The following is a 144,179-nucleotide window of genomic DNA, read 5'->3' on the forward strand; positions in this document are numbered from 1 at the left end:
TTGTTTGGTGAGAGTTTAACAGGGTTTTCTATTTATATAATGAGAATGTCCTCATGTATCCATATTACACATGGCAATGTTTCATGTTTTCAGAAGGTTATAAAACATATTGCTGCAGGGCGTACACTAACCACCAGTTGATGTGGAACGTAAGAAACCTCCTACTAGACAGCTTGGTTCATCCATGGGAGTAGATGGGGTAACAAAGCTTACTCGGAAACAACCCCAAATGTATATACTGTTAGTAGAGTTTGGTGTTTTGGGGGGGGTGTTTTAAAATGAGTGTTCTGCGTTCCAAGTGTTTCAGTGGAAAGGCTGTAAGTATTTCAGGGGAGGCCCTTTCTTTTCCTCTATAGCTGCAGCTTCTCCTGACAAATACATAAGTGTTCTTCATGGAGAATGGAAGTAATTTTGCTTATCAGAAGGGATTTGGGGCTCCTTGTATCTGGGCTGGGGCTATGTAATGCTCTCCCGGAACACCTGGGAATGCCAGGACAGAGTGTGAGCAATCTATGTTACGAATAGGTAAATATAGTACAGTTGTAATTATTTCCATTGGAAAGGATCTCTGGAGGTCATCCTGTCAAATTCCCTGCTCAAAGCACAGCCACAGTACATGAAGTTGTATGAGGCCTTGTCCAGTCAAGTGTTGAGCATCACCAAGGATGGAGATCGCACAACCTCCCTGGGTCCCTGTTCCTCTGTCATCACCCTCACGGCGTAAAAACATTTATTTGTATTTGATTGGAATTTCCTGTGTTGCAAATTGTGCCTGTTGCTACTTGCTCTATAACTTTGGACTTCTGAGACAAGTGTCCCTATGTATATGTCCAAGCTATAGCCCTAAGTGGTTTGGCTTCATTGGTAATTTAGATTGAAAACGCTATCATTTGGGCCCAGGCTTCACCACAAGGCTGCTTTCCTGGAGTTTTCCTTGGAAGATCACTGCTTAGATCCTACTGGCTTGTACCACAAAAGAGATATTTGGGCTGGTGGATAACAAACTCTACCTGCCTCTGTGAATCAGGACAATATCCTTTGCATGTGTACGATGACTTCTGTCAATTAACAAGATACAGTATAAGAGCCTTGCTATCACATATCTCACATAATCAAATGGTGATTTTGCACTTGCTTTCCCACAGTAAATTTTCAGGTACTGATGTGATACGAAATGCATATTGTATCAGGTGAGGAAAACCCTGCCTTTTATACTTTGACTACCATTGGTCATGAGGTAAGGGTTTCATGTGGCTGATGGACTTAATTTTTTAATTTCAGATGCATGTAGATACTTGACTATAGGGTGCTATAGATCACGTAGCTGCAACCCTCAGCTCAAACAGTGGCATACCTCTGTGCTGGAACAAATGTGTGATGCTTCATAGCCAAATGTCTGCCCCGTCAGCCTTGGAGCCTCTTGCATGAGAAGCCCTGTAGGAGCAGGATTCCTCCATTAATAGGTGCTGAAAATGTATGGAAGGGTTGCTGTACTCAGACAGTGCGCTCTTCCCTTGGGGAAAGGGTCCTATATTGCTTATGCAGCCTTTTGGTCTGGAAAGCCCTGTGCTTCAGTGCCAGCACCTCCCTGTGGGAAGCCAGGAACCGGTAAATGCAGGGCTGGGTAATTGCAGTTGTGGTCTTGATCCCGAAGTCCCAGAGAGCCTGTTTTACTGCGTTAGAGAATGACACTCAAGTACAACACTCTCAGTGGATTCCAGTCGTACTATAACGCTGTCACCAATACTGTTCCCAGGGAAAAGCCTATGAACAGCACACACGCTGCACATTGAGCAACACATTAGGCAATGTGTGGGCCTAATTCTTACTGCCACTTCATAGCTTGCCATTTCTTTGCCACTGCTCCAAAACAAACAGCCCTCCCTTGAAGTGGTGCTGAGAGTTTGGCCAACCCATGAAACATGGGATTCACACTGGGATGCTGCCGGCCAGAGGCTGGATGTGGTTGTTCAAACACACTGATAGGTATGTACTTGCCTTATTTAGGCATTGGTGCCTGCTGTTCTCTAGAGCTGTAAATCAGTAACTTTTGAGCATGTGCCAAGAGGGTCCAATCTCAGTTGTATGACCAGTACATTTCTTATGTATCTATTCAGGGTGTTTCCTCATTGAAAGATTTACTGATTTATCAGGACACTGCAAATAACACCTCCTGGAGACACTGGATGAATTTGACTTCCTTTTCATTTCTTCCCCTTCAGAGAAAATGTTGTAATATAAAGCAAGGCAACATCTGAGTGCCAAGGTATAAATAAGGATGAAGTTATTGGTGAAGAAGCAGTCTGTTCTGCTTGTCTCTTTATACATTTTCTTCTTTATGGATGCAAAAAATCTATGCAGACAAAATACGCTTGGAGGGCAAAATATGCTTGTAATGCTCTTTTATTAGCAATTGTCCAAAGATAGCTATTGTTCCATTGGAAAGTGTTTTTCTTCAGTTAGATTTTTTTTTTCCTGAATATTTCACCAGTATCAAAGAGTATTTTTATGCTCTTATGGAATGCTAAGGGATTAATAGCAATGCTGAAAATGGTCTATAATATAGTATATTTTTTCAGGAAACTTTTAATCAAAAGATCAGATTGTAATGAATGAGGATTTCTTTTCAACAGTATGCTTTATGTACAGATACGAAGTAAACAGGGGACCTGAGTAATATTTGCAGAGTTGACAAATCGTATGGCAGAAAAGAAGCATTTAACTATATCCAGCACAGAAAACATTTTGAACAGTTGTCCTATGCATTTGTGGTGGATAGGAGCCACAGTGAAAATGAAAGATGAATATTCATAAAATTTTAAATATTGAAAAGCAACTCTGCTTTCAATTTTTTTGCAGATCTTTTGAGACCCTGGTATAAATTTTTAAAGAGGAAGGCATTCAATGTCTCTTCTACTTTCCAAAGACTAGCATCCTTTTTTTGCTAATACTGGACATGAGTGAGTTTTATGAAGATTACTGTTTTGTGCAGAGCAACTTATTTAACTGCTGCACTCCTCTCCCTCACCCCCAAGTCAATTGTTAATATTTTAAGATAGTCAGAACTGGCAATGAAAATTCCCGTAAGTTGTGACTTGGCATATTGCTATTAAACCTTTCTGATGGAACACATTTTCCTTCAAAATCCCTTTCTGTTCTTTCTTTCTATCAATCACAGCCACCTGACACTAAACAGATTAGTGTTTGCAGAAATGACAGTGATGGGAGTTTAGAGTCAAACCATGCTGCGTTATAGGTAAAGTTCAACTGCTTTTCCATGGACTGTGCATGGTGGTCGACGTTTCTGTTTTTAAAAAAAAGAAGTCTGACAGCATTAAAACACTAGAACAAGTGTCCAGTAATGAGCCAGTGACCAGGTGGTACTGTGAATATCAAAGACTAGATCCATCTGGTCATCCTGCTATTTACCAAAGGTGAGAGTGTCTTCACACTTCACGCTAAGAGACAGCATAATGGAAAAAAAAAAAAAAAAAGTGGAAAAACCCCAAAGAAATACCAGAGACTTCTGAAGTGCATTGATGACAACTTCCTGGCACAGGTGATGGAAGAGCCAACAAGGAGAGACACGCTGCTGTAGCTCATACTTACAAACAAGGATGGACTGGTTGGGAATGTGCAAGCCTTGGGTGCACTGACCATGAGATGGTGGTCTTCAGGATCCTGAGAGGAGGGAACAAGGCAAAAAGCAGGATTTCAGCCCTGGATTTCAAGAGAGCAGACTGGCCCTGGCTCTGATCTCCACACAGTGCTAACTCCATACTCAGCCCCAGGCTGCTGAGGGATATGCTTGAAAGAATCCCTTGGTGGATGGTCCAAGAGAGAAAAGTGGTCCAGGGCATCTGGTTGATTTTCAAGAATCTCCTCCTCCAAGTTCAAGAAAAGCCCAACTCAGCATGCAACAAGTCAAGCCAAGGTGGCGGAAGGCCTGCATAAATGAACAAGTTGGTCCTGGCTAAACTCAAATATAAAAAGGAAGCATATAGGAGGTGGAAGCAGGGCCAGGCGACCTAGAAGGAATATAGAGACACTGTGTGAGTATACAGAGACAGTCATGAAAAAATAAAAGTTCCCCTGGAGTCAAATCTAATGACGGACATGAAAGGCAAAGTGAAGGACTTACATAGGTATCTCAGCAGCAAAGGGAAGACTAGGGCAAACATGGGCCCACTGTTGAATGGGGCAGGGACCCTGGTGACCAAGGACATGGAGAAGGCCGAGGAACTCAATGCCTTCTTTGCCTCTGTCTTTGTTCATAAGACCTACCTTCAGGAGTCCCAGGCCCCAGTCCAGTGGGAAACTTGAGGAAAGAAGACAGCCTTGATGGAAGAAGATGAGGATAGGGAACATTCAAACAAGCAAGTCATACACAAGTCCATGGGTTCTGATGAGATGCACCCACAAGTGCTGGGGGAGCTGCCTGATGTCACTGTGAGGCCACTTTCAATTACTTTTGAAAAAATCACAGTGATTTGAAGTAGTTCCTGAGGACTGGAAGAAAGCAAATATTACTCCTACCTTCAAAAAGGACAAGAAGGAGGGTCTGATAAACTACAGGCCAGTCATCTTTACCTTGATTCTTGGGAAGGTAATGGAGCAAATAATCCTGGAAAGCATTTTCAAACATCTTAAGGACGAGACAGTGACTGGGAGTGGTGAGCATTGATTTATGAAGGGGAAATCACGCTTGACCAACCTGATCCTTTTCTATGATTAGAAGACTAGCTTTGTGGACAAGGGGAGAGCACTCGACATTGTTTATATGACTTCAGTAAGGCTTTTGACACTATCTCCTATAACATCCTATTAGACAATCTGATGAGGTAAAGGTGAGATGGACTGGAAAGTGGCTGAACTGCCAGGCTCAGAGGATTGTGGTCAGTAGCTCAAAGCTGTCTTGGAAGCCAATCACTAGTTATTTACCCAGGCGTTGATACTGGGGCCAATACTGTTGAAAATCTTGAATAATGACCTGGGTGATGTGACGGAGTGCACCCTCAGCAAGCTCACAGAAAATAAAAAACTGGGAGAAGTGGCTGATACACCACAGGGTTGTGTTGCCATTCAAAAGAATCTTGACAGTTTGGAGAAATGGGTAGAGAGGAACCTCATGAAATTCAGCAAAGGGAAATGCAAATTCTTGCATCAGAGGAAGAATAAGTTCATGTACCAGTACAGGCTGGAAAGCAGCTCTGCAGAGAAGTACCTTGGGATCCTGGTAGGCAAGAAACTGGGACAGCAATGTGCTATTGTGGCAAAGGCGGCCAATAGCCTCCTGGGTTGCAATAGAAAGAGCATGCCAGCAGGTTGAGCTGCTACTCAGCATTGGTGAGACCATGTCTGGAGTACTGTGTTCAGTCCTGGGCTCCTCTGTACTACAAGAGAGACACGAACATATTGGAGCAAGTCCTGTGAAGTGCCACAAAGACGACTAAGGGCCTGGTGATTTCGAAATATGAGGAAAGGCTGAGAGAGCTAGGACTATTCAGCCTGGAAAAGAGAAAGCTCATGGGGCATCTTATCTGTGTGCATCAATATCTGAGGGAGTAAAGATGACCAGACCAGACTTTTCTCAGTGATATTTAGTGAAAGGACAAGACACGAAGGGCACAAATAGATATACAGAATATTTCATTTAAACACACAAACCCCTTGTCTTACTGTGAGAGTGACTGAGCACTGGACAGGTTGCCCAGAGATGTTTTTGAGTCTCCATCCTTGGAGATATTCAAAAGCTGTCTGGACATGATCCTGAGCAACCTGCCGTAGGTGACCTGCTTGGAGTAGGGAGTTTAGACTAGATCATCTCCAGAAGTTCCTCCTAACCTCAGTGATCCTGTGACTGTGCAAAAGCTGACAAAGCTGGTGTTGGAAGGAAGAATGAACTTGCAGGTATTAAATTTCTTTCTAAGGATCCAAGCAGATCACTGTCTCTCATGGCACAAAATTAAGCAAGCTCTAGGTTCAGTCTTATTTCCTCTTCTGTGAATGTGTTCTTGGCTCTCCACCTTGGAATTTATCAGGTCGAAGTTCTGTGTTAAATCTGAACTGTACAGATCCCGAAGATGGATCATTTCCGGCTCTGAAGATCTCTTCTTGTGGTCAGAGGACATCACTGTGGCCTCTTAGATTACGCAGCAACACCAAAGTCTCCTTGCTGGGGTGGACTGTAGGGCAACCTGATACTAACAATGGCATTCCCAGTAACACATGACTGCATATTAATGTGCTCTTCCCCTCTTCACTTTCAAACCCCAAATCTGTAAGAATAGCAGCCAGGTTTAATTCAGATCCCACTACCAACACAGGCTATATAAAGAAAGTGTGAGTAAATTAGGAGTCACAACGATAGCCCTTTAACTCTAGAAATAGATTGACTTGAATATAAATGTATTACAAAAAGAAATGAATACTTACCTTTTTAAAAAGGAGCCTATAGATACATTGAGAACTTAATGTATCAAAATTCCAAAGATAAAACTAGCTTTACAATTGAGCCTGAGGCAGTATATGACTAATCTTGCTTTCTCTTGCTCTCCACGTGACCTAGCTAATCAAAAGTTCAGAATTTGGTTCTTGGTGAATTACACGGTAAGTTAAGAATAGTCTTGATTTAAGGAAAAAAAAAACCCAAACAAACAAACCCAAACAAAAAACCCCCCCAAAACTAAGGTAGGAAAGCTTATGTGGGTATACATAAATGCAAGTAGGCATGCATATATTTCAGTCTTTGAATTCTAAAACACTGAAAGAAATGGTTGTGCACAACAGAGGGAGTATAGTCCATTTCTGTATGGGAACAAACACAGATCATTATAGTCCAGCCAGTGATTTTCTTTCTCCTTTAGAAAGAGAGGAGCCTGATACGAGGGGAGCATTGTGTGTGACTGAAGAGAAAGGATTCAGCACAGCTTGAGTTAACACATGCATGATGCTATTTTGCCAAACCTGACCAAATTGCTAGCCTTCCATAGCCTTTGGTTAGTATTTGCTTTCTGATCACACATCACACTGCAAACAAAGCATACGCAATGACAATTGGCTCAGAAAACAGAATTTAATATACTCTGCTACAGCTGTAATTCAGTGTAGATCCACGTGCATTTCACTAGAAGCAACAGTCATACTTTATAAATACGATACAGCCTTGATTTTGTTATGCAAGTTTGGGCTTTTATGCAAGTCATGAGTACAATATCATGGTAAAATGTATTCCAACAAAAAATCTGATGCACACTGAACAGGGGATATGAGTTATACCTATTATTAATGAACCATGCATTATTAGAGAAATGTTCTGCATAAGCTACGGGCCTAAGCCACGTCTTTATGGCAATTATATTTGTGTTATAATTTGTGAATGGTGAATGACTAAATACTGTTGCTTGAATCACATTTTAAAACACCTAGAGCAGAACAGCTACTGCCTCTTGAACCAAACTGTTACATCAATGAGGAAGTTTCCTAATCTGGATAGATACAATGGTACAAAATGTTGAAACACCACTACCGACAGTGATGCTAAATGCTGATTTTTCTTTCTTTCTTTATTTTGGGCCAGATTAGCTCTTTAATTTGACCTCTTGAGCTAAAACAGAGAGCAAGTGGTAGCCAAAAGGAAGGAATGGGAATGAGAATTCAGAGGTGAGGGAAGGGCTTAGCATAGCTGTGAACCCGCATCTTTCAGCTTTGCCTGCTCTGTTGCGGTTTGAGTCCTTGGGTGAAATCCTGGCCTGATTCCTGCAAGTTGTGAAGCTCCTTTTGGCTTCAGGGTTTGTCCCCACCTTGTTACTAGCATATACTTTTGTTTATAATTTAGCTTTTTGGTAAATGTCAAACTTGTATGATATTTTTCATAGGAGGCATTTTTCCTGTCTATCAGCAGCTTCTTTATCAACTGAGTTCTCTTTATATTCAGTGGCATGCTCCCATAGCCTGCTTGGTTAGCCAGCCAGAAAAGCAGAGTTGGCTGTCTAAACTCCATGGCCCATATCCTGCTAGAGAGAAGAATAGCTTCACTTATGTTAGCAGATCCATTGAACTCCAGGGACAATTTGTGTGTGTGACATCACATGTCAAAATGCAGCATCAAGGACTGCATCTTTTCCAGCATTAGCTGCATGTAGTAGGACATAACTGTTAGGGGTGCTAGGATTTTTGCTAATTCTGCACATATTTTTTTCCCACATTAAGCAAATTTAGGAAAAATTAGCTGGATGTTTTGCGTTCACACAACAATCAACACAGTAGGCAAACCATCACTATTGCCCTGTTTCTTAACTTGTATGCTGATGTCTCATTTTTCCTCAGAACAACAGCTTCTATTCCTTGCTGTTGCAAAGAAAGCCTCCGAGTTGTACGCTCAACATCAAAAGTTACAGCACTCCCTGAATCTGCAGACACTCTGACTCAATAGATCACTTCTGAGAAGTGTCATTTTAGTGTGTTGTGGACTAATCAGTTAACCATTTAATTAGTACTCCAATTAAGATCTTTTAAGTCATTCGAGCAAGGAAGAGATTTGTTTCCTCTGCTAGTCTACAAGTAGGGTATTTTTAACTGTCTATAGTTCTTAGAAGATGGGAAAGAGGAAATCATAAAAGAAGAGCAGACTGAGATTTATGCAGCACTACATTATCATGAATCAAACAGAACTAATTATTGCAGGTTGTAAAGCAAGGAAGAAATGACTTAAAAGTACCTACAAAAGTTATTAGAAAGCTATAGATCTTACTAACAATGCAAACACTTGCCCTGTAATAAGGACCGTTTCCCATGGTGGGACACAGACTAGAAATGCAGCTACACCTCATTTTGGTGGTGGTAGGGAGAATTATTTTGTCCATCACAGAAAAGCCAGAGTGTGAGAAGGCTTTTCACATGTTTCATGTTGTTAGCAGTTTCTTCTTTATTGCATGACTAGCTCTCTTATTACACTTTGATGTCTTATGTTTATTAGTCTAAAGTTGCGTGAAATCATCCTTTTTATGTCAAGATCCTGCAACTGAATTAATGTTTTGCCTGCTATTTGTTTTCCATTCTCACAATGAAAATTTCTTAACTGTCCATTCACTCTTGTAGAGCATTAATGACAGATGATTTCCATTTACTCTGAGCTTATCACAATGTCATAAAGAGCTCATTACTTGAAATTACTGCCTTTTTCTCTACTCACACATTACACGTTGCTAAAACCTAAGTATTCATGCCTGAAGTCTAGTTACTTTGTTGCCAAGTTATAATAATGGCAACATGTTAATTTTCAAGGCCAGTGAGTATGATGCACATATCAATATTGTTTTAATTATTTCACCGTTGATGAAATAGTGATCATCAATACTAAAGGAATAATCACAAGTAAATGAGAATTTGCTATGAGCGGTATTTTATTAATTTTAGCAGTGTATTTGGGTTATGACAAGAAGTATGTCTCAGCTATTACTTCCCCCACTAACTCCCATTGCAACTCTTTTCTGTTCAGTTTCTACCTGTTTTTATTAACTGATTTTTTTTTATAACGGTGGATAAACTATTCCCTTTCCACATATGAGAATTACTTCTGACATTTATTTTTTTATGGATGTTGGCATTTGATTTCTCATGGTAGTAATTACACTTGAATCCCTTACACCTGCTCAAGCACCAATTGACTATTACATCCTTGCATCCAATTACATTCTCCAGTAACAATTTTTTTTTCATTTGTGGTATGTGACGCAATCACAGATTGAATACTGCTGTTCAGAACATTTGTAAGTCTCCTTTGTCAGAATTTATTTTGATCAATGGTGAAGGAATCTTATAAGTTTTGAATCTGTAATTAATACATGATACATATGTTATTCACATTGATTAATGGTTTAATTTGCAAGTTCACTTACTGATTACAATTTCTAAAATGTAGACCACATATAAAATTTGAAACAAAAGGCTCAGTCCACCTATAGATTTCTTCAGTGGGGTAATGGGTCACTGTATATCAGGATTACATACCTGTATTAGAATAAATTACCATTCAGATGATAAAGTCTGCTTCATATCTATTCCTTGAGGAAAACCATAGCATTTGATTTTGGAATTAAGTACAGCATTATACTGCAAACAACCAAGGAGTCTGGAGTTGCACAGACAAGTAGGCATTTTTGACCCGGTGAGCACTTGACTTTATGATCTATGTGATGTTCTCATATGTAATTGTCTACATGTTAAGTTTCGTTGAAGGAAAAGATCAAATCAAATATTATTAAGTACCCGTCCTCCTCCTCATGCCTCACCAGCTCAGACTTCTGTTTGAATTGGAGAGCAAACCCTCCTAGGTTGCAGCTGAAGAAGGCTGGTGTGGGTTGCATTCCCACCTTGCTGAACTTCAAAGGCTCCCTGTCATGGAGTCACTACAGTCTCTTGACAACAGTGACCAGAATACTCTCCAGAGGAAGGCACTAGGTAGGCCTACATTTAAGGGAAACTCATAGTGACCCAAATGCAGAGCAGGATTCTGTTGAGGCAAAACCCTTTGGTACCCATTTCAGGTCTGATTTGCTCACATTGTGGTTACTTTCCTCAAGTAATCCCATTGAAATTAATGGAGCTCCTCACAAAGCACTTTCCTGCCCAGGTGGGCCGCTAGGGCAGGTCTGGTCGACGTGACTTTGGTTTTCCTCTCCAGGTTCTCTGGTTCCCTTCAACACCAACAGGCACCTTGTGGGACCACTGTAGGAAAACAAAGCTTAATGGCTCTCTGTCCTACATCTTGTGGGGTCCTGGTGATCTGTGACAGCTTATTTGGTTTGGTACATAGTAAGTGAGCTGCTGAAAACTGGCTGAGGAAGATAAGCGCCCTGCTGATCACCGTCTCATGGTGCAGGTGTACAGCAGGAAGAGAAGGTCCGTGGTTGTCTCTCTGCTACCTGACCTGCTCATTTGTAAGCTTAATTGCAGTCCCAGAGGAAGCAGGATGGCATGCAGTGAGGGTGAGCACATTGCTCTGTCCTCCCTTTGCAGTGATCCATAGCGTGGTCTTGTTGCAGGAAAGGCAATGACTTTTTTCATAGGAATTGTACCGAGAATTGTCTTCAGTCTACCTAATCAAGGAACGATGCTAACGGTTACGCCTGAAGGCATTATCTAGGCTTCAGGGACCATTATTGTTCATATTTTGCCATTTTGCATAAAAGCTTTTAAAATATAATGCAATGTTGAGGCTGTAAAATAACCTGGATGCCTGTTTAACATCCTACTCAAACGATATCTCAGTGAATTCCCTACAAAAAAAAGAGGGAAAATGGTTTAAATGAAAGAGTAAAAAGCTACGGAAATCACATCTGTTGTATGGTACAGTACCATAGGGACTCAAAGAAAAGGAAAATGTGCAAAGAGGCTAAGAAAAGAATTACTTTAATTGGGAAATAATTGGAAGGGGGGGGAAATCATCCAAGAATACTACTCCAGAACATGACTCACATTATTTTCATAGCAAGTTACAAACAAATTACTTAGAAATTTGGCATATTATTTCTATGTTTAAATATTTGGAGTGGATTTTAAAGGTAAAATCTTAGAAAATGTTCTTATTTCTAATCTGGACTGCCTCCTAGCCTGACCTACCTTTAAAGAACTGATGCTTTTCTTTTTTCTTTGCACTTTAGAAAATCTGACTACATAAAGGAACATGATTTATTGATACATTTGTTTTAAAAAGTAATTCAGTAAAAAGCACAACAGATATTTTTCTTGCCAAGCCAGAAATATGACCATTTCAGTAATGTGTAAAATCAGGGTTAAAAATGGAGATTGCACGAACCACATTGTATACACAAGCATGAAAACAAAGTTTCTTATTCATAGAAAGCACCTATAACCAAAATACATGAGAAAAGTCTTCCATGAGAGAGATCACTGATGCTTTAAGCATTGTTTTTAAAGTAATCAATATTGATATTTGGAAAAGAAAAAAAAAGTATAATTTTTCTATCCTCCTTGCTCATGCAACAGTATAATACTCCTTAAAGCATAAAAAATGTTTAACAGGCACCTAGATTTCAGTAAATTTAATGTGGGATGAAAGTTGTATTTTCATTTCATGGCATATTTCTGTGGTGGGTTGACCCTGGCTGGACGCCAGGTGCCCACCAAAGCCACTCTATCACTCCCCTCCTCAGCTGGACAGGGCAGAGATAATATAATAAAAGGCTCATGGGTTGAGATAAGGACAGGGAGAGATCACTCAACCAATTACCGTCACAGGCGAAACAGACTCGACTTGGGGAAGTTAGTTTATTACCAAACAAATCAAGAGTAGGATAATGAGAAATACAAACCAAATGCTAAAACACCTTTCCCCCACACTTCCCTTCTTCCTGGCCTTAACTTTACTCCTGATTTTCTCTACCTCCTCCCCCCCAGCAGCACAGGGGGATGGGGAATGGTGGTTGGGGTCAGTTCATCACACGTTGTCTCTGCCACTCCTTCCTCCTCAGGGACAGGACTCCTCACACTCTTCCCCTGCTCCAGCGTGGGGTCCCTCCCATGGGAGACAGTCCTCCATGACCTTCTCCAACGTGGGTCCTTCCCACGGGCTGCAGTTCTTCACAAACTGCTCCAGCGTGGGTCCCTTCCACAGGCTGCAGTCCTTCAGGCACAGACTGCTCCAGTGTGGGTCCCCCGTGGGGTCACAAGTTCTGCCAGAAAACCTGCTCCAGCGTGGGCTCCTCTCTCCACGGGGCCACAGGTCCTGCCAGGAGCCTGCTCCAGCATGGGCTTCCCATGGGGTCACAGCCTCCTTCGGGCATCCACCTGCTCCGGTGTGGGGTCCTCCCTGGGCTGTAGGTGGATATCTGCTCCACTGTGGACCTCCCTGGGCTGCAGGGGGACAGCCTGCCTCACCATGGTCTTCCTCACGGGCTGCAGGGGAATCTCTGCTCCGGCGCCTGGAGCACCTCCTCCCCCTCCTGCTTCACTGACCTGGGTGTCTGCAGGGTTGTTTCTTTCACATATTCTCACTTCTCTCTTTGGCTGCAATTGCTGTTGCACAGTTTTTCCCCCCCTTCTTAAATCTCTTATCCCAGATGCGCTAGCACCGTTGCTGGTGGGCTCGGCCTTGGCCAGCGGCGGGTCCGTCTTGGAACCAGCTGGCATCGGCTCCACTGGATATAGGGGAAGCTTCTAGCATCTTCTCACAAGAGCCACCCCAGTAGCCCCCCCTGCTACCAAAACCTTGCCACGCAAACCCAATACAATTTCCCTCATTGTGAATTAGAAACTCAGCCTAGGAAACTGTCATTAGTTAGGTAATTAGGGAGTAATTCAAAGTTATCTCACACCAAATGCAGCAGAATATGAATATCAATACCTGTATTATTTGTGAATAATATAAAATAAGTATTTAAGTGTTTATGAAAATGTATTGCTAACTTCTGTGGCAACTCACATGCTGTTGAAGTCTTTGAATAAATGGACCTTTGATTTAATTTCTTCCCCCAGGCAGATGACAGTGCAGAGGTGTAGCTCTCACCTGGGCATGTTTCCCTCCGATATGGGAACACATGAGGAAAGAGAAATGCAGATTCTTTAAAATTCATGCAAAAACATTTCTCTGTTTTTATGAGTTGCTCTTTCTTCTTCTATACCTTTTTCTTCCCCAAAAGACTGAGACTTAGATGTGCTTTTTACTCAGAAGCCATGCCACTGAGATTTTGGATGAGGGGGCTGTACTGAATTGGACTTTATACTGAACAGTGAGCTCTTGTTGCAGTTGACTTTCAGAAAACCTTCCTCTACTTAAAGTGTCTCCCTTTTTGTTCTTGAAGCCTTCTATCGGGTTACAAGAGGCTATATAACAAAGGGGAGGTTATGTAATAATGCACCGCTTCAACTAAAACGTATTTCATATTCATTCTTCAGTACTATATATCCCTTTCATAGTCATACTTGATAGTCACCACAAATAAATTCAGGGTTAGATTGTACCTCTCAAGGTGACTTGTACAGGATAAAGGCAGTTGTTATTGTGTTTCAGCTCTTTGTAATGCATGTAGAAGGCAAGGAGGGTTTTATCAAAAGAAAAATATTTCAGTTTCATGCTTTTTTTTTTCATAGCAAAAAGTCAGACAAACAGAAAACTATTGAACTTTCACTTTCTCAAAGAAAACTTGCTGAGCAGTTGAGGGGGAAAAGCTTTTTAAAACATTGGTTTGTTTAAACGCTGCTTCGTTAAGGGCTTTTTTTTTGGTTTTATTTTTTTCCTAGCACACTTCGTCCTAGTGAGTTCTTCCTTAGATTAGTGAAAAGAATTCTTTGTTAGCGCCAGGCTTTTCCAGATCTTTTCCAATCTTTTACAACTTCAAGCTTTTCCAAAATTGATTTGTTTACATTCCATTGGTTTTGGAGGCTTGGGGTCTGGGTTTTTTTGGTTTGGGTTTTGGTTGTTTTCCTAATGTGTTTCATTCTAGTGATCTCCTTCTTAGCTTAGTGAAATGAATTTTTCCTTGGCTTCAATTCTAAGCATCATATTTCTTTCTATAAAAGTGTGAGAGCTTACAAGAGCATTTCTGAGGCCCCCTTCTCCCCACAAACACAAGGAAGATTAGATTCAATGCACGTTTTACTTCTGAGGCACAGAACTTTAAGTAGGAAACATTTTTATTTTCAGAAACTTCTGCATGCATCGTAGAGAAGTCAATAACAGGCAAACCTCAACTACATAACATCCTTTGCAGTTAGTTTGAAGGTATGAAGGCGTAAGCATTTATAATGTATGTAAAGCCATAATCCTTTCCTTAGCTTTTCTGAATCATCTGAGAAATTCTGCCTGGTTCCCCTACGCTGGCTCAGCCACTGGTTCAGAGAGGGGATAAAGCAGGGGCTTTTGGGGCTGCAGGTGGGTGCAAAAGGCATGGCGAGCCCCCTGCTCCTGCAGGGCAGCAAGGGCAGGCAGGGGACCGCCACCGCTCCTGAGCGGCCAGGCTGTTTGCTGTCCCCTCTGCAAACTGACTTCAGACTCTGCAGGACAGGGTGCAGATTAGTGTGTCCCAGCCTTTTGCAGCAGAAGAGAAGGCTCGAGTAAGATGAAACAGCAGTAATGAAAGTTATTTCAAAAGTCTGTGGTGGAGGATTACGGTGAGTTTCCTGGAGAGAGTGGGAGAACTCACCAAGACGTAAAAGAGAACATGCATTTAAGTCAATTAGGGGATCCATATCATTAGATGTTTTTTTCTACAGAAGCCAAAATTTGCCCAGAAAAGGCCTAGAGATGATCCAAACCCTTATTAATTCCCAGCAAATCCCATGCTAGTACTCTATAACAAAAATGATTGAGCACATTTGTTCTGACAGCAAGATAGTAGGTGCCTTAGAAGTGCCTTTGAGAATAAAATTCCCTCTACATGTATCAGATGTTAGCAATCATTTTACCTGATGTATTTTGGCAAAGTAGCTAGCTATATTTTTTCCATTTAGAAGCAACTGGGATTGTTTCAGTCTTGGAATAATGTGGGAGACAATTAGAAACTGTAACAGGTATTAAATAGCCCTAAAGGAGCTTCTTGGCTCATAAAACTCACAATATTCTGACAAGGGATATTTAACTTAAGTTTATTTAAGGCATTTTCTACCTCCTCCAACTTGCCTGGTGTCTCAAATTATTTCTGAAATGTAGAGTGAGAGAGTATATTAATTCTTGCACTTGAATGCCTTGGACTGATCTCCAGGGAATTCTCTTAAAGCAGATCACATTGTAGCTTTTGATAAAATACAGCTCAGACTTTTACAATTTCCTTTCCTTCAGCATTTCCATTCCAATTCAGTTAGTCTGAATTGCATGAAAAATAATTTTATTTTGCTTGTCCTTTAACTTGCCTCACAAGAATTCTTCTTGCTTACTTTGCATGCACAAAGCACCCATCTGTACTTCCTTTTTTTGCCTGGGAAGGAAGAATGAAACGGTCCCATCATTGCCTTCTCTAGGAATAATAACAAAGAATAGTTATCTTCAAAATCTCATTCTCTCAGATATCTCTTCGTAAGTTTGATCAGAGGTTTATGAGGCTTTTGCTAACCCATGAGGCTCTTCCCTCCGACACTATAAAGCTCCTAGGAGCCTGCCCACAGGCAGTGCCCTGCCGCTTGCACTTCAGCCCCAGAAAAGTAGTTGTTGGGGTAATGTGTCACAAAATGTCATTCCTCCATTCTGTTACAGATTTCTATTACTAGTAAATTTACCTACAGAACTTGCTTGCATTTTAATTGTGTTTTCATTGGCACGAGCATTTTATGTTTATTGGCAAAAGGACATTTATAACTCATCGTCTGTAAACAGAGTTTTGTCAGGATGTTAGAGCTGCTACACAATATCCAGTCACCACGGCATCTTCAAGATGCTGTGTTTAAAGCTCAGCTGGTAACTTTGCAATGCATTTTAAGTGGGAATGGTTTGTTGTCCATTAGAGCAGCCTTTACACATCAACAGGTACAGTTGGGAGATGACTAAACAGTAGCCAAGTTCAGCGCTGCATAGTGTAAATGATACAGGAGCACAAGCAGCCTTTTCTTATCTCTGACACTTCCATTTAGAGTGTATGAAAAATTACTTGAGACATATATTATTACCCAGGTAGTTACTGTGCTCTGCAAGAGCTGTCTTCTAAAAGACTTGTTTGTCTACTGTAGTATCCAGCAGTTATTTTTTTTTTCCTAAAATGAGTTTCCACACTTCGATGTCATTTCAGTCTTGAAGAACTACTACTTTAATCTGCTGAATGCTGGATGGTCCCTAAGGGATTTTAGGACACCACTTAAAGTCAGCTTTTATAGCTCTTTTATGCTTTATGACTAAGACAGCTATTTTGAAGTGGAAAGAATGCCTACAAAGTAGATACAGGGAAAAAAAAAAAGTAAAATAATTGTGCTTAGGCAATTCAGAATAGGGAAAGGAACAAGCAAACACATTAATAATTTGCTATATTTAATCACAAGCTACTGTATTACTCCCTTAAAGGGAAATTTCCTGAAGATATTCTCCTTAAAGATTATTGACTTATGTTAGGATGACAGATTATTTAAGAACTTCTGTGAACTGGAGGAATCAGACACATCAGGAAGGTAAAAAGACATTGATTCCCTGGAAAAGACTTTGCAGGGGGTGTGTGTGTGTATGTATTTAGGGGGCTGCTATATTTAAAGATACATTATAAAAAATATGCTGTGGTATACAAAGTTATTTGTTGTTCTTCAGTAACTGTGTCTTGGTCTGACGGGCTGTGATTTTTACCAAGGATTCCAGCAGCTCATTTTGTAAGTATTTACCACTATTTTATAAACATTTGTTTTCACCAAACTGCCTCTAGCAGTGAAAAACTATAATTATCCCCAAATAAATATTACAGATATAAGGAACTTCTTAGTCTGATTTTCTCACTTACAGCTCAGAAACATTACAATTTTAGATAGAAGGCTTCTGCAGTCAGGAGGAAGTAGGGCTTTCTGTGCAAAGGGAAGAGTTCGGCCTCCTCAGGTGCTCTATGGGAACATCAGAAGAGGAACCGTGTCTGGACAAGACTTAGACAAACCAATCCTCCAGCCAGCCTGCATCAAGGTGGGCTTACCTGGCCATCTGCAATTGCAGCACCAAGAGCATGCAGGCATTTCAGACATGGCCAGGCAGTCAAAAGAATAAAAGATACCTGAGATATGATACATATCTTTAAGGAGCAATGCATCCAAATTACAATCATGCCTCAACGGTGGGGTACCAGACTAACCGCTCTGTGCAGTGTATGTGGGCTAAAGAAACACACCTCATGCAAAGTTAAGAATTTATTGTTAGTCCAATTAAAGTATTAGAAATCTAATCAAAGACTTATTACTAATCTAATTACGATGATGCTAACACATACAGTGAAAATTATCCAATTATTACAGTTATTTCTCATTTATAATACAATTGTTGAACACAGGCTTCCTAGTATTTATCCTTGTCTCTTTTATGCTCACCTTTTTTATTCTGGGTCAGTAGATTGATGGTGTTACTGTTCCTTAAGCAGAATATAATAGGGGAGTGGAGTTATTCTGAGGATCCAGCACCTCAGGTACTTCACTGGCAGGAACATGGTGGTGGTAGTAGTACTTCTTCCTCCTAATTTCTGGTTTCACTTGGGGTTATTTTTAAATGTTTGCTGACAAACTTATTTGCTCTTTCTTCAACAGTCGGCAAATTCCATGTTACTATTGGGTTTTAGTATATATAGTGTGGTTTTCATGTGTTGGATACTTGTCTTTGCTGTCTTTGTTATCCCTAAATCCAGTACTACCCTGATCTGCAGCCCTAAGGCTTCTGGTGTCATCCTGCTCTTGGACTTTCAAGGCCCATTCTGCCATCTTGTGCCTGAATCTTTGGAGGCCCCTGTTCTTCAAAAGCCTTGGAGCTGTTCTTTCCCAATAATGTAATTAGCATGTATTAGCACAACCTAGTCAAGCATACATCCTCGTTCAAGGATTATTCAAGAGCTCATTCCATAAAAAGAATGCTCCACAGACACTTCTATTTGTATACTGATATGTTTTGGTAACTACTTGTTATTAATACCTATTAGTTACAGCAGTATCGCTGGTATCAAAATTGCTTTACAACAGGAGGGGTTTCAGTTACTAGAACTGTCACAGCTATTTTAAAAAGTTTATAGTGTGTTACTTGTGGTGACCATCCTAATGCATGTTTATAAACTGTCAGTCTGAGTCAGTGGCTTCTATTGCTCAGAGCAGATTTGAACAGTTGAACTCAAATCCTTAGTGTGCTTTGCACATTGTCAAAAGCTGTGTAGGATTAACGGTGGAGTAATTCTGTTTGAGTGCACTGCATATGCAAAATTCATTGGTAGATAGCGCTGGGATGAGATTCCTAACTCATTGATTCCAGCTCATTGTTATTACAAACATGATTTAATTCTGATTGCGCACTTAACAGTTGTTTAAAACCCATCCATATTTTGCACAGGTAATGACACCACCTTAAGCAGGTTGGTAACATAGAACAAGGGCAGCCCAATATGCCTAGTACCAAGTCCTCTCCCATCCAAGATCAGACATTTTGACAGTTACATATCCCAAATGTGATTTGGAATTCCTTACTGAAAACTGTGGACTGGCTGCATTAGGAGAAAGAGCTATAAAAATAAAACATCCCAGCTACCAGGAAAAAACTTGGGAAGAAGTAAAACTTGTTGCAGAGAAGAAGGAGAACTGAGAAGCAAACTCCTAAGAACTGTGTTAGTGGAAGCTCTTCAGGGGACAAGAGTTTGAGCTGATTTTTGAAAAGAATATTTGAATAAGTTTGGCAAGGAGTTGAAGAGGATTTAGTTAAAGACTTAAAGGTACTAAAACTTACAGCAGTGTCTGAAGACCTCGTAGCAGAAAACTCCCCTGGTGTTTTGAGAATTCTGCTCAAAAAAGTCAACTCTTCTTCAGACCTTCAGGCACCAAACATCAATTCTCTGAGTCCAGCAACCAAAGATTCAGAGAGCTACTTAAACCTGAAATTCTGATTCAGAACCACATTGCAAACAGATCATAAAACCAATCTACCTCGTGTTCTACCTCCTGTAGTTCTTTGTTGAACAGGTGCTAAGTGCTCTTTGCTTTCAACTTGTCTGTTTGACAAATACAACTATGTTAAATCCAAAGCAACAGCACTTAATCTGTTTTGCTTGGAATATTTTCACAATTTTTTCAGACTTGGTAAAGACATCGTGTGCTTGCAAGCTTGTATGCTTTCTCCAGCTATTTCAGCTGCTCTAATGCACTCTCTTACATTTGTTTCCCTCAGAAAAGACAAAAGTCATCACAACAGATATATTTCTGGTATCCTGGGTGGTAGAGCAATATAGGGATAAGGTTGGACAATCTACATGCAACGTAAGATTCCAGGCCTGCAAGCCTGAGCAATATTTTGTGGTCCCACACAAAAGCAGGAATAAGGTCTGAAATTCAAAACAAGACTAGAAGGTAGTGGCAAATCACCATTACTTAGAGGGATGAGGGCTACAAATACTTCTATAGCCAAGGATGAAGGACTAAAACTGAAAGTGGCAGAAGGAAATGTATCTATATTACTTAGCTTGTGCATACCTATCTCTGCTGTAGGAAACAAAGAGGCTGTGATCTACTGTCTATCTAGAGAGACTAGATGGACAGTTTCTGACAAGAAAGAGGAAAGGCATCCTGCAATGGGTAAAGAAGCATTCAGTCCGGTGAAAGCAAAGAACTAGACAGACACTTCACAATGAGGACAGAAAGCCTTCTGCAGACCCAGTCTGGAAACATCTTCCAGTCACATAGACTGAAGGATGTCACACAAAAGGGTAGAAGCTTCTTAGTTTAATATTTTGGTTTAGTTTATCTATCAAAGATGATGATAAACATTGAGAGGTACCATGCTGTCTGTAACTATGGTTACTCTTGTAGCTAGCAGGGTGATTTTATATGATTTCCAAAGAAGAAGAAAAGTAGCCACAGGCACGTGTATGATGAAAGTGGGAAAAGCCTACCCACCTTCAGAGAAGTGATAGGTAGAGTTAGTTGGGCACATTAATCTATAACTAGGAGATTTTCACAGAATTGAATCAGAAAAGTGTGGGGTTTCTTTCAGTTACCTCTATCTGGAAAAATTCCCAATGATTACCATAGGTAGCATTAACAGCGTGAGATCTGCAAGACCCTGATAAGCAATGGGAGTTTTTTTGGCTCTTACCACCTCAAAACTCTGAATAGTTGCACTGTGGAGGGAAGAGTGCAAGGCTGTACAGTGGGGTATAAGGCAGAAGGGACACTAATCATATTGAGCTTCCCGGAATTGAGTGCACTCTACTAATCTGTCAGAAACAGTAATTACCAGTAGTGCCATCTACAGTGAACAACATCTGAAGGAATGGGAGGGAAGGACTAGTCACACAGCTAAACTGTATGTTCTCTATGCAGCTGAGAAAGAGAAACTGAATCCTCCAAAAGATAATTATCTCCCTCTCCATGGACTACATAGAGATCCTGGGAAATAAATCTCTTAACCTAAGCACTTCATAACAACATCAAAGTCAATTGTATGTCGCTTTTATCTAGTCACTTGCTAAACTGGCATCTTAGTTGTTCACTTCCCAAATGTTTAACTGTTAAAATAGCTATAATATTATAAATATCTCTGCTTTCATGGACACAAATACAGAAAAATTTTGAAATATTTTTATATGAGGTGGACCAATGCAGAATTGCAAATCAGAGAGCTTGACGTAGTTATACAACACCGAGCTTTCTAATAGTGGTCACTCACTTAGTTGCTGGCAGTGTAAGAGTAACAAGAAATCACTTCTGCTGGTGTGAGATGGTGGCTCTTCAGTATGAAGAATGACTCTCGTTTAATGTTAGCTGATGTATTTATCAGATTCAGAGACAGCATAAATGTCTAGACCAAAAGAATGAGTTTGGCTTTCACTCTCTCACATCCCATAGGTAGGAAGATACTGTGCAATAGGATTACATGTGCTGTACCTAGTTTGCAGGTAAATAGAAGTCCACAGTGCCACCATGATCTGTATGTCTGCACCAAACCCAAATATATTGGATCTATGTCTACAGCAGCATACTCATTGTTTCTTGCCTTTTCTTTCTTTCTTAAAACCTCTACAAAAGTAAACAAAAAAGCTGCTAGATTAACTAGTTAATCTGTATAAAATAGCAGGAGGTTCAGCAGCATGATTTTTTCTTACTCTGATATGAAAATTACTATTAAAAGCCACCATCACAATTTACAATGTGAGAGTAGTGCTTGTGTGTATAATACTTACTTTACTTTTTCTGACCTGTTCATCCCAGAAGCACTATAGCATTGCAGTCAGTGCCATACTTATGGCTGAGAGGACAGGACCACTGCAATACAGTACTCCTAAGACATACGTGCTAATAAAGAAATGTGTGAGCTTAAATACTTTAGGATAATAAATCAGTTTAGTTTTAGCTTAGCACTTGGCTACTGACAAAATTTTGCCTATTCTCAGGAGCATCTTTCCATTTGTAGACACTGATATTAATGAGGTCAAGTTGTGCCTTCCTGAAGATAAGCTATAACTTGGACTTAACCACCTTGCTTTCCAAACACACATACTTGTAAACCATATGGATGACTTTTAAAAATGTTACTTTTTTTTTCTATGAATAGATAAAAGAAATAAGATTGTTTCAGTATAGTGATTTTTTTTACCTAGATTACTTCTCCAAGGAAAATTTGACAATATTTCAGGGAGCATTCTTACAGGATAAAAGCTTACCCTGCTATCTTGAAGTGCCTCTAAAGAAGAACAAAAGACAATCAGAACAACATATATGAGGTGAGATTACATTAGGTGCATGCAGTAAGATGTCCTACCATTTTATATTATCAAAACTCTACACTGCAGTTTAGCCTGTAGATTTATTTTCAATACGTTCTTAAACATCAAGGGATTGAATAAGATTAATGAACTCATCTATCCTCAACAGATGCAGTGTGTAAGGTCAGCAGGTTGTCACAAGTCTTGAAGATGATATGCTTGTGAATAGGCAGCTTAGTCTGAGTCCAAACAAGAAATAGGTGCTGCAGGCTAGGACATTCACGTAAGTCTCCAGCAAGAATACTTGCTGCTAGCAAGAATCTCCGTCATCCCAAGAAGGCAAGTGGCTTTGCTTTTTAAAGACAGTTTTTAGTGTTTACTCACCACAACAAAAATGTTCTGCGATATCTATTTGGCAGAGGACTACACTACTACTATTCAAAAGTATTTTGCAATTGCAGTAGGCTCTGGCAATCCCTGGTATTTGTGCAGCTATGACTCACTTTAGCTGGGGCTTTCACAGGGACTACTGCTTGGCATATTGTGGCAGTGACTCAAGGCCAAGAGAGAGCATGAATGTGTCTTTTCCATTGGTGCTACCTTTATTCCAAGGGGCAGATCTCATTCTGTTACGGACCCAGTCTATGGAGCTACAACAAAGTCTGGGGCTGGCTAAAAGCAAAGTCTCTCATTCTTACTATGATTCACCTAGAAAGTGCAGCTGACTTCAGGTAATGCTCACAACCCAAGCTATAAATGTCAAAACCTGGAGGCAGGCCTTTATCAGAAGACAACATAACAATTTACTCAAGACGTGTAGAATGAACAAAGGCAAGCAAGGTTCATCATGATGGACACAAGGCTCTGCAGAAAGACACTAAAAAGAGGGACTGCCTTTATATCTTTCTGTCTTTTTTTATCTTTCCATAAGATTTTCCACTCAAACTCTACACTTTGACTAAGTGGAGTGTGTGCAATCACCACTGAAATTCAATGAGATAGTTTAAGAAATTATACAAAGTCACTGATATTATAGTAGATACTTTGAAGAAATTCTGGGGTGAGAAAGATACAAGCTGGAAAAATGGAAGTGGGGGTATGGTCCTCTTAAAATAATCTTTTCTTAGCAGAAACAGTGTGATCCAGGAGGAGCTGCAAACTCTCTTGTAAAGAGATGCCCAGGTCCTGGTATTGATCTGGAAGGAACTGGGGTCTATGACAAAGAGCTGTGGAAGATGGATGGTGGAAATTCCTCATCTATGGGACACACTGTCAAATTCTGCATGAGTGGCAGCTTCTACTCGACACCTGTCATAAGCCTGTGACACACTGAGACTGGCAGGTGTTAACATACTGCAGTCTTTGCAATACTTCCTAAAGAGGAAGGCTAGCCTCTGGGTGGACAACATTTTGCCAGGAGCTAATGAGTATTTAATGGTGAAAAAGGATTAGTAGTTTATAAGAACTATTTTAAAGTAAAGGAACTATGAAAGAAAATAGATTAGAAAATTAATTTTAAATTACATTTTATTGTATTAAATCAGATTAAATTCTAATGATATTTTTCAGACTAAATAAAGAATCTGTTTTACATGGCTAATACAGCGTGGTAACTGAGGTGAAGCTTCACAAAAACATGCAATGCTTTTAACAGCTATTAGGGAAATCAAAGACTCTAACATGCAGAGTGTCATCTGCAACACAGCTGAAGCAGAAGATAATACGAGTATCACCAGTCTTGTCAGTGGAATTATTTTAGGAGATACTTTCAAGAGAATGGTTGAATTACCCTAGGGAAGGACCGTACTCAAGAATAATAGAGTCATCAATGATACAAACTGAAGCAGCTGTTCCATTAGCCTCCAATCAAAACGGTGAATTGGTATTGATAATCATAAGTGATAATGACCTTCCTGAGATGATATGATAAACCATAAGATAATTCTTCCACTTTTAAACATAGTTGATTTCTATGTCATTCACTAGAATTATCCCTGCACAGCAACAATTTTTTGTCATGCTAGAATGATGAATTTTCATCATATGCAGATGCTAGAATATGCAAGTCAGTGATTAAAGACAACTGCAGAGTTTGTCTAGGAGTGAAAGACCTAAGACTAAGGGTGTTCTAGTCCTACTTTCTGGTAAAAAGAGAAAGAAATTTTTCTTTTGAAAGAGAAAAACACTCTTCTCTGGGACATGTTAAAAACAAAATCAGAGCACTTTTATATTGATGATGCAATGACGTAGTTTTGGAAACATACCATGAAATATATCTTTAAAAGATTAGCAGACTTCTGCATTTTGACACACTGGATAAATGCATTTATTCTTTAAGCTCTACACTATCTCAATGCTGCTTAATGTTGACATATTTGATATCACCAGCAAATGATTACTGGTAATTAACAGTATTTTCTTTACACAACCTAGTGAGAACCTGTCATGACAGACTGCTTAGGAAGGTTGGGGTTTTTTTCTTTTTCTCTCAATAATTAAGCTCGGAAGCAATGCTGTTTTTACATGATGTATTTTGACTTATTCCTGCCACTGCAGATAAATCTATTGACCTGACAGCTGAGTTTACACCAAGCTATTTTGTAGGACAGTTCTGTTTGATTATGTAACGAATACTCAATAACAATTAAAATAATTTGAAGCTCAGCCAAACCTCTGCTTATTTCCCTAGTAAGCACAGGAGATACTGATGATCGCGATGTATTCAAAATTAAACATTTGTTTTTTAAATTGTCCTATAGTAACCAATAACGGGAAGATGGAAAAAGAACCTTAAGAAGAAAGATGGAGACGCAAAAGAAAAGGAGAAAATTAGTGCAACTCAGAGAATGTATACACTCTGTAAAAGGCAGAAAAACACAATCTAATACACCAAAAAGCAATCTCTAAATATCTCGGGCTTCTGTTACAATTGAGAGGTCTAGAGGTCAATTGATAACAATTACAGAAGTTCAGCAAGTGCCATAATATATTGCAGAGAGAGTGTTAATGTTCTGGACAGCAATTATATCACCCTTCATTTAGATTTGCTGTGGGATTCTGTTACCAAGTGTTTAAATCGGCATTCTGGAGAGAATGTTTTTCAATTATCAGACAGACCAGTCTTATGAAGAGACCTTTTTATGTCTTGTGCTTTGCAGATTAAAAAACTTCTTATACTCTAAGGGGGATTGGTCAGGATAGGGTATACTGAAAGCCACTTTCAACTTTCAACAAAGGCTGAGCCAAGTATCAACCGAATCTTTTTGAAACTGGAAAAAGTACAGACCACAGTCTTTTGCCTGCCCCATTATTTTTCATTTTCACATGTCTTTCTCCTCCTGATCTGGCTGGAACAGTAAGTGCTCACAGTAGTTGGGTAGAACAGCTGCCCTGTTAGACTCTAACGAAATGAGACTAGGCAGATAATCAGACATTAGTCTCCTGAGAGCATCCTGTAAGCCGTGAAACAATTCTTATTCTTAACATTTGCAGGGAATTTCCATCCCACCTGGAAACAAGAGGAATCAGCAAACAGAAAAGAGTTCTTTGCTATATGATTTCAAAGTACGGGAGCACGTACACTGGCAGGCTGACTTGCCACGATTCATGCCACGGTCCTAGTCCTCTAATAATTCACTGCGGCTTTGGCTGCACTGGCAAATTCTGTGGTGAAATAGAAGCAAGTCTTCAGAGAGAATTGGTTGGCACCAAGAACCCAACACCCACAGTAAGTGTGTTTTGGGGATGTTTTACTTCAGACTAGCGCTAATCTAGTGTGTTTTGGGGATGTTTTACTTCAGACTAGTGCTAATCTAGTCCCGTAGACTGAAGACCCCTTAGTGCTGGAGCACAGTAGGTTGCAGCACTGATGGGAAGCACCTCCAAAAACATGCTGCAAGCATCTTCATGTGCTCCAGGGCCTCTCTGTTACATCAGCAAAAGCTCAGTAGGTGGAGATGATGGGCAGGCTCACTTTGAAAGCGCTCTCCTCATTTGAACTGAAGTGCTAATGTATATAATGTACTCTCTGTACATTTGCACCACTGTGGTTCACTGGGTTGAACTATGTCACTTCCTTGCCAGGGAAAATAAAGCATGTACTGGAGGAGTTTGAACCAGTGCTCACCTCCTACCCATGACATTGAGGTAGTCCAAGCTGGACTTAACTTCCTAAATGAACTAGAGCGCATCTTGGTGCCCCAGTCCCCTGTAAGACTCCTTGCCTTGTCTGCAGCATACCTGTGCCTCACACTTGCAAGTATCCCTCTTCTCGTTGGTGACCATATTCCCTAGCAAAGTCTGCTGTCTTCAAAGATGTGTCTTGGTGGATGGGATCAAAATGTATTTGGTTGCTGTTTTCTGACTCATGTTGAAACTACTTGGAGGTCTAGTGAAAGGCTATGACAATAGTCATAGACCAACAGAATACCTGTGCTTTGAAGTTATCTTTCTGTACCCAAGCACTTCAGCCTAGTTACCATAGATCTGCCTACACTTCAATTTGTTTTTCATTTCATCATAGCTTAAACGGAGAAGAATGGTAACATGCTAAATGTAAAGGGATATCGTCTTATATGCTCTAACCCTTCCCCTCTCCCTTGGATGCAAAGATGGGTACAGTCTTCTCCTTTCCTACATCCGTCGTTCTCTACTTGAGATTACTTCTCTCATTTAATTTTTAAGTGCCGCTAAAGTTGTACTGTTAGTAATCATTTTAATGAATAACATAAGTGAGTGAGCAGTTAAATCAATGTATCGGAGATGAAATCTTAATTAAAATGGTATTTAGCTATGGGAAGTGAGAGTTTTAGAATTTATTTTCTATTAAGATGTTGACTGTTTTACTGAACGCAATTATTTTGTGGTTTTAATCACAACATGAAAGCAGCACTGAAGTTATGTTTCTGCATCTTTCTGTTCTCCTCCTATGGGTATCCACCACCCTCATATTTAAAGGCCCATTTTAATAAGTCAGTGCCAAAATGTTTGCACTCATGTTCTTAGTTCTTGAGATGTTTTTTACATCTATTGCAACAGGAGGCTACTGTGCTGTTTAAGATATCTTTCCTGAATTTTATTAAAGAGTAAACATTCAGGTAGGATTAAGCATGATTATGCATATTTAAAACTGCTTTTTCTGAATTGCCCTAAGAAGAATGGAACTGTTTTCATTTGGGCTGCAGGTTTAAGATACTGTGCAGATGACTCTGCACTTAACATTTGTGCTTACTCAAATGCAAGCACATAAGTCACATGTGTATACTTTTTGAAGATGTCCCTGCTCATTGCAGGGGAGTTGGACTGGATGACCTTTAAAGGTCCCTTCCAAGCCAAACTATTCTATGTTTCTATGAATCTAGGGAGTGAGGTATACACGGGAAATTGCTTTGTGCATCCACAGTTGAGGTCTACATATGTAACATCACCAAAAAAGTGTTATGTAAATTTGAATCTATCCTTTTGAAGACATGGCTGCAATGGTCCTTGAGCTCTTGCTATTGTGTATGCTTTTTTTTTTGGTGGAGGGCAGAACACAGCAATAATTTTCTCTTTCCTCTCCACCCACACTGGATGACTTTGTTCTCAGCAGGGTAAGTGCTCCTCTACACAACTCCGTGAGTGAGTACCATCATCTTCCCTCAAGCACAGTAAATGAAGATGGGCCACCCACGAAGGCTAGATTTTCAAAGTAAGTTCTTTATGCACCCGAAGTGGTATGCAGGCACACAAACATGCCATCAAGTTTCACATGTTCCTGTCAGGAAAGTAGTTATGTCCAAGAAAAATACAGCAGATGTGTGATGTCAACTATGGAAAATTATATATGAGTGTTTTCAGGTTCCTCTGTGGTCCTGAACAGTTAAATTTTGAAGAATCAAAATGCTTTTCAATACTAGATGTGAAGGCTCCCAGGTGAAAAAATAGTGATATTAGCTGGTTTGGGTTCCCCCCGCCCCCCCCCTTCTTCTATTTGGATTTCATTTTCAAGCATGAAAATTCTTTCTCATGTCATTTTAGATGCATAACAGATTGTAGGCACCTTGAAGTTGAATAGGTGGCTTCCAGACTGGAAATCACAAGCTTGTGCTAAGTGCCTTTGCTCCTTTTACAGTACCTGAGGGCTAGGTGTATTTGTATGGAATCCAAATCAATTCTTAGACTTTTAAGAAGTTAGGAAAGGGGTGATCTACCCTGGCTGTGTTTTAGAGGACTTTTACATTGCATTTAATTATGCTGTTACCTTGCAGTCCTCAAACCTGGAGGGTAGAGAAAGGTTTCATATGAGCTTGAGCAGAATTTAGGTGCTGAGCTGCTCAAACTAGTGCTCTTCTGGGTGTTTGTATGGGTGCTGCTCTACAGTCTTGGAGAAATTTCGCAGTTAAATGTAGCTTTCTCTGGATCTTCCACTATTAGGTAGCAGTAGAGCTGAGAGTTGAGATGTCATTTTACATTCAGGTACTTAAAATCTTTACCAAATTCAACCCTTAAACTATTTTTCTCTTTGCCAACATACCATCACTTCCCATTTTATAATTAATTTTCTATACTCTGATGAATTAATCAGCATTCCCTATTCTTTTCTAGAGACTTAACCAAACTGAAACTTTCATCTGTAAATTTTTCTATTTCTTAAACATTAAAACCATTACTTCAGTGAGGAATCAGTTAAATAAAATGATTACAAGAGTGGATTCATAAGAACTCACGATTCATCTTTTTCATGTGGAAAGTTAGCCACTCTGACAGTAGTCTCAAGCAGTTTCTGAAAGATGGCATTACTGTCCTACTCACCCCATAACTATGCAGCTCCTTTAACAAATAACTGATAGACTTAAAAAGGTTTTGAAAGACAGTGAATTATGTAGCTCTGTTCTTCTATTCACAGACTCATTAAATATGACTGAAGAAGTTAGAGACAGTGGTTTTCCTTTGCAGAAGCCATTCTGCTTGGTGCCCCTTTAATAATAATAGCGATTTGAATCCTGCAGTTTTGCTTATACATTAACATTTTTCAATTTGCTGTTTCTGAAGTGATGCCTAGCAGGTCTGAAATGTCACTGTTGACCCCTTTCTTCACCTCCGTGCTTTTTTTTTAAAGACAGCCCTCCTACTCTCAGCAGGAGAAGATGATTTTAACTGAGAATTTAAATATTGTTGTTAGGCCAGCTGCTCCTGTGCTAAGTAGCTGACGAATATCAGCAGGCCTTGGTAACTCACTGTCCTTTAGTTTATTATCCTGCATCAGCACCTCCTTCTTTTGACACTCATCTTGGTAATTTCTCCAGCTTTTCTTCAATATCCTTTTTTCCACTTTGCAGTTTTCCTTTATTGCTTCTTTTGTTCCTTAGGAACACACACAATCTGAGATGATTTCTTTTCCCTCAAGTTTTCTTCTGGTAATTTAAGAATTTTTATTGTTTTTGTTTCCTGTTTGCTTTTCAAATTTTTTATACCTATTTTTCATCGAGTATTTTACTTATGGAATAATTTCTTCTCTAGTTTTGAGAGGGATGGATTTCTATTTTTTACAATAAAGTACAAGGAAAATTCAGATTTGGGACTATCTGAAACCAGCTTGTGTTGGTATCATCCTTAGCCTTGTGTCATTTGAGAAATCTCATTGGCTCTGATTTTCTTTTAAAATATTTTTAATGGCACTTTTATGTGCCTTAACATTCTAAACCCAGAAATCAAATGAAAAATTGTAGTTTCTCACTATTCATGCTACATGTTATTTTAACTGTAATCTTCCACCTCTTTCAGTGCTAGCAAGCTGCTGGACCTACACAGGCGTGAACTTAAGTGTTTTTAAATAGATGCTCCGAACTGCTCATGTAGAAAGAAGATGTCTTGTAATCCTCTAAGTACCCTTAAACTTATGTCAAACTTTCTCAGTAGTCACATTAATTACATAATATATTTTAGTGACAGGGTGAAATTTTGTAGACTAGTAAAGAGTTTTAATGGCTCCATAAACATCAGAATGCAAAGGCATAAGAAGAGTTCATTGCACATTTTGCAAAATGCAGTCAATTTGACAGGTCAATCCATAATAAACGTAAGGACCATGGCTATTTTCAGGGCAAAAGGACTTCCCAGAGAGAAAGGGACTTGAGGATGGGCTGTGCTTATTTTCTTACTGAGGGGGACAGCGATCCTGCTCCTTGGAGCCAGTGCCAGCAGCTGCAGAAGGGGAGCTGCTTTTGTACTTACTCTGTAATAAATGCATATTCTCTTCTCTGAGCTCATGCCTCTGCCATCATGCTAGGACGCTGCCTGCTGTGTTAATCCACCAATAAAGAGACCTCAGGTCAAACAATAATATGTGCCTTTACCTTCTGCCAGTACCCCCAGGACCAGCTATTAATTTTCAAGTCGTTGAATTTTCACTTAATGTACTGCAGCTCTCTGAAGCGTGGTGAGTTTCTTTGACCGTTAAAGCAGCTGTAAGCTGTATACATAAAATAATAACCAGATGATGACGGGTAAAGAAGCAGGAGAACCCAAACCAAAACACTGCCTTTCATCAGGATAACCGCTGGATGGGGGATTATTTACATTTCTGTGCAGTTACATCTTGACTCAAAGGATGATGATGATGATGACGACTATAAAACGGTTTGCTCCTTACGCTGAGAATCATGCAGCACAGGTTACTCCAGGAGCGAGTGCCCCGTAGAGACCTGCAAGTGGGGACATCTCCGGGGCCAGGGAATTAGGGTCGGCAGAGATTCAGGGGTCATCCAGCCCTGGAGCCGTGCAAAGAAATAACGCTTTATTTAAGCGCTACTCCGGCCGGGACGTTACCGCCTGTCCCCACGGCCGGCGGAGGGGGCTGCAAAGCGCGGACCCTCCGGCGCGTCTCCGCCAGCGCCGTCGCTTTTCCTGCCTGGGGTTTGGTTTTGGGGGAGGGGGTGGGGGGGGTGGTTGTTGGCTATTTTCCCCCGTAGATCTCCCGAGAGAGGTAGGAGGAGGGAGCAGCAGAGGGGAGAAGGCAGGCGGGAGGGGAAAAAAAACCCCAAACCCCAAACCAAAAAAAACCCAAAGCCTTTTGCACGTCGTAGCAAGCCCCGCGCATTTTATAGCGCAGCACCGCGCATCGCCCGCTTTCCCCCCCGGGGGCGCTCCGCGGCCGCGCAGAGCCGCCTGCAGCCTCCGGGCTTGCGCGACTCTCGTTTCTTGGGTGCGCGGAGTTCCCGCGGTTGCACTTACGCGCCGAGCCTCCAGCACGGCTTTAGGGACTGCGCTCGGAGGGGTGGGCCCCTTCTGGGGACGGACGAGGGGCCGAAGGACAGCCCCCCTTCCCCGCAGCTCCCCAAAATCGCGGTCGTGCCGGACGCGGGGCCGCGCAGTCCCCGCGGGTGTCCGCGCACATCCTCCGGCGCTTCTGCTCCCGGCTGCGGGTCTCCGCTTGCCAGGGCCGAAGGGCTGCCTCTCACCTTGCAAGCCGCCCTCTGAGTAGCTTTAAAAATAAAAAGATTTAAATGTATATGTATGTGTAGCTTTAAATATATATTTAGCATTTTATATGTTATGTGTATATATGTGTTATGTGTATATATATATATATAAAAGATCTATTTTACTTCCCTCTTTGGAGAAAATAGCAAATCACTGCCACCCTTTCTCCCAAGCATGTTTCCCTTCTAGTAAAGGAGGCTCCACCTCTGCTAGGGATTGATTCGCCCAGCAGTTTTTAGGATAATTTATGGAGCAACCTGATGAGCCTATTGGGCGAGTTGCTCGGTCCTTGTAGAGTGGGTTCCTACCTGTTTGGGTGTTTTATTTTTTTTTTTTTTCCCCTTCCCTTCCCCTCCCTCTGCCTGCCGGGTGCCGGGGGGGGGGGAAGCACGGTGGGATTGGCAGGGTCGCTATTCCCCAGCCTCTCCGGAGAAAACTCGGGGAAAGGGAGAGCGCCTTCACGCTCATGGATGCGTGGGGGGGACCCGCGCCCCGCTGGAGCCGCCGCCGCGGGGCCCGCCTGCTGCTGCTGCTGCTGACCGTGCGGCTGGGGAGCGGGTGAGTACGGCGGGGACCCCCGCACCGGACCCGGCGGGAGGGTGTGGGAGGCCGGGGGGGGGGGGGGGAGGGCGAGGGGGGAAGGCGGCGTGCTACGCGCCGCGAAACTTAGAAAAAAAAAGGAAAAAAAAAAACAGGTAAGGTCCCGGTGCTGCGGCGGCGGCTCCCGTGGGGGGCTGCGGGGCAAACCGGCACCGGCAAAGTAAAACTTCGGCCGCATCCCACTTGTTCGCTGAGCGAGTTGGTGAGTCCGGTCTCCAGCTCGGTGCTGGGAGAAGCGCGGCGTGCCCCCCACTTCCCACCCAGGAGGGCGGCGGGGCCGCTCCGGTCCGCTCCGGTCCGGGGCAGCCCCGCGGCCCGAGGCGGGGCGGCGGTGGGGGCTGCCGCCCGGTGCGAGGAGCTCCCCCGCCGCGCCGGCACCTCCGCGCCGCCGCGCCCGTCCGTCCCCGCTCGCTGGCCGGCTGCTGCTGGGAGAGGAGGCTGGAGTTTGGCTGGCGAGCGGCTGAGGCGCTGGTGGCTCCTTTGGAAGAGGCTGGTCCGGCGGTTGGCGGTACCGGAGGGGCACTGCTCGGCTGGCGGTGCCGGTATGTTTTTGACCGTGCTGCCCGCGCAGCGGGGCATCCTGCGCGGCACCGGCTTGTGCCTCGGCAGCCCTCGGGAGTGGGATTGGGCCCAGGCATGGGATGATGCAGGGCAGCGGCTCAAGTCCCCGAAGTTGGAAACGTGCGTTTTAAGGGAGAGTTATAAAATTGATCTGAAGGGCTCTGAAGAAACAACAGTTTGGTACTGCTGGGTAAATGTGTTATTAGTGCCCAGAACAACTTAACGAAAAGCAATCTGATCCTTCAACTCCATTAATAATTCAGAGCTAATGCGAACCATTCCACAGGTTATACTCTCATAAAAATCACAAAGCAGTGCTGAAAGGGTGTTCGACTGTTGCCCAGTGTGTCTGTTTTTTTCATGATAGACCGAACTACCATTCTAAGAGGGTATACCAAATGTGTAGTATAAAGGATGGCACCCCCCCTGCCCCCCAAACAACTATTAGACATTTTTTTAAGTCTGTCAGACTCTAGACCCCTTCCCCATACTGAATGTTGATTTATCAATCTGTGTGAAGCGTGTTGATCTCAGCTCATCTCTCATCTTCAGAAGGCTGCTGTGTTATCCTAGTCAGAAACACCCCTGGTTATACTTTTCTTAATCTGTGTCTTTTAAAACCTTGGTATATTATGGAAATATTTTTCAAAAGCGTTGATGGAAATTATACCAGCGCAGCTGTGCATCTTCAGAGTGTTTCTTAATGAACCTGAGGTATGAAAGAAATTATCAAGTGGTTTGAGAGAAAAGAATATGCATGCTAATTTATCAGTTCAAAGGCTTAGTTACAAAGGAGGAGGACTAGCTAAAAAAATGTATAATTTTTTTTTTGTTTGTCAAAGTGTGGTTGTGATTACAGGACTGGGCGTAGATTATTACATATACATCTCATTAACAGTAGCATTTATAAAAATAAGTTGATAAGAAGTCTTCAGTGAGAAAAAGAGGTAACTTACATGCATTATTTTATTTTGTGTTCCAGAACATCTCAGATAAAATGGAACCTTTGGTATAAATATCCATGTATCTGAATCAACTATTTCCAGGCTTGCCTTTCATTCAGAGGCTCCAAGGGAAAATTGTGATTAAGAGATTTTTCTTTTTTTTTTCTTTTTTTTTTTAAGTGACTACAAATGGACATGTTTTTCAGATCGTGATTCTCTGGTATGTAGTGCATTACAACTCAGGGTTGTTTGCAGAGAGCTCAGGAGCTCTGGCGCCCTTTAGCAGCCTGCCGCAAAGTAGGATGGAAATACAGTTTTTCTGCTTCTTTGGATGCCTTTCTGTAGTTTCAGCCCAAGCTTTTCCTTGAAGTTCAAACACAGAAGTAATGCTTTTCTCAAGAATAGACCAGGTTGCACCAATTCTGGCTGTTTTCCTAAAAACATCTTGCAGGAGCCAACCTACATTTTCAACACATACTTGTAGAAGATTGCAAATTGCATCACTTAGAGTATGCATTTATACACAAAGTACTTTGTGCTGAGTGTGAGTAAAGTTACTTCAGGCGTAACAAATGGTGCTAAAGCCTAAGCAAGGACATTGGAAGTTGAGTCCAACCAAGAGTTTATCCTTTCAATGTACTGCCCCAAAAGCTGTAGTGTGACATTAGACTGAACTTCCTTCACCAAAGGGTTTCATTGCAGTTGAACTCTAACCCATAAAGCAGTTGTTTTCCCCCAGTTCTGTACATGCGGCACAAAGAGACAAGAATGGTCAATGCACTTGATGTAGCTTCATGAGTCAGTATTTTGAAGGACTATTTTTGTCAACAGCTGACATCTCTTCTGTAGTAGAAATTGGGCTGCGAGCCTTTCTATAAGGTATGTGCAGGAAAAGATTAGTTACCCAGCAGTCACTGCAGTCCTAAATGTTTGGCAAACCCATTATTCTTGTTGAACTCAAATAAATAGATAATTCATAGGGAGAGCATAAGAGCTGACAATATAATTAATATTATTTCCTTTGTTCTAGCCATACAGGTGCAGCATAACATTTCTGTATGTTATGTAACATTTCTTCTAATTTATACTGCTTTAAATGGTATGTGCTGGTCAGCATCCCTGACAGTATATTGTAAGCTTAACTTAATTTTGGCCATATCTTCCCTTCAGCTTTGTAACCTGATGTTCTAAAAAGCAGTTATAAATGCTCCATTGCAATGTAACTGTCAGCAGGTGCAAAATGTCAACTAATCTTTTCTTTTCCATTTCAAAATATCTCTTAGGAAAACACTTATATAATACGGCCTACGTTTTCCTCTCATATAAATTCCTGGATCAGAGTTAAGCCCGTCATAACAACATGGGTTTCTTGATAATAGTGATTTACTGTTTCATTTGAACATCTGTGATGTTTATTCATTATTATCCTCACTCTTATGTGCTTTGTTCATGATGTGACAGTGAAGAACTTGTTATTTAGCAGTCCCAGTGGTTTATTTTGTTAAAATGTGGGAAATGTTTTATTTTATGGTTTATTTTATTAAAAGTTTATTAATATTTTCTTTTGTTAGTATAAGTTTAACGAGACATAAATATTGAGAAATACTTGTATTCTTTGCACATAATTTTCTTACAATGGGTTTAAAGAAAACCTTCAAACTATGGCAATCCATTAAAAAAAAAAAAAGGCTTTCCTAGCAAATTGAAGTACAATTTAAATTACTTTTAACTTTCGGTTTGTTAAATATGCCTGATGTTAAATAAGAGCACCCTTGCTACCAATTCAAGCCTTTCTGAGCAGGATAGAAAAGGTTACAGGTAAGCACTTATTGACCTTGGTCAACTTTTTTCTGGATCTATAAGTCTGGCCACAGAGTAAATTACAAGGGTGTCAGGGGACCTGTGGTTTTTCTTTGAAGCTGTAGAGGAATTGCAATAATCTGGGTTCAATACAACACCTAGTTTCTATGGCCAGTAGGTAGGACTACTTAAATGGACTTGGCATATGCACTATTTGAAAGTGAGTTGCCTTGGTTTGTGCCATCATATATATATATATATATATACTAAAAAAGTCATGTATGTTGAACTCGCAGAAAAACAAAGGTGAGCATCTACCAAGATGGGTAAAGAGCCATTTTTGTAGTACCATTTATGAGAGAAGAGTACTAGGGCTTTTTTAATTACCTGCATAGCCCTTTCTTGCACTGCTTATTAAATTGAGTGTGTACTTAGGTAAAATAACAATATCATAACTTATTTGGTAAAGAGCAGCAGGGTGAAGTGATAATTATAAATGACAGTATGTAGCACACTGACAGGAACCTTTCAAAGAGTGGTGGATGACAGTGTCATTAACTTTTATTTCTTAACAATTTCTCTGAATGGTAATAATTTGTAAGGAGTAATTCAGATGCAATTGAATTAACCTGGAGATGGCATGGAAGTCCCAATGTTGCATTTTTACACATGCGAACATTTTTAATAAGGCTGAAAATAGTGTGGTGAGTTCAGTGGCCTACCAGCCCATGTAAAAACATGATTCTACATATCTAAACTTAAAATGGTAAATCATGCAACAACACCGAACTAATGGAGGTAACTGGAGAGACTAGAAAGGTCATCAGGAGTTGACGTGAACAGAACTTACTTCAAAGAAGAGGGAAATCTCAGTGATATGGCAAAGATGGAAAGAAATTGTTTCCAAAATATGCTTTCACTGGTGGATGTTCAAGTCAGTAGGACCTGTTGTGATAATCCAGTCTGATATCAGAATAAACAAAACTGGAGGATCTATCCTGGCTTCTGCATCAGGTTTGCTGCTTCAGTGTAACTGTTCTAAGTCCATGCATAAAGATTTGGTGAGGAGGAATCCAATGAAGTATTGTACAGTATTTCTAGTCTGAGGTTTCTCTGGCTTCCAGCCAGTGGATCTCCTGCCTTCTTCTGCCAGCTGAAAAAGCCTGATTTTTTCCCAGTACCACCTGCCACAGCTGGCTCAGCCACTGGATCCCATGTCCGTGTCTTTGTGGGGAAATCCAGGTCTTGGTTCATCCCTCCAGTTGTGCAGGGCAACCTCAGGGTGCAGACCCGTGGCTGCAACTGCTCTTCAGAAACAGAGTGTGGTCTGCAGCCATCTACTCTTCAACAGGGAAACCAGATCTTCCTTGCCCTGTGTGCCCAAGTTTTGCCTTGACAAGAACTCAGAGCACCTCAAATGAATCCTGAAAATTCTTAAAGGAATCAGCATTTTGGTCAGAAAACATCCTGCCGTCTTTCTCTTTCCAGCCTAGTCTTTCATGATATGTTGTAGATTATTTGCTGAGAGAAACCTCCTCACCTCTCAGAGATAAGAAGCTGCAGTGCAGTTACATGCCAAGCAGTTGTTGCAGGAGGAAGGATCTAGTCCAAAATGAAAGTTTTACACAAATGTGTCACAATCGGAGAGACGCTACGCAGAGTGGAAATTTCCATTGAACTGGATTTACCCATGCTACAGTCATACTAACTACTGTTAGAAGTATTTCCCTGGTATATGTAGTTTAAGAGACAACTTGACAGCAGCTTACATTTTGCTCTCAGATAAAGTAAACTGAGCTACTTACATTTCTTCAGAAAATGTTAAATTGTTTGTTTAACCATTTTGTAAACCCTTTCCATTTTTTCTTTGAAGAACAGACCTCAAAAATGGGTAGATTATATAAATATTAGCCTCATTAATGGCAGATACACACAAACTACTTCATACTGCTGAGATACTCTATCCCAGCATTAGCTTCAGTACTGCTCCGGTGTACCTCATGTTCTTTTTGCTTTCTTCCTTGATCGTCAAATCCTTTTCCCGTGTCACTGCATTCATCTCTGATAAGGTGTGAATGGCTAATTCTGTGTTTCTAAATTCATATGCAGTTACTTTTTTTTATTTTCAGGAAGACAGACAGACATAGTGAATAGGAAAGACCTGAGGTAACATGAGATGTGTCCCCTTTGGATTAAATTATTTGAGGTCTTAAATAGATTGTTAGTCCTTTCATTTAATATGGTTTTCTTCTTATTTAAGGCAGTGTACCATGAGGGATTAAGTCTTATTATTATTAATGTAATATTATGGTCCAATTTATCTTTCAGAATAAAGTTCAGCTGGATGGAATTTATATTAGGAAAAAGTTGTACTATTAAATATTAATTTAGGTGGTTAACTCTGTCACTGTAAGTCATGACAAATTTTTTTTCTTCATTGTCTGATGCCATATTTACATGGCAGAATAAATTATGTAGATGTTTTTAAAAATGAAGTACCCTCAGTGTTTTCCCTGAGGGAGAAATGTACTTGATCTCACCAGCATACAGCCATCGAATATGTAGTGGATTGTATCAGACCTGCAGCAGGTGAGCTATGGACCTGTACCTTAGGTTCTTGCTCTGTCAGTGAGAGCCATCCAGCTGATGATGGCCTGCAGGTTGCATCCAGAAGGGGACAACTCTGACAGCCGTAAATTTTAGTCACCATCTGACAAGAGGTGTAATACTCCTGTTGTAAAAGATATGTGTTATATTCAATACACAGTAAATTACAGTGGAGAAGACATGATTTTGCTTGCAGAGAGAGAGTGCAAGCTTTTTATTACATGGTTTAGCTATTTATTTACACTAGCCCTTACGGAGTATATTCACCTCTTTGTACATTTATTCATTAATTTCATTGACCTTTGGATTAGTCCATAATTGTCTAATGACAGTTACACTAAAATTTCAGTAGAACCCATTCACTGTATTTCTCTTGGGGACATGTTGTCATTGCCTAGTTATTGTAGTTGTATGGCTTTTTCTATGATGTTAAGCCAGATTCACCTATATGCCACAATTATGGTGCACAGTTCAGTGCAAGTCTCTGGTTCTGTTGCTACTTCAGTCTATACATATTTCTTTACCTCCTGTGGGAGGAGACTGATCGCTGCTCACATGTGTACCAGAACTTGGAATTATTTCAAATAAGCTTGTTTTTTGTGAACACTGTAGTAGATTCCTAGTTACCTCAAGATTTTGCAGGAAATATACAATGAGTTGTGTTAGGACGAATGTTCACCTGAATATGTTGAAATATCAGCACCTTAAGTGACTGAAAATGCCTTAAAAAGGAGAGCTCTTTTTATATATTTCTTAAGATGCTGGTGACATTTTAAAGTAGAAATCTAACAAAGTTGACTTTGCAATTTGATGAATGTTATAGCGGCTGTGTGATGGCATTTAATTAGGGTAACTGCTTCTTATTGAGGTTATGGTTCTCAGCATTCATTTATGTTAGGTTTATTTTAAGTCTATTTTGACACTATGGAAAGTGTTTCTTGGATCAAGGCACTTAACCCATCAACAATATATCAGTTCATTCTGAACTTGATGACAATTAACCTTTCATCAGTCAAGCGTAGATAGATATCTGCAGTCTCTTGAACGGGGTAGTGACATGTGGCACATGGATTTATTTGTGTCTGTCTTTGTGTGATGGTTCTAGCCTGAAACTCCCAGGAGATCTGATACTGCTGTGGTTAGTACACGTTTCAGATATCCAAAGAGGTGATGCCTTTTCATCACCATGTCCTTCCTTAGCAGCCTGGGGATATTTTGTCCTTTATTTAACACTATTTGTCCCTTTTCAGTTCTATCTGCTTAAGCTCTATAATTTAGTATTGTTGTCCTTTTATCTTCTGTTCTCTGAATCTTCATTTATTCCCTGCTGTTTGGTCTGGATGAACAGTAGAATATGGCTGTTTACATTTTAATTATTTGATTGCATGATCTGGCCAAAACCCACAAAGAAGGTAAAACTTACCAACTGAGAAGATAAGACTTATCAATTTACATTTCTAGGTTTCATTCAAATCCATCTGAAATAAATGTCCCTAAGAATTTTAGTAGGTTTAGACTTCAGTTTCAGTCAAGGCAGTACAGATTATCCTAAGGCCTACTTTATCTGCCTGATAAATTTTGTGTTTTGTTGCATGCAATGGCTGGAAGGCTTTTCTTAGAAGCCATTTTGTAGAGGAAGTTGAATATATATTTGTCTAAAAATTTTACAATGACAAAATGCTCTTGATCTCTTAAATTAAAATATAGTTGGCATAAGGGCCCCTACTAATTTTTCAGCTAGCATTAGAAATGTTTGTACTAGAAAAAAAGGAAGGACCTACTTGCTGAAGATAATGGGTACTTTCAAGTACTTTCCTAGGCAAAGAACAGCTTTAAGATATTGTAGTAATGATTTTCTCAGAACAGAGGAAGAGGTGTACTTACACTGCGAGTGGGGGTGTTACGATGAGTAAGTTACCCAGTTTTTGTAAGCCAAAACAAAACACAGAACAGATTCTGAAAGTCTGTAATCAGAACGTGGAATAATTGATGTGAGGAAAGAGAAGTGACCTTGCTTGTCTGGGGTGGAACAAGAACTGCTCAGAGCATCAGGAATGACGATATCAGCATAGCCTTTCCTGAAGATAATTTTTTTTTTCCTATGTTGAAAGATTGTTTTTACCAAATTCATATGTTTGGGGGCAGGGCTGCAGTTCAGAGGGAGCTGGAGAGGCTGGGAGAATGGGTTGACAGGAGCATTATAAAATTCATCAAGGATGAGTGCTAGGTCCTGCACCTGCGTGGGAAGCCCCCCTCAGCAGGACAGGCTGGGGACTGGCTGGCTGGGGAGCAGCTCTGCCAAAAAGGACCTGGAGTTCCTGGGGGACAGCGTGGCGCCTTGGCCGCAACGAGGGCCAGCAGCCTCCTGGGCTGCTCAGGAGGTGGGGGGAAGTGATCGTCTCCCTCTGCTCAGCACTTGTGAAACCGCATCTAGATACTGCATCCAGTTTGGGGTTTAAACTGGAGGAAGCTCAGCAGAGGGATACCAACCTGGTCGGGCAGGAGCACTTGCCCTGTGAGGAGGGGGCTGTTCAGCCTGGAGAAGAGATGGCTTTGGGGGGACCCAACAGCAGCCCCCCAGCATTTACGGGGAGGTGATCGAGAAGACAGAGGTAGGCTCTTCACAGTGGTGCATGGTAAGAGGATGAGCATCAATGGCAATGAATTGCAATGGGGAAATCCCAACTAGGTATAAAGAAAAAAATTGACTGTGAGGATAATTAAACAGTGGAACTAGCTGTCCAGTGAGGTTGTGGGATCTCTGTCCATTGAATTTTCAAAGACCCGACTGGACAAAGTTCTAAGCATCATGGTCTGAATTCAGTATTTGCCCTTCTTTGAGTAGAAGTTAACTTCCAAAGATCCCTTCTAAATGACACGATTCTGTGGAAAATCGCAGGAATCGGCTTGGGTTGGTTTGTTTTTGTTTTTTTTTTTTAGTATAGTTTGCTATCTTGTTCAAGGTTCTTGCTCTCTATTGTATAGCATAAAAGGGAGGGATGCAGAAACAAGTAGTTGTCTTCATCAGGTCTACAAAACGGAAGACTATTTTTGTGACCACATATGGAAGTAAAGAGCTATTTTTACTAAGATGGTAAAAGTGAGATCACTATACTAATCAAGCTGAATATGTTTGAGAATCCAGCAGCTCTGAATTGGCACAGAGAATTACCTGTACTTGGATAGATAGATGTGAGGAAGATTTTCAATTGATTTCTGGACTGCAACTTGATAGGAGTAGAGGTGGCAGTTATACTGGTCTGAGCATATCAATATTTGGATGACCTTTAAGGTGAGAAATTTAACTCTGTATTATATGAGAAGACTGACGGATAAAGAATATCTGTGATGCTTTGAGTCCAGATGATAATTTTTTTGAGATCTTTAAAAGCCGTTTGAATTAATAACAGATTTGACCAGTGTCATTTCAAGTAGTATGTAGCATTATCTGAAAAGTGATTTGGAGGAGAGCAATTTGTGTGGATCTCAGAACAAAATTGTTCTTCTGGAACATATCTTTAATAATACCTGTTGTTCTTAATGTTAAAAATTCACATTTCTACAAATGTTCTTTACAGTCAGATTGTGGCTTTATTAAGTGTTCAGAGTTAAGTCTGGCTGTATTGTTCAGTAATTTCTGTTTGGATTAGTTTTTGTTCTATTAGTATCACAGAGATGTTGAAGATCATTTTATAGAAATGTGATAATGCTTTTAAGTGAAGGTCTTGCTGGGACTAAAATTAATTGTACTGAAGTTATTGTGTGTGGGAGAAAATGTTTCATGTCTTTCAGAGATGTACTTCAAAGCTGTAATGACTCAAAAGAGCTTGATCATCTGATGCTTGTGATATGTATTAAGATATCACAAGTTTGATAGTCTAAACACTCAAATATGTAGGCAACACTTTTCATTACAGGGAATGAACAGCAGAGGTACCTACTTTTATTCTGGTAGTGCTATGATTGTTCTTTTTTTTTTTTTTTTAAACAAAGCTTTACTCATTTAATATGAAGTGAACTTCTTTATGTAGCTTATCCTAAAAATCTAATGTTTATTTCTGTATAATAATTTCTAATATTTTTTTCCCCACACTTTTCCATGATAATTTTACTGCTGACTTAAGGTCCATCCCCTCAGTAAAAACTCAGGAAGGAGAAGGGAAAGAAGAAACAGGGCAGGAAATTATAAAAATAAATATGAGATTAGAGAAGGCAAAGAGCACAAGATAGTATGTGTATCCAGAAGAAGAATCAACTTAACAGTATGTGGTAGGTATACAGGAAAAAAGATGTAGGGAATAAGTAAAACGTACTTCAGTGGGAGAGATAAATACATTTTGACACACAAAAGAATATGCCAAAGTCTGACAAGGCAGAAGGAGTGGGAAATAGATTGACAAAAGCTTCTGAAATGGAATAGGTGGAGGGAGGAGAAAAGAGATTTTTGTCAAGAGAGTGTCTAAACCAGTTTAGGAAGGTTGAAGATGAAGGAATACAACATCAGTGACTCTATATCCCACAGGATTAACAAGAGCAAGTAAGGCTTTCTGTAGACGTATTTTCAGTAGCTGCATTTCTTTGCTTGCAGTTATGCTTATTTTCCCAGAAATTTTCTGTGATGAATAAAGCATATCAGTGAAGAAGCTGATGATGAAATGCAAAAGAGAGTTCATTTCTGCAGAAATGTGATAGAACTGATGAGTATGAAGCTGTTTCATACTCATCTTGAGAGATGTTTAAACCATCCACTACTGACAGCTAGCAGTGGAAGTAAGCTTTTAAGAAAATCTTTTGAAGAAAAATGTAATTGTGTCCTATTCTAGCAGTCATGACTATGTGGTTCTGCTGCTATTGCTGCTACTGAAAAGAAGTAATATTTGTGTAAGTGTAGGAGTCCCAATCCTTTTTCAGCTTCTGAAGGATACTACAAGTCTGTCTGAGGCCCTTGTTTTATCTTCAGAAGATCCAACGAAATATGTAAATATGTATTTTAAATTGCTGACATAAGAGTAATTACTCATTCCTACCATGTTGAAGTTGCATTTTGCTCTGTCTGTCAGGAAGTTTCTTCTGTCTCAGGCACTGCTTAAACTTATCATCCTTGTTCAGTTTTTTCTCTATACCTGATCCTATGCCATGGTCATTCATGTGACACCTGCCTAAGTGCTTGCTTTTTTAGCTTCTGAATTAGAATCACCACCAACCTCTGTAAAAATGTCTGACTCTGGATGTTGGGGTGTCAGTGACCATGTTTTGTTTTTCAGCCATGTTTTAGGTCTTTTTTCATGTGTGGAATTTGGCTAGGTCAGATGCCCTCTGAACTCTCATTGATGGGGCCATGAAATATACTTCTTTACTACATACAAGTGTATCATGTTTGGTGTTCTGGAGTAAGGTGGTGTCTGGTTGGTTGGAAACCTCCCCCGGAAACCTTGTCTGTCTTGACTGACTTATTATGAAGCATTGTCTGGTTAAATGCAGTATTTTTACAAACTTCTGAAGCTGTATTGTTGCTAAGAAAGTAATCTCCCACGTTTACAATTTGGGAAACATTACCATTTTGTCTAAAAGTAGAGAGAAATAGTTGTTTGTGTTTTTTTAAAGTACTGGAAAATAAAGGTTAAATTGTATTATACTTAGACAAGGGACATAAATGTAGTATGCTGGGAAGAACAGCCAGTGAATAACTTCTGTCTTAAGGCATGTTTCGTGATTTACGTAAGTGTCACTGTGCCCTACCCCTGTATTGGTAAAACTCCTGAAGCAACTGCTTTTGGCTGCTGTTGGAGAAGATCCTCAGCTAAATGAACTAACAAACACAACTAGTCTTATTGTTTTCATTTGCATGTGTAAGGCAAAAAGAAAAATGGTATGTTCAGCACAGAAATTATCTGAAACACTGACTTTCCTTCTTATTTATTTATTAAATGATCATCAGAGTATTCCTTGTATGGAAGGATCATTTTATCTCCAGATAGACAAAACCACTGCGCAGGGTTGTTTAAAACCTCATGGCCACTGAGGGCTTGATTGAGTTGCTTGCACATAGGCATGAAGTGTCAGTGGAGATAACTAAGGTTCCCTGCCCAGTCTCTACTACTTCTCCAGAAGTAGTAGCTACAGGTTCCCCATAAATCAACCCTGCTTGGAGGACTGGGCACCCTCGGGTGTCTTGGGTGGGAATAGGAGCCTGGGAATGGACAGCTAAATTGATCCTTAGCTGTGTTTAAATACTCCCACCTATGCTGTATGTGTACTTCCATGTGTAATACTTTGATATGCATGATGCAAATAGCAGTAGGAACACTCTCACTATATCAACTTTTTTCCAGTTCATTACATAAAGTGACAGATATTAATTGCAACTTAAAACTCATCTGATTGGTTTTTCTCATATTTAAAGGAGAACAAAGACCTATGGTATTAATGTCTGAAGATGAGCATGTTGCCTGATGTTGAAAAGACTTATTTAGTCATTAGTCACTTGTGCTCAGGGATTTATTAGTCATGGTAATGTCTCCAATTAGTTGAAGGTCAGAGAGCATAATTAGGGCACTTTTTGCCTAATTACTGTTAACTATATACATGCAGTTTACGGTTGAGTTTATGAGGCTAGCTGATGTGTTATAGCAACAAGCACGTTAAGAAGTGAGGTCTCTTTCTTATTTATAAAATCATTAAAATCAGGATTAACACCTGCAGTAATAGATGTAAAATAGCATCTTGCCATGGAACAGAAATGTTTTAATGTCTGATGTCATATTTTTGTTCTAAATCATCGTCTCTCCAGACATTCTGAAAAAGATGAGCTGAGTGAACTTTGTTGGAAAAAAATATATTTTACAGTAAATGGAGAGGACCAAGTATTATGTTCTGTGTATAGCAAAATAACCTTTAGATGAACTCGGAAAGGAAAAGAATTCCTCTTTAATTAAGTTTGCCTTTCTTCCTGGGCTTGTGAGATAGAGGGGAAAGTGCTACCATTAAAGTGAGGGTGGAGTTAATTGACATTAATCTTCATGTGTTTCTTAGATTTATTTTAACTGCAGAGAAGTAAAAAGGTGTTCAGCCCAAGTTAACTGTTACTAAATATTTGAACGGCATACCCGAAATTTACATTTTATTTTCTGGTTTGGAATGAAGTTTGCTGTCTTCTGTCTTTCCTTCTACCCCATTCCAAACCCTGGAGAAAAAGTTGGACTTTGCAATGTGAGACACACAGAAACTTGTGTAAAAGGTCAACAGTTTTGACCGATGTTGTTTTCCAAAGTGAATGTTTCTTTAAAGAACATGGTCTAGCAGCCTTGGTTGGATCCTGGTAACACCATCTCAACTGATCCTGCTGACTGTGTAAATCTGAAGGGATTTCTACCTTTGAAACAGAGTAGTTCAAATCTATTTAGTATGACAAAGATCAGTAATTCAGATTCCCAGAAATGAGTATGTACACACTGTCTGTCCTGTTGCCTTTGTGTGTCTAGGTGCTCTTTTGGAAGAGTTTTATGCAACTCCCCAAAACTGTCTGGATTGAGAATTCAAGTTGGCAGGTGTTGTGTGCTCTGCTTCACTGGAGGGCATACAGAAGACTTTCTATATATTCTGGTCACTTCCTTTTTCCAGCCAGCATTATTCCTTTCTTATCTCAGTCCTGTGGCTGTGCGTCAGTGTCTACAATTTAGGAATCAAAAGTGTAGAACTGGGTACCATCAGCACCCAGCATACTGCAGAGACATTATAGTCTTTATTGCATGCTCAGTGGTCTTGGGCACATTTTAAAGAAGAGTTAAAAAGGTGGTATTCTGGTAGCAAGATGGGTTAATCACAGTTAGTCATCTCTGAAAAGGCCAGTAAGATAGGAATAGAGAGAGTAAGAATAGCTCCTTTCACTGCGTAGAACAGTGATAGTCCAGTTCCTCCACATTTGGTTATATTAATTTCTGATTTGTGTTGGTTCCTTTGCTGGTTTAGCTAATGGATTAGTGAGCCACAAGCTCTTGTTAACCTGGTGTATTGGTATGGAAGTCTAGTGTATTTCTTTGCTAGAAGTTGGCACTTTTTTCTAGATAATTCTAGATAATTTTTCTTTTGGGGGGGGACGACGACACGGCATGATATTTTCTAGATAAATCCAGATAGTTCCATGTAAATAGTAGGAAATGCTCATTTTAAGCCAAGACTCTTGTCAGACACAAAGTAAAGAAATGTTACCTCTAATAAAAGTGCCTCCTTAAATGGATTTACTTAGTAGTGGCTGGAAAAGCTGTCAGATGTTGGGATGCAATTTTTCCCTCTCCCCCTGGAATTGCATTATTAATAGCTTTCTGTAAGCTGTCAGTGTCCTCATCTGTATACCTGTTTGTAGTTCAGAGTTTTAAAATTGGAGGAGGACCAGAGGTCCTCCAATCAAGCAAGACAGAAGGTGAAAATCTGAAATGTATTTGTATTTGTATTTTTTTTTCTTGTTAACTTCAAGTTTATTTAAATACAGTAAATAGCCAAAAAGAGAGAAGTGGAGAGCAGGTGGCTTGGAGAGGTTGTGCGGTTTCCATCCTTGGAGGTCTGCAAGACCCAATGTGATCAACCCCTGAGCAACCTACTGTGACCTCAGAGCTGGCCCTGCTTTGAGCAGGAACCTGGACTAGAGACCTCCCGTGATCCCTTCCCACCTGCGTTGTCCCATGAATCTCTAAATAAAATTAAGAGCTCTTCAAAATGTCAAGACATTTGAGTGAGTGCAAGGTATCATGGCTGTAACTCCTCTTGGGTTTAGGTGGGAATGGTATGACCTCTTGTACTTTTCATCTGGCTAAATCTATGCTGTTCTTAATAGCAATGTGGAAAGAACATCAAAGCAGGCCAAAATTGTGTCACCATCACTTCAAATTCTCTGCAAATAATTGGGCTGATCCTAAGAGTCAGGTGCCCTGGTCTATACAGAGCTCTGGTAGTTTCAATGTACTTTCTGCTGTTTGTGGGATGGAGGACAAAAAGAGGAAGAAGAAAAGGTCAGTTTTGTAGTGGGCTTGTCTCTTACCTTAGAGAGCTGCTTATAAATTAAGTTCTACTCCTCATCATCTTAATGCCCCTGGGGAAAGGCTGGGATTGCCTCTGCACTCTTAGCAACCGTAAGCTAATTTATATAGTAATTAGATGACATAAAGTGCAAGCAGACCAAAAATATATATGTAAAAAAAAGCTGCCTGGTAACAAAACATGGAAGAGATGGCAATAGGTAGCTTTGAGGGAAAAAGAGTGTACATTTACAAAACTTAGCTTCCTACTTCTTTTAGTGCTCCCATTAGTGGGATCCTGCTAATGGGAAATGTTAAATATTTAATATCTGACGTTTCTATAATGTCTATGTAGTGCAGTAAAGATTAAGTATTTTACAGTGCATTTCAATTTAAAAGAATGAAAGCACTTTTCAGACTGTTACAGGGGAAGCTGTCAGTGAACCTTGTATTTAGATTGCATATTACTTTCAGCTATAATAGACTCTTGTGACTTGTTTGCAGCAAGCTAGGTATGAAAGTCCCAATATCTGAGCAGTGCCTTGTGTTCATCCTCTGGGAACCTACTGAGCTGTGGCAAGCTCTCTGTTGCACCTCCCAGATTAAGCAGGCATGCCAAAACCACTGAGCAGTTTCCACAGCCACGATAGTCTTGATTTTCAGTGACACTTGCTAGTGGTATCTGAGAGGTGATGCGAGGTCTTACGAATACGGACTGTTTTGGTGCATTCCCACAAAGGAATGCAATAAGCACCAGATGTGCCTACTCCATCTCTGTCCTTTCCTGACTTTTTCTGTCCTTTCCCCCTGAAGGTGTAGTGTTGTCTCCATGTGGAACATGCTGGTGGTCTTCATTCCTGTAGGAAATTTACTGAAAAATTCCGCCCTTAGTTTTGGGGGCAGCGTATGTTTGTGTAGTTTAGAAGCCCTTAAATCCGTTTCTAATAATATAGCAGTAATATTTTCAGGTTTGGTGTACAATACAAATTGGTAGGAGGACAGTAATTTAATTCCTTTCTTTTACTGGAATATCTGTGCTTATGTTAACATTGGAACTGATTTATATGGATTGCATAGGTTCTGTAATAACTGCTAGCCAGTGTCCGTTTGTGAAGATACATTGTGTGACTGTCAGAGTTACTGCTGTCAGTCTGATGCACTTTGCTTGACTTGAAGCCCATAGCGGTTCCCTGAAATAAGCTGGATGAGTAATATAGATTGCAAGCTTTAGCACTGGAGGAATACTTAAGTCCACACTCATTTGATTCAAATGGAAAGAAAACTACTTCCAGGCATTCTTTGACCTTTTGGTGATATCTGAGTGAATCTGCAGATGCAACCAAGGTATTGCGATTTTTTTCTAACGACTTAGTGATTAACTATATATTTCTGCTTATCTAATTAAAAGATAGGCAATAAATGAATGTGTGTTTTCTTTGTACATTTGTTGCATCTTGATAAAATAGGTAGCTAACAAATGATCTTCTTAACTGAAAGGAATGGTACAGCATTTTGACTATACCATGTATACATGCAGATACATAATTGACATATGACTGCAGCTTCTGTGAATGTTTAGTCATAGCACACGGATGTGATGTTTGTTTGCTTTCTTAAAATTTGACTGGAGTTGAATAAGTATACAAGTCTTATTTTTTATATCATAGCTAGAACAGAGGCTACTACGAAGGAGATTCTATTAATGTTCTTGACACCAAGATGTATCTATTACCATGATTAAGCATCTCTCAGAAATATTAGTACCATGACTTGAAAATCAAATACATGGGGGAAAAGCTTGGGAATTACATTTTGTATTTTAAAACAGGAAAAGGCTGGCAGTAAGAAGGTGCCTACTGCTGCTTTTATGGGTTTGACTCATGGCTTGAGTTTTTCTGTATGGGTGATGTGTTAATGCCTCTCTTGACATGTTTATTAGCTTACACTCTCTACTGCCATAAACCAAAATGTTGGTGTTTTAAATAAGGGCCTGCCTCTTTCTGTTGGCACCAGAACACGTTGGATTTTTATAAAGTACTCTAAATAGTGTTCAATATTTTATCAGTTTCTTCTTCACCTCTTGTGTATTTAGTTTCACTGTTTGGGTTTTTTTTTCCTAACCTTGTTTTTTTATTCACACACCATAGAGCTGATAAAGCAGATGATGAGGATGATGAAGATCTAACGGTGAATAAAACATGGGTCCTTGCACCAAAGATTCATGGTGGGGATGTAACTCACATACTGGACTCCTTACTTCAAGGATATGACAATAAGCTTCGGCCAGATATTGGGGGTAAGCCCATAAAATAATTCAGTGTATAGAAGATATGAAACAGAGGTGGCATGTGTGTTGTCAAAGATGGCAAAAATCCGCTTAATGCAATTTTTAAAATTTAATTTAGCAAGCTAAATATAACAGCAATAAAATGCAATGGTTTTCTGGAACTGGTAAAAATAATGTTCTATGCAAGAGTAGATTTTTTATGTTCTGTTTACATTCTCTCTTTCTTATGTAAAGTATTGCTTTTTGGGGACATCTATAATTTTTGGGGCAATCTATAATAAATCATTAAAAGGCAATTACAGTTTGCTTTGCTTAACTAGGATCTTCTGACAGAAAGAATTGTAGATATAAACTAGCCATGGTTATTTAAAAAATTGTTCTTGAGTCTGTAGGAGTTTATTAAAGAATTATTCCCTGATAGTGTTACTCTTATGGTAGAAAATGCATTTTAAACGTGTATTTTGAGCAAATTTAACTCAACCCAGTTCTCTTCTTCCCTTAGTTCAGATTTTTAAAAGCTTCATAAGAATCTAAAAATATAATTTAGGACTATATCTTTTCTAGAGGAATATAGGAAGGAAGACTGCATTACTATAGATCAAACTTTGCAGCTAATAGGAAGGCAATTTTGTCTTTCAATAGTCAAAGCATCAATTTGCATATAACTATTAAGTGTAAATATTTGGAAGAATCTTGTGTTGAAAACATGGAATATATGAAACCTTGCCAGCTCTTGTCTGCCACATGCATGCTGGATCAAACTAAGAATTTATTTTCTCTGAGGTTGTTTTCTCTGAACTGTGAAGGGAGAGGTGGAGGACATAATTGTTTGTTAAATACTTGGCATTCCCTGTCAAAGGAATGCCATGTAAGTCTGTAAGCTGCTTATACCATAAACAATACAACAATCTAGACTTGTTTCATTTATGTAGGAGAACAGAGAGATGCAATCTCAAACGAAGTATTTTCTTTTGAAAGCTTCTGACAAATTGTTTTCTTCCTCAAATTTCTTAGTTCTGTTTTATTGTTGACTGTTACCCTGAAGATGTTGAATGGCAATTTTTCTCTCACTGTCATAATATAATCACATGTGAATCTCATGAAGTTTGTTGTAAGTCTTTGCCTTCACGTTCATTTAATTGAATTCCTGCAAACATTTAGACAACAAGAAAGGTCTTCCAGCATATTTTTCCTTAAATTCTCAACGTGTGACAGATGTATAGCATTACTTTTTTTTTCCCCCAACTGCTTGATGCAACATACAGCAAAGGGATTATGAGGGAATAAACTGTCTCCACTAGGATTCCTTCTAATGATTAACTGGTAGATGGGGATGAAAGAAAAGAGAATTCTGTTTCTCTTCTCTCCCCATAAAACTTAGAAATAAATGGAGAGAAAATAGAGGAAGAGGAGTTTATTCTGACATGTCAAATGGATTTAGATGGGCATGGAAGAATTTTGGTGTAATCTTTACCTTCATTTTTCTGGTTATGTACTGATCCTTGATAGGGCAAGAACTCTGACTTTTTGTGAGTAACTCAATGTAATGTACAACTTTTTGGATTCCAAATATCAGTTCCTGAAAGAAGATACTTGGTTCTACCTTCTCTCACATAAATGCTCCCTTTCTTTTTCTTCTTCACTTCTTGATGCAATACTTCTGTACCAATCTGACCTTTGCTACCTGGGACCTGCCTCCATCCAATACATTAAAACATAATGTTCATGAATAATCAGCCAGAGTAATGAGAACAGGAAACATTTGGGAGTATTCACTTTGTTGCCAGGAGAACAAATGTTAAGACTGACTCTATTCTGGGTGGAGGGGAAGTTGCAGACTTCTGCCACAAGGCAGTAATTTTGGACAACATAAGGTAAAATTTCCAACTTTGGGTGAAGGCATCGCATTCTGTCCAGCTGCTTGGGAACTGCAGCAGATATGTAACAAATAGAAAAACAAAATCAGACTATAGTGCATTCATTTTAGTCTGCTTCAATTATGTGGATAAAATCTGGTGTCAGATTCCACATCTTCAGAGTATATGTCAGTACTTGTACAACAAGGTTATTGAACTGGAATTCTAATTATCTTTCAAAGCAATAATATCCCACAGAACATTTTTACTATTGAATTACGAAGCTCAGTTACAATAGCAACATTTTTTGTTTTGAACCTGGCCTTTTTGGGTTTGAATACCAGAGCAGATTTTTGTTTTCTTCCTGATGTTGACACAGAATTTCAGCATCTCAGAGTGAGATAAGGGGTTTCATTGTTAAACATGCAGTTAGTTGAGGGAGATGATAAAGGAGACCCAAATGAAAATTGAAACATCAGAGGCAATACTGAAATTTAATAGGAGAATACCACACTGTCATTTTCTGTTTGTCTCATTCAAATATCCACAAGTTGTAGTGATTTCTTAACTGCTACCCTTTGCTATGTTTATTAATCTTACTAGCCTTTAACTCAATTTATGTAATATACTTTGAGGTGTTTGGAGCATAAAGGAACTAGTATTAAAGTATCTTCTGCTCAGTAAGAAGTAATAGTAGCTACCAGATGAAGTCTCTTATCTGTAATATAAATCCCTTTAATTACAGATACAACCTTGGAGTGTTGATATAGTAATAAAGCAGTATTATTCTCAATGTAATGTTACCTTTTGGCTACTTGATTTTATAACCACACTTTTTTAGCTTCAGTCCTGCATCAAACCAGCTGTTATTTTTCAACTTTCCTTTTTAAAGGAAAGAATTCCGGCTGCATACTGTTCCATCTCTCACACCTTAGGGACACTGATATATTAATATTAGCCTATCAATGTACAGCACATTTTTTCCAGCTATGTCTCATGTCCAGTGTTGTGTATTATATTGGTCAAACACAACTGATCAATCTGAAAGTTTAATTAAAAATAGGGAATAATCATCATGTATCTACAACTCTAATGGAGTGTTTTCAACCAACAGTTTGAGGAAAGTCATCACTGATAGAATTTTTAAGAATAGTGAGCATGATTGCTCATGGACATAGAGAAATTGGGTACCTAGAGAAATTTGGATAGTTGTAATTGCCCTATAAGCAGGGCATGGGTAAGTAATTGTGTCTCAGTGCACTAATGTGAAAAGCTATGTACTCAGGGATATAAAGGATACATGAACAAAAAGTGGGCTTTCAAGAGACTAATAGAAGCAGTAATTCTGAAAAGATAAGGATATTAGGGGGATATTCTGTTGAACAGGTGCTCTTAGTGTAGCACTGATGAAAGGATGATATAGGCAGGAAAGTAATAAGCCCAAATAAGCAGGAAAATATCAAGTAAAGGTAGAGTGCTATGTATTCTGAGATGAAGAATATTTTGCAAGAATCGAAGGAAATTGAAATACAAGAGCAAGATGTAGAAGAGCATATGCAGTGACTGTTAAAGGTACTGGATGTGTGCACTGCATAGAAAATGATGGAAATAATAAAAGTGGTGGGGTAGGAGTATTTGCTGAAGATGGGTTTCTTTTAAATGAAAAGGTAAAAGAAGAAGTGTAGAGAACAGGGCTCTGCTTTCATCAAAATCACTTTGAAAAAATTCTTCAGAGATGGAGCTGGAAGCCTGCTGTAGACACTTGAGGATGAATTTTCAATATAGATAGCCATATAAGTAATACTCTTAGATAACTGGTAAGGAGAATTGTATTATTCCATTAAAAACTATTACAAATTGAAAGCCTCTGTTATTTCTGAATGTAGTAGTCGCCTAATTTATTTGCTGAATAACTGCTTTATCACCAAGAAGAGACGCTTCTTTAGGCAATTAATGAGGAGTTATAGAAAACATGCTCAAAGAAAATAAGCCTGGATGAAATTATCAAAAGTGGTCATAGTTTAAATTAAATAGCATGATAAGTAATAATTAAAAAAGGTGATATATCTTAGACCTTCATTCCAAAATGGGGAATTGTGGTAAAGTATGGGAACTGGTTAGTGAATTTAGATGGACTAACACACTATTGGGTAATGCTGAGGATTGGAGTAATGAAAATGGAGCAATATTAAGCAATAAAAAGTAAAAAGTGCAATGTTCTGCCCTTTTACAGTAATGATAATAATTTCTGTCAGGAGATGGGCATTTATAAACTGAGAATAACTGATAAGGAGAGCTCTTCAGTGTAGCAGGCAGAGATATTTCAAATATCAAAAGCTGAAAATTGGGCCTGGATAAATACAGACTAAAAAAGAGGCACTTTTGATAGTGAGAGCAATTACTAAAATACTTTTTCAATGACTGAGGTAGATTTTTATCACTATGATTTTTCTAATGGAGAGTAAACAATTTTCAAAATACAGATTTTGAACTCAAACTGGGGTTCAGAATATGCTTGTGTATTGGGTTTGCGTGGCGAGGTTTTGGTAGTGGGAGGGCTACAGGGGTGGCTTCTGTGAGAGGCTGCTGGAAGCTTACCCCATGTCTGACAGAGCCAATGCCAGCCGGCTCCAAGACAGACCCGCCGCTGGCCAAGGCCGAGCCCACCAGCGACGGTGGTAGTGCCTCTGGGATAACAGATTTAAGAAGGAGGGAAAAGTTGCTGCTCAACAGCAATTGCATCCAGAGAGAGGGGTGAGAATATGTAAGAGAAACAACCCTGCAGACACCCAGGTCAGTGAAGCAGGAGGGGGAGGAGGTGCTCCAGGTGCCGGAGCAGAGATTCCCCTGCAGCCCGTGGGGAAGACCATGGGGAGGCAGGCTGTCCCCCTGCAGTCCATGGAGGTCCGCGGTGGAGCAGATATCCACCTGCAGCCCAGGGAGGACCCCACGCCGGAGCAGGTGGATGTCCAAAGGAGGCTGTGACCCCGTGGGAGGCCCACACTGGAGCAGGCTCCTGGCAGGACCTGTGGACCCGTGGAGAGAGGAGCCCACGCTGGAGCAGGTTTGCTGGCAGGACTTGTGACCCCGTGGGGGACCCATGCTGGAGCAGTCTGTGCCTGAAGGACTACAGCCCGTGGAAGGGACCCACGCTGGAGCAGTTTGTGAAGAACTACAGCCTGTGGGAAGGACCCACGTTGGAGAAGGTCATGGAGAACTGTCTCCCATGGGAGGGACCCCATGCTGGAGCAGGGGAAGAGTTCGGAGTCCTGCCCCTGAGGAGGAAGGAGCGGCAGAGACAACGTGTGATGAACTGACCGCAACCTCCATTCCCTGTCCCCCTGTGCTGCTGGCAGGGAGGAGGAAAATTGTGAGTGAAGTTGTGCCCAGGAAGAAGGGAGGGATGGGGGGGAAGGTATTTTTAAGATTTGGTTTATATTTCTCATTATCCTACTCTGATTTGATTCGTAATAAATTAAATTAATTTTTTTCCCCAAGTTGAGTCTCTTTTGGCTGTGACGGTAATTGGTGAGTGATCTCTCCCTGTCCTTATCTTGACCCACGAGCCTTTTATTATATTTTCTCTCTCCTGTCCAGCTGAGGAGGGGAGTGATAGAGTGGCTTTGGTGGGCACCTGGCATCCAGCCAGCCAAGGTCAAGCTACCACAGCCTAGGGGTTGTGCAGCATCATCACTTCCTAGAAAGGTAGTGGTCCCTGCCTGCTGAGAGTGACTTCTTTCCACGTCTTGTTGCTTGTCAGGAAGTTCATTCTTGCTCTTGAATTCCATGCATAATTTTTGCGTATTTACTATATTTATTGCTTGGGACAAGCCTGTCCTTATCTATGTGCTTGTGTTAGATGATGTTCAATCCCAGTCAAAACTTTTAAACCAGAAGAAAAGTTTAATCTAGTGAAGAAAAGTTGTCAAAGCAGGACATCAGAAAGTGTGAGTAGATGTCTCTAAATCGGGCTTAGCAAACAGGTTCCCTGTGTGTTTCGGCTACATTAGGAGCTGATGAACTACCCCTTGGGGGCAGCTGCCCCTTGCTGCTCTTTTCTCTCTCTCTTTCTCTTGAGTATGCAGTTTGCTGTCCTCTCACCTTCTTACTTTACTGTAGCCTGGCTCATATTGTCTTCCAGTGTAAATATTTAAAGTGTACAAGTCCTTTCTCCCCTTCCTTAGAAGCTTCTTTAAGTTTACACTGTTGTTTTGCACTTCATGCAGGATGTGTTAAATAGCCCTCTTCCTACTCATAGTGTTTTCAAGGCTGATACCAAATTTTTGAAGTAAAATAAGAAGCATTCACAGAAAAGTCTTCTCAAACCATCTTTCACTGTTAGCTCTTTGTGGAGAGTAAATGAACAATAGTAATTATATGGATGTCAGATTAGTGTCAAGAATGTATTTTCCTCCAGCATTTGTCACTTCCATGGACTCGTATCACTTCTAGATCAAGAACACGAGAAGAACGAATTTTTTCTTCTAATTCACAGAAGTACTTTGTTCTGTACCATACAGAAGAACTAAGGTAACTAAACAGCTTCTTCCAGTCTTCTTGAATTGGATCTCTTTCTCTGGATCATTTGGGTCAGTTAAAATAATTTCAACAGAGGCAGATTATCAGACTCTTCACTGGTTCTTAATAGCTCTAATAATCTTACTCAGAACAGTATGGAAAAGGCAAATTGAACTCCATGGCACATTACAGGAGAGCCCTTGTGGCAGATCAAGTACTGCTCGCTGCAAGCTGGAATTTCATAAAATTGACACAGCCCCCATTAAAAACTGGCTTGCTGACAGATCTCAAAATTTAGTTGTTAATAAGGAAATATCAATGGCTGGGCTGTCTATAGTAGGGGTCTCATAGGAAAGTCTTGGTCAAGAATAATGATATTTTGAATGATTTCAGCAATGAATTTTTGTAGCAAAGTTGGCAGATGACACAAAGACTGTTGGAAAGGGAGAGGCTGTATCTGCAGAGTAATCAGCTCCTTCAGTAAAACTGGAGATACAGAAATTGAGAGGGGAAAAAAAAAAAGGAAGTGGGGGGAAGGAAGCCTGTGGGTCATATTTCAAGGTGAGAGATTCTGCATAGTAAAGCAGTGATTTAGGGGAAAACTTAGATATTTTGTGTAGTATAAGCTATGTATCCCCTGAGCATTGTCCTGAGGTAAGTCCCCTCTTGAAAAGGAATACAAGTAGAAATCTCAAAATGTTCAAGCAGCACTGATAGTACTGTTACAAAAATTTCCAGTTCCAGTGCCCACATTTCAAGATGGATCTGGAAACAATGGAGCAAGTTTAGAAGTTAAAGCTGAACAGATCATCTGTAGGTTGCATTTGCAGTATGTGGTGTGAACTGTTCAGCATACTGAAGGCAAGTTTCAGAGGTGACCTTAATCACTGTGTGTAGGTACTTGTGTCTGAAGAAGAGGTTTGATACGTGGCTAGGCAGTGCTGAAAGTTGGAGTCAAAGACTTGAACCTCAGAACAAAACAAGATTTTGTAACACTAAGGAGAATTAAACATTTCCTACTAATATGGGAAAAAATAGTGTATTCAGCATTGCTTGAGTAATGAGGCAAGATACACTTTTGATCCACCTCCTTGTGTTCTAGTATAGCATTGGGGTTGCTGTTATATAGATAAATAGGGTTGCAAAACTAAAGGAAGAAGATATCTGTTTGTGAGATGTGGTGTATGTAAAATATGTTATATTATACATACGTGTATATACATACATGCATTATATACTTTTTTTACTCTGCTTTTTCAGTCTGTATATATGAGTTCTTGTGTTGCCCCCCTTCCTTTATGAGCCCTGCAGATACTGAAAACATTTGCAGCTCAGGAAGTACTTACTTTTCTTCCCCCAGGAAATAAATTGGTTTCCAGAATCTGCTTAAACTTTCTGTGAAGCATGCTGTGGACAGGATAGTGATCAAGTGACTCTGTGCTCTGTGGTCGTACAGAAAATCCTTTGTGCAGCCTCACTGGTGTGTCTTGCTGTCAGGCTCAGGGTCACACCAGTAATCGGATTTGGAATCAGGGAGAATTTCCTCCCAAGTGAGATTGGCAGGGAGAAGGTATCTGAGGATATGTAGGAAATGTATCTTGCCTGTCATTGTAGCTGGCAAGGCTGTTAATGATACTCTGTTTCTTTCTATGTGTCTGTTCGAGTTTTAGATTTTTGAGATTTGAAAAATCCTCTCACTGAAGATTTTAGGTTTGTTATAGAGCACTTGGGCAATCTCTGATGGTTTGCAGTATAAAGAAATAAAATCTGATGACCTAGGGTCCCACTCCTATGAAATCAAAGTGCTTTTTTGTTTGTACCTTCCCCCTTTTCCATCTGCAGATGGACAGAGATGCTTCATTTTAATGTGCCAGATCATGAAAGAAATACCATCAGAGCTTTATTATTAACCCTCTTCATTCCACTGGGGACTAGGACATATGTCCTTGTGTCCATGTTCTGGCTCTCCAGTACAAGCTAGAAGAAAATGCTTGGTAAAATGATGAAGTTAAAATGCATCCTGACCTCTTCAGTTTCTACCTTTTTCCCCTATAAACCAGTTAGGAGGAAAAAACTGAATTATCAGTGCCACCTGTACTTCAGATGTGGCTTTCATGGGAAGTCACTTAGAGTTTGTGCCCTTCTGTAAGTGCACAAAGAGAGTATATTCTGTAAGAGAATATATTTTTAAAACAGTTAATTTTTGTCTGCCCGGTAAGAGTGGTTTCCCTGTGTTTTTAAAGAAAAATAATTTTGGAAATGTTTAGCTTTTAAATGACTTTCGCTTGAGGAGCTTTCAATTTGGTGTCTGAAGCGGTGTATTAATCAAGCTGATGAAAGGACATTAGTAATCCTTAGGTGTGCTATAGTTGCATGATTTGAAGAAATCTGTGGTGAAAAATTATTTTATTTTTGTTACACATTTTCAGTAGGAATTGACAGAAAGCACTGCATATTGAGTCCTTACAGCTGATAAACACAGCTGTGCCCAGACCTTATGGTTTGTTGTGCTAGCAATTTTTTCCAAAGCTTTTTTTTTCTGTTTATGATTAAATTTTTACGTTGGAAGACAGGTTTGGGTTTTGTTTTTGCTTTTTTTCCTTCCTTTACCTTTTTTACCTTTTATATCTATCTTACATCTGTTCACAAAGTACAGGTGGGGATTGCATTATGAAGTAAAAAATTCTAACAATTTGTTGTTGATAATTCTAACAATTCATATGGAATAAGGGAGCTGAATCATATATGATCCTTCGGAAAATGAACAAACCAGAGGTTTAATTATTCTGAATCTAATAAAAGAATATCAGGTTTGTTGTTGTTTTAGTAAATAGGTTAAATTACACTAACAATGTACAAAGTTAATTAAATATGTAATTATTATGGTTACTGTTTTGTTTAGTGAGAACTACGGTAATTGAAACAGATGTCTATGTTAACAGCATTGGCCCAGTTGACCCAATCAATATGGTAAGTTCTGATTATTGACAGAAAACATTGTCTGAATGATGCTATGGGTTAATATTATGAAATAATTCTAATCTCATTCCAATACGTTTCTTTATTTCTTACTGTGCATTCTTATGCTGTTGAATATGATTGTGATTATTGCAGAAACACGTTTAGACTCTCTCTATTTGAAATTGTTGTAATTTTAAAAATATATTTCTTCTTTATAAAAAATAAGGCCACACAGAGGACATTGTATCAGGTCCTTATTTTGGTTTGTGTTGAACATTTTCACTATGTTTGCTTATACCTGGTTTATCTCTGGCCCAGTATAATTTCCTGGCGCTACTCTTCAGAGGTTAAGAAAAATAACAGTTGACCCAGCATTTGTGAATAAAGCTATTTTCAGTGCAGTGATTTATTATTATTTTTCAAATTCATAAACAGAAAAATTTGAAATTAACTCTTTTGTCCTCCTTTTCCCATGTCTTATTTAGCCTTATGGGTCTTCTTCAGTGTGTGTATGTGTGTACACATAGCTGGTTTCTTCAGAAGTTAAGCAATGAAGTGAAGCAATGCATCTTATCTAGGTTCTGGTAGACCTGTTCAGATCTGACCTATCTGTTTGGTACCAACACTGAAGTAACAGCATTTATGAGGAAGTTGAGTCTGTGGCCTTTTCTTAAATCACTTAGATTTTCTGTGCATTGTATGAAATGGTGTGTTGGAGGCCTTAGAAAGGCCTTGTTGCATGACTTCTCCTGGGGACCGCTGCCCAGGCCTAAGACTGGGACTGGCCCTTGGGCGAGTTTGAGCTCAGCCCCCTCCTTCCTTTTTCCTTTTCCTCCTCCCTACAGAATTGCTGACAGTGTTGAATTTGCATGGCAGAGAAGAGTTTTGTTCAAACTGAGGCTGGAGTATACCAGTGCAGGGGGCTTCTGAGCATTTGCTGAAAGCACAGTAATTCTAGATTAAGTATCTTACGCTTTACATGTATGTCATCATGCCTGGGTGGCGAATATTGACTTTCAGTGATGGGAAGCCAAGCAGGAAAAAACAGTGGTACTTAGATACTATGGATAGAGGTGCCAGAAGTAAATGATGCAGATGGATATTCATTCCAGCATAATGGTCTAACAAGCTTAGGGTTGTCATTACCTGGGGCTGTGGCAGGGAAGTCCATGTCTCAGGCCAGGGCTGTATGTAAAGAAATGCGTGAAAGAGCAGAAGAGTGGTGGGGTGGGGGAAGCTTTTCAATTTCCACGTCCGGTATAAGTGGTGTCTTCAGTTTTGTCTGTCTTCTTACTGCAGTTGTTCTCTTTTGCTTCTCTCCATTCTATCCTCTTCTGAGGGAACTTATTGTGGGAGCAAAATGTGTGGACAGGCAACTACCTGTAAGGAGGATATAGCAAATGGTAGAGGCTTCCTTTTCCAGTAACCAATGTAAGTCCTTCAGCCTGTGGCCAGTGGGTATTGCATACACTGGAACTCAAAATGAGAAATGCTTACAGCTTCAGTTTTCCAGTTTTAAAGAACCAGCATGTGGCTGGCTTTGCAGGGTAGGCCTGCCCCATCTCCCCCTCCCTCTTTTTGTCTCTGCAGCCCCGGGCAATCTCCCCACTGCTATGTACCATGGCCTCTCGGGTGCCCACAGTTGCCTTCTGCTTGCTCAGCCCCGAGCCCGGGAGGCAGAATTATCAGGTGCCACACTTGCAACAATGACAGTATCAGCCATGGGACTATTTCATGTCACTTGTTTAGAGGTCTCTCCACATCTGCTAGAGCTGTCCTAGAGCTGGGTGGTGATGCTTTTGCCATGGTGCTAGTAAAAGCCAGTCATATTGGCTTTTAATCCAAGGCGTAAGGATAGCACCATATTGAAAAGGCATATTATTTCATTAGAGAGCAGGATCCTAATGGTTATAATGTATATCAACTGAATGTTTATCCCTCTCACCTTCTGATTTCTGTTAACAAAAAAAGATAACAATGAAGCATGCCACCAAAGGGTAATAAGGTAAATATCATTAAGACATAGAACTTTAGAAACAATGTTATGGTTTTTAAAAATGGGCAGAGAAATACTTAACAATTTAAATTATAGTCTAAGGGCACTATGGCCTTCATAGAAGAGCAGTTTCTTTCACTGGGCTTGGACTCCAGGAACCTGGATCATATGAGCATCTAACATCACTACAAAAATCAAATGTTTGTGAAAGTAAATAAAACCGTATATATGCAAATAATTTGATTAAGGTTTCAAAAAAAGATATTTTAAATCTGGGAAACGACATTCTCAGCAAAAAAAAATAATTACAGATTTGACCCTGTAAGATCTCTTTATGTGAGCCATTGGTTTCATTAGGAAGGCACTTTCCCTGGAGTCAATATTGTTTGAGATTGTTAACCAATAATCCAAAAATTGCTTCCATTTCAAGGGCTGTCCTTAGCCCTTCATTTCATCACTTAATGTGAGAACACATATCTGTGATTCCCCATTGGATTACTCATTTGCCAGATATGTTAATTCACTCTGGCAAATGATGTCCTTTAACTATTAGTTTGGATACAATATGGCATGATGTAGAGAGCATTTTTTCTAACAATGATGCTGAAGCAGCTTATCAAGGGAATTTGTTTGTCTGAAAGCTTCAGAGGACACATATTATGAGAGGAAATGGATTTCTTTTTATAATTCAGTCTATTTTCCTCTTGCTATCTGATAGACTTTTACCTTCATGAAAAGGATGCTTTAAGTGTATGTATAACATTCATTAGAATTTGTTTTTGAAGGCTGTTGTGTTTTGACTTTCACTATTTAACAAAGATCTACACAAAATTCTAGATGGTATAGACACTCCATGCTTAAGAGATGTTTTTCTACAGCTTGTGATCTCTTTAGGCATCCACAACCTGAGTAAACATTTTTAACAAGTGTCTGGATCAGTGGAGTATTTAGGCTTCTAATACTCATTAAGTCTAAAGATTTTTGAATCTGTCTTTTAGAGCTAACCTGTGCTATGCATCATGCAACAATCATGTAAAATGCAGCTAAGTGCATTTTTATGGCCAAAGTCTTGATCCTCAATAGCTCTGCAGTGGTTTAGGGATTTCTTAGCAGAATTTAGACATGCGTTGAATATTTAGAGCCTGGTTTTCCTCTGTATGGAAGCTCATTCAGTTGAGCACTTAATGTAGATGTACTAGGCTCTTACTACCTTTTTCTTTCCTTCCAAACTAGGGCCAAGATGAAAAAAAAACCACTCTGGTGGTACAAGTAGCAGAGTCTGATAAATGGTCCCTGTGTAGAAATGCATGTTGATCTACGTTGCCTGTGGGCCTCATTAGCTTTCTCTGCCCTGTATTCATCCCCCAAACCCTATGTTTTCATAAATACATAACGTTTTGTGCTACTGGTGCCCCAAGGGTTCCAGGGCAGAACCATGCCAGCACCACAGCTTTTGTGGTTTGACAAGACCACGCAAGTGTGCAATTCAGTGGGTTGGGAGAGGCATGGCAGTCCTCCAAGACATTTTTACCTTCCTTTAACTAAGAGAATACCTGATCTTGTAATTTCTGTTCAGTGAAAACTCTCATGACAATACAAGACTGCTACCCCAAATGAGAGAAATTTTTGGAGAAGGAATACAGGAGCAGTTCCTTAAGTAAGAAGCAGTATTGCATCATTGTGTTAAAAATTAAGAGCAAAGAGAGAAGTTTATGCTTTCCCTGTCCTTAATGTCTATTTAATCAAGTTTCATATAGTAAATAGCTGAGCAATACCCAAGTAACAAAAATGGGGAAAGGGTTAGAAAGAGGGAGATAATGTCTATAGAGAAGCATAGACATCATGACTGATAGATAAAAAACTATCCAAAAGAAAATGCTCTACCTATCTGTCTATATCTGTCTGTAAGTATATATATAAAACCAGGTATGTTTACAGAAAAAAAATTATGTTTTAAAATTCCTTTGATTTTTCACATGTTTCTAAGTCATGATTTAATATTTTGAGACATTATGGTATCATTGCCCTTTTAGTGTGTTTGAGGACTACATATTCCTTTCTTCCCTTGATGTGGATGCAGATGATGCTCTCTATTCAGCTTTTGTATTTATTAATGGAACTTACTATTAGAAGGTCCAAACTGAAAATGCCAGGATAAATTTCTAGGACTGCATTTCACTGAAGCAGTTCAGTTTCCTTGTTATTTTCCAACATTTCTGTCTCTTCTGTGGATGATTTAGCTTTTGTTGCATGATCTTTGCTAGTTATCCTTTGAAGGCTACTGTGACTGCAAGCTGAAGGCCATACTTTGAAGCCTAGCACTCTTATTTTTAACAAGACAGCTAAACCACTGAGCAAATCAGATATTCACAGAATATACAATGTACTACTTTGGTACACAGACTGCATGGCCTATACACTGTTAGGATACAATTTTTCCTGTCATATTGTACCATTTATGACTTTGTGTAGAATGTGCTGATGGTGAATTTTAAGTATCCTTTGACTTCTGAATTCCATTTCATTCTCAAGTTGCAGTAAAAAGCAGCAGTTTGGTTTTTTTTTAAGGTATTCAAGTGTCAGTGTGATCAGTATCCTAATACAGATTGCTCAATGTTGTTGTATTTGTGGAGGATGCTTTGTGGTCAGGTGTGTCACTGCACTTATTCTACTAGTCACTAGATTTGTATTGAAGGTTTGAAGGTTTTGTACTCTTACTTTACAGTGCCAGGTAATTTACATTAAGCACAATATAAGTAATTGTGACCCAAAGATACATTGTCTGAAGCTGCCTCGAAATCCAGTACTCAAAGGTTCACATGCTTTGTGTGCATTATTCTGTAAATTGATGTATTTTTAATGCTGTTTTTGAATTATATTAAATGTTTTGTTACTGAATGTTACTACCATAAAGGAAAGATGAGGCTTAGAAAGGGACAGAAATAGATACCGGAATTAGCAAGGCCCTGATCCTGCAGATACCTACGCATGTACTTCAGTTTACATGTGTGAACCATGTCACGTTGACTTAAGAATTTAACAAACACAATAGGAAAAAAATCTAAAGTAAAAAGTATATAAAAGGAAAGAGATGAACTCTCTCCCTCTCTCGCTCCCCCTTCCTGTCTGTCTGTTACAGAGGGCTGTGTGTCTAAGTAAACATGGTTCCGTACAAGAAGCGTAAACATTATAAATCACAGTGCTATCCAAATGCTGCAGTGTATAGTAATAGTTCAGGACTGGGTGAACACTGCTTGATAGGGCGTGTCGTGGTTTGCAAACTGCATTTGAAGTTTTTCCTGGAGGTTGGAATTGCTTTCATGTTTGAAGAAGACTGTTTTGAGGACAACCATTGTCTCTATGAGCTTTATGATGACAGACTGAAAGGAAGAGCATGAGGGATGCACTTCTGCCCGTATCTGAGAATTTATGAGATTTCGTAAGGTTGTGTGGGTTCAGCGTGCAAGCACTGCAATTTTTTGGAGAGTCAAGTGTGTGGATTTTATGCAAACTGGTTCCATTCTCTTTCAAATATCTGATATAGTTGTTCATAAATCAGGACAGAAGTACCAAGAAGTCTTTGAATATTACCTATTTCTTGTTGTACAGCATCTTCTTTGGAGTAAGCTAGAATAATAATTTTTTTCCCAACTTACTCTTTTATTTTGATTAGGAAAGATAGATTCCAATCATTTTGGTGCCTGTCAGCACTGCAAGTGATCAGAGTTAATTGACTGTTACTCAGATGGGTGTTTGAGATTGATGGACACAATGTTCATTTACAGCTGCTGAGTAAATATTCCTTCAGTAGGCTTGAGCGTTGTTTTTTCTTTGTTATGAAATACATTTAAGTGTCAAACCCCATATGTCTGTTAGTATTTCTTATTTTACCAGCTCTAGGAACTTGAGTAATACTTCACAAATACAATTTCATGAATGTTCTCTGTTTTTTTCTGAAAAAAATTAGCTTAAATTGATTAGTCCGGCTCTTGCAGGCAGCTAGAGTGCCTACTGCTTGCCCTGTTCGGTTTCAGGGGAATTGGCCAAGTACAGGCAATATTCTGCTCATAGTGGCTCAGCACAGCAGTTCCTGTATTGCTCCCAATTTCTGTGATCATTTTGAAGGGAGTGGCGAGGAGTAAGGGAAAAGGCAGCTGTTGTACAACAGACAAATATTGCAGTGGCTTTCTGAAACCAAATGAGAGTACAGGCATCTTTTCAGCGCCCACTTTAAACAGCATTCAGTACTTGTGCCATTTTCAGCTGCAGGTTACCAGTTGTCCCTTAATAGATATGAAGTCAGGACAGGTAATTAAGGTTTTACACGAGACACCAGAAAAATCTAAGCTCTTTGCTGTAAAATACAGCCTGATTTCTGTGTGCCATTTAGCAATGCTATACTCCAAGGCTGCAGCCTTTTTGCACTGCGGTTTGTTCTTAAATCTTATGTTAGAATAGTTCATGCTTTAGGAAACACTGGTTTTGTATAGTGCTGTTGTATCACTTAAGCCACAATTGGCATGGTTTCAATATTATTATTATTATTATTAATAATAATAATAATAATAAAAATTTACTTTGACTTAACTCCCCGACTTCAGTAGAGTGTGCCAGCATACTGGTTGGAAGTCCAGTTTATACCATCTCAGATTCTTAGCATCCATAGCCAGAGCAATAACCAAACTGCCTTTGAAGTATCTGAGATTTCAGATGTTAGTGCTCTGTATTTGCATAGGGCTAATTTGTTGAAGAAATAGCAGAAGTGCTGAGCTGTGGACATGGTTGGGGCTAGAAGACAATTCTGAAAAGCTTCTTCCTTTTTATCTGTGGTCAGTCTGTCAATGTGTTGTGAGGAAGTCCCTTAATTTCTTTTCTGTTCCTAGTACTTGATCTATTTAAGTGTTGATGTGAATGTACTTCTTAAAGCTCTTCCTTTGGTACTTCTGCGCAGGATGTCTTCCATGGTCACCTTCTCTTCTCCTGCTCTCAACTACTTCTTGGTAGTTTCATGCACAAATTCAGCAACCTTTCTGTGCTAGTTGCCTGCTGTTCTGTGTACCTCCTGTTGTCCAATCTAAGATATTGCCTTGTGTCTGTCATATCTGTTCACAGGTGTTCAGTTAGCTCAATATGGCTAAACTGTAACTTTAAATCTTCCCACTTTTCACCACTTCCACACTCTCAGTTGCTGTGCATAATCACTACTCTGTGTGTCATCGAGGCCTGAAATCTAAAAATCTTCTATGACATGATGGATCTTAGAACCAGGAGTAGGGTCTCAGTTGTAGTCTTTCAAATTCTGAGTGCAAAGGGGTTTTATTTTTCTTTATTTTTTAATATGTCACACGGAAACTCTTGTCCAGACTCCCACTGTTACACTAACATATTTTTGTAATCTTTCCAGTTGCAGCCTTGCTCTATTCATACCAAGTTGACCTTGGCTGAACATCAGGTGCCCACCAAAGCTGCTCTATCACTCCTCTCCTCAGCTGGACAGGGGAAAGAAAATATAACAAAAGGCTCGTGGGTCGAGATAAGGACAGGGAGAGATCACTTAGCAACTACCATCATGGGCAAAACAGACTTGACCTGGGAAAAAAATTAATTTAACTTATTACCAATCAGAGTAGGATAATGAGAAATATAAACCAAGTCTTAAAAACACCTTCCCCCCACCCCTCCCTTCTTCTTGGGCTCAAGTCCACTCCCAATTTTCTCTACTTCTTCCCCCCAGCAGCGCAGGGGGACGGGGAATGGGGGTTGTGGTCAGTTCATCACACATTGTCTCTGCCACTCCTTCCTCCTCAGGGGCAGGACTCCTCACGCTCTTCCCCTGCTCCAGCATGGGGGCCCTCCCATGGGAGACAGTCCTCCATGAACTTTTCCCAACATGAGTCCTTCCCACGGGCTGTAGTTCTTCACGAACTGCTCCAGCGTGGGTCCCTTCCACGGGCTGCAGTCCTTCAGGCACAGACTGCTCCAGTGTGGGTCCCCCATGGGGTCACAAGTCCTGCCAGCAAACCTGCTCCAGTGTGGGCTCCTCTCTCCATGGGTCCACAGGTCCTGCCAGGAGCCTGCTCCAGTGTGGGCCTCCCACGGGGTCACAGCCTCCTTCAGGCATCCACCTGCTCTGGCGTGGGGTCCTCCCCAGGCTGCAGGTGGATATCTGCTCCACTGTGGACCTCCATGGGCTGCAGGGGGACAGCCTGCCTCACCATGGTCTTCCCCATGGGCTGCAGGGGAATTTCTGCTCCGGCGCCTGGAGCACCTCCTCCCCTTCCTCCTTCACTGACCTTGGGGTCTGCAGGGCTGTTTCTCTCACATTCCAGTCTCCTCCCCCACTGCAGGTTTCCCTTCTTAAATCTGTTATCCCAGAGGCACTACCACCATTCTTAATGGGCTCGGCCTTGGCCAGCGGCGGGTCTGTCTTGGAGCCGGCTGGCATTGGCTCTGTCGGATATAGGGGAAGCTTCTAGCAGCTTCTCACAGAAGCCACCCCTCCTTGCTGCCAAAACCTTTCTACAGAAACCCTATACAAAACCTTCTAGAGATGTCCTACAGAGAGAATTTTCCACTGTTTCTACTGAGTCATTTCTTGCTCAGGTTCTTCCTCCGTCTCCTCTTTCACTGGACATCACACATAAACAGTTTCCTTTCACTTTCAAGGCACTTCAAAGTCTATCCCCAGCCATTTTTTGTTGTTTTTTTCCCCAAGAGGCCATTTTCTATCTCAGATCTCACTAGTTTCTGCTCCCATCCTTTCAACTTTTCATACCACTTTCTCCCAAGCTGCCCTTTATGTTTGAAAAACTTTCTATAAATGTATGAAAGCTTCTTCGTTGTTTCTCATCATGTTCCTGTTTAGACTTACTTTTCTTTTTTTTTTCTTTTTTTTCCCCTTTTTTTCCTTCTTTCTGTGGAGGCTACAAAATAACACAAACAGTTAAGCTTTTGTTGTGCTAAAATCACTCCCTGTAATTCTGACTGGTATTGGGTTCTTTGTTTTGTGTTACTTATGCCCCTGTTGTCTTTCCAAATCTCGTCTTTTATGTTAAATTCCAAACCGTGAGCTCCTTGCAGAGGATGTGTATCCTGTATAAGCAGTATTGAGTGCCTGCACAATTTAGTTCTGATCTGAGATAATCTAAACCAAGCATAATGGTAGTATAAGTATCCACTGAGAAGGTAAAGGTACAGTGCTAAAGCTAACCTAAACAGTGCTTGACTCCTGCTTTTCCCCCCAAAACTGCACAGATTGCTTGGCTGCTCTGTTGTACAGTTTATTGTTACTTCTGATACCTTAATATCCTCTCCAAATACTTTTTGTCTGCTTCTGCTGTGGTTGTCTCCCTTGTGTCTGCAGCTGAGACAAGCTACATTTAGTTCTTTGTCTTGTACCTCTTGTCTTTGTGTCAAATGGATGATAAATATTTTGAAGAACTTTACACACCTGTTCTTTGTTATTAATTCCTAATCTGTCTGTCTGTATGGAAATTTGTGATGCTGCATTCCAGTTGTGGGAATAATTCTGCTGGCCTAGATTTGAACTGGGTTTCGGGAAAAAAGGCAGAGGATGTGCTTTGATTGTTATGATAGCTTGTAACAGCTTGTTGCAATAGAAACTGTCCTTGGCAATGGCTCCTACCTACAGGTTTTCATTGCCTCCTTTGCTGCTGTGTTCCAGAGGAAAGCTGCTGTCATGCACTGGCCCCTACAACGGCCAGTGCCAGGATCTGTGCTGACACTACAAACCCTCACCCTCTGTTAAAAGCTGGGAAGCTACAGGAACAGGATTTTTCTCCTCATAGTGCATGCTGTGGGAGGTTCACTTTACAAAGCAGGGGAGTGCTCTGGCTGCCCTTTCCTGCAGCAGCACCTCCAAGGTGTTTACTGAGGAAGCAGACCCACTCCTGGAAAGAGTGTTGCCCTGCTTCCTTGTTACTAGGGGTGACAGCACTGACAAAGCAGCTCTTAAGAAATGCAATGATGTGGTTTAGTTAGTAGGTGAATGTAACTTCCCTGCCTGTTGATCTTGGCCTTCATTATTTTTATTCTGTTGTATAATTTAAATTTCATCAAGTCTTATACGCTCTGGATGGTTATTTTGACCACCACGGAAAATGCACATCTAAACCACTTTTTGTTGGACTGTTTTGGAGTTTGTCATTCACTGGCATACAGTAAGTGCTGTATGAGATCTCACCTTCTTCAATAACAGTAGTGTCTCTATTGTAGAGGGTTATCCCCACAAAGGGTTACGCCCTTGGGGCCAGTAAGTAAATAGAGGCTCTTTTAGGAAGTTCTTAACAGTTGTCCGTGCTCTTATATCTTCAGTGTAGCAAATGACTGATATTTGGAGTTGCATGACTACCTCATCAGCCAGAAAGCTAAACTGATAGGAGTGCTGTATTTCATGTAGGATCCATGTATCTTACAGGAGTTGCAAGGTAGAAACCAGAGAAGTGTCCTTGCCACATTGGGATTTTGAAGCATGGCAGGAAGACCATGGAAATAAAAGACCTAACAGTAACTGTGCAATTAATCTTGCTTTAAAAACAGCTGAGTGGAGTATTGTGTTTGAGACTTTATAGCTTATTAATAAAAGGAAACTGTAGTAAATCATGTATGCTTGAGTAATGTGCAGCTTTGTCGCTGAAGTTGTTTGTGGGACCAATTTTGACTGCTTGGGTCTCTCTAGTTACAGGAAAGTAGACGTAGCTGTGGAATTTAGAAAGTACAGTTAATGGAGCTGATAAAACACTACTGACAACCTCAAAGCCGAACACTTAATCCATACCAGCATCCACTCCTGTTTTTTTAATATATATGTATGTATTTATGTCTGGTTTTGGGGTTTTTTTTGTTGTTGTTCTGAGTTGTCTTCTCTGGTTCTTTCGATAGTTTAATGTTTGTTTATGGGTGGCAGTGGCTGAAATATTCAAGTTTCAATTGAAAAGAAAACCAAAACTTTTTGTATAATTTTCAGTGTGGGAATGTATATAGATTGTATCATCTACTTCCTCTCCTTATGCTCTCTTCAAATGGCCAAAATCTACAGTGATCAAATAAAAGCAGAGATTTTGCTGAAGTGCTTTAGTAACTTTTCTAGCTAATCTTTTGACTATTGGCAAGATTTTGATCATAGTTTCTAATCTACAAAGCATTGAAACAAATCTTGCCTTTTATTCATATTGTTGTTTGCATCTGTCATTTTGCATGTTCAAAATAAGAACTGGATAAGCACAGATGCCAAATTATGATGTGAAGAGTGATAGATTTTTCCTGTATTGTGACTATGTAGGTCCTGCTGTACTCCCTCACCTTCTGTAGATATGTTTTGCCATATTTCCACTTACCCTGTGCATATGTTTTCATAGCATCCTCCAGTGTGATTATCTGTACAGTTATAACAATCTGACTGGTTAAAAGACTCTGGGAGCAGATGCTGTGCACTTCTGTTCAGAGTATTTCCTGCAGCCCCTACGACTTCCACCGCTGCAGACTCATTAATGTAATATTACAGGTACATGTCAGAATCACTGTGATTTGTTGGATCTTTTACATCTCACCCTAAGGTTACCAGGTTTAGATTGCTATAGTGAGCAAACTAAAATGGTTTACCAAAACAAGAAATTTTACTTTTACTTCAGTCCCAGCCATGGGAATCAAGCTCTGAAACCATTGTTGGCCCTGAAGCAGCTCAAAAATGTTTTTAAAGGGTTTGTAAAGTAATGCACCAGGGAGAGCAACCACATTTTAGACCTTTTGTTAAGAGGAGTTATACATCAAAGATAGGTTAAGTATTTTAATAAATTACTTAATAGCCCCTTATTGATGTCCAGAGATATTTGGGTGAGGGAAACGGTAAAGGTTACAAGTGTTTATTGGCAGCACACTGACAAGATGAAGATAAATTGGCTCATGCTTGATGCTTTATTTGGTGCTTACCTCTTAGGAAAGCATGTGGTTTTGTCTATGACTTTCTTTGTTCTTTAAGCCTCTTAATCAGCATATTAAACTGAGTCTTTAATATTAAATCACATCTCTTAATGTTGAAACATATAGGTTGGTAGAATGCTTTCTTTAGTTTCCCCTTCTTAATTTTTTTTCTGAAAAATTCCCTGCCTCCTTCACATTGAGTTCCAGTTTAAGGAATTAGAACGCTGGATAGAATGAAGAAACATGGGGAAAATACCTTGAAGATGAAGTCATGTCACACTTGGTAATGGAACTGAGTTCAGGGGCTCCCTATGAAACAGATTTCTGAATCAGCTTGTTGCACTCCAGAAACTCCAGGTGCCCTTCAGGTGAAATTTTGAATCTGGGAGAAAAGCTGTGGTGGGTTTCTGAGCAAAGGTGAGATGACAGGAGTATGTTTTTATTCATTTTTCTCTGAAATTCATTAGTAATGAACTGTATTGCAGGCCTGTAGTTTGCTAACACATTTTTTCAGTTGTGAGTTTGGTTTTGGGACTTTTCATTGCTTTTGTGTTTGGCCCCAGAAAACTAGGCCTCAAACAAAATGTGTTGCCGTTAAAATAATGCAGCCAACAATTTAGCTACTCACTTCTTGACTTCTCCACGCTTTTTACTGTGGAATATCAAATCAGTTGCAAGACTGCCAGACAAAATATCCAAGAAAAATAGGGTTTTTTTCTTTGTGAGATATTTTCCATCCATACTGATATTATGTTGGAATTCGTGTGATGCAGTTAGCACTGAGAAACAATCATGTAGGATGGTATCTGCCCCCTTTCTTTCACAGCTTTCCAATAAAAAACCCAATCCACTGGCCCAGTTTCATGTCTGACTGTAATTCAACTGTGCATGACAACGAAACTGGTGTTGAGGATTCCATTTATTCCCATACAGTAGCTGTTCCCACTTTATTTGAAGTAATTGCTTTTATTTATTTAATGATTTTCTCTCACACTATACACCTGCTTGTCAATATTCACAGTTTGTTCACTGCCTGGCCCCTTAATGGTAATCTCTGATTAGTCACTGTGTTCCCAGCCTTTGGAGTTTGTTATGATCTTTTAGAGGGGAAAGAGATGGAGGAGGATTGCACTTATCTGTAAATAATTAGGCAGGTGGGCTCTTTATGCCAGCTGTGCAAAAAGGAGTTCAGTGATCTAATCAAATGCCAAATATGAGCTAACGTGTGCCATGGTTATTGAACCCTGTGAAGCTAAATATGAATAAGCATGCATTTTGCTATAGCTGTGACTAACGCAGCCATAGATTGATTCCATTTTATTTTGCATGGCTATTTTATCATTAGTTTCATTTCAAAGAGAGAAGTAAACCAATTTTTATGGGTACACAGTGGCATCGAATGGTGAGTTTTCTGAAAGACTAATAGAAGTAGTGATAAGAGTGTTAACTTTTTGAAAGAACACAAGGAAAACAAAATAGTTGCTCAGAAAGATTTGTTGCACTAAAAGAATATTGTATAAATCTGGCTGCTGCTGTGCTTGCTCATTCAGTGTCTAAACAAAGATAGGGCTTTTATTCATCTAGTTTTGGAAACAAAGTACTCGCAGAAAAGACAGCGTAGTGATTTTTCTACCTCATTTTCAAACAAATTTTGGGGACCCAGATTTCCCCATCTTAAAAGGACATATGGAATATTTTTCAGGAGATGCAAATTTAAGGCAATCCATAAAATCTGAAAATTTCAAGCCCACTTCAAACCTAGATTTTGAGAAATAATCCAACTTTCTTGATAATCCCTGTAGCATAGTTTCCCTTTCAGATTATTGCTCTCAAGCGTCTATACTGTCACAGCTGCATGCTGCCAGTCTATTAGTTGTCTGATCATCCTATATGTTTGCCTGTGTTTGGTGTCTGCTTGGCGTCTGTTTGGACCTGTGCCACCTGGCCTCTTCTGCGGGGAAGCTTGTGTTCAGAAAGGAGGCTAGTATACATTTGGGTCCCATTTTCACATGCCTTGTTGCACATTACGCTAAAGTTCACTTGAGTGAAAGATAGTATAGATAGAATGGGTTGAAAATGTGATGCCATGCGAGATGTGTTATGTGAAGAATATATGCAGCCTCAGGATGTATTATGGACCCTCAAAGACAGAGAGGTCTCAGGGAGGCATAGGACAAATAGATATGCTAAAGAAGTAGGTAGTAATGTCCACCAAGGCAGATGTCAGAAGTGGAATAAATGTTCTTGGGAGAAATCAGAGAGCACTGACTCGGGGTCCCTACTGAAGAGGGGGGTGAACTGCTGCTGCTACCCACCATGAAGCTGCAAGTCCACATCTTTCACATGGGATGAATAGTAAGATTATGCCTTTTGTTGGCTGACTCCTGAGGGAGATGTCTGTGCTGAAGTGTCAGCTTACAAATGGAGGACCACCCTCTGCAGGTATGTGACAAGAGGCTAGCAATTGGATCTCTAATTATACATTCAGCAAGATATGTGGAAACAAGTAGTTACTAATTTTGTGATATTAAACTATTATGTATTAGATTCTTTTTGAACAGTTATAAATGTATCATGAAGGATTTTAAGGAAGTTTCTTTCTTTTTTTCCGCCAAAAAGTTCTTTAAACAACTCTTGTAATACATGGGTGTGATAAAAACTTGTACATTTAATACTGAAAGGTAAGAGAATACAAGCATCTGGGTCCACTGAGGCTGTTCCTTTGCTTTGTGTGTTCAAAATAATCTGCGAGCTCCTCTTCCTTTTTTATCTTAATTTGTTAGGGTGGTTGGTATTCTATGATAACCTGAGTTTTCTTGCTCTGGGTGGATTTGACTGTAATGACACTTTGATAAATTTCTTTTTCTCAGAAAATGCAGTGCTACTGTGAAGTGGCTGCTTAGAGTAGCACCTTCAAACTCAGACAGTCTGCTCTTTTCATACATTTGGTCGTGTCTGTTGATTTCGCTCACTGAGTTCTTTTTTTCTCCTATTTGTACTGTAAAGGCAACACATAAATCTTTGTTCATTCTGTTCCATTTAAGCCCATTAAAACACTTCTCTGGTGCACTGCCTCGGGTTCTCATTTACACTACAACAAGGCAAGTTTCCTTTCCAGCTCTAACCACTATAGATGAGCACAGAAAGCTGAATTTTAAGGTTAAACAGGCCCTTAAAACAGGGTTTTCACAGGTGTCTTGAACGTTTTTTATAGAAACAAAATAATCAAGGACTTGTTTTGACCTGCAGAATCTTCCCTTGATGGCTGTGCCTCTCAAGGAATAAGGAGAGTTTTAGAACAAAGTCACCTCTAAAATGCATTTTTGATTAGTCCTTTTGTTCCTTCTGTCCCTCCACTGTTTGCCTCACACACTAGTTATTCATAACCTTTGAGAGTCACTGAGTTACCACAGTCCAGGCAGTAATTCATCTGCCATACATCACAGAGCAAGGGCAAGCCTCCCTCTTGCGTATCTATTTCCTGAACCTGTTCTTCTCCCACCTGGAGAGGTGGGAAAATTGAGAGAGATTTAGGTAGTCCCAGAATATCTGCCTTGGCACTTCTCAAGGTTTGAGTGCCAAATTTCACAAACTTTCCTGGGAGATGGGTGGTATCAGCTGAAGAAATGAGTGAGGAGTCTGTAACTTGTACAGTTGGCTGCTGTAATTATTTAAAAGTAAAATGAACAAAATACCTCACCTCAAACAGCAAAGCCTTCCACTTTTATTTTATTTAAAACCAGAATTGACTGTCAGCGCTGTGCATTTTTATTGACCAGATAAACTAGTAGTGACCCCTTTGGCTCTAAGCAAGAGTTTGAGCCACTGCCTCCTTCTGCCTTCCCCCTGCACACTCATCCCGTAACTGAGAGGTGAACAACCAGCACCAGGTGTCTAAGTCTGGTCTCCAGCTCTTTTTCCCTGCAGAGGAGCTGCTGAGTTGCTCATTGGAGCCCTCATGGGGCAGCCATGCAGGAAAGATCACATCTGCCATCAAGTAGAGGGAGAGACTGTTTGCTCTTAAGGTTAGAGTTGTGGTCTGGAGCTGTGAAAAACACAACAGAGAAGAGGCTGCTGCTTTGCTCCTTTGGAGTGCAGTAACAACTGGCTGGATTCTTTGAAAAACAGTATTTCATTGCATCTGTAATGTTTATCTCCCTCAAATTTTACTGTGTCAAGAATTGTCTCGTTAAAAGGCTGTGGGTTTTCCTTTTGTTTGTTTGTTTATTTATTTATTTATTTATTTTTCACCTTTCTTTTCTGGCCATAGGTCTACTGAGGAATTTGACTTTGTGTCACAAAAGGAGCTTTCTTGAGGCTATAATAAGTAAAGTGGAATTGCTTTAGGGACATATTCTTCCTGATTATGACTATGTATACTTTTGTGTGTATGTAGGTAGATATATGAGGCAGATGGTAACAGATAGTTCTGCAAACTGTGATGTTTACTTCCCACATATTCATGAATTTTTCAAAATCTGAAATTTCTTGAAGGATCTTAAATTGCATATTGTAAAGTTTGGGGGAAAAACATAGAAAGTTTATTTGGTTTGCTGTTTAAGACATGTAGAATCTTTGTCTTAACAAACATAGTCTAGCCCTGAAGTATTAAGGTTGCCCTTAAATTTCTGTGTAGGGCCCCCAGAGGTGGTCGCACTGTGTGGGAACCTCCAAGTTACAGCAAGCTCCCATCACATCTCCTCTTCCTTAACTAACCAGTGTGTGTCAGGGGCGAGGAGTTAGGGACAGAAGGCTATGTGCATCTTTTGTCAGCCTGTAATTTCTCAGTTTGGGGTTACAGGCTGCTGAGTGCTATGCAAATGGTAGTACAAAAGAGAATAGAAGGGGCCTTCGATTTATATGTGAATTAAAAATGGTTGGCTTGCAGACTTTGATAAACGTATACATAGATATGGTTGTTTCTCTGTTTTTAGGAATACACTATAGATATAATTTTTGCCCAGACTTGGTATGACAGTCGTCTAAAATTTAACAGCTCAATGAAGGTGCTTATGCTTAATAGCAATATGGTTGGAAAAATTTGGATTCCAGACACTTTCTTCCGGAACTCAAGGAAATCTGATGCTCACTGGATTACAACTCCAAATCGTTTACTTCGAATCTGGAGTGATGGAAGAGTATTATACACTCTAAGGTGGGTTTTTATTAACTGGCTAGAAAAAAAAAAAAAGTTATGACCAGGAATATGAAAATAATGAATGTGAATCAAATCCTTGGCATCTCTTTTGTTGTGGACCACAGGAATTTGCAAGGAGTTTACTAAAGGAGGAAAAAAAAAAAAAAAAGATTATTTGATCATGAAAAACATGAAATTAATAGTATTGAAATATATTGCCTAGATAATTGGGTAAAGACAATTGAAGGGGATAACAAATTTTAATCTCATTTAGGTACAGGCAAGATTAAAAAAAAAGGAGTTATATAGCATGTAGCGCCATGGTTGTTTCTCACTAACATATTGCAGATCCTGTCATAAATTGTTTTGCAGACTTTCTGTTCTAAACAGTTCAGTATCTAATTTCCACCAAATTATACTCTGTAAGTAAAATATTAAATGCTTCAGATAATAGAAATCATAAGAAGTTTGATTAAAGCTAAGGCCCCAGTCCTGCATGTACTTCTTAACATGTTTACCCTTGCAAGCTATTAAAATCAACGAATCCGTTCATCCACATTAGGCATAAGCAAACATGTTGGTGATAGTTCTTCTTGGCAAATGGTGGATGCTTGGGCTGGTTTTAAGCTTACTATCTAGGCTATATGTACTGATCTTTGAGTCACTTTTCAAACAGTTCTTGAAAGACTGTGGTGTGGTCTACAGAAAGCGTTTAAGGGTCATCTCAGTTTTATTTTTTAAGTATGCCTAAAAAATCTTGCAATAAATTAGGAGCTGATCAAGAAGCAGTCCATGCAGAGGATGCCATAAATCTGATTCTACCTTTAAGAGTTTATTTATTTATTTATTTTAAAGAAAAAGTAGCACCTTTTAATTACCTTTTGTTCAGTCATTTATGCTGTTTTCACATGCAAGCTAGTTGTGCTGGATGAACAATTTATAGAAGTCTTCTGTATCAGAAGTAAGAAGAATTAGAATGGTTTAAAAGGATTCTCTTCACTGAATTTTTTCTTAGTACGCTTCATTTGAGAGCACACAAATATCTCTGAAGAGTACTTTTTAAACAGTTTATTATGCTGGTGTTTATAAAAACCTCTAGAGATCCTCTTCTGCTGACATGCTAATATATTTTTTTTTCTTTTTGTAGCTAACAATTCTAGAGTCATACTTGGACTTTACCCTTCCGTTGTCCATTCAGTTTCAATGTCCAATTTTTTTTTAAACAGGGTCTAAGTAACACAAAGAAACAGACGCACGCAACCAATAAAACCATGTGAGCTCTCCCAGAGCAATAGGTTAGAATTATTGTGCTAGAGTATGAGCTGTGAAGTGCAATGAGCTAGTAATAAAACAGCAGAACAGGTATTCACCCAGCACTGCAACATGCAAACATCTGTATAGCTGAAGGATATGGCCTGAATTTGGCCTAAGGTGGAATAACATTGAGAGGTTCATATGTTGGTTATCGAAGGAACAATAATAGGATCTGACACTGCTCCAGGTTCATGGGCTCACCTGTACCACCACTCTTTGCCTGTTGGTAATTCAGGGAGAAGATGTGGTGATTCTGTTAGTCAGGCTTCCTGAGTCTCTTTCTGAGGATACTCCTTGGTCTGTCCATTGCACCCATCAGTGATTCCAGATATAGTTGTGTTGCCTTTAATAAGTTTTTTTTTCTTTTTCTTTAAGTGTTTGACTACCCAAAGGTTGAAAATGGAAAACAAAGGCAATAAACATATATACCATAGTTGGCAAATTTGAGAAGCATCTTCAGAGGGGTGCAAGTGTTTTACTTGGAAATGTGGGGGGGGTGTTTCTTTTTTTCCCCTCCATTATATGACAAGAAATATACTTTCCCTTATAAGCCTCTGTCTTGGTCAGGACAAATCTCCAGAAAGGTCGTAGTGACACTTTGTGTAGAATAAATACTTTGTTTAAAGACTTACAGAGCTTTCTGGCAGCGCGTGGCAGAATCTTCCTTTCCCCATCCCTTTTTGTCTAGTACGTAAGTATTGCATACAGTCAAGCATGTAAGCATTATGTTAATTTTCAAAGTTGATTTTAGAAGACATTCTGACTTTCTTCACAATGTTGCCAACAAAGGAGGAGGTATTTTAAATACAAAGAAGGCAGTTTGGAGTCTAGCCCCTTACTCTAACTTCCCAGTGAAAGTTAGCAGAACTGAGTTTTGCACTGGTTGCTTGGAAGCTCTTTGGAAATCTGTGATAGTATTTTCAAAAGCAGCAAGTGATTCAGTTGATACCATTACGAGTCCTAAACTACTTCTAAAATGTATATTAGTTGCATGAATTACTTGAATGCCTTAGACATTCAACGAGTAGAAATATCAAGTCTGCTCCTTCCTACCCAAGCTGGTATCTTCACCAGAGCTGCTTCCATGAGTATAAAGTAAGCCCAAGAGTGTCCCCACTTTCTCTCTTGTGTATGTAGCCACCAGATACAATCATGCCAAATGCAATTTGACTTGACAAATGCATTCTTCAGAAACTTTCTTTATTTGCTATCGTAAACTCCCCTCCTTGCCCTGCCTTCAGTCCCTCCCTTTTGTCCCCTATTTCTGGTAGAGAGCTGAAAGATCCCCTGAAATCAATTGAAATTTTTGAAATGGCTTGAAATGCCTATTGAAACAATGCAGGTCCTCAGGTTCCATATGATCATAGTTTTTGGTCTTTGGCAGTGATGCTGGATGTTTTTTGCAGATACACAGTTGGGTATGTGTAACATCCATTAATTGGCAAAATTGATTTCTGTGCATGTTCTTTACTATCTAGTTTGAAGTGTTTGGATGCTTGAATATAATCTTTTTTCTTTTTTTTTTTTTTTTTTCCCTTCCTTTTCCAATTAGGCTGACAATTAATGCTGAATGTTATCTTCAGCTTCATAACTTTCCTATGGATGAACACTCCTGTCCACTGGAGTTTTCAAGCTGTAGGTGGTAAAATGCTTATTTTTTTTTCTCTTTACATTCAGGCTTTAAATTTCCTTAAATTCTGGCAGCAAGAGACCAAGTGTTTACTTTTTAAAGCCTTGTAGTGAAGCAAAGAACTGACCTGTTTATGTTTTGATTAGATTTATTGCATTATTTAATGCATTATTAAATGCAGTAATGAATGAGTTGAATTACATGCATTTCATTTAGGTGAGACTTCAAAAATAATCTTACTGCTTAGGATTCTGATACAATGCCCATTCCAGTTAATGGAAATCTATTGCCCTGGAAGAACTTTATTTTTTATGCCTGCCAGACTTGCCAGCTTTGAATTAGTTCCATGTCGTATACTTAAAAGGAAAAATAGGAACTGTCTTCTTCAACCTATTCCTGTAAATGCTTAATCAGTGTAAGAAGTCCTTTTCCTTTCAGTGGGACTTACTTATGTGAGCAAGAAACACAACTTTCAGGCTTCATTTCTTTATTATAAACTATATTTAAAAAAAGAAATATATATTGCTAAGGGAATTGTGCTATAATAAATATATATTCCTAAGAGAATTGTGCTATTACTGGCAAAAGAAACCCAAACCACCTGAACACAGCTGAATGACTTATTCCTAAATGTGAAACCTAATAGGCAATGAAATCAAACTTCAGTGATTCTTTTTAAATTAATGTTTTCATTTAATACTTCCTTCTTGTGTGCTTCCAGCTAAATGAGCTTTGGTAGCTCCATTGATGAAATAGTTGTGCCACACAAGCAAGTCTTGCTTAATTTCATTTCTGCCTTTCTGCGGTATAATATGGGGCAACATGTGAGGCACATGAAAATCAAGAAAGTTGCACTTCCTTTAAATTGAAGTACTGGACAGTGAATCAGGCCACAAAAATCCATTCTGTGAATAATAGGCAAAGAAATTTTCAATAACCATCAATAGGAATTTTATCAAATTATGTACTAATAAGTGTCTGTCCTTTTAAGCTCTTTGTGGTCTTTTAGTGATAACACATATCACATTTGTGTATTAACTCATAGTGATGATTCTGAGCCACTTTTTCATATCTGAGTTCCAGAATATTGCATAGGTTTTTCCTAAACGTTTGTATTTACATAGTTCTTGATCGATCATACATTTATCTAGGTTTAAAACTGACGCTAGATATTTTGTAGTTAAATTTTAAGTGTATCAGGTGGACTATAGATTGGCTTTCCCTCTGATCCACTTTATGTATAGCCCTGGTTTAGTTTATAAACAACTTCAGGGATCACAAAACCTGCTTTGGTATATACTGGAGCTGAACACTTGATTTTCTCTATTTTCTTCTAGATGGATATCCCAGAAATGAAATTGAATACAAATGGAAGAAAACCTCTGTTGAAGTGGCAGATCCAAAATACTGGAGATTGTATCAGTTTGCATTTGTAGGGTTACGAAATACAACTGAAATCTCTCATACCTTGTCTGGTAAGGCAAAGCGTCAAGTTTTATTTCATTTCATATCTATGCGGAACAAGACTAATAGATGAAAATACAACTGAAAACTGTTTTCAATGTTGTGTAAGTATTTTCTTCTTTTTTTAATTTGTAGGTGATTATATTATTATGACAATTTTCTTTGATCTCAGCAGACGTATGGGATATTTTACTATTCAGACATACATTCCTTGTATACTCACAGTTGTTCTTTCATGGGTGTCATTTTGGATCAATAAGGATGCAGTTCCTGCAAGGACTTCTCTGGGTAAGAATGTCTTTTTTCAATCTTGAAGGGTCTGGTACTCCCCAGGAATACCAATCTGCAACAGGGAGTAAATTAACCACAGTTTATTCCCCTTCAGATTGTGACCATTGGTCACCCTTTCTCTTGAACTGCAAGATTAAGAGCAGGAGGATCCTGCTGTGGTTACACAGCAGGGCTTACGGAGGGATTGTTGAGAATGGAAATCTGGAAATCCTGATCCAAGCCTTGAGAACCTGGTGTTGTTCACATAAATACTTTTTTTTTCTCCTTTATGTTCTTTTTGTCATATCCAGGGACAGCAATGTGGCAATCATTAGTCTGAAAGTATGATTAAACTTCACTTAGCGTCATGGAACATCTTGGCTGACCTGTTTAGCATGGTGTCAGTCTCCTGTGTTTGACAGTTCAGGTTTCATGTGCTGCCTTGCAGAAGAGCTGTAGTCACCACATAAGCATGATAGACACGTGTGGTGGGTTGACCCTGGCTGGACACCAGGTGCTCACCAAAGTGGCTCTATCACTCCCCTCCTCACCTGGGCAGGGGAGAGAAAATATAACAAAAGGCTCATGGGTCGAGATAAGGACAGGGAGAGATCATTCACCAGCTACTGTCACAGGTAAAACAGACTTGACTTGGGGAAAAAAATTAATTTAATTTATTACCAATCAAATCAGAGTAGGATAATGAGAAATATAAACCCAATCTTAAAAACATCTTCCCCCACTCCTCCCTTCTTCTTTGGTTCAACTCCACTCCCGATTTTCTCTATCTCCTCCCCCCAGCAGCACAGGGGGATGGGGAATGGGTGTTGCGGTCAGTTCATCACGCGCTGTCTCTGCTGCTCCTTCCTCCTCAGGGGCAGGACTCCTCACACTCTTCCCCTGCTCCAGCGTGGGGGCCCTCCCACAGGCTGTAGTTCTTCACAAACTGCTCCAGCGTGGGTCCCTTCCATGGGCTGCAGTCCTTCAGGCACAGACTGCTCCAGTGTGGGTCCCCCATGGGGTCACAAGTCCTGCCAGCAAACCTGCTCCAGTGTGGGCTCCTCTCTCCATGGGTCCACAGGTCCTGCCAGGAGCCTGCCTCAGTGCGGGCTTCCCACGGGGTCACAGCCTCCTTCAGGCATCCACCTGCTCCGGCGTGGGGTCCTCCCCAGGCTGCAGGTGGATATCTGCTCCACCGCGGACCTCCATGGGCTGCAGGGGGACAGCCTGCCTCACCATGGTCTTCCCCATGGGCTGCAGGGGAACCTCGGCTCCAGTGCCTGGAGCACCTCCTCCCCCTCCTTCACTGACCTTGGGGTCTGCAGGGCTTTTTCTCTCACATATTTTCACTCCTGTCTCTGGCTGCAGTTGCTGTTGCACAGCAACTTTTTCCCTTCTTAAATCTGTTATCCCAGAGGTGCTACCACCATTGCTGGTGGGCTCGGCCTTGGCCAGCGGCGGGTCCATCTTGGAGCCGGCTGGCATCGGCTCTGTCGGATATAGGGGAAGCTTCTAGCAGCTTCTCACAGAAGCCACCCCTGTAGCCGCCCCACTACCAAAACCTTGCCACACAAACCCAGTACAACAGGGATGTGTGGAGTGCATAGGATACAGACTAGCAACTTTGAGCGTAGCAGTGGCAGATGCTTTTAGTAAAACCAGTGACAGCGGTATGACCTATTTTGGGTGAAAGACCAAGAGCTGAGAGTGCATCTTAGGAAGAGAAAGATGTGAGTTAATTTTCCTCATCAGCTTATGGGATTGTGAACACACCATTCCCATGTTATAGGAGTGTTTCCTACCAGAAGGGTGAGTTCAGGCTTCAACTCCCTACCTTTCCCACTGAAACTGGACCACTGGGCAGTCAAGCCTGCAAGACTAATGAGTGAAGAGAGAAAGTAAGCAAAAATGACCATGGCTCAGTAGCCTAATGAAAAGGTAATGGAAGAAAATCTGAGTCTTGGATCTTAACTTTATGCTATTTAAAAGTACTGCAAAGTTTAGCGAAGAGAACCTAAAATCTTGAATAAATAAGTGAAACTATCTCTCAATAGTTTCAAATCTTGATTTAGAAATTTATTATAAGATTTCTTTGCCTGACTAATCATTGGACATCATTGTGGGTACCATCTGGAAAGACACTAGCTATAACAGGAAAAACTGTTGTATTGGTATCCTGCTAGTTCTGTATCCAGTTTGTTCTTTTTACAGAGTACTTTTTCTGTGCCATAAACCTAGCAAATTTGGCTTTGATCTCATGGTTAAGCTAGAGTTTTCATGCTCCCACTTCAGCAGTACTAACCTTCACCTACTTGAGATGTACTATAAATGTTTGCTATATCATACTTACAGCTCCCTGCAGTTAACTCTGAGCTCCTTTTGTATGAACATGCAGAAGCCATTGTTTGACAGATTGTAGGATGACTTTTCTCACATGCAGATGTTCCCGTGAAGAAGAAAGAGAATACCAGTCAAATAGACTGAATTTTATAGAAAAAAGACTGAGAAATTAAGACGAGAAAGCCAAAACTAAGCAAGGTCCATCGTGGCAAGCAGTTGGGAAGCTGTGGAAGGTTTGCTCCTTGTGGCCGCCCCCGTATGCCTTTCGCATAGTGGAGGGGACTGGGAAAGTCCACGTCTCCTTTTGTCCTCTCTGAACAGAAGTCAGTAGGGGGAATGGTGGGTGTGACTTCCCAACTGGAGGTTGTGCTGGGGTCTGGTACGCTGAAAAGGCCTGGGCCTTCTTCTTCCTTATATGTTGAAAGAGCCTGGCAGATTGTGGTTTCCTAAAGCAAAAGGTTTGGATGATTGAAGTTATTTAGATATTTAACTATGCAGAGAAATGCCTAATTGATTTTCAAAAGCATCTATTGGGAGCGAAGCACTTTTGAAAATCTCTGTGGTTGTCTGTTTTCCCTTTTAGGCATGTAATTTCCTTGGGAAATCTGTTGCGAAATCACTGCTGCTTTCCTGCTTCAGGATCAGTCCATAGTGACCCTTGATTCCATGCTTTGGTTTAAAAGCCATAGACAGCCTTAGACTGGTGTAACACATTTTTTGCAATAAGCCTGTGCACGTAAATAACAAATTATTTGTGTGTTCAAGTATTGCTCTCCAAAGGAAAGGTCACATCTTAATTTTGGACTACTATGAAAAAGGCTTTGCATCTCCCTGAAGCATCAAATATAAGAAGAAAGTGTTAACACGTTCTAAATGTTAAACCAGTGAAGAGTGGCATACTTGAGATTCTGAACACACCGCTATTAAGACCAGCTTGTTCTTTTAATTAACTTGTATGTAAGTGAATCAAGGGAAACATTTTCTATTACTTAAGACACAGTATTGAAAAAATACCTAGTAACTTAGAGAATGAGACCAGAAAGGCCATGAAGGTCATCTAGTTTGATCTGCTACATGTCAGAAGCAAACAATCGAAAACATTATTCCTTTTTCTCCTGTTTTCTGAAAGTTTGAAATCATTGATAAATAACACACCTTTTTTTCTGAATGTGTCCTTTTGTACATTTTAATCTTTCAAGAGCCAAAGGACTTTTTTTGTGTTTATAAAATTTTTGTGCTTATTTGTACCTGTTTGTCTATTGTATTTGTTTTATGTGTTCATTCTATAATAGATTTATAAAATTACACAAACCTTCTTGGTGTCATTGTTTATTCAGTGTGTGTTGAAAATGGGAGGGATTTAAACTGAGGGTGAAATGTGCTGCATTCTATATGGTCCCACAGTGTCTGCTGAATCCATAGGGATAGCTTCTTGCAGTAGGACCGATGTGCGTGGGTGTGATCAGCGGTGAACCCTGCTGTGGCTCCGTTCTTGTATGCCTCATGAATGAAGGGCTAATTTGAGGATTTTTTTGTGACAATATGATTGGGTTACTTACACACTTCCCTCTTCCTGTCTTTTTTCTTTCTTTCTCAAACAGGCATTACAACGGTGCTGACCATGACAACATTGAGTACAATTGCTAGGAAGTCACTCCCCAAGGTTTCCTACGTGACAGCAATGGACCTTTTTGTCTCAGTTTGCTTCATTTTTGTGTTTGCTGCCTTGATGGAATATGGTACCTTGCATTACTTTACCAGCAACAGAAAAGGGGACAAAGGAAAAGAAAAGAAGGCAAAATCTAAGCCATCAGTAAGTTTAGCTAACCAAGAAGAAAAAGAAATACAGAATGCTCTTTACTGTAGCATTAATTTCAAGAGACTGGTTCTTAAGTAGAAGGGCTAATGTTCTAAGATAATTAACACTAATAGTTACTTTATCATTTTTTTACAGCTGGGAGCTTGTACTAATTTTCTGTAAATACTACTAATGAACAAAGGTTTTAGATCATTTCACTCATCTGTGAATGAGAACACATGAGCCTAAGCTAGAGAGTGGTTTGGTATAATATTCCATGCTTGCATGCCATGCCCAAGCCCTTGGTGCTTCTGGAGCTGCCTGTGGAGGGTGTGCCCATGGAGACAGTTCTGTCTGGGCACAGTGCTTCTGAAAACAGCACCTGGCAGAGAACCATAGATAAGACTGTAGCAGTAGAGATAATCTAAATGGACTGAAGGTATGAGGATTTGTTTGGATCTGCATAACCTAACTTGGGTCTTACCTCACTAGCTTTGCAAAGGAAAAAGTGCCCATTATTTGTCAGTATTCTGACTCTCTTCCTCTTCAGAAATTTTACTTTAACTCTTTTTATTCATTTACTTCCGTATTTCTTTCTGGTAAAATGAACCTTCTGCTTTTACAAGTTGATGTTTGTTTGGCGTGAATCCCCACATATCCCAGGAACAAGTATTATTCAATTTTAAGAGTCTTTCTGCTCGTGTAATAAGAATACTGGAACTTCCAAAGAATCTATTGTTGGAAGCCAGTACAAATATTTAAAGCTAATCTTTAAACTAATAAAACATTGAGGTAAAGGCATTAAATAGCTTATTCATTTGAACACTAGTCTTAATATCTGAGGTATATTGTAGTCATCTTTTGGAGAGAATAAGAGGAAGGACAATGTATAAAGCCCCGTTCCAGATCATTTTGTCAAAGGAAGCTGGAGCATAGCTGAATCATAACATCAGTTGTCTTTTCTGGGTGAAGGCTGAATACCACGTGTGTAAGATCAAACAGAAATTGAAATGAAATTACAGAAGCCCAGATATGGAAATGCAGAAGTCCTGTTATGAACCATATCTGTTCTGCGACGAGCGTGGGAAAGCACTGACGCACCCATTTTGAGCAGAGCTGCTGTGGGAGACTGTCTTATGGGGGCACTGTGGAGCTGTTACGGCTTAATACCAGGGAAATGAAAGCCCTTACATTTCATATGGTGAGCTGGTCCGAGTGGATCAGCTGTGTATTTAGGACAAGGCTAATGGTGAAGGGTTAATACTGCCCTGTACTGCCTTGGTTGGACATCACTGTGATCCTCAGGGAATCCAGCACAGCCAAGAGAACTGGAAAATGGATGCCTCAAACCTCTTTCCTGTTAGTGGTAGAAGCAAATGTAGGCACAATGGAAGGGATGGAAAACAGGCTTTGGCAAGGGCCACAACTGAGCAATGAGCGTAAAAGGTAACAGAGGCTGCAGAATTTGGGGGACTTCCCAGTGTTAGCATAGCAGATTCAATTTTAGGTGGTTGTTGCAATGAGGTCTCAACAACGCTTAGGGAACAGAGAGCTGAAACAGGTCTGCTCTCAGCGTGCACCACAAGGAGAAAAGGAAGAGGGGAGGAAATACTGCTTATTCAAACCAGGGAGATATTGAAGATCAGCTGCTGGCAGATCAAAAGCCATTGAAGTGGTTTGCAAGTATACTCCATTGAATGGAGGAATGAGACTTTCCAGAATCTGTTCATACATCAGCCATTTGTGCAATAATCTGCCAAATGCTTTGAGATTTTCAGTGCATATGACAATTTAAAATGTACAATAATTGTGAGATAGAAATTATGACATTTATTGAATAAATAGCTGGAGTTTGGACTAAGATTAAAATTAGCAATATAATGCTCAATACACTGTTTGGTTGTGTTTTACTATGTTCTTAAAGCATGCTTTTTGTTTTTAAGTAGTTGGAAACCAACCATCTTTTCACACAGAATTCTTTAAACATGTTTCAGCATGTTATGGCTGTAAGACCATACTAGATAGGAGATTACTCCAAAAAAAGGGGGATTAAATTTAATATACTTAGATGCAAGGATTCTAATTTGATAAATAGGGTTTTTCTGGTGATGTTTTATAAAAAGCTATAAAATTTCTTGTTCCAAATAGAACAATTAAAGAAGCCATCTTATTAATTAATGGGAAGTCGTACAATTACAAATCCATATTTTATTTTATTTTTTTCTCCTTTTATCTTTGTCGAAGACTTCTATTCATTCTGTTTCTCTTGTAGTTATATGTATGTAACTCAAAAAACCAATTTAATTAAAATAGTCAGTTTAATTTCTTCTGAAAAGTTCTCATTTACAGGTGTTTTTTCCTTGTAAAACTTGCTTTGCATAGGTCTTCTATTTCTATTGCAAAATGCAATAAAAGCTTATTATTCCAGGAACTAATGCCAATAAGATGCAATAAGTGATCTTGAGAAAAAATGGTGAGATTTTACAAATGATTACAGCAGTTTTATCTTAAAAAAAATGTGCTGGCATCATTCAAGAAAGGTAGTATGAATTGGCTAATGTAAATCCACATTAGTAAGGATAATGAGTTTGGGTAGGAAAGATTAAACTTAATTAGTTGTGGATCTTGTTCCGATCATTATTCCACCTGATGTAAATGCTTCACCTGTGCTATGATCTCCACAGATGATGGCTTTCTTTTGTACATGTATTAGTGTTAATGCAGAATAATTTGGGTTTGGTCCTATCAGAGTATATTATAAATGCTTCTCACTCTATGTGGAGTTCTATCTACAATAGCAGTAGGCATGTACGTGAACAATCGGCACGTACTCCTGTATGTACACGTTACTTTTTTTTTGTCTCCGCCAACTGATACAAGGTCATTTTCTTGTGAGGTGTTGGTCTTTTTTCCCCTTTTCCTTCATGTTGTCTCTTTCTTACACACATTTTATGCATTCCCTGTAGGTAGTTAGGCCTATAAGATGGCACTGTCTTTCTGCCTCTCCCAGGCCACCTCTTCAAACCTGTAATTCAGTAGCCAGCTTCAGTCTGTGCTGGTGACATGAGCAGTGAAAAGCAGTACTGTTATTTTTTCCTCCTCCCATGGTGTTTCTGAGTTGGGGATTCCTGTTTTACTCCACTAGTAGAAACGAATCATTCCATGAATCTTACATTGACAGAACCAACAGTCAGAAAATTCTTGTAAAGCCAGATTAGGCATGAATCAGAAATAAGCATCTTTCCCTATGTATCTTCAACTAAATAATAATTTTGTAAGTTCAAAAAAAATTTGAACTTAGTTTTTATGTTTCATAAAAATAAGCCCTGTTTGTAATGCCTCAAATTAGGGTAAGAAGCATGTAACTACTGTTTGTTAGTATTGCCAGTATATTATCGTAACTGGGAAGAATAATGAGGTCCTTTAGGATGATAATTAGCTCCCTAGGTCGTCATGTCTAAAAAGTATTGAAACAGCAGTCTGTGTGAAATTTCCTGTGGTAAAGACACTTATTAAATAAAGCTATTTGAAAACGTGGTGGATGCTGCACTGCTTTAACATCACCCCTTGGGACATTGGGTAAAATGTCCCTGCAGCAATAAGAGTGCCTCCTTAATGATGTATAGAGATCTGTGTACTGGCCAAAGTAATTCCCTGGAAGTGGGACAACAGGACTCTAAAACATAACAAGAGTCTAAATGATGTGGCTTCCTGCTTTTCATATTTTTTTCTTATTTTTTCATTGCCTATCATGTATAATTGTTTAAGAGAGATTCTTCTCTACACTTCCAATTAGTTCCTCTGACTGCATCCTTTACTGCTGTATTTATTCCTTACATGACAAATTACGGAGAAGGTAGAAAAACGAGAAGACAATGTAAGAGTAGTATTGGTATAACCCCTATCTTCAGTCTGAAGATTTCAGAGGAGGTGCTAAAGGTGGGGGGGGGCTGTTGAAAGAAAGAGGATTGTGGAGTAGTTTAAAAAGGCTATGAGATTTAGAAAGAGAAAAAAGGACAGATAGAGAAAGAGACTGTCTTTTGAAATATTCAGGAAAACAAGGATGAAGAGTGAAGAACTGCTTGGAAACAAACTAATAAAAGGGGGAAAGACGGGCTGTGGTAGCACAAGTAACAGGAAGGTGAAAAGGCAAAAGTCGCAAGAAAGGGAATAGCAAACAGTATATGTACTAGGCAATAAGGCACCCAGATTTTTTCTATGAAAATTATTTATGAACCCTAACATCTGTTACACTGAGTTTTTACCAGATTGCAAAGGGTTGAGTTATGCCCATGGAAAGTAAAAGTAAGAATTAAGACCTGAATTAATCAGTTTCACTGGCTTGAATGGCATTGTCCTAAAGAGTTTTGTGTCTTGGTTTCTAAAGGCAGGGCATATCAGAAGGTTAGATGACGTAGCCTGGCCCTACGTGTCTCAGTCTCTTAAACTTCACCAGTGACCCTGTGCTAATCCCATTAGCTCTTTTTTTGGTTAAAATGTAGCTTCCAGAAACACATCCAGTCTTGTTCTAAAGACTCCAAATGATGGGAGAACCATCATTCCCTTGGTAGTCATGCTCATAGCCTGCTTGTGGACTTGCTTGTGACCCAGTTGTCAAGCTGTGACTGACTTCAAAATGTTCGTTTGTGTTGTGTAGATGGGATCAGCTAACCCTGTCTGTGTAACTAATTATCCGCTATTCCCAAATCCCAGCACAGCCCAGATTTCACTGTGGCAGGTGAAAATAATTCATGATCTTTTGCCTGCATGAGCTAATTATATGCATCAGTTCATAATTCACAAAGCTCCCCAAACTGTTTTCTTTAATATTAGAATTTCTGTATATTGTACTGAAGGTGCTAATACTGGCCTTTGCTAAGAAAAGCCTATGAAATTGTTTAACATGAGGATAAAAAAACCCACAAATCTATATTTTTCTTTTTTGTTTTTCTTAAGAAACCACCTGCCATTGCTGTTCGACCTGGATCAACACTAATTCCAATTAATAACATTAATCATCTCCCTGAACGTGATGATGATTATGGATATGAGTGCCTAGAAGGGAAAGACTGTGCTAGCTTCTTTTGTTGTTTTGAAGACTGCCGCACAGGATCTTGGAGAGAAGGAAGAATACACATCCGCATTGCAAAAATTGACTCCTATTCTCGAATCTTCTTTCCAACTGCCTTTGCATTGTTCAATCTTGTTTACTGGATTGGCTATCTTTATCTATAAATTTCAGAGATTTGACAAACTCAGAAAAAAATGCTAATTGAACAGTCATTAACACTTTTCAGTGAGCAGTCAAAGATTAGAGCTGGTCCAAAATGACTCAGATTGTTTGGATGCTTTGAAAATTTGAAACAATGAGAGGAAATATGGTGATGTAGTCTCCCTCTTGTGATCAACTATAGAACTGATATCGGTATTTCAAAAGAAATTTTAAAAATAAATATCCCTAACATTTAACTTGCCTGAATATACACTTTTTTTGTCCAGCTCTAACAAGATGCAGAGTCAAGAGGCTATATTATTTAACTGGACAGTTCCACATAAGCTTTCAATTTTAATCCTAAAGATAATGCAGATTAATTTTGTAGCATCTCTTACACCTTTACAAAGAAAGCCTTAATAAAATGGGATTAGTTATTCTCATCCATTTCATCCATAAGGTGATGATTTTATTACTCCCTGATTTTAAAAAGTTGAAATGGAACATTTCTATTTTTCAACCAGCCATTTGTTCTCTGCAGTATGTTAAAAAGAGGGATTAAGTCATAATTAATCACATTCAGATTCATACAGAATGCAGAGATTAGAGCAGCAAGAAATGGATCTATCACAAAAAACCCAAGGGTAATTCTGAGCTTGTCTTATCCTGACCATTGATACAGGCTTTTGGCTTTCAACCTTAGATTACATTTATGTCTGTGCTCTATCTGCTGTTACTTCACTGTTGTGAGTTCCCCAAAGTTCTCCAAGAGGGCTACAACTTTCAAAAATTCCTACCCAGCTGCCATTGCTTGCTCATTTCATGGAAACCAGACTGATGTTGGCTGAGATTCTGGCCACTAAGCTTACTGCTCTTCACATCCTCCCCATTCCCCTGTCCTTTGTCTGATCCATACTCAGGGCCACAGAAAAAGCTGTAACTCTATATTCGGTAGAATTTGTACCATCAGAGTTTGGAAAACCTGTAACAGTGCTATAGTCATTGTATTCAAAGCCACTGTGTTAAATCTCCAGCCCTAAGAGCGTAGTGTGTGACCTGCTCCACTCTGCATAGAGTACGATTTTGTAGATTCTGCTTGTTACTGCATATGCTACTCACTGAGCCAGAGCCAAATGGTATGAATTTACTGAACCTGTGTTATGGATTGCTGTGTAATTACCACCTTGATATTTATTTGTTTCTAATGGAAAAGCCCTGTTATGAGGGGGGAGGGGAATTAAAATAATCCTTATGCATTGCAGATCCTTCTCCAAGATGGGATGTGTCACCACAAAAATCATAGGACCAGTTCTCTAGCCTTTCTGTGGTCAGAGCTTCTGTTCACTTTGGTAGCAATTCTTCAGTAGTAGCCTTTCTGGACTGACTTCTCTGTGTTGACTATTGCTGGCTGGCAACATTTAGTATCTCATTTCTATTTTTAAATCCATTGTCTTCATTATGGAAAGTGCAGTCTTTCCTCCCTTCTTAAAAAGAAACTGGTCTCAAGTGAGAGATGACTCAAGTGCAAAAATCACTGTAAAATTAAGATATGCATTAAGTAAAAGTCAGAATTACTCAGAAGACCTTACAGATCTTTAAAGAGGATTAATGGGATTAGTATTTGGCTGTAGGTAAGGATGTTCAGCACTGGAGATAAAGACATGATTAATAGCTAATAATAGAAAATGATACATGAAGGACCCCCCCAATATTTCTGTTGAATGTGCTCCCTCCTCTGAGTTTCTCAGAAAAGATTAATGTATTTTTATATTCTAGTTGGTACCAGACATAATAAGATATGATATGCAATACACATTTCAGATGAAATGTTACTGCAGTGTTCAGCCCTGAAGTTTAATAGAGAATGCAAGACTATGTGCAGTGATTCTGGAAGAAAGTGTGACAGAGAAGATCCCATTTTAATGCAAACTTTATTTCAGTATTTAGCTGACGAAATACGTAAGTGGTTGAGAGAATCTGAAAGCCTGCTGTTGAGGTTGGCTGACATTATTTGTTGCATGACCTTTCTGAGCACCACCTTCTTCTGACTGTCGGACTGAGCATAGAAGTGCGGCATCATTAGCAACACTGATCTACTATAATTTATTGTTTCTTTAGAGTCTCATTTTCAGAAAATGTTCAGTACAATGGAAATGTGTCAGTTTTAATTCCATAGTGCAGTTTGATGCTTTTTGACAGCACACAAAACACATTCCTCTGTAGGAGGGATGAAGGTGGCTTCAGCAGCAATATGTTGAATGTGTACTTGAAAAGATGTCTACTCGCTATACAAGGCCCAGATTTTGTGAGCTCCTGAGTTTCATTAATTCACCTTTAAACAAAAGGAACTTGAAAGAACTTGGCACTTCACAAGAGGAAATACAAATTTCACAGCCTGCTTTCCTCTGGCACATCTAGTTAGCTTTTTCTATTCATGTGGTTGTCAGTTGCCAGTCAGCCTCCAGTGACTGAATTGGAGAACAGAAAACATCCAGAATTGGCAAGGGATGGATAAGAAGTCTTTCATCTCTAATTTCTATGAAACAATGTAATGGAGTATTAAACCTATTGAATGTTATGGCTGTTTGGCTTATGGATACACTTGCTTCTGTCTGTTGACAAACTTTTCTGTGTACTTCATTTGTTTCTGATGAAATAATTTTAGTTTCCCATAGTACTGTGAGTGCAAACAGAAATGGGAATGCAGTGAACTGTAACATGGCATGTAATAAATGTGTTATTTTAGTGCTATGTGTTTTCTTTCTAATCTGCATGTAAACAGTTGATTCCCAGAAATCTAAGTGATACTCAAAAAAATGACAAGAAACAGAGACTATAATTACTTGGACTTAGATGCTGCAATCATTTTTCAAATCTACCTGGATAAAAGTTCATTTACTGATAGCTGGGAGCATAGTATTTGGAGTCATATTATTCTGACCATTACTGCTTAAGCACATGCTTAAACCTGTTCCTAATCAGTACTGTAATTAGACCAGAATTCAGAAAAGCATGTGCTTATGTACTGTCATAGTGATGCTATCCTGAATTGATGCCATTAACACATGCTTAATTTGCACTAATTTCAGTAATGAGTGTTCAGTAGCTCAAATGATTGAACATTAAGGGTGTAAGCCAGACCCTCTTCCATAAGAAGTTTTCTCACTGAAAGAGAGGGATGTAAGAGGAGAAATTGCCATAAAGGCGGAGAGGTGAAAAAGTCTAGGCAAACGGTTTTATACTGCACATATCTTAGGCATCTCCTGAAATGTATTCAAATAAAGATACTTTTCCTTGATATTTCTGTATTAGTGTTCACCACTTGTCTGTTTTAGTAGTGAGTACAGCTCAGTGTGTTATTTTTTGGTAAGGTTTTGTCTGTGATTGTACCTCACTGATCTTCAGTGCATGTCTTCTGTGTCTGAATGAATCTGTTTTATGTAGTGTCAGTGCAACCAAAGCATGAGCTCTGGGTAACGTATTTTATATTCACATGTTGATGTGCTTCAAAGGCTTTAACCTTATCCGGTTTTCTGACATTCAGAGACATAGGATTGTGTAAGACTTTGAAGGAGAATCACCTCCAGCATGGTTTTTATAATTTTCTGTTGCTTATTTGCTATGGTAGTAAAAGAATTGTTTAGAATTGATATATGAACTGTGCTTTGTAATTTGTGAACACCTTTGACCTTTCAGTTGAAAGCCCAACAGGAGGAGTTTGGATTTAAATATCTATCTGCCTAAAGTGAGATATGTTTTCTTTAATTACATCATTCATCATTTCAGTTTACTGTTTCCAAATACCTGAGAATTAGAATGCATTCAGTCATTGAGTCCATCTCTCCTTCAGGGAGTGGGAAAGGTAGATTTCGATCATGCCAGGCATGAACTAGGGTAGCCGGTGTACTCCAGGGAAGTTGGTAAGAGTTTCTGGTTAAACGCAAGGATGATTTCTGCCTGTGAGACTATAATTTGAAACAGGGTGCATGCTTTCTTTCAGAAAATGGATGTGTGCTGTGACTTCCAGAATGATGGAAAAGCATCCCTGCACTTCATGTTTATCTTTGCACAGGAGGGGTTTCATTGAGTTGACTGTCCTGTTATGAGGCACTGAGGTATTCTCCGTGTGGTATAGGGGGAGAGTTTTGATTGCACTCCTGGACAAGGTGTCTAAATCTTGTCACAGGGCTCAGTATTGTGGGTTCTGAGTTGTCTTTTGGATCTGTTATGATGCTGGTGAAAAGGCAGTGAATACTATACTTTTGATTCTGATTCCTATTAAATCTCACTGAGAAAGCCAGAACGTTAATGAAGGTGTTAGAGGAAATCTCAGACAGCCCATGGAGATAGGAGATTAGCTGATACTGTAATAGACTAAAGGATCTAGCCCTTTTTTCCATAGGTGGGTCTTGTTGCCCGCTAGCAATATATTGTTTCTAAAAAAATTTTAAATGTCTCATGTTATTTTAAGGGCAAAAAAAAATCTGTAAAATTTCTGGGCAATCTCATTCCCCTTCCCAGTGACAAATCTTGCTTTGCCTGCAAATTTTGCTTAGAGTAGATCAACATTACTTGAGCTGTGTGAGGAGAGCCACGGGGGATGTAAGACAGAAGACCTGTAAACTGTTCTACCTTGTTGTTCTTCTCAGTTCCTTTTCTTAGTCAAGAAAAGAGTTTCAGAAGAGTAGGTGTATGGCATGTGTAAATGAGGACAATTTTGCTACTGACAACAGGGCCTGAGTCCCACTAGCTGACAGGATCAAGAGAGATGGGAGTCTGCCTGCAGTAATAAGGCTTCTCTTTTGTAATTCTTTGTAGTAGCTGCTTTTCCATACATCTCTGCATGTACCTGAGACTCAAACATTTTTCAGGTTGGAAGCAATTCTTTTGTGTGTTTCTGGCTTCACAGAATGATCTCAATCATCAGGGTCTGAGCCTTGCTGAATCCAAAAGAAAAGGCTTCCTCTTGAAGTTTCCCTGTCCAGGCATTGCAGGTAGGAGATGTCTTGCCACCAAATATTGGGCAAGTGATTTTCAGTTCATCCTTCTGAAGAGGCAGACTGGCTCTGTAAGGCAGCATTAAGATTGCTTTGTCATTTAGAATTGAAAAGGTTGAAAACTGTTAACAGCAGTGACCAGTACTGCCCCCACAGAGGATATATTTTGCCAATTCAATATTTAAAAACAAAACCCAAAACCAGCTACTGCGGGTGGGAAGTGAGGATGAGTCATTATTTCACTGTAGATGTCTATTTCCCCTTGAATTGTTTTTCCTCCTTAGGAAGACGGTAAATAGGAAATCTTTTGGCTTGTGAAATCTGCAGAAAAAAGGTCATGGTCATTTTAAACAGGTAAAGTCCTGTTTGTCCCTCTGCATAGGAGCAGGAACAATGAAGGCACTTGCACTATGGCTCAGATTTTCCAAGATAGGTAAATGTGGACATTTAGATATTCATAGGCCCAGTAATATACAATCTGTGTTCATGCTTTAGTCACTGAAAACTTAATGGTTTGTGCATCTTCACAGTATCTTTTGTATTTCCCACTGTTGTCCACTGTGAATGCTTAGACTTTTTGTGTGAACAAGAAGGGTTGCATTATGATACCTCTCTTTACAGTTTAAATTGCTATAGAATACAAATACTTCCTTAAATGAAATGGAAGGGTCAGAATCTGGCAATCTCATGGTGATTCCTATCTTGAAAAATCTAATATTTGTTCTTAATTGCTGTTTCCAATTAAATAAACAATAGTGCTATAATTTGTATGCCACTTCATTGAAGTTTTATAAGCAATTACAATGTATGGTCTAAAACCTAAATTTACAGAAATATCCTTCAAAAATAACACTTGTTGATTTATTATGTGTCTCAGTATTTGTTATATTGAGGTTCCATTATTCAAATACACTCTTAATGCAAGTCTCTGTCTCGGCATCTACAGCTCACATAGTATTTCAGTGATTCACAGTTTGCCCTTTACTAGTGCATCCTTTTTTTTTAATTCTGTTTTTAAAAAATGCTGGTATTTTTAACTACCCAAGTGAACATTCATACCATGCATTTAATTTGATAGTGTTTTGGCACCAGTGGACAATGTTGCAATATTATGCATCAGTGTTCCTTTAAAAATTATTCATTAAAGCCCTTGTGGTTAGCTTACTGAAAGAAATATGGAACATCATTAAGATAAATTTTGTAACTCTCAATGCTGCTACTAAGGATTATATATAAAATACATGTTATCGATGCAAATTTATTCTTCCATTTCAGTTTTCTGTCCAGAAGCCTTCTCAGTTGGGCTAATATTTTTATTACAAGTGTGCTGATATTTACAGTCCTACTCAGTTATTTGGTACTTTTCCAATAGCCTTGGTATGCATTCATCCATTATTATATTCAATTACCTAGAAACATCAAGGTATCTTCACAGGCTTTTAATGGGATTAAGCCATGACCTCTTCATCCTCTCTTAAAATACCATAATCTTTCATGTGCAATGCCAAAACTAAAGCATTCGCAGGTATTAAATTGATTGTTACTTGCTTCTCCATTTTGATAAAGTCTGTCTGCCAGGTTAGAGTGAAACATTGATATTATCATTTTAATATTTGACAACATTATTAATGAGCATGGCTGAACCAGAAGCCTTCAGAGATGATAAACTGGTGATGCTCTTGGCTAAATCCCATACAACTGAGACTTTGTGAGTGTGGTGGAAATTATAATGGCAATGGCAAAGACATATGTATATATATCCATATGTAGACTGGAAAGAAAGATATGAAAATTTTTACATATACATCAAGTTCTGTTTGTCATTTTAACAAGCTTTCCCCCCTGCCCCTAAAATTTATGTTCTAAATGTGACCAGAAAGGTCCTGAAAAAAACCATTTAGGTTTGCACAGTTAGAATGTAGAAGTGGTTCAGAAGCTTAAAATAATTATTTTGATTGGTCTTGTGGATTCATTTTTAATTTAACTCCTTTTCACTAAAGAAGAAAGGGAGAACACATATGTTCTGGTTGAAGATAGGCATTGATATCACTGAAGGTAAACATGAAAATTCCCTCTTTGTTGAAAAGTTGATTTATAGATATAGGTAGAAGCAAATTTCTTCAGTGCTGAGGAAGTTGCTGTGATTGCATTTGTGGAGTAGATGGATTCTGGTCTTTATTTTGAGAACTCTATTGCTACCATGGTAAAAGATCGACTCAAGAGTTTTACATATCTTAGTATACCGTTAGTTTTGGGATGCCTCATTTTCTGATGTGCAGTTTAAGACATATGAAAAAAGACCTGCTTTTGAGATCATGAATGTTTAGCCCTTTCTAAAAATCATCCTTTAAACTTTCAGTTTAAAGCACTCCAAAAGTGAGTAACTAGGCATCACTGATACTGTTTTAAATAAATGTAAAGTTTAGATTGCTATAGAATATTGCAGAAAGTTCAAATATGGTTCAGGGCTAGAATTTTCTAGCCTTTTGTTGTCTCTTGCCTGTGGGATTTTTTTTTTTTTTAATTTTCTTGAGGTCTGGGGAGAGATGAAAGCAAATGGAGGAATTTCACCCTATGGGGTTTTTTTGACAACAGTATACCTCATGCAGAATAGTACATCAGCTGCTAAAAGCTGATTTTATTTGAGGACTGATGAGACTTTGAGACTGATGACAGGAATAATACTAACAAGCTCAGAAAGGAGATGCTTATGGCCCTCATTATCAGAAGGGGCTTGGCTGCTCAAGGCTTTGAAAACAGAATTTCTGAAGTAAGATTATGAGAGAGAGCTGGCTTATAAGGACTTCTAGAAAAAACAAAATCTCAGAAACCTCTTGCCAGGAGAAGGCTGACAGTAGTCTGAAGGAGAGGATTTATAGCTCATGACTCTACTGTGAATGTTAATGTCTATTGAATTTTCATATAAATGTTGCACTAGTCCTTGTGCATTGAGTGGAAATGTGCTTGCACCCTGGTGCATGGTTCATACAGATGTTTCTGAGATGTAGCCTGTAATCTTCTAAATATAAAACTCTGAAAGCCATAGTCTTAAAAATAAAATAAATAAAAACCCCACCATTGAATACCATGTGTTCTGTGCAAAATGAACAGATTAGATGTTTGTGCTCTGATGTCTCTTAAACTGATAAGAATCAAGAAAGTTTCAACACTGAACTTTGTAGAGCAGTTGTAATGCATTGTTTTTACTGTATCTGCTGTGAAGTTGATTGGTTACACTGTGAAAAAATAAATAGTGCCTGGCTACTTACTTTCTGATGTTATTTATTTTCTACATGACATACGTTCTTTTCTCTTTAGGACCATGATGATAATAGTCATTCTGGTGAAAACAGTCTCATATACTGCTCTGACTGAGAACAATGCCTTTACTTGCTTTAAAATTTTTCCATCCTTCCTCCCTCCTTTCCTCTCCTCTTTCCCTCTCTTTCCTTCCTGAAATAATAATGTAAATAGAACAGCAGTCATCTCACAGAAGTAAAGCTCTGGAGCTAAAATTCCACTTTATCAGGCATTTTGGTTGGGACCAGTTTTATAGCTAATGAAAGATGTTTTGCTTGTCACTGACAAGAGGAGTGGTCCTGCTCTCACCCACAACCCCTTCGCTTCTGTGAGCGCTGGTACTTGGCTAGTCCCGCTCTCCTTCCCCTTCCAGGATCTCTCATGGCCATGATGTGTGGCTCCCTCTTCTTTGTCTTGTCTGTCATTTTAGAAAAAGTAACTTTCTATTAGATGTGCCATGGGGCAAGGAGCAGAGCTCACGCTGAAAGAAATATCCAGGGGAAAATCACTCCTCATTATTTTCCTAAAATACGTTTTGTTCTCTGGCCTTGCTGGCCCACTGGAGGATCTGCCTGTAAGCATTAGCTTCCTTGTGTGGTCAGTACCAGAAAATGCTTTTAATTCATTCTAAACAGAGGTAGGAAGGTGATGAAAGAGGGATGCAGTCAACATAAAAACTCTGTGAAAGGAGTCAAAGATGCTTTAAGCATGTCAGAGTTCTAGAAAAAGCCACAGTTTTCTGCCGCCTCTTATACATCCTTTCCAGATTAAAGTCAGGCATCCCAGCAATACCTACATTCCCTTTAGCATTGTATGTTCTTTTTTTCCCTGGTAACTGCCTCTGGTATTCTGTCTTGCCAGCTGTTACTTAAATTATTAAGGTTACTTACAGTATAATAGAATCTATTTATCTTTTTCTTTTAGATTGTTGATGTCCTCCATTGTATGAACAGTACAATGAACGGTGGTATTTCATAACACCAAACCTGTGAGAGCATAATGTTTTGAATGGCTTTTTAGCTCAAAACAATCCAACCTCTAGCTTCCACAGTATTGAAGTAGCTGATGAATGAGGGAATTAGGCAAAGCCTTTATGTACAGACTTCAAAGTAAAATCTGTCATCTATATTTTTAAGGTAAACATTTTTCAGTATTACTGTCAATAGGGTGAATTTCGGCAATACATGCCTGCAAGGAGCTAAAATGAATTCATTTCTCATTGACAGGCCAATGTATATTATTCTCTACAAAACTGAGACTGCTAACACTTGGAGTGGGCACAAGCCTTGCTGACTGAAGTTACTAAATGTCAGTGCAGAACCAGAATAAGGCAGTAAATTTTTAAGAGGACCCAACTACTTCATCTTAGTAATATCTAATATTAGATTTTACATTTTAATAAATTCATAATAAATATAAAAATCATAATATTTCTTAGTAACATCCAATATTATTTTTTGCTAATAATATCTACAGTAGAAATTGAAGAGCTCTTTTAAAATGTGGAATAGGAGCTCAAAGTGTCCAAGGGAAACCTGTGGGTATTTAAAATTCCTAGTCAAAAAGAAGCAGCTGCTACTTTCCATAGTAGGTAAAGCTGTCTCTGCACTCCTTCTCATGCCCCAGTGTCCTGCACTGTGGTATGTTGTGAGGGAGTTACCCAGTCCGCGTGCCCTGAGACTGCCATCACAGCTGCCCTTCGTAAGGGTGACTTCTGTGATGCTCTCACCTCTCTTTTGGGAAGGGGACCATGAGCACTGAAATCATTCCACACAGGCCAGTGAGCAGCCAGCATATGGTAACAGCTTTCAGACCCGACTAGCTAATGTTAGGTACATATTAGAAACTGAAAATTTTCATAATCAGTTACCAGTCCCTGATGGATTGTGTCAGGTTAGCTGCTGCTCTTCTGTTTTCTTATGTGTTCCCTCCTGTGAGAAACATCACCTCAGGTTTCTCCACCCCTTCTCCTTGTTTAGAACTATTGGCTACCTCTTGTCATAACTTTCCTCAGCAAATCTGACACCTGGTTCTTTTCCTTGCATTAGAAATCACTGTGTCTACCTAAACTTCCCCTGTACTGTCCATCCTTTTACCTGTTTCTGCATCTTTGTTTTCTCATTTTCTGTTCAGCCCTGGGTTAATTCACACATTCACAGACGAGAACTATGGAAGGTGAGAGATGATCGCTGTGAAAGTGATGCTGACATAAGAAATGAGACCTTTCCTCCTCACACACCACCAGCAGTCTGATGATGCAGTATATCAGCCTCCTGCTGTCTGAAGAACCCCTCAGAGACCTCTGTCTGGTGTGAAGTCATCTGACAAGAAATGGTAAATAAGCAGCTCTTTCCTAGCACTCTCTTAAGGATGTCAGAAGACAAAAAGGACAAAATGTCCCTGAGAATGATTTTTGTTTGGGAAGTTCTTCCATGGCCCTGCTGTTGAGGTCAGTGAGTTCTCGGCAGCGATGTCTTCAAAGCTGGTTGCGTTCTTGAATGCATTTTCCCTATAGCATGTTAAGATGGATAACCTGGCAAAAGTTCAGATACTTTACTAAGCTTCCTACCGGCAATGGATAAACAAATAGGGACACTGATACCTCAATACTGACCTTATTTCCCTGCTCCTAACTGTTATTTACCATAGAGACCACTACGAGAAGCCCTAGCTTAAGATTCAGCTAGGGGCTATGCTCAGAGCATGAATCAAAGGTTAGATAAGAGCCTTAAGAGTTGGCCTTTTAAGGTTCTCCTTTTCCTATACTACCACTGAACCTGCGTGACTCAAACATTTTCAGTTTTATTTGAGATAAGTAGTTTCCCTGTGCCTCAGTTTCTATCCATAAGATGTCAATAATGCTACTCATGGAGCTGTTAAAATTAACACTGAATTAATTAATGCAAAGTACTCAGCTTTTCTTGTAAAGAAGGACTTGCCAGAGAACTAGAACAAATGAAGTTGTTGACCTTCAATTCTGAGAAGGAAAATGTATGCATCTCTTTAGTGGGAACTATACTGAGTAAGGAGACAGGTGATAGTTGTGTGCCTGGAACTTCCCTACTAATACAAATATTTTTGATGCAAGTATTAAAAGGTAAATAAAACAGTCATTAGTGAAGATAGATCCCCAGGAGAACTCAGTGATCAGGGTTCACCTCAAGAAGTAACCAGGAGCAGAGCTACCTGGCCAGTATCCTCTGAATATGAAAACTCTCTGAAGAGGTGTGAAACTAAGTACAGTGATATCTTCCTGTTTTTATTAATGATAATACACAAAAGCAATTTTATCCTGCTTATCTGTTGCCTGTTTTGGGTCTCTTGCTGATAACAAAGCACGCTATCTTAATACTGGTTTTATTTGTAGTTTGTCCTACAGGCAGTATTGGAAGACTCTAAGACCTTCATAGTTGCAGTAAATTAAATTGTAGTCACAAGTGCAGCTCAGGACTGCCTAAGGTCTGAACGAGTGGGGGAAAAAAGAAAAATCTGTCAGAGAATAAAGTGATTAAGAAAGTTTAGTCTGGGTAGCAAGACTGCTGATCTAATTTTATTTAAAAGTTGACAGGACCAGAGTCTCAGTGTAAGGCAATATTGCTCCTCTGAAATCAATAAAATTACACTGATTTACAGCTGCAACTGCATGACAAAATTATTTTATAACTAAGAGCTGTATGTTCTGACATGGATGAGAAGTATCACCAGTGTTTTGCATCAAAGAAGTATTGGGTTTGGAATTACAGCCTTCCCAGCACATCATAAACTCATAGTGAGAACACACTGTCTTGTTCAGACTGTCAGTGAGCGTTCAGCACTGTTCTCATCAGTAGCTGCTACTTAATCCATGCAGTCAGTTGCACTGAGTATGTATGTTCATGACTTAACAGTAGAGTCATCTCTACTGAGAAGTGGGTTTGATTCCCTCTATTTGGAGTTCTACAGCTATGTGCAGAAGGGCTTTGAAATATTATTTGCTAAAATATCTTCATCCATGTACCATTTGTTAAGTTAGAGATTTGTTGCTGCCTTCTGATAATACAGAGTGCTTTAAAATCCTAATATAATTATTTAATTAAATGGGAAAATCTTGTTACAGAAAACCTTCAAATTTCCTAGCAGCAACAATGAAGATAAATGTGCATATATTGTCGTCACAGTATGCCAAAAAACTTGTTAAGGGAAGTTATACGTCAAAACTGACTTGTCCTCCAGACTACTGGGTATTAGTGGTCAATAACTGGGCAGCAGAGTCAGGAGAATGCAGCCAACCATTAAAGGTGCACTTGCTACCAGCCAGAGTGTCCTGTGATACAAGCAGCAGTCATGAACTTGCAAAAGCTTGGATGTTGTGAAGATATGTAGAAATAAATGGTATTTGACTATGTGGACCACCTAGTATGTGATTCAATCAGTGGGAATTATGAATTCCTCAGTGTATGATTGCCTTTAAGATCTATCAGCTTTCTGTATGCTCTGCAAGCCCTTGTGTCCTGAAGCATTTCATTTTGCTCCTCTCCAGCAGCAAACCTTTTAATATCTCTGTTAGGACGGAGCCAGTACCATCCTATTGCTGCCTTAGGAAAGAGGACAAAAGACATTTTCCCAGACATTATTCTCAGAACTTGATCAAGAGCATCATTGTAATTTTCACAGAGAGACTGGAATTGTTGATTTAACTGCAGTGGAGGGAACACACAACAGAAATATCCTTAGCTACATCCTAGATTTTAAGACAGGTTTGCTAATGCTGAATGCATATTTGCCCATGAACTCTGCACCAGAGGCATGTTTATTCTGTTACAAACCTGTTTTAGAGAATGATATTTTATACCACTGTGTAGAACTAGCATGGATTGTCTTTGTTCACTGAAACAGTTCCCTTTTTTCTAAAGAAGTTTCAATGCCAGGTAGGGAGTTAAACAACTAGAAGCTGTACAACAATTAATAAGTTTGAAAGAGATGCAAGTGAATGAAAATCACCACTATTGTAGAATAGCCAGTATGGCTAAACCACATTAGAGATTAGGGGCACCTGCTACAATTCAATTTCTAATCCTTAGTTAAAAATGAGTAAAATCTTGTAATATATTCACATTATATTTTAGTAGGTTTTTTTCCCCAGTAGTTTGTATTTTGACTTTGTAAATGTTTTTCTTGCTTCTTAACAATCCCTTCAGTTCCTTATCCCAGCAAGGTCTAGCATCTGGTGATACCATTGCTTCCCGTCTCTCACTTGCATTAGAGATTTTCATGATTTTGTTCTTTCTTGTCTCCTCTGCCCCTCCCCACCACCACTTCCCCCTCAGGGAAACTCAGCTGCATCAGCAGAACTAATACTCAAAAAAACCCATCAAACTATAAAGTGATGCTTCGATGGCATTTTGAGCTATCAGCCAGGCAGATGAACAGCTCAATATTTCAGGCACCCAAATGAAGTTCGAAGATAGAAAAACAGGCAGGACTGGACCGAGAAGTTATGACCTACCACTAAAATAAAATTAAAATCCTGGAATTCTTGTTTTGTAATGGACTAAAAAGGCAGCTGCATAATTTTCTTTGATCCTTGCGTGGCAAAGCATGGCAATGAAGGACAAAAAGGTTGACTTCGAAAGAAAATTTTGGAGGGGTGCGAGGAGCTGATGTGAGTTCCTGAGGACCCCTTGGCATTATGAAGAGTGCTACGCCATGCTCCGCTGAGATGTGTTTTCCCGAGTGCCGTGATCCTTGGTACAGCTATGCTAGTATATTTTCTTTCCCAGAGCAGGGTGTAGTTGCATCCTGACTCAGTACTGGGATCAGACAGGCAAGAGGGATTATGATAGGACCCAAATGAACCCTGCTGCTTGTCCAGTGATTTCTGTGAGCAGGAGGCCCAAGTGGACCATCAGCATGCTCTGTGCAGCTTGCCAGGTGTCCAACCAGAGGCTAGTGGGGTGCCGCAGGCACATCTGCCCTGTGTTGCACACATAACCTTAGTGAGCAGCTGCTCTACTTAGCATGAGTCTTTCCAGCATCTCTGCTTAACGCAATGGGGAAACGGGAAGTTTTGAACCCAAGAGGCAGACTTCCCGGCATCACTCCAGCCTTCTGCCTTCCGGGAGAAAGGCAGCAGTGCCTTCTGCTCAGAGACTAATGGCTCACAGGGAGGAAGGCGACTACTATCTTTCTCCCCCCACACCAACCCCACAGTCCATACTGGCCTTTTTTCAGGGCTGGTTGGTGCAGTACTTCAGAATGAAACCAGAAATGAATATCTGAGAGAATATCTATATTCTTCTTGCTTGGTGAAATATACCAGAATAACTTCATTTGTAGAATTAATTCTGCAGAATATCTCCTGACCAGTGCTATCAGCTGACCCAAAATCATGTATTTTACTGTTCTCCTGGGCAAGTTGTTTTTCCTCATGAGTGTGTCTCAGTTTTACCAGCACTGCTGTTTCTCTTTCTGTTTTACCTTGCCTGTCACCATTTTGCTTTCAGACTGCTGCCCTTAAAATACGAATCAGTCAGGTTCACAACTGTACATTTTAAATGGATTATAGCAGAGGGGTAAACGAAAATCTATGTATTTGAGGGCTTTCCAATCACTTGAGGCTCTGGACTGCTTAGAGAAAGGAGAAAGCTTGCACCAAGATGAGATTAACCTTTCTTTGCTTTGTATTTCTAAGCCCTGTGTTCTTGATTGAAAATATTCCCTTTGAAGGCTGTCCCTCATGAAAGGGATTATTGCTTGCCTGAGAAATAATAATTAGCTGATAATTTAGACTGAAAATAAACCACTAGTTCACGATTCATAGTCCAGCAGAGAAATGATAGTCTTCTGTGGGGTAAACCAATGCTACGTTCTAATAGTCATTATTTCCTTGGGAAAGGCCATATGAAGGCGACATTTTACCTGGAGACACCTTCACTGGAAGATGGAAACTGAGGATGCCTCCTTGCTCCTTTTTGCTACTCAGATAAAGCTTTCCAAGAATAGTCTCTTCACAGTCTCTTGCTACAGGGGCATTTCCTTAGAAAGAGGAAGCATTAGAAAGCAGAAAGATCCAAGCAGTGAAGGAGCTAAACAAAACTTTAAATGACAGTGGAAGACACTATACCTTTCAATGCATCACCAGATGTTTTAGTCTTCAAGGCATAAAAGTTTAAGAACAATATGATTAGCTGCTGGGGAATCTATCTACAGGGACTAATGTCAAAGAATGTTAGGATCAGGGAAATACTAGTTGAAGCCGATTCAAACTGTCTGAGATAAACTGCATCTTGACAATCATAAATATTATGGGAAAAAGAATTACAGTCTACAACCCTTTTTCTTTTCCTGATTTAGCATGAAACTCAAATAATCTGAAATACTGCAATATCTCTAATGTGGAACCTTTGTTACCAGAAAACTATATTCTGAACATTTTACTTAGATTTTTTTGTTGATCCCTTTGTGATCTGTATAGCCAGCAGAGTCTTAGTGCAAGGGACTACTCACAAAAGTATGTTTGGTGTAGTAGTTCTCATCATGAAAGCTGGGAAAGCATATAAGCTGCATGAGATGTGAACAGTTTTATTACAGAAAGTGAGGGAAAGAGGGAATGAGACAGTTTCCTGCTCTTTCTGTTTAAAGCACCTGAAGAGTGACAGGAAAAGGTATAGACTGGTGTCTACACCTTCTCCTTCCCAGATATGAGTTCCTCAACAGGAAGAGTAGAAGCAGAAATTAGTTTTGTGTCTCTCTGCACGGACTTGAGAAAAAGCTAAAGCAGTATAACCAGAAGGTTATATGAAGAAGCCTGTGAAAGTTTACAAATAGGGTCGGAAGGTTTTCTGAGACTATGCCAAAGGGGAACAGAGAAAGCTGTGCTAAGAGAGATATGAAGTAAGAATTGGTTTTAGGAGAGAATGAGTATTTCAGGATCCAAAGGTTGGAACTTATGGAATACATTTCCTATACCTTAAAGGACTGTGAGTAGTTGCTTTAAATTGTTGGACAAAGGATTTAAACGAAACCTGACAGCTGAACTGTTCAGATCTTCTCTGGGGAGAGGGGAAGGATTTTGCAGAGAAATTTCATGGGAAATGTTTTGAATGTTTGCTTTCAACTCCTGGGGAAGGAAAAGGAGGAAAGGAAGCAAGAGAAGGCAGGAGGGAGGGAGGGGTGGAGAGAGGAAGGAAGGAAGGAAGGAAGGAAGGAAGGAAAGAAGGAAGGAAGGAAGGAAGTCAAAATATCTTCAGAGCTACCTCATTAAAAATAAGCTAGTCTCAAAAATTTCATTGTTGATGAATTTTAGTTATTTTGAATATAGGTCTGTCTTTCTGTCTTGTTTAGAGATGTCATATAAAGTAAAAAACCACTGTCATATATGTCTTTTTATTATTTGTCAGTTTTGATCTCAGTGTTTGATAAGAATCTCACTCATTTCAGTTATAGGTGGTGCTAGTTGGTCTACACAGCACACAGACCCTCAAATTACTCCTGAGATAGCAAACACCAGAACTAGAAGTAGGATTCTTGCTCTACGTTAAAGCTAATCAGACTGTAGCTCTGTGGCAATGTGACTGTGAAGTTCCTGGGACAGCAGCTGTTCACTTTGCGCAGAGAAGTGGTACCCACTCATACAGTCACCTGAGGGATCTCTACTCCCACAGTCCTGTGCACTATGTGAAGGTGCACAGAGGTCCGTGGAAAGGGTCATCTGAAGAAAGTGACGCAAGGCCAAGATTTGGATTTGATTGAAAACACCAGTAGCAATAGCTTTCGCTACTAAGAAGGTTTTTCTGTCAGTGATGTGAGGAGTCAGCCCTTCAGTAATGAAGGGGAACGAGATGTTCAGAGCCTGTAATTTATACCAATTTTCTTAATAAACAGGGAATACATTAGAAGATCAATTGTGTAAAAACTTCTGTTTAAAGAGTTACTTGGTCTCACTGTTTAAAAATGTTTTCCTTTATTTATAGTGTGTACAAAGTGGCAATTATCAACAAGGTTCTGTGTAGGCTCCTGAAAGTGATGGAGTTAAATGACTGCCTAACCATAAACTCAGAACTCAGAAAGTGGAAGCCATATCCAGTATCTTCTACTTCAATGCTGTGAAGAGTCTTGAGGAAACGTTCTCACCTGACTTGAAGCAGACAGATATTTGAGGTATAGGAAAGAAGGTTGTACATTTTTCTTTCTGATTCAGTTCAGAAGTAAAGACTAATTACATTACTTGTTTGTAAGATGGAGTCCTTAACTTTCTTTGTAGCAAGATCATGATACATTTCTTTTTTCCAGAAAGTCAGTATCTTCTATTTACTTTTTCTTACAAAGAACATTTTTTTTCTTTTTCATGGTGGCAATGCCTTAAAGATATACTCACTGTGTCTAGGACAGCTAGACAAATCACTTTTAGTTTAATGAAGAAGGAAGTTGCTTAAGAAGGATGCTTTAAGAAGATAAAATCCATAGTCAGTGAGTAACATGGGTAAACTGGTGAGGACTGTCTTTCATTTGAGACTAAAATAACACCTATTGCTGAAAGGTTTATGTTCTTTTAGTTACTGCTTTCCAGATCAGAGCTGTTGCTCTTACTGCTGTTTAGGGATGTTAAGGAGATTCCAAGACATTATCTGGTATGACCTACTGTATATCATAAAGTGGTATATATCGTATAGTTCAGATAGGAATATAGAATCCAAAAAACGTGAGTCTGACTACATCAGGATTTCAAAATGGTGTCTGTTCATGACGTAAAACTCAGAAAATGGAGATGCTACCATTTAACTTGTTAATGTAGAAAAAAGGTCAGTTTTTCTTGCTGTATTTTCATTATTGCTTGTTTTCTCTGTGACTGCTGTGGTTTAAAGTACTAGTCAGTGTAATTGTAACGTTTGTGTCTGAAGAACTAATGAACCTGTGAGTAGCCAAAACCTTCTACCTGGAAGGGAACTTGACATTTTGCTCCATCATATCATGTAATCCCCTTTATGATAAGCAAAAAACTTTTTCAGAGGCATCTTTCTTTGGGCTTTGAATTGTATTTGGAACTCTTCATTTTCCCTGAGAGCTCTTCAATGCTGAGGAGGAGCACAATATTCTCTTATCAGCTTAATCAGTGGTCTAGTTGAGAGAACCTTTAGTTCCAGTATTTTAAATAACCTTGTATATTCCCATGGGACCAATTCTTTCCTACTGAATTGCCTCCCAATACTTTTAAAACTCCTGTTCATGTTATACTTCCATGTTCAGACCTAAATTTGAGTGGAGGTCTTACCAGAACTTATCGACGGGTAAGTAAGAAGCCCCTCATCTGGAGACATTGTCAGAGGCGCGGTCTAAGGCTTATGATACCAAAATGTTTAACTGCACATGCTGCAACATGCCTACAATGGAAAAGCACTTCCTCAAAACAGTGAACAGTGGCCATTCAAGTCCCTTAGGTTTTCTTGTAAGTCCAACTGCAGGCTGTAGTTTTTCCACAAATACAGATTATTTTACATTCTGTGTTTCACCTGTTTCATATGCTGTATCGATCATTTGAATTATAGACTGAGAAGTGTAACACAGAGTTGACTTGATGCATCAACTATGTTTTCTTGTTATATTAACAACTACAACAACTGAAATGCAGCAAAAAGTTCTAGAAGAATTTGAAGGTTCAATTATTTTTGCATGGAAAATATTGTAAGCAATGTATATAATCTTGATGCCAGTGTTAATTTCCTGGTATTCTCTCCACTACTGGATGCTGTTCTCAGAACTTAAGATCTACATGTGCTTCCTCCTAAAGGTGTTTGCTTCCAGAACAGCGGTATTCCATTGACACAGTGAAATTGTCATCGAGGAAGAGGATTTGCACGTGTATACAAAGTAGACAGTGCTCAGACACTGGACATAGGTTAGGAAGCAGATTCATATAGTAGAACAGAAAGAAAATGGAGCAGATAATTTTCAAAACACTATGCAAAGATTGTTTCTATATAGTTTTCTTCACCAGTTCATCATGCACTAATAGAGGCTTCTGAAACTAATCAGATAATTGCTTAACACCATGCAGAAAGAGGAGTGATTGATGATGAGTGGAAAAAATTTCAGATCCAGGAATTTCAAAATTACTTAAATACACCAAAGTAGAGTAAAATATAAATGTCAAATATGTGAAAGCTACTAACATACACATGCAATGCAGAGTGTGACTCCATTATCATTGCTGTTTCCATTGTGTTTTTTAAATTATATATTTTATTTTCCTGTTCTTAAAATCTAGCGGAAGTGCTGTGGCATAGGTTTTACTGGGAATGGAATACTATATCCATATCTGTGGTTGACCTCAAGGAAGAAAGACAATACTTTGACTCTAGTAGGTTTCCTTGCAGAATGTCCAAAACTTGCTAGTAAGCAATCAACCATTAAATGTATGCTTTTTAATTTTTAGTTTTGAATGCTGTTAAAATAAAAGAAAAATTGGCAGGAGGCTACCTGGAGTTCCCACTTAAAATTTTGTGTCTCTTGCAGCTGTCTGTCTTTGAACCATTTTCCATATTGTTCTATAGGAACAATTTTCTTGCTCTGAGCCGTCATTTCAGTATCTTACTTTTAACTTGGCATGTCAGTAGTCAATATCTCCTTGCTGTGAATGGGAAATTTGCCATTTAAAATGGACTGAGCACACCTCAGTTTTTAATGACCTGTAGTAACCTGTAAACTTACTTTATTCTATGGAAGAGGTTATGTCCTGGTTTCAGCTGGGATAGAGTTAACTGTCTTCCTAGTAGCTGGTACAGTGCTATGTTTTGAGTTCAGAGCGAAGAATGTTGATAACACTGATGTTTTCAGTTGTTGCTCAGTAGTGTTTAGACTAATGTCAAGGATTTTTCAGCTTCTCATGCCCAGCCAGTGAGAAAGCTGGAGGGGCACAAGAAGTTGGCACAGGACACAGCCAGGGCACCTGACCCAAACCGGCCAACGGGGTATTCCATACCATGTGACGTCCCATCCAGTATAGGAACGGGGAAGTGGGGGCAGGGATTCGCCGCTCGGGGACTGGCTGGGTGTCGGTCGGCGGGTGGTGAGCAATTGCACTGCGCATCATTTGTACATTCCAATCCTTTCATTATTGCTGTTGTCATTTTATTGGTGTTATCATTATCATTATTAGTTTTTCTTCTTTTCTGTTCTATTAAACCGTTCCTATCTCAACCCACGGGTTTTGCTTCTTTTCCCGATTTTCTCCCCTATCCCACTGGGTGAGGGGGAGTGAGTGAGCGGCTGCGTGGTGTTTAGTTGCTGGCTGGGGTTAAACCACGACAGGTTATCAGATCATTCTGCCCATGGTCCAAAAAGCTCTTCTCAACATATGACATATCTTTGACATGGCATTCCGCATTACTTGTTTCAATTTTTAGGAACTTCTGTCATGAGTAGCTGCACAAGGTTCCCAGTGATTTGTCTTTGCTAACAATCTGTTCTTGAGGCAGAACTGCTGGCTGAAGGTAAGTCATGATGTTTGGCCCTGAAATAGGACTCTTCCTGCATTGCTTTTTGTGTGTATCTTCTTATACCCCTTCTAGGGATGAGGTAGATGTGAAATGGATAAATCACACTTTTATCAGAGATTTCTCCTTAGCAGGAAGTTATTGAAGCCTGACAACTCCTCCTGCTTTATAGATAGCTGATAACAGTTGTGTTAACATCTTTCAGTGACATTTCTAGATGAAATGTAGGAATCTCACAGAGATTTTCAGAAATGTTTGTGAAACTTGAGAGCCCAGGGATCTGTCTTCGTGGATCATGTTGTAGAATTTACTACAGGGATAAGTTGGAAGTGTTGAATAGTTGGAAGTAGTTGAATCAGCTTTAAAATGACAACTTATTCTCCCCCCCATCTCACCTTCAAACACCAGAACCTTGGAGGATGTATACTGTTGGCTGCTCAGAAATGCCTTGTGCCTCTGTGGAGAGCTAAGCTCATCCAAAATTACCAGCTCGTGTTTGGAGCTGCGCTTCTAGGCACTAATTTAGCCTAAGTCTGGTGCAGGAACATCTGTAGAACTAATTAGAAAGCCACAATCCATTGTGTAGGACCTGAATGAAAGCATCGGCTGGGTTAGACCTTTGGCTTGAACAGAAGATGATAAATAGTGGAGTCAGGGAGAACTGCTTTGGATCTTACAGAGTTTGCTTTGAACTTAAATTGAATTGCAGTCTCTTTGTAGGTGCTAGATAATTTTTTTTTTTTTTAATTCTGCAGTTCACAGAGTAAATAGACAAATGAAAATATGGAAATATAATAGAAATATTAAGCAAGTCTTCCATTGCAATTGAAACTGTGGGGTTTGGATAACCTTGTGTACAGTCCTGCTGGGTATTACCAAGTAGTTTAAGCTGAGTCTTGATCACATTATGGATTTTTTTCTGATTTGATTGTTTAAACCTTTGGGAAAATAAAGAAGTTCATGAAAGACACACCTGAAAGGAAAGAATCTCAACTGCTCTTGAGGCTTCTCTTTGGCAAGCTAGTTTAAGAAATTCTACTGAAATACCTTCTTAACAAATAATTATTTAATTCCAATAATAGAAGATCTGTTTGTCCGAGACAAAGCAGATTACAGCTGCTTGGGACTGCTTCTAGTTAGTTGCCAGGATGGCTGAGTCATACTTTTGCTGAATTACCCTCTGGTCAGCAAAAGATGTTTCTAAGCCGGAGTGCCATCCAGAGGGGATTTGCTATGTGTACTATCCTGTTCTTTGGGCTGTGCTAGAATAACAATCTTGCTCTTTCTGAGAAAGAAGAACATTCTGTACATCTGGAAACCGGAACTTTAGAGAATTGCTGCAATCTTATTATGGAGACATCTGACATTAGCAGATTGTTCCCATATCTCTGTCAGGAGATTTTATGAGACTGAAGCAAGGAAACAAAACGAAACACAGAAATTTAGGCCTGATGACATTTACACAAGTGAATCAAGCTGTGAGGATATTGCTTTGGAAAGCGCTGGCTCTTGTCATTGCAGCATGGTCAGCCTTTGTTATTGATCTGCAGAACAGCCTTCCTGACATGATGTTTCTGGTACTTGCATTGTGGAAATGCTACTAAGCCCCTTTGAAATGTTCTTCTTTTGTTATGGTTAATTATTTGGTTATTCTTGGATGGCAGGTAAAATGCCCCCCTCTGTTTCTAGTGCCTCTGAAAAAAGGATTGTGTCTATGGTGCGTTAACCTTGGCCAGCAGCTGAAATCCCACCCAGCTGCTTGTTCACTTGCCCCTCCTCAGCAAGCTGAGTGGGGAGAAAATAGGAAGAAAAGGGGTGAGAAAACTCATGGGCCAAGGTAAAGACAAGTAGATCCCTTGCCAATTACCATCACAGGCAAAACAGACTAGACCTGGGAAAATTAATTTATTGCAAATTAAAATAAATATTTAATTACTGATTTGGGGGGGAGGGGAGACAAACATTAAACCAACACCTTTCCTCACCCCTTTCCCAGGCTCAACCTCACTCCTTCACTCCAGACTCCTCCACTCCCCTGTCAATTGGTGCAGGAGGGTGGAGAGTGGGTGGTTGCCATCGGGAAACAGTGGTTCCTCTCTGCTGCTCCTTCCTCCTCACATTTTTCCTCTGCTCTGGCTTGTGCTCTCCAAGGACCGCAGCTCTTCAGGAGTATCGGCTCTGCCATGGAGCCCTTCTTCCTTCTCCTTCTCTTCTGGCCTTCGTGTTCCCACTGCTGTTTCTTACTCTTTTATTCCCTCCTCCACTGCCTGTGTGGTGTTTTCTGCCCCTTTAAAAGTATGTTTCCACAGAGATGCTACCAGCTTTTCTGATGGGCTCAGCTTTGTCCTGTGGTGGGTCTGTCAGACCCTGGTCTCTTCCCAATGGGCAGTCTTGCACAAATTCCTAGCTATGCCTGAAATTTACTTTGAGAGGTAAGCTTTGTGAAAGTGTTTTGAAACTTGAAACATTTTATTTTGTACTTTGAAACAGTCATGGGAGAAATATGATATGGCATGACTGTACTGAGAGGACCACTCTCCATCTTGAAGTCCTCCAGGACCCAAGAATGGTTGTAGAAACCATACATTCTTTATCACAGGAGGTTAAAATTCAGTCATTGATCTTCATGAATGAGAGTTGCAGTCTAAAAACATAGTTGTTCATCACAATATAGCTCATCTTCACTGAATCTCAGTGTACTACCATTGATCTAAATCAGTGATGAATTACAAATTCTGTAAGTAAATCTCAAAGTTTAGAGGTAATTTCTGACAGTCAGTAAGCTACATTCCTCTGGTCAATTTATGTATGTTTTTCATACTATTAAATTATTCTAACTGCTTGAGTGATGTTAAGAATGTCCAAGTTAAAGTAAAGCTACTGCTAACAAAACATTGCAATGAAGTCAGTAACTAAATTTTCCTTTGGCAAGAAGAATAATGTTTATATCACCTAAATAGTTTTTCAGACCACATTGTTTTGATTTGTCCCTGTAGATGCATGGTTCTCATCCTGTTTTATCCAAGGATAACATCTTTCATGAGACTGAATATTTACCATTTCAAAGTCCTAGCCCCCGTGATAATGTTTGCTAGTATAATTAAAACGTGAAAGCAAAATTGCTGCTGTTCAGAGTACACCAGCAGGGAAAGGCCAGACTGGTGATCAGCCTGATGTAGAGATATGCTGACAGCAGAATATTTATTTACCATTTCTAATTCCTAGGCTGCCCCAAAAAGTGTCATTTGTTTTTAGCAGTGATTCAAGCTGACATTTGCATCACATCACATTACATTAAGCAGTGTTATGATCTGGAGGAGTACTAAGCTATGTAGGTAAACTAGACAACTTAAAACAGCAGCTCCAAATGAAAGACATGGCTAAGAAACAGCCTTTGAGGTTTACCACAGCTGCAGCAGGAGGGTTGAATGGAATTTGGTCTATAAAGACTGAAATACACCATTTCAGAAAGATAAGTGGTCTCATCAACTTAACCAGGGCCCAGAGCTACTTCCTGAGGTGCTTAGGTTGATTAAATCTGCCTGAGAGCTTTTTGCATGCATGCAAAATCGTTATTTCCTAAAACACCCTTTAACTGCAGTTATAAAAAAAGGTCTAAAGTGAACCAACACCCTTTTTTTGTAGTTCATTATGCCTTTTTCTCAGCCATAAAACTGATCTAAACCAAAAATACTACCCGCTGAGCTCCCAGCTGGCCTCTAACCAGACTTCCATATTCGGATTTCTGTTAGTCTCAACAATCTAGTAGAAGGTGAAAATGTAATTTTTTTCCTCCAATGTCTTGCTCTTTTCTTTCTAGGGAAGCCTGCCATCTTCCAGCTAGCTTTATAATGGGCAAGTCTCCTTTTTTTATTTGCCCCTGTGTTTACTCTTGGAAAGGTATTTGAGAGGCTCTGGCATGAGCTATGGGGACTCCAGCATAATGCTGTGTAGCAGTTCATGTTACTCAATGGTAGCAATACGCTTAGATGCTCAGAAATATGTGGAAGTTCGGTGAGTTGTTCTAGGAAACAAAGATCCAGCTTAGCTCAATAGACGAATGTTAATATTCAGCAACAGTTTAAAGATGGAATAAATCTGCCCATTCAGAGGTCTGTATTTAGGATTATGTCAGACAAGCAAGAACTACACATACATGTATCAAAACTCTTGTGACAAACTGAGGAACAAAATAATAGGCTTTCTACCTCTTGTAGACCTTCGCTTGATGGTGATGCTACACAGATGAGTGACCTGAAGACAGTGAATTTTGCCTTTCTAGCTGCTACTCTCACCATCTCTGATCATCACAACACCAGTAGACCTTCATCAACTTCATTCCGAAAGATGTCCAAAATAAGTAAAAAAGAGAGGTAATTCCACAGCTGAACTTAACAACACTAGATTTGAATGTATAATATGGATTCTTTCTTTTATCTTCCTCTTTTGTGTCTCCTTTTCCTTCCCCAGCCACATTTATTTTCTATCTCTGTCTCCATTTGCATTCTGCTGACTATTTGGCTGGCAGACTAAGACAGACTTTCTTTAACAAAAATGCTTTACTCATCTGATTAGAAAGGTGGCAAAAAGAACTGTCCCAAATATCCTTACACTGGCATAAGTTTGCCAGTCTTGGCAAGGCTAATAGAATCAGGGACCAGACATTGTAAGGATTAAGATTCCTGAAGCAGGATTCATGCAGACATTTAGTGCTGAAATCCAAAATTGTGACCTCAGATTGTATCTCCTTAATCTTGAAGCTGTCTGAAATCACAAAGACTTAATTTCTGTCAGTACAAAATCAATTCTTAGACTGATGATGTATGTCTGTAGCTCCACAAATCTTGTTCCCAGATATATTTTCAAAACCCAGAATGTCAGAGGACCACAGTATTTTAGCACAGCAGAAAGGTGCTGTTGTGGTTTAAGCCCAGCTGGCAACAAAACACCACGAGGCCGCTTGCTCACTCCTCCCCCCCGATGGGATGGGGAGGAGAAGACATGACAAAAGGCTCGTGGGTTGAGACAAGGACAGGAAGGGATCACTCACCAGTTATGCTCATGGGCAAAAACCAGAATTGACTTGGGGAAAAAACCAAAATCAATTTAATTTGCTACCAATCAAATCAAAACAGGATAATGAGAAGTAAAACCAAATCTTAAAACACCTTCCCCCTACCCCTCCCTTCTTCATGGGTTCAACTCCACTCCCGATTTTCTCTCCCTCCTCCCCCAAGCAGCAGAGGGGGATGGGGAATGGGGGTTGGGGTCAGTTCATCACACCTTGTCTCTGTCACTGCTTCCTCCTCAGGGGGAGGACTCCTCCCTCGTCCCCTGCTCCAGTGGGGTCCCTCCCACAGGAGACAGTCCTCCACAAACTTCTCCAGCGTGGCTCTTTCCGTGGACTGCAGTCCTTCAGTCACAGACTGCTCCAGCGCGGGCTTTCCCATGGAGTCACGGCCATCTTTGGGGGCATCCCCCTGCTCCGGCGTGGGGTCCTCCCCGGGCTGCAGGTGGGCATCTGCTCCCCCTCTCCCCTCCATGGGCTGGGGGGGGACAGCCTGCCGTCTCACCACGGGCTGCAGGGGCATCCCCTCCTCCGGCGCACCTCCTCCCCCGCCTTCTTCACTGACCTCGATGTCTGCAGAGGGGTTTCTCTCACATTCCAATCTCCTCCCCACTGCAGGTTCCCCTTCTTAAATCTGTTCTCCCAGAGGTGCTACCACTATCACTGATGGTCTCAGCCTTGGCCAGAGGCGGGTCTGACTTGGAGCTGGGGAAGCTTCGAGCAGCTTCTCACAGGAGCCACCCCTGCAGCCCCTCCACCGCTATGAAAACCCCACCGCACAAACCTAATACAGGTGCCTTTTCTCTTTTTCACCTCTGGTTCTGTTGCTCTGACCTGTTTATGAAATGCCGTCAGATAATACTGGCCACTCCTATTTAAGAGAGTAGTGTCAGGGGAGCCTTGATAATAATGCAGACTCCTAAAACTACATTTCTTTTTCAGGAGGTTTAGTTGCGAGATGCGAGAGTCCTAGGGATTATAAGAGAGCAAGAATAGAGGAAGGACTCTGAAAAACAGTGATGAAAGTCAGCCCATTTTAAATGCCTTGACCCAGGTCAGCATACTGGGCTTGAAACCTGCTCTGTTCTTAATTTTTTTTTCTTTTCAGTTATCTCTGCCACTCCCCATAGTGCCCACTCTGTTGCTGACTTGGGACTGCAAAGCAAGTCTTCAAACTGCAACTGCAATAACTGAGCTTTTATTCTGGGATATAGTTACCTGAAACTTACTGGTATGGTAAAGCTCAGTCAGGCGGTTTAGAAGAGAGTGTTTCTGACTGAGATAAGAAGAGCTGCATTTAGCTCCCCTCAGCTGTGAATTCCCTTTGCCTGTCACAAGTTTAGGAGGGCAAAACAATTCTCTCTCTGATTATGCAGGATTATCTTTGCTGCATCTGAGCATCAGTCAAAGACCAATTGCTTCCACACAGACTCATTTATAAGTGTCTATGTACCAGCATACAGATAAAGACAACTGATAGAGAAAAGAAAACAGACGCCATTTAAATGCACATTTCTGTGTGCTTGCTTGTTTTCAATGATTAAAAATAATGATTAGAAGATGATAACTGCTAGAATGAAAATGGTATTGGTAAATAATACTCCCAGTGATCTTGTGGCAGTAAAATTCCTCTTGTGCTAATTAGGTACCATGAAAAAAATGGAAAAGAAGAATGTTTAACAGCATGATACAAGTAAAAAAATGCCTTCTTAGACATTGTTAGCTCAAACTAAAACCTGACTGAAAGAGGAAAAAGGATGTCTATTTGGCAAATGACAATAGAAAAGAATTAACTGTCATTAAAGAAGAGCCTGCAGTCAAAACTTGGACCTTGATTTCAAATTATTCGGCAAATTATTGCCAGCAGTTCATTGTAGGAACAGACAATGGTAAAGCGCTAATGAAAACTTTTAAAACACCCTATTAATTAAAAAATTTGGAAAAGCAGTAGTGAAAAGTTGTAAATCCTGTATTAGAGTTCAGATTAAAGGAAATGGATCAATGTTTTTTGTTTTGTGTTTTTTTTTAAAATAGACTTGCGTTTCCTGCAAAGAAACTCATTCTTTGTGCAAATTGTGTCTTAAGTGAAAGTATATTTTCACCAATAGAGCCAGCATTTCAGACCCTTAGTGAAATGGTCAACACTTTGACATTGTCTCTTGATGGGGTTAAAATCAGTAACTGGGCAGTAAATATTGCCTCTTCACCGAATCTGGTGATGGAGGACCAGACCGTGTTCAAAGCTGATTGGGGATTTGGCCAGCTGACTCTGTCCTGTAATGAATAATGTGATTTGTCATGGCTCCATGTGACTGTCAGTACTTCTATTTGGAATGTCTTCATCAGAGAGGTATGGGACTTTCTATACTATAGCTTTGATTTCTTTCTAGTAAGTGCTTTTATATTGCTACCTATTTAGAACTTCTCCTCTGTACTTTGTATATGTGTAACCTGGGTAACAAAGTGGCCATGGAGGGGAAAAAAAAAAAAAAGAAAGAAAGAAAGAAAGGAAAGTCCTGTAAAATTGTGTATGCTTCATTGGTAGCTGAAGAATAAAGAAATAAAACTGTAAGATGATTTTGTGATTTTTTACTATCTACTAGTTAGTATACAAATGTGCCTTCTAAATTTATTTTAAAACAAGAATAGAGGTTTTGCTTTTTAGTAAGGCAAATACTTTGTCTGCAAATGTTTCTAAGATCAGTACCTTATTTTTTCTTCCCCATGACATTTGCAAGGAGCAAGTGGTAGATTTAGTAATAAGCTGTAATAATTCATCATAGTTTAAATTACATGATTTAACACCTTGACACTAAGAAATCTAGTAAAAAAAAAGCTTTTCAGTATTTTTATAACTTTATCCTGAAGAAATAGATAGAAAAAAAAAAAGAATGAGCAAAATGCATTTGGTATGTGGCAAGTATTATGCTATGGTAGTTACACTGTGAAATTAAATCAGCTCTTATTCTACATAATCTTCCTTGAAATTCATATGCTTAGCAAGATGATCAGGAGAAACAGAGTAGCACAGATTAATACCTTTTACTCTATGCATGTTCCATAAACAGTGGTTACTGGGCAGGCGAGTGAGCAGTAGAGTAAAACCACTTTCTTCAGAAATACCACTAGGTAGATGCCTTTAAAGCTCTATCCATATTACTGCAACACCACTGAAACTGAAAGCTGTCTTTAGATCTTATTACAGCATTTTATAAAGTGGACTTCTGGTGGAAGAAGCTCCTCAGCTGCACTGGCAAACTGTTGTGATAGGTGTAAGTAAGCAAATTATGGGCACAGGGGGAGAGGTTACCCTGATGAGTATGCAGGACAGGCTCATCAGCACAACAGAGCAAAGGTAATCTCTATCAGCAGGCATCAGCGGGAATGCAACAGGGATGTTCAAGAAGAAAATGTTATGTTCTTTCCAAAATAATGATGACCACTGCATGACGCTCTTTTACAGAGCACACATTCATGTTTTGAGACAGTGGTGGGAAAAGTCAAATAGCTAATATAGCTAATAAAAAGAAAGGTTTTTAAAATTCAAATCACACAGTTTAACTTGCTTCCTACACAATCAGTTCTTTTCCTTTTGATTGCTTACTTCTGCATCAATGGCTTGTATCAACTAAATTTAAATCTTCAGTGTCATTCCAGAGTACTATTGCCCATGAAATTACTGATATATTGCTCAAAGAAAGTGCTGTGGATTGGAGTGGAGGGAGAAAAAGGTATATTGTCAGGTTCTGCATATGAAGAACAGTGACCAGGAACTGTACCTCCAGTGCGCAGCCTCCCAGCTGTGGAATCGGTGTCAGTTCTCTCCATCCCTTTCCAGAATTCATATACAGCCACTAGCTGAGATGGGCAGATGGTGCAGGCTGGGTGGCACATGGTAATTCTTAGCCTGCATCACGTGTGAATCCACATTTGCTAGCAAAATGGCCTAGAGCACATAAAAGGTCAACTCATGGATGAACAACAGCTGGCTAAAGCTGAACCCAGATGAACTTGGATCTGTTGTAAATTCATACCCTATTTTTGTTTTCTACTTGGATTCTTCATCAATACAAAGCTTTCCCTCAGCAAATACCAGAGTAATGCTCAGTTCTCTTTGTTCTCAGTAGGAAAGAAATCCTCAAGCTGTTTGGACTGCAGCAATAAGCTATGTCTGAAGCCCTGTGTGCTTACAAAATTCTAGTGCAGAGCACTGAAATAAATATTCTTGGAAACAAAAGTCCTAGGCTATTTTTCCACACTACTTCCTGTGTTTCTCATTTATTGACAAAATAGTTTCTCAGGCACAAAGACCAATATCAAATCTAGTCTACCTGCAAGAAGATGGACTCTTCTCAGAAGTGGTGGAACAGAAAGAAAATGGTAAAGGAAGGCTCCTTGGGGGGCAAGAGGAGGGAATAGACAACTGCAGAGACCATATATAATTTTGGATCCAGGCAGAGTTTTGTCATCAAAACAAAGTTGCAAATAGGCAAATCTCATTTGGTTTGTAGGTTTGTTAAGGTTAATTAAAAATCACCATTTTGCTGTGAATAATCTTTACAACTATATTATTTTCTGAAACATCACTGAAAAGAAACATGGAACATCATAAAATCAGAAGAAATAATTACTTTAGAAAAATGAACAAGCCACCAAAAGCAAATGATCGAAACTACTTTGTCAGAAGGTAGAAAGAAAAACAGTAGGAAAATCTTGTCCACAGTTACAGATTAATGAAAATAATGCTTTTCATTAAGTCCTCTGAGAGGCATAAGAACATCCAAAATATCCAATATCTCATTATCCAGCAGATATATTATTAATGAGACTGGACACCAGAAAGAGACACTGTGATTTTTACCTCTACTGTTCTTTTCTCTCCCTTCTTGGGTATTTTTGTCTTGTTTCATCTTCAGGAAAATAGGATTAAACTCCACTAACAAAAGCTCAAAATATGCTCTCATCATTTCTTGAACAACTCACTTTTCCTTAACCAAGAGTGATTATTACCTTCTTCAGTGCTGTCTACAAAAAACATCCCCCAAAAACAAGAGAAGAGTTCGGAAGAGAAAACTTTACAGTTAAAGGTAAAAGTTATACATTATTTATCTTTTTTTCTTTCTGTTGTATCTATAATAAAGATTTTAAATGTATTTATTGTTAATAGTGATAGTTTTCTAGTAGCTAACCACATTAAAGTGTCTACAATTGATAGATAATGCCCAAAGTTGCTTACTACTGGATCCTGTACATGCTTGTTGATTATTTGGGTGCCATTTTCATTAAAATTTTCATAGCATCTGTAACTTGTAGCATTTTCTTATCTAGAATACCACATTTTCCACTGTAGTTCCCCTATAGCCTTTGTTAGAGCAAACCATTGTGTCATAGTGAGAGGATTTCAGCTGTAATCCTACTGAGTTTTAAAGATTGTAACTGTTGCTTTTATTATATAAAGTTCATATCCCAGTGTTCACAAGCTCTCAGGAATTAAAAACCTCTGTTTTTAAGAGTGTGGGAATGTATGTGTGTATGGTACACACACGCACATCTATAATTACATAATTATAATTAATTATATATAGATAGCTTCAGAACACCTGTTACATATGTATGTATACATAATTATGAAACAAAGAGAGATCTAAGTCTTAAACCCTTTACAACAAAATTGCTTATTAAACCCAAATTCTATTTCATGTAGTTCTTCCTATGGAGCAAATGTACTCCTACGGAGTAAGAAACAGCATTTGACTTCCAATTTCTGTCTGTCAGATGACATTATAAACATATAGTCAGTTTGGCAATAACTGTAATAGCTTTCCCTTGGGACATTGCGGCAAATCGGATCTGCGTGTATAATTGTGATTATTCTGCAAAAAGGTTAACTATCAAACTCCAATTACACCTACACAACTGTATATATATTTCTGTTTGCCCAATTGTAAATGAATTGTTGCAATCAGAGTATTTTGTGTCATCTTAAATTAGTCTGTGCTCATTATCTAAAATGTTGGGGCTGTAGCTTTATGACACAAACTGTCCTCTGCTTTGCCTTGGCAGCTCAGTTCACTAAAACAGTGTTATCATCATGATCTATTCAAGTCAATAAGCCTTGGTACCAATAAAACACTGTATTCATCTATTACCCTCAGCAGTACTGCAATGTCCATTTATGACTAATCAGGCTACTCTGCAGAAGGTATATTCATGCCAATTACATGCTGCCCAATGCATGAAATGCCTAATTAAAGTTTGCTCTATAAATATTAGCCTGACTGAAGTCAGCTTGCTAGCAGCCACATAGTCACGCTAGCAGCCACATGCCAAGACCTATGTAAGTCCTGGAAGGTTACTGAAAAATATTTGTTTCTGACTCAGTTTGCATTAAGCCATTTTGTATGCCATGAATTCAAAGAGAAAAGGTAGGTCTAAAATCTCTCATATGTAGTAAACAGAATTTTAAAGGACTTGTAGGTAGTGCAGCATAATCTCTGGCTTTCTTGGAGTTTGTTGCTAGGTCTCCTGGGTTTCCCTATAATTTTGGAATTCCATGTTTGTTGTTGTTAATATTATGACTTGGCTGATAGAAAAGCTATTGGCAATTTGCATTCAATTACGCTAACAATTATGATCAATATAAGTGTAAATATGATTGGTCTTGTACCTATGAAAAGGTCAGGAGTGACCCTGTGCAAGTGAAACTGAATCTCTGTTGTAATGTGCTCTAGAAGTGGACAGCATTTGTGATGGTGGGTTAATCCCGATTGTACAGTGGAGATCATCTCTTCTGCAACTCCCTAGGAAACAGTCCTTTCAAGTGGAAGGACTACATTGTAAGTTGCATCCTGCCTGTTCACCACAATCTTAAATTAAATGAGAATGTGCACCTTTTAAACTTTATTTTGTATTTCTGAGTAAATGATATAAGAATAATCCAGTAGATAGGACAAAGCCTGAAAATGTGACGTTTCCTTTCAAATTATCTGCTTTGTTATTGTTTTCCTATGCAGAGTTTCAGGTAGGTCCTTTTGTTTAACTTTTTCTATCTTTTTTCTCCATTCCAATAATATTGGTATGAGTACTTAGAGCTCTTAAGAGGACCGATGCTGATTCAGGTGCTTTTGGGTGCTTGGATACATCCAATAATGGAAGTCATCTGAGCATGTAAGGTAGTTGATTTTACCAGTCTAATCTATGATCCTTTAAGTGCCCATGAGGCAATATTGATCTCACTAAATAGGCATGAGAGACTAGCATCAGTGCACACCACACCCAAGCCAACAGGTCTTTTCTCTTTAGTTTAAACTTTTCATTAAGGTTACTGTAAGTGATAAATTGAGACAAATTTTTATTTCTCTATATTTTATTAAGGATAAAGAGCCATTTTTTAAAAGCATTTATTGTTTTAAACTTCAATATTACACTTTAAAATATAGCTCATAGCGCTGTCTAGAGGTGTAGTTCAGCCTCATAAGGCTGGAAGAACCTCAAGTGAAATAATTTGCCTTTGTTAAGTGAGCATATCCCATTGATTACACACCAACAGTTATGTAATACAAGCAGGGACAATTAAACTAGGTAGATTTAAACTATTTCATTATATTGAACTATATTATGTGGTTTGTGGAAAGAACATGACACATTTAGTGTAGTAATAATAATTTTCCAACACACAAGTCATTTAAATGGAGATAGATCTAATAATAGTCAGCAAAAGTAGCTTTCCTAAGACTCATACTCCCTTTCAGTTTCACTGCCTGGAGCTTATGAGGGATGACATTTCAACATCCTTTTTCATGGCCTTTGGCAGGAATAAGGTGGCATCTCATTAAGATAAGTAGAATATGCAGCAGTGAGTAGATTATGGTCATTTCTGGGAAGCTGCAGGTATGGACAAGATATTCTAAGCTTTCCTATGCTTCTTACTATTGGGAAGCTGAAAGGACTGGAGCTTGGTTTTTTCATCATTCACCTCCACCCCAGCAAAAAAGAACATCTGTCTTCATTATGTGCAAATATTGCTGGCGTTTTTTATAATGTTTTGAATAATCTTTTACAATAACAAGAAAAAGCAAAGATTAAACATGAAGACAGCTTAAGGAATTAGGTATCTGAAAACAACACATGGAGACAGACATTCATTGTCTTTCTATTGTGAGGTCTGGAATGGCTGTTCTCCCAGGTTCTTTACATGACATTGTTTATATAACAAAGTAAGGAAAAGAACTGGAGCGTTGTCCTGACCATTGAAAATCAATAGAAATCTGAAGTTGGGGGTAAACAGATCAGAACTTCTAAGGAACGGGCATCAAATATTCTAGTGTCAAATTAAAGTTTCAGTTGTGTTTAGACCTATTTGACTTGTGAGCAGTGTGGTAATTTTTACAAGGGAAACAAAACCAGGATTCATTTTTATGCAGAACAAAAACAGGGAATGGAGGAATTGTTTCCTACTGTCCTCTCTTCAAGGCTTATAAAGGAAGGGACACTTGCAAATAATAAATTTGACCTCTTTTTATCCTTCTATAGGGAGAAGCCAAGAACTTCTGAATTCTTGCTGTTTGGTACCTGCAGAAACACTGAACTGTCTTGTTCAGGTTATTGTAGCAAGAGCATGGATTGTCATTATGTACAAAACATGAAGCACTTTTTCATCCTTATCCTCCCCCTTCACAAATATATATATATATTTAAATATTGTGCATTCACAAGATATCTTTTAGAGATGTTGTCTTGAAAAGAATAGAAATTACAGATAAAGCAAAACCTCTTTATAAAAGCAAATGCAAATTTTTCTTCATAATACTTGAGAATGTTCTTCTCTTGTTGAAAAATATGAGGCCTGTGAATACAAAATGACCTTTTCTTTATGAACCTCTACAATGGGGATTTGAAACCTGAGATAAAAATGGTTCATTCAGTTTCCTCATGTTAGAGCTAATCTTCACAGAGCTATAGTCTACTTTTCACTTCTGAGGTAGAAGCTGTACACTTCCCCTTGAAAAAAAATTATAACAGCCACTTAGTAGTTTCCAATTACTCCACTCTAAAAATGTGGATCTTTCTCAAACAATTAATATTTTTCCCAGAAGCAACCATGACAGGAGTTGCTCTAGGTAAAAAACATATACTATCTTGTTCTATTCATTATGAAGGGAAAAACAAGGCATGATAATATTGCTCACCTGCTTTTCCAGAAAGCAGCTGTCCCTAGAAAGGTAAAACACCCATGCTGATTGCAATAATTAATTTCATCATGATAGATCCAGTATTTGAATTTCATTAGACTATGCATTATGTATGGTCCAGAATACTGTAAAAATTAAATGGGCAGAGATGTGATTTTTTGAAATAAATGTGTATATATACCTATTTATGTTAAGAAGTCATACAGGAAACAAAATGATAAAATTGTTTTCCATCGTGAGTTCAAAGAAAATGCGTTAGTGTTTTTTCTTTTCAGATTTTTTAAAATTTTTGCTGAGTGAAAACATATTCCATGCTGATGGTAGATATTCCTGATTTACCCTTTTGATATTAAGTTGAAAAAATGATACATTTTGAGGTGAAACACTGCAGTGGAACAGAATAGTTTGGTACCTAACAGCAAATGATTAGAATTTAGCTTGCAAAATTTTTCGATGCATCTTTGCCAAAATTTGTAATTAAAAAACCACAAAAACAGTTGCAAAAGCCAGCTAGCCAAGCATCCATGCCAGTGGTATTTTTGTCTGCAGATTTTTACAAGCTATTATAGTATCAGAAACACTTTTACTTGGCTCTGACAAATGCTTTAATAGCAGCTGTAGTTCTTAATATCAGGCAGAAGAGGTGACAGTTCAATTCAAGGGAGTTACGAGAGTAAGAGATCTCTCCCTGTGATAAAATAATGTATATAGGGGAAAAGAAGGTTCTTTAAGGCTATGTCTCCATTAGCAAGTAGTGTAGCTTAATAGAGGTGGTCTGTAGAGAGAAACAGTTGGCCCTGAGGGCCTGTCAGCTGTATTATAATCATCTTAGAGGTGATATGAAATAGCTCTAGTCTGGTGTGCTCCTGGACTCTATTTCCCAGTTTAGTTTTATACAAAAGCAGTGTGGTGAGGGCACTTTCAGGCCACTCCACAATGCTAACCAAAGTGTAGTAGGTGGTGGTAAGCACAAAGTTTACTCCCAAAGTGCAGTCCTCAGCTTCTCTAAAATGCTAGTATAGATGTACCCTCTGTTTAAGTTTTTAGACTGTACTGGCTAGATCTGGCTATTGATGCTCTGTAAAACTGGGACATGTGGGTGCTAATTTACCAGAAGAAGCTGCTAATCCTTTTATAATTTTATGAGAAGGCAAAGAAAACCCAATAAAATTAAAGGTTCAGTTTTTCTCTAGAAAAGGTGACATTTTTGGGTAACTGCCAAGAACATAAAATAAATGGAAGAAATTAACCCTACTATAAAAAAAATCTTGAATTGTGATTATCTTAAGTTTACATATTTAATTTCAGTATGCAGTCATTCAGGTCTTTGCCTATACTTGTGGATCTAATTAGGATCTATGGGTCCAGACAAAAGGATGTGAAAGAGTCTTACACTGTGGTCGATACTGTATCTTTCAAAGTAGATGGTATGGCTGTTCAACACACAAGACTGTATTTGAGAATTTGCCTTCTTTCAGAAGGTTTTCTGGATGACATCTCACCTGGACCTCATGAAGTCTGTGGGATCAAGTTTTCATTTTCTGTATCTACAGCAAAATAAGAAAATCAATAAGTCTTTCAGGTATGACTGTATCATGGTTCATACTCCATTGTTTCTCTTTATTCACTAGCAGGTTTAATGTGGACACTGAAAGATTCTATATGGTATGGTTGCCTGTATGTGCACCAACCAGCAGTGCATAAAGAGATTTCCTTCTGCTGGGGTAGACAGAACTAGGTCTTGATCAAACCCCAGAGCATTTTTACTATATGCAGATGTAGCCTTTAAGCTAAAATCTGTAGCAGACACACAAGTTTCACTGGTTTTGAATTTAGAAAAATGTAATCATAGGTGTGCTTAGGCCTCTGGACTCTCAGGATATTATAAAACTCTTAAAGGTCTTCTGCAGATAAGACACACACATTTCTAAGGCTGATTTTGGCTCTTTTCTCCTACTACTAGAAAGCCCGCCAAAACTTCCATCTTGAATTTTCTACTTCACTCTAGGCAAAGTGGCATGCCTTCTTAAAGCCTCAGGCAAATGCCAAAAGTTGATTTCTAGATGTGGGATTATGAACAATGAAGTTCTCAAAATGAAAGTCTTCCAATTTTTTTGAAAGAGCTAGGTCTTTCCAAATGAAATACAAACCTTGGGCTCAGCGTGCTTGAGTCATTGCCAGTCCCATTTACTATGGTGCCTCCAGAGGCCTTGTCTACACCCAGAAAGATCAGCTGGTGATTAAAAACAAACAAACAAACCAGCCCAAACCAAGACTATGCATTTCATACTCAGAGGATGAAAATGGTTATACAGAAACTCTAATCTTTAATTGAAAACAGTTTTAAACTTCATTTTTTCACATATGCTGTTTTGGCAAGTAGACTCAGTAAAAGGTATGTTAATGAGCTATATTCATTGTTTTCAAGCAGAAGTCCACAGATACACGGTGTTGCATCCACAGAACTGATATGTTTTTCTTGTTGCTAATTTGTAAGTTAGTGAAATATTCTCAAGAGATAGCAAGTAAGAGCTTCATAAATACTTACGTGTGTGACAGATGCACTCAACTCCCCTAAACAAACCAGCAGTATTTTGGTATGGGCTCCAAAGGAGGTAAAGGCCTGAGCCATAGCCAGGCCAAGAACTCCTCTAAGAAACCCACAAAGGAACAGAGTGACCCAGTGAGCATCAATGCGTATGAGCTTGGATCACCAGTCATGTGATTAACACATGAATAATGGGTGGCTTTTCCAAGACTTATTTATCAAGGAACAAAGAAAGTTGTGGGTACAAGGAGTCTTATGCATACCTTTCCCGTTGTATGCAATTTGACTACGAGACAACCACTTTATCCCATAAATATGACAGCTTAAGTGAACCTTCTTTAAGCTCTCCCTGCTAGGCAGTGTGGCTGCATGGCGGTGATCTCCCCTTGAGCTGGGACGCCTCTCAACTCTGAACTAGGCATTTCTTCAAAAGAAAGCTAAATTTGGTGTATTTCCAATTTACACTAAATGCCAGCAAACTAGGTAATCTGGCTCAGTTGCTTTGTGTGATGTGGAAATTTTAAGGTTTATGTTATCTTTGGGGTATGGCTGATATCATTAGGGACTGGAGCATCTCTTCTATGAGGAGAGACTGGGAGAGATGGGGAACTGTTTAGCCTGGAGAAGAGAAAGATCAGGAGAGATGTTATCTATGTGTATAAATACCTTATGGGAGGCTGTAAAGACGAGGGAACCAGGCTCTTCTCAGTGGTATCCAGAAAAAGGACAAGAAGGAATGAACACAAACTGAAACACAGCTGAACAGAAGAAAACATCTTTATACTGTGAAGGTGGTCAAACACTGGAACAGGTTGCCCAGAAAGGTCCATCCATCAAAACATGACTGGACATGGCCCTGTGCAACCTGCTGTAGGTGGTCCTGCTTGCACAGGACGTTGGACCAGAAGACCTGCCCACCTCAGCAATCCTGTGATTCTATGATCTCTGGTGCATGATTATATATATGATGGGTAGGGACCACCTATAGAAATTACCTACAATTTAGGTAAATTTAATACCTCCCCTGGTTATTGCTGGGAGGCACTCAAATTTTCTGAAGAAGTCGGTTAGTATGATAATGATATGGCTATATGAAGGCTGGAAAGTCATGACATGTAAGAGCTGGGAACTGCCCAAGGACACATCAGACGTGCGAGGTCTGTATGCTGCCCCTATGTCACCAGTTGTGATGTGGTAGAAATTCCCGCATGCTCAGGCAGAACCTGCTGCCTGTGGCTTAAGGACAGGTCATCAGAATGCCAGAACTGATATGCAGAGCTCTGTGAAGGTCGTGGTTCTGCTTTTACTACATCAGGGCACTCACAGTCATGAGCATCCTAAACACTCTCCTGTCTTTTCTGTTTGCCCTGTTGGCTGGAATGATTCTCATTTTTGGCTTGATTGTTGTGTTCTGCATCCTGCTTTTCAGCATCAGATTTCCTCTTACTCTTGGTGAAACCAAGATAGTCACCAAGTTCAGTAAAGCAGGGAAGATAACTGAATATTACATCTATAGTCACCAAACCAAATGCAACTCAAGTAGATGTTGAATTTGATAAAGCTGATTTATTAGCCAAACTGGCCAAGGAGATTGCTCCTGATTACAATGTGGTGGGTACCGTAGTAGTAGTAGTAGTAGTAGCAGCAGCAGCAGCAGTAATGATACTACTACTACTACTACTTTTCTATTATTATTATCATCATCACCATCATCATCTCATTATCATCATCACCATTATCATTATCAGTTTTTGTTTTGTTGTTGTTTTTGTTCCATGGTCAATTTAAAGTGGAATTTAACTCTAATTCATCTTTATAGGTAGAACAAAGGGGTAGCTCTAGTGAAAGCAGAGGAAGTTAAAAATATTACTTAATATAAGTTGTCTTAACATTTATAAGCTGAGTTCTGGAAGTACTTAAAAATACCATACACTGGTTATAGATCAGGTCTTTGCAAATAGTTCACCAGCTTTGAGAAGAAAGGGAATTGGAAGATTTCAGACATACATCTTGAAGGACATTAGTCAGTTCTAAGTTGTGTAAAAGATGTTTTATGGTTTTTTGAATGTAGCAGTGTCAAAAGATAGTAAAAAAAGAATAAACATAAGGGTAACATGAATTGCTTCCACTTACAAGTCCTTTTTTTGTTGCTTTTTGTTGATTTGTTATTTTTTTCTTTTTTTATCTTAGTGGTGTAAAATATTTTTTTAGATGTTATGACTCTATAAATAAAATGGGAGGTCTGAGGTATTCTACAGGCATTTGATACAGTGTTGACTTGAAAACTCTGCATACCTTTATAGAAATGGCTTATTTCCCTATTAGTATTTCTACCTTTGGTGACATTCAGAAGGGAAATAATTTTGAAAACAAGACAATATTGCTTTGTCTGTGAGCTGTGACTTAGTCCTATAGCAATCAGCAGAAGTTTAGGGCTTGCCTATGCATTGCAGAAGATAATTAGAATGGTGAAATTGGAATTTAAATTTGATGTTTCTATGTCTCTGAATGTGGAGGCGGGCCTGACAAGGTAGAGTCAGTCTGTGTATTTAAAGGTAGAACATTTATAATGGATGAAAATACTCTATGCTAATCTCATGTTATGTATTTTTATGTGTACATATACATACATATGTATATCATGTATGTGTATATATATCTTGGAACAGGGCTTTTTCAGATGACAGGCTAATCTATCCTGTTCAATTCAGCTCTAGAATTTTCTCTTTTTTTTAATTTTAGTTTTTACAAAGCAGATGTTTATCTGCTTCTTCTAATCATCCTTCCATATGTCTGCTGCATGTTTCTTTCTTTTATTTTGGTTGTTCTCTGTATGTTACTAGTTTCTGGGTGAAAAAAAAAGTGTGGTGATGTTTGTATTGTCAATATTTTTGTCCAAATTTGTATTGTCAGCAGTACAACTGTTACAAACAATTGTATTGTTTATGTTTATCGAAAAGTTAAAATGAGGTCTACAGCTCTTTGTAATATAAATTTAGTTGGACTTCATCCATCTGGCTTCATAGGTCATTTTATATCATCTGTTGATGTGGTTCCTCCATGCTCAGAGATCCAAATCAGGGAAAGAATGCAAATCTGTAAATATATATATACACACATACATATGCATATATGCACATACATATATATATATGAGAAGAACAGTTATTGCTTTTAGGTTTAATATCTCTCAGCAGTGTACTTTGGCTGCTAAAACTCAATAGCAGGGGAAAAACTCATCTTGGGAGAGTTCCAGAAAATTTCAAACAAGTTTACACAGTTCCTTCATTAGTGTTCGTAATATGAAACAAATCAGTCAGTCCAATGGGATCTAATAGTTATTTAAAACATTAGTAAGGTTGACTACTGGAGGAGGAGATAAAAGATAGTGTTTTTAATTCAATGATGCCAAAGCATTTAACTCAAAACAAATACAATGAGGAAATCCAAGCACAAAATGTTTGTCACAAAGCTAGCTAATAGTACAGCTAATATTACAGTCAATAAACCCAATGCTCACTTACCAGAAGGAGAAAGTAATAGGTTATTTCTTCCATTGGGAGACCTGTAAAACCAGCTTCTGTCTGTTTAATATAGCTGTATATTTCCATTGGTTTTTCATTTTCTCTATAGCTTCTATCTACTGATTCAGGATGTACTAACACAGAACATTGCTTATTGCACAGAAGCCACTATTTCATACTGTGTTCCAGAGACGGTAGTTGCACTCCATGCGTGTAACAAAGCTGTCTTATCTCAAAGGTCTTGCAGTTTGTAAACTCTGAATAGCTATCATTTGAAGGTAACGATGTTTTCTATAATAATGCATTGTAAAAGAAAATGATGAAGTTAAATCTTTTCACTTTTAGAACCATTAGGGGTAATATAAGTCCCTTAGAAAAATAATAGAAATACTGTTTCTGGTCCATTTAAAACTCCTGAGTACCTTATGAAAATGAATAGGAGAAAATAAATCTGCAACAGTAGGTGGTAACTTTGCAAAGTAATCTGACTTTTCTGTGTTGCTTCTGTTGCACAGAGCTGTGTAGATAAAAGGAAGGGGAAAATTACTTGGCATAATAGAAGTGGGAATAGGTCATGAATTTGTTTTGTTTGTTTGCTTGGTACACACTATCTAAATATTAAGCTGACAACTGCAGAGCCTGCAAGAGCTCTTTCTGGTCTTGATGTTTTTTGTGTGCGCCAAAACATATATGACAGAAATCCAGTTGTGGATTGGACTTTGAAGTGCTAGCACAGTATTAATTACAGTAAGTAGGAGAACCATAAGCTAGTGATCAATCTGACATCTTTTGGGTGAAATTAATTGAGGTAGGAATATAACTACTGTTACCAGTACTTATCATGCAGTTGTCTGCCCTTATAGGAATGGATGCTAGTACTTCCTTTTGATTAGAACTGGAAACATAACTATGTTGTGAGAATGAATATTGAATTTCACTAGTACAGGTAAATGCTCTTCTCTCGGGTCATTACTATCAGAATACTGAGACCAACCTGTTCTTTATTAAGACCTTAGACTTTATTAACTTAAGTTCCTTTGTTTCCACCTATAAAGTACCTGAAGATCTCTCAGAAAAAACAGATCTTGACTGGCATCTCACTGAAAGTGGATCCTTGTGACAATGTATGGCACGCCAGTGCTAAAGTTCAAATCAGGGATGATGCCCTGGAGGACATCATTTTAGATAGGCAAAGTTACATTTTGACTTGTGAACAGCTGAATGATAGCTGCATCTTAATGACATATGCTAAACAAAGTAAGCCGACTGTCCAGAACTTGCTGCTGAACAATGTTGTGTGGATCCTCCTAGAGACATTTTCTGGCACTTCCAGAAGGCAGATGATGTGGGATCCACTGACATCAGTGAAGACAGAAAGACCAAGGATAAGGCAAAACCTACCCAAGCCAAGAAGAGTGAGCCTACCCTGTTGTCATCTTGGAAACTTGCCCTTCTACAAGATTCAGCACAAAGAAACTGCTCTTCATTGTCACCGAAGCAGGACACAAGGACTAAACTTGCTGGTGCATTTCTCACTGCTTCATTAAACATTCACTGTGATTAACACTCATATAAGGTGTTTGGTTTTTTTTTACAGGTCTTTATGATTAAAAGTAGTACACTCACATTGTTGGTGTAAATGACAATCAAATTCAGTGTTTTAACTACAGTGCAGTGGAAGCTACGGGGAAGTAAATGCTTTTATTTTTACTTTTGCTTTGGAAAACTAGAAATACTGATGAAAAAAGGATTTTTTAAATGTTAACACATTTAAGTCTCATGCTAATTGATGCCTGGACAAACTTTCCCACTGTCTCCTGTCAAAATGGAGACAATCAAGTAACAGGTGTCTTGGAGAAAAAGCTGACAATTATTTTTAAGCCTACATTTATTGTTCTAACATTAAGATAGCATGCACCTGTTATTATCTACTGGGTACATTAATTCTGTGTCTGAGGGCAAGTTTAATTTTTCTGTGTCCTGTGTTAGCTATGGAGAAGCTTGAGAGACAAAGTGGCAAATATTCCGATTTATATTCTGGAAGAGGGATGTGCAGGGGCTGAACTGCATTCCAGTGATTTGCAGATGGTTTGGCGTGAGTTCTATTCTTGCTGGTTGTCCAAAGCCTGGTTTTAAGCACAAGAGTATAAATTTTATTTACTCAATTCATTGTTTAGAACATTTCAGCAAAACGGTGAATTATGGGCCAGATCTGCAGCTGGTGGTAAATGGACACAGTCCACTAACTTCAGCGAAGATACATTTGTCCATATTGTCTGAAGCTGTGTTACAATGCATTTATAGCACAAATAGACAAAGGCTTGAAATGAAGTCAAAAAAGAAATATTGTAATTCTCATGGTCCTACTTTTCAACTTACCTATATGAAATTGCCATTCAAATCCCCTGTTAAGTGACTGAGTGCTAATTTGAAGTTCTAAATGCCTGGGTAAATGAATAAATATAGTTTTTATCCTTTAACTTCATAAATTTGGGCTTCTGTTATGTTTTTCATTCTAGTTGTGTGCAGAATGAAATTGGAATAAAGAAACCTACTACACTCGGTGTTTGTGATGAACTAGAGACAGATAACAGGAAAGTTATGTCTAGAGGCTTCACTTTCTCCTAGACTTGTGTGGAGGAGTCAGTAATTCCCTCAGATATGTGCAGTTGAAATTTTTCCAGGTAGGCTTGAATAATTCACACTTCATTGCCTCATTCAAAGTAAGACTTTTCCTGCAAAAAATCGATTTTCTTTCTTTGGATCCTATGATAAACTTAAGGTTCCACAGTGAGGCTCATAGCAGTGTGCTTTTGATGTAGCAGTTTTACCATCTAACCAATTCCAATTTAGAAATACTCTGATAGTACCTTGGGAATTTCAGGAGTAGTCTACAGTCTGTGAAATGACACTTTGCTATTTGTGTAACTTCAAAACTGCTTTTGATAATGCAGAGTGCCTCCCATTAACTCAAACATTCATGAGGAGGAGGAAGCCTTTCAGTGCAGGGAGTCTGACATTAGGTGAGACTTCATCAATGTTTGTCTTCTTCCTGGCTGGGATTTTAGTTGTTAAGTATCTTTTGAGCAATTCCCTCTTCAGAATACAGGGCTACACATACACAGTCCAGAGTTGAGAAAGAAATCAGTTCCAGACAATAAAGGAGATGCTCCCATTGCACAGAAATATGGCCAAGGACTGCCACAGTCTGGCATATATTCGATGCAGTAGAGTTTGCACTATCTAAACAACATTGTATGTGGAAATTCAGAAATATCAGCTTGGAGCTTTGCTGCTGCCCAAACTCTTGAACTTCTTGTACATTTAACGTGTGCTTGGGCAGTTCCCAGTTCTTACAGGATATGACATGGCTTGCTGATAAAACTGAACATCTTCTTTTAAAGAAATACAAGTTTCCTTTTGGAGAGTTCCTTCATCAGGTTTTTCACCCTAAATATCTTGTCATGAGAATGTATATTGCCCTTAAAAATTAATGAGGATCTCATGTAAGATACACTTATGTTATCTGTAGCTTTTTCCCAACATAGCAGGATTACATTTTTTTTGTGACAGATAGAGGTCCAAGGAGGATATGAATGCTGTTTGCTGTGGAGTGACACAATCTTGCTTCCATTCTATTACCAGGACCTGTCAAAATGTTATAAAACTACCTTTCAATGTATCTAAAAGAATCTGTGGTGGTTTTTTTTTTTTAAATTTCTCTTTGTCTTTTTTGGCCTTTTAAATTTCATTGAAGGCTTTTTGCATCATTTAAAAGACTCTTGTATGAGCTCTCAAATTCTAACTCTTGTGAAAAGAAAAATGAGTGCTGGTAAAACAATAGGATTCTTGATTAAAAATCTCATTTTAACACTAAAGGTCTTCTCAGATTTCTGGGAAAGATGTTATTCCAGGTTTTTTGCTTTCTGTAATGCTTGGAAAAAATGGTATTTCAGATTGATTGCTAGGTTATTTAAGTTTCTGAGCAATTAAATTAGTGTAGAATAGATGCTACTCTATAATTATATTCACATTTGCTTCCTGTTAATTTTCAAACATTTTGTAGTATTAAGATTAATTACTTTGGTCCTCCATAAACATTTTGGAACTCAATGAAGACCACGTATGCAAAACTTTAAACAAGTACTTAAAACTGTTGAAGTACAGACCAATTTTTTTGATGATTTGGTTCACTGTCAGGGAGAAATTAAATGAGGAATCTCATGTTGCGGTCTTTCACACTTATGGTTGATCTAACCTATCAAACCTTCTTGGATCCCTGGTGACTACCTTATCAACACTTGTCACATTCCAGTTTCTCAGGATGATGACTCAGGTTTGCTGATTCCCAGGTCAGGATTAAGGCGAAACAACACCAGGGAACCTTTAACTCACAAAACTCAGTTTTTATTTGCTCACAACAAGAATTGGCATACTCACCACCAAAACTGGTATGCTCACAACAAAAATTGGCATGAAACTATATCAGTAAACTGTGTAACATGTGCTAACCATACATCACCAAACATATACTACAGGCTTTGCTTATTTGGGAATCAGTTCAGGGAAGACAATAAGGAGACCCCTCCCATTGAGTCATGAGGTTCAGAGTGGACCCCCCTGCTTTCTAGACTCCTTCTCAGTGAGGAGCCTAGGGGTGGCTGAAACCACTCCTAGTCCCAGACTTGGTCAACGGTTTATGTCTCAAAGGGATGAGGTATAGGGATTATGGAAAAAGGAAAAGGGAAAGAGAGAGAGAGAAGAGAAAGATTTCACCAGTCCTGGATCCAGCGTTGGTTCAGTCAGCCAAGGGGTCCGGTTCCAGTGGGCTTGCACGCATGGGGCTTCAGTTTGTGTCCTTTTATCATCCTTGCCCCTCCTTCGGGTAGGCACTCGAACTCATTAGGCTAATTAGGTAGCCTTTGGGCCATGGGCTTGGGGTCCTTTGGGAGGTAGCTTCCCCTTCCCTGCCGACGTGATCTATTGCCATCCATGGTGAGCTGCCCTGCTCAGCACATCAGACCAGGGAGCTGTGCACCCTCCTGCACGCCCTCCCCCTCCTCTTGCTGATGGGCTTCTTTTCACCTGTGGTTCCTTGCTAGGCTGAGTTCGTTGTTATGCAAAGTTAGTCGTTAAGCAGAACTTGCCCCACCACAATGTTTGAGACATTAACTCCTTCAGTCTTTCACAACACTTTACCACGTCACTTTTCTGTAGCTGGAGAAAGACTGCTTTGCACGTCTTCCCCCCACTGCGCTAACCTACTCACTCACAGTCATTCACATCTCTTCCAGCAACCTTTAGATTCCTGCCAGGTGTCTTGGTATCTCATTACCTTTAGATTCCTCCTTTTACATTTCCTCCTCTTTGCCAGAAACTGTCAGGGAAGATAAAGTCTTTAATGGTCCTACTTTTCCAGCAGTGGGAAATGTGTTACTCCCATTGCTCTGTGGTACAGAGCTATGTCTGAAATCTCTTCCTGATATTGAAATGGTGCATAGCTAACTGTTCAAAGCATTGCTGTTTTGAGAATATGTAAATAAAGTTTGTTCTTACAACGTCCTAAACCGTTACATGTTGAATTGTGCTAAAACATAGCATTGAACTGAATTGTTTCTAGCATATTTCCATGTCAGAACTCTCTCATGGTACTATCACCCTCAACTGTTTTGGTGGGAAGAAGAGAGCCCTGTCTGGTGGCTGTGGAGACAGCTCTACTGATCTCCTTGTTATAAGCATCCCTATCACAGGGTGCATGGTAGTGCTTCATGCATCACCTGATCTGTGGGAGCTGTTGCATTCTTTTCCTTCCATTTGCACTTCTGTTTTAGGTCTCTTTTAACAGGCTTGCTGTGTCCTGTGATTTCTCCACACATGGAACTTGACTTTTATATTTGAAAAGGAGCAGAGGGAACAACTAAATAATTAAAGGGTGTTGCTGAACATCTGGGGAGTGATGTCTCTTTCTCTTGCCAGTCTCTGCCCGTGACTTTACCTGTCCTCAGTGTTCCCTTGCTGCCAGTGGTAAAGATCTTAAAAGATTTACTGCAAATTTGCATTTTTTTGCTTTCAAATTTTGTTTTTTTCACACTCAAGTTCACCAAATAGAAGTAATTTCTGCACTTGCACAGCATTGTTCCAATCCATTTTTCCAGTTTATGGCAGTCCCATTATTAGTGCCATGACAGTTATGCACTCAGCATGCTGCAAAAGCTCATAATTTGTTTAGGGTTTTCTTTTTTTTGTTTTGTGGTTTGTCTGTTTTTTTGGGGGGGGGGTTGGTTGTTTTTTGGTTTGGTTTGGTTTTTTGGTTTTGTGGGTTTTTTTGTTTGTTGTTGTTTGTTTTTTTTTTTTCCACAAGATACCTTTACTTAGATATGCAAAAGTGTCTGTTTTGAAACTTCCTCAGCTGTGGATAGACTTCAGTACAACATCCGTCTCAGAAGTGTACAATATAATAGGCATAACAGCTTCTTACATCCTTTTATGTGAAGAACTGAATCCCATGCTGACTCCATAATTGCTTTGTAAACTTAAAGTATTTTTGAGGGGAGGGGAGTGGAAATGTGGAGAGCTGAGAGGTGGTTGTCAGTGCTGGCAATGAATGATCAAAACTTCTGTTCCACTGAAAGATAAGGAAGAGGTGCTACAGTCTCCTTCAGTGTGCCCTCTGACATACTAACCTGGTTTGCTCCTGACTGATACTTATTGCAGCAGCAGAAAATTAATCACTGGCAGCTGAATATCTTGCTCATTCATCAGGATATGGTATGCAGGGATAACCACTCTGGACTGTTCACTGTCTATGAATAACAGATAGAATAATAAGATCTTAGAAAAAATTAGTAGCTTGCTTTTACTCCAATGATAATATAGTCACCCAGTGTTTAAAAAAAATAATCGTATTTGGTGGTTAGCAACAATTCAAAATGGCCTCAAGGAAAATAAAGGCTAGTTCTTAATGACTTCTTTCAAGAACAAAGATTACTCCCTTTCTTAGGGCAGCCTACTTTGCTCTGGTAGAATAACTGTCAACGTTTCCCTCAGTGACTTCAGGCTCTATTTTGCTTTCCTTCTCATTCATTCAATACATGTAGGTATGAACCCATAATGTATCTCATAAAAAACCTTTCATAAAAAGCTGAAAAAACCTCAATGTGGGTCATTTCAATAAGTTTATGAAAGTTATACCTCTTTCCTGACTATCTCAGTGATCATTTTTGTTGTTACAATATATTAAAAGATTGAGGAGGTTAATATAGGGAAAAAAAAAGTTGTTTACTGAAAGAATAATTGAAATCCAGACGGTATCTGATACTTTAAATGAGAGGACTAATTCATAATGTCTAAGACCAACACTCTAGTAAAAGAAAGAGCAAGCATTGAATAATAACTAACCTGTGGTAAGACAGCAAAACTGTGGCTATCGCTTTACCATCTTCTTGGAACTGGCACATCCTAATTTAACATCATTTACTATATCTGATCCACAGAAAAAGATCCCTAAACCTACCTACTATTTAATTAGAATCAAATAGTTTCAGACAGGTTTTCAGCTTTGCCAATTTGCAGAATATAGGGCTTAGACTTTTGCTGATATCATGGAATAACAAACCTTAGCTCTAACTTGGCTCAGTCACATACAATGCAAAAACTACCCCCTTTCCCAGCTGTCCCTTCCTCACTGCCCTCAGGCTTGACAGCTGATCCTTTGTCAGGATACTGACAATCCATGCAGCTCTAAAGGGAAGAATAAGAATATTTCCAGCCTAAATGGCAAGCTTCAGCAGGACAAAACCACTATTAGAGCTGTTAGGACTTGTCAACTTTGGTTCACCTACAAGGTGTGTATCTCATACTGTTACAGAGGACTTTGTCTTTCTCTGATGAATATTTTGCCTAATTCTCAAAGAATTTAAAAAATGGAGCAAAGGTTTTTTTTATTTTTATTATCTTGTCATTTTAGTATTTTAATAATTTTAATCTTTATTATTTTCAATTAAGATTTTTTTTTTAGTTTGCCTTCTTAGGGAAAAAAAAATCTTGTTAACAGATAACTTTTTAAACATTGACCTTTGTCATTTCTTCTCAAGGCTTAAAGATGCCACAGAAAGATGCATATTAGCCAGATTAACCCCTGGTACAGTGCATTATCTCTTCTATTAGACAGCTGAAGGGTGACTCAGTGAATTTAGTTTGCAGCAAATTACACAATAACTGTTCGGGCAGTTAAAGCATTTTAGGAGGGTCGCTTCACAGACTTTTTCTCATAATGCATCTATAGTTTTGCACAATTCATGAAATATCACATAATTTTACTCTTTGATGGATAAATCGTTAGACCTGAATGTTCATTTATTAATGTGTTGCCTGTCAAATGAGTTGAAAAATACGTGTAATTTTACTGTGTAATCTCTGGCATTAGTAAATCTCTAATGGATCTTAAAGGTGCCAGTGAATGCTTTTATAATGCAGTAACAGTACTGATTTTACTGTTAGCACCTTTTTTTTGTCCTACTCAGGATCATTATTCCCTTTCTCTACATCTTTGAATCTGAAAGGGTAAAATGGTAGGAGGTGTAAATGCTCAGCATGTATGTCCCTGAAACATTCAGCCAGCCAGTCTTCTCTCCCATCATGGCTCTTCTGGACTAAATGAAGTGAGTTTATGGCTTATTCTCTATTAGTTCACTTCTAGGGTGATTTCTCAGTTTTTAAATTCACATTTAGGAAAAAGCAGATGCTGTATTCTACTGCCATTTAAAGACTGTAGAGATAATCTAAAACACTTGAGCTGTTTTGTCTTCAACAGTCTCTTTTCTCTAATAGTGATTTTAAGGTAGGTCACATTTAATTACCTGTCTACAAATCCAGAAGTTTACATCAATGACAATCTTTGGGTCTTATGCTCCAAAGAGAGCCGTAGGGACCCAGGGGGACAATACTACAAAAGTCATCTTCCTTCACCTGTTTCTGAATAAGGAGATGATTACTAGAAAGGTGCCTCAGCTGAGTAGACTATGTAAGACTTCACTGGTGACTTTGAAAGTCACAGCAATTCCACACAAAGTCAGAGTTGAGTAGGAAAATGGGCTGTTAAAAGAGGTTTATATTCTTGAGGAAAAGAAGTGATAATTTTCCACAATAGGTGTTGTGGGTTAACCCCAGTGGGCAGATCCGCCCCACACTGCTGCTTGCTCACTCCTTGCCCAGTGCAACGGGGGAGATAATGAGAAGAGTAAAAGTGAGAAAACCTGTGGGTTGAGATAAAGGCAGTTTAATAGGTAAAGCAAAAGCTGTGTGCACAAGCACCACTCTGAAGGTCTCCCCTTCCTCCTTTCCCCCAGATTTTATTGCTGAGCATGACATCATGCAGTGTGGGATATCGCTTTGGTCAGTTGAGGGCAGCTGTCCTGGCTGTGTCACCTCCCAACTTGCGCACTCCAAACTACTTGTGTGGTGGGGCAGCACAAGAAACAGAAAAGCCTTGATGCTGTCCAAGCACTGCTCAGCAACAGCTAAAACATTAGTGTGTTACCAACACTGTTTCGATCACAAACCTGAAACATATCGCCATACCAGCTACTATGAAGAAAATAAACTCTGTCCCAACCAAAATCAATACAACAGGGTAGTGATTATCTTGCCCCCAGAATCCATTGCTCTTGGGAGAACTTGATGTGAAACAGAACTCAGATGTGGTTTTACACTTGGTAAGACAAAACTATAGAAGAAGAAACCTGGAACGGAGATTGTCACTGAAACTGTTATTATTGGATTAAGTGTTGGGACTCCTATGCAAAACTGGGCAATACTTCCCGGGGCAGGAAGGATGTTGGCGAAGTACCCTTCAGGATTTCAGGACTTCCTACCCGATAATACCAAGGCATGACTGGAGATTAGCATATGGGAAAGTAATACCTCACAGAAATGTTTGTCGTTATGATGCTCCTAACAGAGACTGTCAGCTAAAATGTTGGTGTCAATAATTACCCCGAAACAAAACTTTAGGGTGTAAGAAGAGTGGCATTTTGAACAGAGTATTGTTCCCAGGTGATGGTGTCAGAGTTGCTTATGCACTGAGTGCACTGTTCATAGGGTTTAAAGAACATAATTATTCCAATTATTTTGTGTGTACTGGTGAGAAACATCCAGAGCTGTAAGCTGCAATTTCACTTTGAGATTTGAATAACAAAGTCTGAGGTCTGAACTTTTTATTTCTGTGAACTAAAGTTGGTAAATTGCATTGTAATTAGATGAGCTTTTGCTGTTATTTATACACTGGGTAATGATCAAGTCAGATTATTTTTAGACAAAAACTGTAATATAACTGTCTAGTTTTTCAATTTTAACAAAACCATAAGAACTAGGTTGCATTAACAGTCAGGTAAAACAGAAATTTCCTAATGCTACTTAAATTTATTGAATGGAATTATCCTTTGATTGAAAAAAATATTTTGGATGAAAAACACACAACAGCTCTCCCCATGGACATGATTTTGGCCAGTGGCTTCTCATTTTCAATTATACAGCAGAGTCTGCCTCAGGGTTTGAGTAACAATGAGTTATAACAGTCTGCAAGGTGAAAAGAAGATTCTTTCACTTACTGAGCCTAATGGAAACTTATTGCCCAGAGTTACAGTATTTCTTCTTAAAACATCTTTTATTCTGTAGAGTTTTAATTGTTTCTGTCCACAACCCAAGTCTTTGGCTGAAAGACATAAATTATGCAGTAAGGTACCACTGGATATATGGTTCTTTACAATGGTATTTGTATTTGGATAATTCAAACTAAGAGAAGAGGTATTTTTATTCAAGTATCTTCTGTCAGTGTGTCACGCTATTATAAATAACATTAATATTTAAACATAATGAATTATATTTAATTTTAATACAGGGATAAGTCATCATAAAGACTGAGTTCCTTAAATGTATGAAGGCAGTTAAAAGGGTTGCCACTTGTACTGCTTAGTGCTACCATGGATGTGTTTTCAAGTACATGTCTATGCAGTAACCCACACATCCTTGCATGTGTTTACAGGGCTTTCAGTCAGGGAAATTATCTTTACATTACAATTGGGGAAATTGAGCTAGAAAGCATTGTGAGATAATGAATATGGAACAGCAGAATTTCATTTTGAAAGCCATTCTGAACTTCGTTGCATTCAAATTAAAAAAACAAAACAAAACAAAACCCCCAAGCCCCCCAAAACTCCCCAAAACCACCAGGAGCTGTCCTCATCAAAACGGGACAGACTGTGGACACTGTCGGCCACCATGGGAAACAACTGAAAGCAGCCAGTTCAATGGGATACTAGAAGAGCTGTGCCCCATTTCTGTGCTTAAATCTACAAGTAGTTTTGGGCTACAGTCTCATCCATCTTGATTTTGAACATATTTTGGAGAGAAAGAAAAGGTTATTTTGTTGAGCCTGGCGGCTCTCATTGAGCTCATGTGTGACTGCTGGCTGATCTGAGGATGATAATAATTTGTAGGCATGGAATATTATTAGGAATGACAGTGAGTCAGTGAGTAAACTCCAGCTTCTGGCTGCTTAAGATTTGAGGCGGAAATATAACACCTCCCAGAAAACATAAGTTATCACCATTATTTTTTTTTTATAAAACAAACATAAGCAAACAGTTCATTGTTAGGAACATGCCAGTTTGGAACTTGGAATTTTTAAACAGATAGGACTGTGTGATAAAAACCAACTTAAATTAAGCAGAAAATGCTGCTGATAATCTGTGGCCATGTACACTTTACAAAATGAAATAATCTGAAAACCTTTAGATTCTGAGCAGAAGCTTTATTTTCCCCATGAGAAGCCAGCATTTGCTTTAAATGCAACTTATCTTACCAGGTCACTGTTGGTTTCAATGCAGTTACACCACTGATAACATCGGCTTGTGAACATCTGGAACAATTATTGCTTCTTCTTGACTGAGCAGTGAGTAGCACAAATCTCAGGGAGGTATTACTAAGGACATCAAGCAGTATTGATTGTACACTCTCCACACATGACTCCAGAAGCATGTGGGAGGACTTGATTGCCATAGTGCTCTACTGGAGTAAGCAAACAGAATTTAGATTTCATTGCTGGCAAGGGAATTAGCTGGAAGTTTAAAACCTACCGGGCTGTAAACTGGCCATGAGTACTCTGAAGTGAAATCTCGGGCTTTTAGTGAAAATATTTTATCTTATTGTGTAAATCTGAGGTACTCCTGTATCTTGGATGATTGATATATATTGTTCTGAACATCTGCCTCTCCCACACTTCTCCCTTCTCAAAAAGACTATGGTAAAGCTAGAAAAAGTTCAGATAGGGGCAACAAGGATGATCAAAGATAGGGAATAATTTTCTACAAGGAACAGGTGGGAAAACCAGGATTCCTTGCTTAGAAAAGAAACAGTGGAGCAAACATGTAATAATCTGTAAAAAGATAAACATCTTGGAAAAGATGCAATTCACTATTTCTTCCAGTACAAGAGCAAGGGGCCAGATGAAACTATCGGTAGGTTTAGGCAAAAGAAACTAAAGGAAGTGCACCTGTCCATGATAGCTGAGCTATGGAGCTCCATGACATGACATGCTGTGGTTGTTAAATGCTTACATGAGTTCAAAAAGCCATTAGGCAAATCTGTGGAATCCACAAAGACTATTAAATACAAGCATACTATTTTTGGCAGAATAACTCCTTGAGCTGTAGAATATTGGAGGCTGGGAGAGTGCTGGGAAAGCATTGCTGCCCAATTGCTCTGTTCTAGTATTCTTACCTCAGCATCTGCACTTGACCACCACTGGGGATAAGACATGTTAAGCAGGGAGACCTTTGTTTGGGCCCAGGACTGTCACTCATATGTAAAGAGGTTAATCTTGTTGCAAGAAGGCTTTTTGGGATAAGAAAACTGTAAAAAATACTAGGATAACAGAAGCCCCGGGAGCATCGCCTCAGTATCCCTACAAGGTTGCCAAATTACTATGTGCTTCATTACCTACCTACAGAGCC

The 144,179-nt window shown here is 39.2% G+C and overlaps 1 protein-coding gene across 2 annotated transcripts; it reads left to right on the plus strand.

Annotated features, from left to right (window-relative positions):
• The first annotated feature begins 31,991 nt into the window (after window positions 1-31,991).
• Window positions 31,992-98,336, plus strand: GABRG1 (gamma-aminobutyric acid type A receptor subunit gamma1). Of its 2 annotated transcripts, XM_052780145.1 has the most exons (9): window positions 31,992-32,384; window positions 49,497-49,645; window positions 58,913-58,980; window positions 75,841-76,061; window positions 78,910-78,992; window positions 80,325-80,462; window positions 80,587-80,739; window positions 84,663-84,874; window positions 89,816-98,336. In XM_052780145.1, exons 1-9 carry the CDS (start codon window positions 32,293-32,295, stop codon window positions 90,092-90,094), a joined length of 1,395 nt encoding a protein of 464 aa, XP_052636105.1. In that variant the 5' UTR covers window positions 31,992-32,292; the 3' UTR covers window positions 90,095-98,336. The 2 variants fall into 2 exon arrangements, with proteins under 2 accessions (XP_052636105.1, XP_052636106.1); XM_052780146.1 differs by lacking the exons at window positions 31,992-32,384; window positions 58,913-58,980 and having other exon boundaries at window positions 49,503-49,645.
• The last annotated feature ends 45,843 nt before the right edge of the window (window positions 98,337-144,179 follow it).

The sequence above is a fragment of the Harpia harpyja genome, chromosome 2, assembly GCF_026419915.1.
Source record: "Harpia harpyja isolate bHarHar1 chromosome 2, bHarHar1 primary haplotype, whole genome shotgun sequence".
In the NCBI taxonomy this organism is placed as follows: Eukaryota; Metazoa; Chordata; class Aves; order Accipitriformes; family Accipitridae; genus Harpia; species Harpia harpyja.

Bases quoted from the DNA above. Each gene is read 5' to 3' on its own strand.
- GABRG1 (XM_052780145.1), top strand. From the start codon at position 32,293: ATGGATGCGTGGGGGGGACCCGCGCCCCGCTGGAGCCGCCGCCGCGGG. The intron at 78,993-80,324 runs GTAGGTGGTAAA...ATTTTCTTCTAG, and splicing joins TCCACTGGAGTTTTCAAGCT to ATGGATATCCCAGAAATGAA. The intron at 80,463-80,586 runs GTAAGGCAAAGC...TTTAATTTGTAG, and splicing joins AATCTCTCATACCTTGTCTG to GTGATTATATTATTATGACA.